The following is a 143,199-nucleotide window of genomic DNA, read 5'->3' on the forward strand; positions in this document are numbered from 1 at the left end:
CACAGCGTAGCATGAGAAGGCAACCTCATTGCTGTTGCTTTGGCAGGAGTTTAAGTCCAGCCACACACTTGTTCCATGTGGTGCATCCAGTCGGCCTCTAAAGAGTTTTTCGCTCATATAAATTACATAGAACTAAGCTTGAATTATATAAACCAATTATAGTGTAATGGGGCAGTTGTAGCAAACATTTCTTTTCCTGACATTTACTCACTGCAGTCTAATAGCCCCAGTACCCCATTAATCATCCTTCTTGTGGTTAATTTCCCCTTTACAGCACCGTTTCCATCTTAAATGTATCCTACCTAAGGTAGAGCCTAGTGAGAGAGGAGGACCAGGGGTACTCAATACACACATCATATGAGAACACTCCCAGCCTACCAAGAGCCAACATATTTTTTATTTATTTTTATGTAACAAAAGGCCTGTTGGATATGCTTGGAATAAACTGAGTCACTAATTCACTGAATTTATTTGAAAATCACTGAATTACACCTGAAAGTAGTTCCTATGATTTGAACGTGAAGTGTCCCCTTCATGGTGAAATTTATGTTCAATTTTAAAATTTATATGGAATTGAATTTAAAATTGCCCAATTTTAATTCAACCATTTGCATACATGGAAGTTTCATTGTACTTAACTCTGTGTTTGATTGTGGGCATTACATTTATTGTTTTTTACCTATATGAAAAATGATGCTGCTGTTTAAAGCTTAGGGGTCACAATCGATGGGAACTTAGTTCGTTTTTGGAGGAGGGAACTGGAACTGGAATTAATTCCTTTTTAAAATGAACTTTCCAACCAGTGGAGAAGTATATTGGCTCACGTCACTTGGGCTTTGATAAGAGGCAACAGCCACGTTTTTACAATTGTCCATTTAGAATCCCTTTTGCGCTGCTTAACAAAAGCTTCCACTCAGTAGAATTTTTTTAACAAAGACAGTTTCCCAGGAAGTGCTATGAGATGACAGAAGCTGTTAACATAAAGTCCATTGGGAGACCTTGTGTGTGAACTTGCCATGCCCATATCTCTTGAAATATGCCTCCTTGACGAGGGTGTGTGTGTGTGTGTGTGTGTGTGTGTGTGTGTTGCAAGCAATAAACAGGTGCTGTCCTTGAATGTGCTTGAATACTTGTGTATAACCCAAGAATGTAGATCCAAATGAGACTGAAGCAAAGCTTTCTTTCATTGTAAGAAAAGAGAGAAACAGAGATACAAAATTTGGGGTGATGTAGTAGCGTTAATTATCAATCACCTAGCCCATTCATAACTCTAATGCTAAAAGGCTTCTACTGCTACAAGATAGAAGAGGTTCCAGAAATTCCTCTTCTAGGCCCAAAGGTGCAAGCAGTGGGATATGGCTTTATTCTGTGAAGGAGCTTTGACCCAAAGCCAGGAATGGAATTTCCACGCCTCCAGGATTGCACCAGAAGGCTACAGAAATTCCCTTCAGGGCTGTGGTCCAAATTAAAGTTTGCCTCCCTGGGAGCCACTGCGACTTAGCAGGAGCTCAGATTGTCTTATTTTCTGCCTAAGCTCGACTCTTAAATGCACTTAGTTCTCTCAAATTTATACGAAATGAGGGTATTTCGGATATGAGGATGTAATTTCTGTCACTTTGCGGAAACATCTGGTTATGCTACCTTAAATGGGATTTTCTGCCAAGCTAAAGGAAATTTGTCAGAGTGGTAAGATTATATGACTTCTATCCAATATGTAAGACACTGTTGCATACCACCCAAATCTTGGAACGGTGCAAGATTCCAGGTGCTTACCCAAGGTCATGTTTCCTTTGGAAATGAGGCACAGCAGAGACTGGGGTGTCTTTATGATATATGGTTTATACACCTATGTACAAACAGTTTGTGGCAGAATGGTTCAAAGTATTGCACTCTATGAGGGTCCTGTCTCTCCCATTGCTGCAGCCTCCGATTCAAACGTTGCGCTCTGGATCCCCTCTCCAGCTTGCTGCATTTAACAGACTGACACCCTTTCCCCTTGATCACGCCACAGCCAACGGAAATCCTAAAACCTCCTCCAAACAAAAACTCTGGCGTTGTATTTGGACTAACGATTTCAGAGCTCAGGGAGAGACTCCCGCCACCTGATATTTGTTGGATGTCAAACTCAGCCAAGAGCATAAGGTCGAACAGATTCTTCACTGGCCTTGCAGACAACTTCATTGTCCAGAAAGTGGGAGAAGCAACAAGAGGATCAGCCATTTTAGATCTGATCCTAACCAATAGTGATGACCTGGTTAGTGGGGTAGAAGTGGCAGGATCATTAGGTGGGAGTGACCATGCTCTTCTGGAGTTTCTTATACAGCGGAAAGGAGCAACCAAGCATACTAAGACTCAAATTCTAGACTTTAAGAAAGCCGACTTCAGAAAACATAGGGAAACGCTGGGTGAAATCCCTTGGACAGTAATACTAAAAGGGAAGGGAGTTCATCATGGTTGGGAGTTTGTTAAAAGGGAGATATTAAAAGCACAGGGAATACAGTCTGTGAGCACCTAGAAAGAAACTCTGTGATCACTAAAAGTCAGCATGGGTTCCTGAAAAATAAGTCATGGCAGACTAATCTGATCTCATTTTTTGACAGAATTACAAGCCTGGTAGATGAAGGGAACGCTGTGGATGTAGCCCAGGGGTGTCAAACTCAAATTCATCGGGGGCCACATCAGCAGTTTGGTCACCCTCAAAGGGCCGGTTGTATCTGTAGGACTATGTGTCCACTCTTTATTATCATAAATTATTGTCACTGCATTCAATTATTACTGTTTTTTGTAATAATGTAAGTAGTAATAACTAGCTCTGAAAGCAGAAACATAGTCAGAATAATGGCAAGTAGATATTCAAATGTACAATTATTGTACAATTTATTGAAAAATGATTTTTGGTAACTGCACTGGGTGGTGGAGGCTCGCTAGGGTTTCATGCAGGACCTTTGCAGAGCTACTAGTACCTGGAGATGCTGGGGTCCTTCTGCATGCAGGACAGATGTTCTGCCAGTGAGCCACCACCCTTCACCAAAGGGACTGGCTGAGGTTGACTCACTGGAGCTGCTCTCCTGGTTCCAGGGTTTAAGGGCCAGAAGTATAAAGCAGCATCCTATGTTTCTGAGGAGGGGGAGGGGAGGGGAGGGAGGAAGGAAGGAAGGAAGGAAGGAAGGAAGGAAGGAAGGAAGGAAGAAAAGAGGGAATGGGAGGGAGAGAGGAAGGAAGGAAAGAGGGGAGAGAAAGAAGAGTAGGAAATAAGGAAGGGAATAAAGAAGGAAAGAAAAAGAAAGAGGAAGAGAAGACAGAAAGGGAGAAAGAAGGAAGGAAGTAGAGGGAAAGAAAGAATAAGAATGAGGGAGAGGAAGAAAGATGGGAAGGACAGAAGGAAGGAAGGAAGGAAGGAAGGAAGGAAGGAAGGAAGGAAGGAAGGAGGGAGCAGGAGGGAGAGAGGAAGGAAAGAGGTGAGAGAAAGAAGAGTAGGAAAGAAGGAATAAAGAAGGAAAGAAAAAGAAAGAGGGAGAGAAGACAGAGATAAAGAAGGAAAGAAGGAGAGGGAAAGAAAGAATAAGAACGAGAGAGAGGAAGAAAGAAAGGGAAGGGGGGGGTCGCCGCCTCGATTCAGTGCCAGAAAAGAGCGCGAAGGGACCCAGGGGCAAAAAGCATTTCCCGTGCAGCGTGAGGCAGCGGGTGTCCGTTTTAGGAGAAGTGCGTAAAGCCTCAGAGTTGCACGTTCGTGAGGCTGAGCCGCTGCTGAGCTCACGTTCATGAGGCTGAGCCGCGGCAGGAGGAGGAAGGAGGAGGTGAGGCAAGAGGAGGAGGCGGCGGCTTGCCGGGTCGGTGCCCGGCAGCGCCGTGCGGAGAGTCCCGAGCCTCTGGGACACAGCAGTGCTCTGTAGCACTTTGAATCATCCTCCTCCACGCGGCGCTGCTGGGTGCTTTGTCTGTGCTTCAGCAGCAGCAGCAGCAGCAGCAGCAGCAGCAGCCATTTCCAGGCGCCGAGCCGTGGCAGGAGGAGGAGGATTCAAAGTGCTACAGAGCACTGCTGCGTCCCAGAGGCTCGGGACTCTCCGTGCGGCGCTGCCGGGTGCTGACCTGGCAAGCTGCCTCCTCCTCCTCCTGCTGTGGCTCGGGGCGCTCCACGCAGCGCTGCTCTGGCCGCCTTTCTACCCCCCCCCGGCCCCAGCTGTTTGTTGGCGCTTTGTTGGCACAGCACTTCAGCAGCAAGGTCCCGCTGCTGGGTCCCGCTGGCTGGGGCGCTCGGCGGGCCACATGACGAGGTCTGGCGGGCCGGATTTGGCCCCCGGGCCTTGTGTTTGACACCCGTGATGTAGCCTATCTTGATTTCAGCAAGGCCTTTGACAAGGTGCCCTGAAATGTACTCGGAGTCGAGAGTGAATTTCATGCTCTTTATTCAGCTCATAGTCATCAAGGAGAAGAGGAGAAGAAGAATGGCTCTTTTCCCAAAACCATCTGCTTATATACATTATTTACACAATGGGCCTTGCGTGATTGGCTACTTCAGGGCTACACCTGTGGGCCAATTATATTGTGGATTGACTTCTGCCTGCAGCCTGATTGGCTGCTCCTACAGGCCAATCAGGTAGCAGATTACTTCTGCCAGCCGCCTGATTGGCTGCTCCAGCAGGCCAATCAGGTTGCGGATTCACTTCCACCTGGAGTTGGATTGGGTAGCTCCCGCTGTTTCTGAATCCTATTGTTCTAGGATTCAGCTCAGTACATAACACCCCTCCCCTCTAAGTTCCAGTCCTGCCCGGGAAGTTGCATTCGTAGTCCCCAAGGTCTGCTGGCCGCCTCCGTGTGCGTTGTGGCCTGGGGTGTTCCTTGGTCAGGGGTTCTGGTTCTGGCTCGTGTTCCGAGGCTGCTGGCTGTGCCGGGGCTGTCTGGTCTGGCGCCACTGAACCACTAGGTTGTGGCTCTGGTTCCGGTGTCCTTCCAGCCTCGGGGCGCCCCTCTGTGCCTACTGCTTCTGCTTCCCCTGCCCACCCCTCTCGCTCTACAGGCCTCACTGCCCTGCTGTCCCCTTGGGACCCCTCTGTCCCGCTCTCCTCCCAGGTTCCTCCTGGGAATCGTCGCCGTAGCTGGTCGCAGTGGCGGCGCCAACATTGCCCCCCTTCCGTTAGTACCTCGTACGACACGGGACCGGTCACCTTGGTGACTGTGGCGGGTACCCATGCTGGGCCTGCCGCAAAATTCTTTGCGTACACTGCGTCCTGGGCCACAAATGTCCGGGGGTTCCTGCCTTTCCCCACCACTACCTCATCCTGAGCTCTGTCGGGGTGAAGTCGGTCCAGTCTAGTTGCAAGGCGCCGGCCCATTAGTAGTTCAGCTGGGCTCCGGCCCGTCGTTGTGCTTGGGGTGCTGTGCTGTGCTAGAAGAAATGCGGCAAGGCGGTATTCCCAGTCCCCTTGTGTCATGCGGCGGAGGCTGTCCTTGGTGGTCCGCACCATGCGCTCCGCTTGGCCATTGGTGGCAGGGTGGAATGGTGCTGAGCGGATGTGGCGGATGGCGTTCTGCGCTGTGAAGGTCTGGAACTCCTCTGACGTGAATGCGGTTCCATTGTCCGAGACGAGGGTGTCAGGGAGCCCGTGGGTTGCAAAAAGCTTACGTAGTACCCGGATGGCTGCCGCCGTAGAAGTGGACGGTACCAGTGCGACCTCCAGCCATTTGGTGTAGGAATCCACCACTATGAAGAATGTTTTTCCCTGGAAGGGGCCAGCGAAGTCCACGTGCAAGCGTGACCATGGATGTCGGGCGGACTCCCAGGGCTGGACTGGGGCCCTTGGGGGATCCGGGCGGGATTCTTGGCAGGTCTGGCAGTGTTGGACCCAGGCCTCTATCTCTCTGTCAATCCCCGGCCACCACACATAACTCCTGGCAAGGGCCTTCATCCTCACTACCCCTGGGTGTGTCTCGTGTAGGGCTGTGAGGACCCTTTTGCGGAGGGGCTGGGGAACAACAACCCTGCTTCCCCATAACAGGCACCCCTTGTGGGCCGACAGTTCCTGTTTGCGGTTTGTGTAGCCAGCGAATTCTGGCCCGGGGCTGCTGCTGGGCCATCCTCGCCACACCCAGTCCAGGACCCGGGAGATGACCCTATCTTTTGTGGAATGGTGCGCAACTTCTTGTGCCTGAATGGGTCGGTCGGGAAGCAGCTCCAGGGTCATAACCTCTTGCGCAGGCGCTGGGTCGGGGCCTGTTTCTGGTAGTGGTAGCCTGCTGAGGGCGTCTGCGTGGCCCATCGCCTTCCCAGGGCGGTGGATTAGTGCATACTGGTAGCCGGCAAGGAAAATTGACCACCTGAGGACACGTGGAGACAACACTTGGGGGGTCTGCTTCTCGGGGGCAAACAGGCCAAGCAACGGCTTGTGGTCAGTCACTATGGTAAAGGGCCGCCCGTACAAGAAATCATGGAATTTTTTTACGCCCTTCACGATTGCCAGACCCTCCTTGTCAATCTGTGAGTAGTTTCGTTCGGCTGCAGCAAGCGTCTGGGAGAAGTATGCCACCGGCACCTCTCTTCCATCCGGGAGTTGGTGTCCCAGGACAGCGCCGATGCCATAGGGAGAGGCGTCGCATGCCAGCACCACTGGCAGCCTCTCGTCGAAGTGTGCCAAGACCGAGTTCGAGACGAGCAAGTCCTTGACTGCCTGGAATGCGGCCCTTTGTCGCTGGCCCCACACCCAAGGGGCCCTTTTATCTAGGAGTCTGTGTAGGGGCTCCGCTACCGCTGCCTTATGCGGAAGAAAGGCATGGTAAAAGTTCAATAGTCCCAAGAATGACTGAAGTTCGGGCTTGCTCTTGGGCGCTGGGGCCTCACAAATGGCCCGTACCTTGTCACCGGTTGGATGGACCCCTTCTGCGTCCACCTTAAATCCCAGAAAGTCCACCTGCGGCACTCCCAGTAAACACTTTTCCCGCTTCACCTTGAGGCCCGCCGTCTGGAAACGGTGCAGGACGGAGCGGAGGCGGTCCTCAAATTCCTCTGGTGTGGGCCCGGCGATCAGTACATCATCGAAGAAGGGGGTGACGCCAGGAATCCCTTTAAGGAGAGAGTCCATTAGATTCTGGAATATGCCTGGTGCCACGCTAACGCCAAATTGCAGCCGCTTTACTCTGAATGCCCCTCTGTGCGTCACAATCGTCTGAGCCTCTGCTGTGGCTTCGTCCACAGGCAACTGTTGATACGCTTGGGCCAAGTCCAGTTTGCCAAAGATTTTTGACCCAGCCAGGGTGGCGAGGACATGGCTGACCACTGGCACTGGGTATGCATGGGCCGTGAGAGCCTTGTTTATGGTGCATTTGTAGTCTGCACAGATGCGGACCGAACCGTTAGGCTTGACGGGTGTGACAATTGGAGTTTCCCAGGGGGCGTTGGGCACCGGCTCCAGCACTCCTTGCTCCACGAGTCGGTCCAATTCCTCGTCTATGCGGGGTTTCAGGGCGAACGGGACCCGGCGGGCCTTGTGCCTGATGGGTCGTACCGCGGGGTCTAGCTGTAGGGCAATGGGGGGTCCTGTATATCGTCCCAATGCCCCATCGAAAACCCCTGGAAACTCTTTGCATATGGCGTCCACGTCCACTTGTAAGCTAGTGCGGTTCACCCCGGTAACGGCTAGCCCCAGAGGTCCAAACCATGCCAGTCCCAGTAAGCTAACGTAGGGGCCCTTAACTACCAGCAAGTCCAATTGTTGCTTTCGCCCTCGATATTGCACCCTGAAGGTCCCCACCCCCATTGTAGGGACCTTACGTTTCTGGAAGTCCCGGAGGGTGAATGGGGCCGGCCTTAGTTTGGGACCCCCATTAGGGCACAGTTCCCTTAATGTTCGGGCCGAGATTATGGATAGAGTTGAACCCGTGTCCAGCTCCATGCGGCATGGGGCTCCCTCTATCTGTACCTCTATATAAATTTTCTCTGTGCTGGGATGGGGCAACTGGAATACCTGGTAGTCCGTGATCTCCGTCGAGTTGCCTTGGTGCATGGTGCCGTGTGACCTGGGGCTCCTGGGTCGGTCATCTGATGCTTGTCGACGGGTGAGTCGAGCCCGACACACCCGGGCGATGTGTCCCAATTTTCTGCACTGCCTGCACTCTGCGTTGCGGAAACGACAGGTCCTCCTCTCGTGGTTCTCCCCGCAGCTTGCACAGTTCCCTCCTTCTCGTCGAGGCTGCTGTGGTGTGTGTGCTGCTTGAGTGCGCCGCTGTACTCGGTGTACTTCCTCCCTGTCAGATTCGGATTCGTCGGTGAGGTCTTCGTGGTAGACCCTCGGTTGGGATGGCGGGGCCGGTCGTGCCTCTTGCGTTGACCTCTCGGCGGCTTCGGTTGCCAGGGCTTCCTCCAGAGCAATCTGGAACGTGAGGTCTTTTTTGGCGTAGAGGCGTCGTTGCAACATCTCGTCCCTCAGGCCACCGACGAGGCGGTCACGAAGCATGTTCTCCAACTCTGAGAAGTTGCAAAGCAGGGCGGCTTGGCGGAGGGAGGTCACAAACCCAGTTATGGTTTCCCCCGGGGCTTGCCGCTTTGCGTAGAAGGCATTTCGGCAAGCTACCACCGAGGGCTGTGGTGAGAAGTGCTCCTTCAGCCGTTCCATTATTGTTTTGTAAGAGAGGGTAGCGACATCTCTAGGTGCAAGGAGAGCCCGGGCGATTTCAAACGTCTCCTCTCCACAGACGCTGAAGAATGTCGCCCTCTTCATGGCATCGTTGGTGACTTCTTTCGCTTGCAGGAGGAAGTTGAAACGGGCGGCGTACCCTTCCCAGTCTCCTGATGCTGGTTTGAATGGCGAGAAGCTGCTGTCGGTTGCCATTCTGGGTTCCTTGGGTCCTGGAGCTGAAGCCTGGATGCACGGTGCGATGCAGCGGTGCAGCAGGTGGCGGTGCTGCGGTGCAGTGCGTGGTGGCGGTCAGCTCAGCAGGATCCCACCTTCGTCGCCAGTGAAATGTACTCGGAGTCGAGAGTGAATTTCATGCTCTTTATTCAGCTCATAGTCATCAAGGAGAAGAGGAGAAGAAGAATGGCTCTTTTCCCAAAACCATCTGCTTATATACATTATTTACACAATGGGCCTTGCGTGATTGGCTACTTCAGGGCTACACCTGTGGGCCAATTATATTGTGGATTGACTTCTGCCTGCAGCCTGATTGGCTGCTCCTACAGGCCAATCAGGTAGCAGATTACTTCTGCCAGCCGCCTGATTGGCTGCTCCAGCAGGCCAATCAGGTTGCGGATTCACTTCCACCTGGAGTTGGATTGGGTAGCTCCCGCTGTTTCTGAATCCTATTGTTCTAGGATTCAGCTCAGTACATAACATGCCCCATGATATTCTTGTAAAGAAGCTGGTAAAATGTGGGCTAGACAATGCTACCATTCAGTGGATTTGTAGCTGGCTTACTGACCGAACCCAAAGGGTGCTCATCAATGGCTCCTCCTCATCCTGGAGAGTAGTGACTAGTGGGGTGCCACAGGGTTCTGTCTTGGGCCCAGTCTTGTTCAACATCTTTATCAATGACTTGGATGATGGGCTTGAGGGAATCCTGAGCAAGTTTGCAGATGACACCAAATTGGGAGGGGTGGCTAACACCCCAGAGGACAGGATCACACTTCAGAATGACCTTAACAGATTAGACAACTGGGCCACAGCAAACAAGATGAATTTTAACAAGGAGAAATGTAAAGTACTACACTTGGGCAAAAAAAATGAAAGGCACAAATACAGGATGGGAGACACCTGGCTTGAGAGCAGTACATGTGAAAAGGATCTAGGAGTTTTGGTTGACCACAAACTTGACATGAGTCAGCAGTGTGATGCAGCAGCTAAAAAAGCCAATGCAATTCTGGGCTGCATCAATAGGAGTATAGCATCTAGATCAAGGGAAGTAATAGTACCACTGTATTCTGCTCTGGTCAGACCTCACCTGGAGTATTGTGTCCAGTTCTGGGCACCACAGTTCAAGAAGGATACTGATAAGCTGGAACGTGTCCAGAAGAGGGCAACCAAAATGGTCAAAGGCCTGGAAACGATGCCCTATGAGGAACGGCTTAGGGAGCCGGGTATGTTTAGCCTGGAGAAGAGAAGGTTAAGGGGTGATATGATAACCATGTTCAAATATATAAAAGGATGTCATATAAAGGAGGGAGAAAGGTTGTTTTCTGCTGCTCCAGAGAAGCGGACACGGAGCAACGGATTCAAACTACAAGAAAGAAAATTCCACCTAAACATTAGGAAGAACTTCCTGACAGTAAGAGCTGTTCGGCAGTGGAATTTGCTGCCAAGGAGTGTGGTGGAGTCTCCTTCTTTGGAGGTCTTTAAGCAGAGGCTTGACAGCCATCTGTCAGGAATGCTTTGATGGTGTTTCCTGCTTGGCAGGGGGTTGGACTGGATGGCCCTTGTGGTCTCTTCCAACTCTATGATTCTATGATTCTATGAATACCAATGAGACGGAAACATGGAAGGTGCCTAAAGAAGCCAGGGTGGCTATCTAAAGAACCTTTAACTGAGTTAAGATTTAAAAGGGATATGTACCAAAAATGGAAAAAGGGGGAAATCACCAGAGAGGAATTCAAATAAATAGCCAGCACGTGTAGAGACAAAGTCAGAAAAGCTAAAGCACAGAATGAATTCAGGCTTGCTAGAGAGGTTAAAAGCAACAAAAAGGGCTTTTATGGGTATGTCTGTAGCAAAAGGAAAAACAAGGAAACAGTGGGGTCACTTAGAGGAGAAGATGGTGAAATGCGAACAGGGGACAGAGAAAGGGCAGAACTCCTCAATGCCTTCTTTGCCTCAGTCTTCTCCAAAAAAGAAAACAATGCCCGACCTGAAGAATATGGAGCAGATGATTCAGCAGGGGAAACACAGCCCAGAATAAGTAAGGAGGTAATACAAGAATACTTGGCTAATTTAGATGTATTCAAGTCTCCAGGGCCAGATGAACTACATCCAAGAGTATTAAAAGGACTGGCAGAGATGATTTCAGAACCACTGGCAATAATCTTTGAGAATTCCTGGAGAACAGGCGAAGTCCCAGCAGACTGGAGGAGGGCGAACATTGTCCCTATTTTCAAAAAGGGGGGAAGAGAGGACCCAAACAATTACCGCCCAATCAATACCAGGAAAGATTCTAGAGCAGATCATTAAGCAAACGGTCTGTGAGCACCTAGAAAGAAACGCTGTGATCACTAAAAGTCAGCATGGGTTTTTGAAAAATAAGTCATGTCAGACTAATCTGATCTCATTTTTTGACAGCATTACAAGCCTGGTAGATGAAGGGAATGCTGTGGATATAGCCTATCTTGATTTCAGCAAGGCCTTTGACAAGGTGCCCCATGATATTCTTGGAAAGAAGCTGGTAAAATGCGGGCTAGACAATGCTACCATTCAGTGGATTTGTAGCTGGCTTACTGACCGAACCCAAAGGGTGCTCATCAATGGCTCCTCTTCATCCTGGAGAGTAGTGACTAGTGGGGTGCCACAGGGTTCTGTCTTGGGCCCAGTCTTATTCAACATCTTTTTCAATGACTTGGATGATGGGCTTGAGGGCATCCTGAGCAAGTTTGCTTATGACACCAAATTGGGAGGGTTGGCTAATATCCCAGAGGACAGGATCACACTTCAGAATGACCTTAACAGATTAGACAACTGGGCCAAAGCAAACAAGATGAATTTTAACAAGGAGAAATGTAAAGTACTACACTTGGGCAAAAAATAATAATAATGAAAGGCACAAATACAGGAGTACAAGTGAAAAGGGTCTAGGAGTCGTGGTAGACCACAAACTTGACATGAGTCAACAGTGTGATGCAGCAGCTAAAAAAGCCAATGCAATTCTGGGCTGCATCAATAGGAGTATAGCATTTAGATCAGGCATCCCCAAACTTCCGCCCTCCAGATGTTTTGGACTACAATTCCCATCATCCCTAACCACTGGACCTGTTAGCTAGGGAGTTGTAGGCCAAAACATCTGGAGGGCCGCAGTTTGGGGATGCCTGATCTAGATCAAGGGAAGTGATAGTACCACTGTATTCTGCTCTGGTCAGACCTCACCTGGAGTACTGTGTCCAGTTCTGGGCACCACAGTTCAAGAAAGATGCTGACAAGCTGGAGGGCAACCAAAATGGTCAAAGGCCTGGAAATGATGCCTTATGTGGAACGGCTTAGGCAGCTGGGTATGTTTAGCCTGGAGAAGAGAAGGTTAAGGGGTGATATGATAGCCATGTTCAAATATATAAAAAGATGTCATATAGAAGAGGGTGAAAGGTTGTTTTCTGCTGCTCCAGAGAAGTGGACACGGAGCAATGGATTCAAGCTACAAGAAAGAAGATTCCACCTAAACATTAGGAAGAACTTCCTGACAGTAAGAGCTGTTCGACAGTGGAATTTGCTGCCAAGGAGTCTGGTGGAGTCTTCTTCTTTGGAGGTCTTTAAGCGGAGGCTTGACAGCCATACGTCAAGAATGCTTTGATGGTGTTTCCTGCTTGGCAGGGGGTTGGACTGGATGGCCCTTGTGGTCTCTTCCAATTCTATGATTCTATGATTAATTGAGTGAGATTTAGGAGATAGCTCAGTTGGTAGAGCTTGAGTCTCTTAAGTGGACGAACCAGATAAAAATGCTAATGATTTCTTCCTAATAGACTCCCTCAGGAGGTGGTGGAGGTTTTTAAGCAGAGGTTGGATGGCCATCGGCCATGGATTGTTGCACCTGGGGCAGATGAAAGTGTCTGGTTATGCTGCTGCAGGTGCACCAGGGCATTTCTTCTCTTTGCACTCTTCCCAATGGTCATTCCTCCTCTGGTCACTGGATACAGGACCTGATTGTCTGTCTCCAGGCACTGCGGTCATTTGCAAGGGATTCCCACACGGCGAGGTTCATGTGGCCATCCTTCATGTCACATTTGGAGACATCTTTGGAGCACAGAGTTGGTCTGCCAACTGGCCTGGCACCCAAATCCTGCACCCCTTAGACCACGTCCTCCCCATAGATCCTGCCATCTTCCATTCTGCAGACATGACCAAGGCAGCATAGACATTGCTGAGACAAGAGTGTGAACACGCTGGGGATGTGGGCTTGGGAGAGAACATCTTTGTTTGAGACACTGTGACACTAAGGGATAAAGTCTGAAAGAACTGCTTCTCATAGACAGTAGAAAGTGATAGTTAAGGTAGAACTACAGAGTGGATGAATTCAATCTTGGTTGTAGACAAGCCTCGCCAAGACCAGACAATAATCTGTTTAGCCCTAAGAGATATTCAGCTAGGTGATGGAAATTCCAGGCTAAGTACATTTAATATGTCTTTTGGCAGGTACCAGTTTACAAGGATGCCATTTGGTCCCAAGTTCTATGACCCCAAGGTCTGTGACCCCACAGACATTTGAGGGTATTGGTGGGGGTGAAAGGCTACAGAGATGATATACCGATGTGGGTGGAAGACCAAACAGGAATGTAAGGAGAGACTGAAGCAAGTTCTACGCAGGTGCCACAAGACAAATCTATACCAAGTGAAGGGCAGATTTGCTGCGTTTGAAATAAAATATCTAGGGCACATCTTAACTGCTTAGTAAAGTTTGTTCCTTCTAATCTCTGTGGCTAATTCATAATCTTGTGAATACCGAATAATCAGCTTCCAAAAATGTTTTACTTGTTGCTTATAAAACATGATGTTTTTTTAAAAAAATCCATTAACGTTTATTTATTTTCATAATTTTTTATACCAGTTGATTGTAGAAAACCCCCTCAAAGTACTAAAATGTATTTTTTGATGTTTCCCAATAATAAGATACACACAGACACACACACACACACACACACACACACACACACACACACACCACATAAATAAAAAGTATTGGGAGGGGGAGGGGGAATGATCACATAGAATAGTTGGTAACCTCAAAAGTTACTGCTTAAAGGTAAAGGGGCCCCTGACCATTAGGTCTAGTTGTGACCGACTCTGGGGTTGCGCGCTCATCTCACGTTATTGGCCGAGGGAGCTGGTGTACAGCTTCCAGGTCATGTGGCCAGCATGACAAAGCTGTTTCCGGTGAACCAGAGCAGCACACGGAAACGCCGTTTACCTTCCCACTGTAGCGGTTCCTATTTATCTACTTGCACTGTGTGCTTTTGAACTGCTAGGTGGGCAGGAGCAGGGACCGAAGCTCACCCCATCGCGGGGATTCGAACTGCTGACCTTCTGATTGGCAAGCCCTAGGCTCAGTGGTTTAACCCACAGCGACACCCGCATCCCCGAAACCCCCTCAAAGTACTAAAAATGTTTTTTTTGATGTTTTCCAATAATAGGACACACACACATCACATACAATACAAAGTTTTGGGAGGGGGAGGGGGAATGAACACATAAAATAGTTGGTAACCTCAAAAGTTACTGCTTACACTATTGTAAAAAAACCCCACAAGCTACCAAAACGTGGGCAGAAAAGGCCTCCCCCCCCAGGCATCCCCCCATTGGGGATCTTCTTCAAATGCAGGACCACTAAAAAGCCCCAATATCTTATGTCCCTTGCCTTTAACAGCTGCATGACAACAGCAACAACAAAAAAATCCCCCCATGTAATGGGGAAAATGTCACACCTGCATACCTTTTTAGATTTTTTTTTTAAAAAATTATGATTTTCATTTATATACAACAATTATTTTGCCATTTTTTAACGTTTTGAATTTTGGCTCCCCTCCCCCTCTTACTGTGGTTCCTTAAATTTATTTTCATCTTTTCCTGCATACTCCAAATTGTTTTAACTTATTCTTTTATTTGTCTATTCTAATATATATCTTATTTCCACGCCTTTCTAAGTTTGTAATCTTGATTCCTTATTCTACCGGTAAGTTTTGCCATTTCTGCATACGCCATTAGTTTCTGTATCCAATATTCTTTTGTCGGGCCCTCTTCATCATTCCACTTTTGGGCAAATAACATTCTTGTGGCTGTAGTAGAGTACATAAATAAATTTCTATACTGTTTGGGTAGTTCTAATCCTATAATTCCTAAGAGAAAGTTTTCTGGGTTTTATATATACTGGTGTGTGTGTACACACACACACACACACACACACACACACACACACACTATCTTAAACATCTTTTTCAATTCATTATATATCATTTGCCAGTAAGCTTTAACCTTATTATAAGAATACCACATTTCCAACACTTACTTGACTTTGATTTATACATTTTTGCCAATCCAGGTGTACCATCTATATAGCATTTTCATACAATTTTCTCTTAAACCATAACCTGCTGTAAATTTTATGCCCGTGTTCCACAATTGTTCCCATGCTTCCATTTCTATATTACGCCCAACATCACACCCTTTTAATTTAAACAGGGCTGAAATCCTGCCCCACTTAGCCCTTTGAGGAGGGGAAGGGAGTAGATGCAGGAGACGCCCCACCTCCCAACCAGCAAATGATGAAGCAGTGGGGGGGGGCTCCTGGCAGTGCTGTGTGCACTCAGGTGGTTGGGTAGCAGCCTCACTCAGCTTACACTTCAGTCATGTGCAATATAAGTTTTATGTTTTGTATGCTCTTTCAGTTATGCAAAACAGAGAAAGCATTGTCTTTAGGCATTGTGTATTTATCCAATACATCTTTTAAAAATTGTGTTGTATTTACTACTACTACTACTACTACTACTACTACTACTACTATTATACCCAACCTTTCCCCCAGAATGGAGTTTCAAAGCAGCTTACAAAAATCAATACGAACGTAGAAGCTAAAAAAAGATATAAAATATAATAATTAAAAAGTAATTAAACTATAATGGAATTAAAACAATGGGAAAATCATGTTAAAATGTTAAATGGCCTCGGTCCAGTATACCTGAAGGAGCGTCTCCACCCCCATCGTTCTGCCCGGACACTGAGGTCCAGCACCGAGGGCCTTCTGGCAGTTCCTCGTTGCGAGAAGCCAAGTTGCAGGGAACCAGGCAGAGGGCCTTCTCGGTGGTGGCGCCTGCCCTGTGGAATGCCCTCCCATCAGATGTCAAAGAGAAAAACAGCTACCAGATTTTTAGAAGACATCTGAAGGCAGCCCTGTTTAGGGAGGCTTTTAATGTTTAATTATTTTATTTCATTTTTCTGTTGGAAGCCACCCAGAGTGGCTGGGGAAACCCAGCCAGATGGGCGGGGTATTATTATTATTATTATTATTATTATTATTATTATTATTATTATTATTATTATTAAACCCCTTTCCTTAAAAGCAGTAAGTTTCCAAAAGCCAACCGGAACAAAACAGTCTTCACCTGGCAGCAGAAGGACAAGGAGGATGGAGCCAAGCTCAGGTAGGTTAAACTAACTCCTTTCCAGCCCCAGGAGGATCGCGGAGAGCAACACACCGATGCACTGCAACCAACACACTTAATGTTTTGCAACACACAGTTTGGAAAGCTCTGAGGTAGGGAGTTCCAAAGAAAAGTGTAAACCTACAGCACAGCAAACAGAGCCTCTCTGCTTTTACAGACATGAGACAGACAACCATATCAGCAAGCCATTGCTTGTCCGCACCCAGTTAAACATGTAGACGTTACTTATACAAGAAGCAGCATACATCAGCTTGGCCATAACCTCTCTTCAATCCACCTGACAGGTGATGGCATAGGTGCCAACTATCCAAGGCTGACAGATCGCTGCCCTTTCTGGGCCTAGAGCCCAGCACCCCATGGCCCACAGGGTTATCTTGACATGGTGACACTTGCAAACCTTCCAAAGCAGTCTCACCTTTGGTTCAACACACCACATCAAAGACAGCCACAGTACCACTCTATTCTGCCCATCTAGAGTCCAGAGACCAGTTCCTGGACGCCACCGTTTAAGAAGGCTATTGATAAGCTGGAAGGTGCGCAGAAGAGGATGACCAAGATGACCAAGGATCTGGAAGCCAAGACTGATGGGGAACAGTGGGGGGAGCTAGGAATGTTTAACTGAGAGAAACAGTATAATAGCCATCTTCCAATATCTTCAGCCAGTTGTCATACTTTTTGGGCAGGTGTGGATGCTTCCTCTTGGAACTGGCATCTTCCTTGCAGCAGGCTGCCCATTCTGGGATTGGCACCAGTGTAGTCCATCCCTGCTCACCTGCTTGGAGCATTTAAAGCTTGGATGAACAGGAGCTACTCAAAGAAGAGAGAAACTTTAGAGGGGTCTGCTAGCTAGGTCATCCTAGGCCAATACACTTATTGCCATGTGGCTGCAGTTGGTCTGATCCACTTCCACAGCTTCCCAGCGGGGGTGCACCAGCCCTAACCCCCCCCCCCCAGCAACCTACAGTGTCTGGGGGAAAGTGCCCCAGACGGAAATCCAAGTGCCAGTTCCCCATGGCGCAGATCTCCTGTATGGAAAGCAGCACATAGGTTTCGGTCTTAAGCACATTTACTCAAAACCAACCCGGTTGCGCTCAGTGAGGTTTCACTTCTGAGTAACACGGTGTAATTGTGCTGAAGACCAGGGAGCCCTTTCCAAGTAAAGATTGCTGTGATAAGGGGTGCAAGATGAGGAGGGATGGCGAGAGAAACGCCGTCATTTTAGTGCGGCACCACCGAGTCTTTGAAACTCCCTGCCTCTGGACAGCAAGCGGGCGCCTCCCCCCTATTTTCTGAGCTGCTCCAGACATTCTCGTGCAGGGAAGCCTACCCGGGTGCTTGCAATGTCTGCAGGTGTTTTCATTTTGTTTTAGTCGGCTCTGTCACGGTTCTCAACTCTCCGCATGTTTTAAATCATGCTGTAAATGTTTTAGCTACGGTTCTTCTAAAAAAAAAACAAATAAAACGGAAGCCCCTTGGAGGTTTTCCCCTGCGAGCAAGCGGCATCTAAATCTGAGGTGGCCCTGCCGCCTGAACCCCAAGGGCCGCCCCAGTTTCTGCCCAGCAAAGCAGCCAGGTGTGTTTTCTTCTGGGGCGCTTTGCGCGCGGAGAGCGCACGTCCAGCAAGAAGCCGAACCTGGCGCTCGGGGGGGGGGGGCGAGGGGCAGCCAGCCGGCGCCTCCTCCTCGTGGCCAGGTTGTCTCTGCCCAGGTGCGCCCCTCCCCTCCCCGGCCCGGCGGCGGCAGGGGGTGTGCGTGTTGTGTTTCCTCGTCAGCTGACGGGCTGGGCGAGCGCGGCGCGCTTTCGGCACCGCCGGCGAGGGAGAAGGTTGGGCGCTCCCGGGCGCCGCTGCCGCCGCGATGCTGCCTTGGCGGGCGGAAGTGGGCTGGGGCGCCGACGGAGCCGAGCTGCCTGCGGGCGCGCTGCTGCCACACCGAGAGCTCGGCCCCGCGAGCCGCCGACATCCCGCCGCGCCCGGAGCAGGTACCGTCTCGCCTCGCGGCGCGCCCCGGCCACTCGCGCGCTGCCTTCCCGGCCCCTGCGGGAGAGCTCCTTGGGTGCGCTCGCTTGCGCTCTTTCCCTCTCTCTCCCTGTTTCGTTCTCTCTCTCTCTCTTCCCTCCCTTCTGTCCGTCGCGGCAGCAAACTTTTTCAGGAGAGAAAAGTTCTGGTCGGGAAAAGCGGCGCCAAGTTCGCCGGGCAGCGCGTGGCCGGCCCTTTTTCGGGCTGCCCGGAGCTCCTCGCTGGAAAGAGCGCGCGCCGCGGAGCGCCTGGGGCAGCGGGCAAAGTGCGCGCGATCCTGGCTGTCGAGTTAAAGGAAAGCAGAGGGCAACTTTGTACAGAGACTTTCGCGCCTCTAAACTTCAGGAGCTGCCTGCTAAGTTTGTTTTTCTGGTCTGAGAGGTGATTAGATCTATCTGCCTAACGACCGATCTGTTCATAGTCCATGGGTTCGATTGTGATCTGCCCAAAGGAGACAAGGTTTTGCTCCCCTTTTCTCCCCCGCCCCGACCCCCTGTTTCTGAAAGTGGTTCAGGTGTGGAGGAATTACCTACAAGCGAAGCTCCGAGGCGACGCAAAGCTGCGCGTGGCAGGCTGGGGGGGGGGAACAACTCGGTGGGCTTTGAATGTTAGTGGGCTGTTGTGAAGAAAACGCGTATGTTGTTTTATGAATAAATGTGGTGTTACAAGAATTTCATTATTATTATTATTGGCAACCCCCCCCCGAAAAAGTGGGGAGGAAGAACCCAATATAATTTCTATTAATTTTCATAAGTATGTAAAAAAGAGAAAAAAGTGTCATACATGTTCACTGAAAGATCCAAAGCCGGGGACTCGTGATCATTGGCATCCCCTCAAAGTTTGCAAATGGGAGCCCCAGTAGCCCCATGGAGCAGAGGGAACAGGCTTGGGACACTCCAAAGGCTAACAATTTCACCATAGCACGAGTTTTGTAGGCAAGCGTCTACTTTATCAGATGTAACTGAGGCTGTGGAAGTTTATCCCACCAGTAAAAAAAAAGTTTCCTTATGTGGCCCAGCGTAACATCCAGAGAGTAAGACTATGTTAACTGGAATCTAAATATATACACCTTAAAGGAATCTTTAAATTTATGTGTTGAAGTTAAAGTACAGTAGTTGTAAAAGTAATCCAAGACTTACAAGAAACAGCAGACAAGTTTGGCAGTTGTCAGAAAACTAGGTTAGATATGTAAGTTTTATTCAGGAGATAGCAGACATTTTCTTATCATTCATGATTAACATGGGGGGGGCAATTACACTTTGGATCTTCTAGATCACACTTTAAATTTCATTGTTACAGTTCAAGGAATGAAGTCATGTTTGCATGTCCCTGAATATCTTTGAAAGGTAAATAGATTCTCTAATATCATTAGAAAAACAAGCATTTAAAAAAAAGGTTTCCAGAAAGTTTATACCTTATTGTTGCTGTATTAACCACTTGCAAATAAATGCTCATTGCTATAGTCTGTGACACTTACATGGCCATGTGTGGGCTATGAAATTAGCATTCTTTAAATTGTTTTAAGCCCATGAACTGAACCAAAAATGGTTCAGAACCAAAAATGGTTCAGAAGGTCATTTTCTAAAAGTAGTCCTACTGTAGAAATAGTTTCCATAGAAAGTTCTATGCAATAGATCTTTTCTGATAAGTTTACATGTAGAAATGAAGAGGAAGAATGAAGAAATTTACTGCACTTGTCATCAAGATGGCTGCTGATATTCTGTTGCCGTTACTTCCATAGACAAACATTAGAAAAACAGCAGGAGTGGAAAAAAACCCTGTACATTTACACCACACTTACTATGGAGTAAACCTCATTAAAACACTAAAACTTAACAAGTAAATCAGCACAGGATTGTGCCCCCCCCCCAAAGGCACAAGATCAAGCCTTGCCAAACAAGCATTTTACTTGGCAAGATTTTAGGAAGTTCATATCCTAAATTTCTCCAATTATCCCAATTTCTTAATGTTTATAAGGCTAAGTTTTTCTCTCGGTCCATGAACAGGAAACATTTGATCTATACAATTTAATTCATTGATATACAGTGTGTGTGTGTGTGTGGTTTTTTTTATATAAAAAAGAATCATATGCCCTCCTACTTTGGAGCATGTTTAACTGAACTCAGTAAGAGCATCAAGTGTGGTGTGAGCATCAGATTGGGCTGAATAACTGAGGTACTGAAAATAGCTGCATTGATTTTAAATCAATGGATTGTAGACATTAATCAGGGTGCTTAAGAGCACTGGATTGTATGGACCACTGGAACATTTTTTTAAAGCACGTATGTTCAGTTTGATGTGCTTAACTACGTATCTCCTTGAAATGAACTGGAAGTAAGGCGGCTGTAGTTGGATGTGAATGGGATTTTCATCGGATGAAGTGAGATCAGCCTGTGAGATACCTTTAAAATGCACAAAAAGTGTTGATCAGAAGGTTTAGGAATAAGGTTTTGCAATTGGTCTTTGAGCTACACTATTAAACAAGTTTCTTCTTTTTGAACAAATATGCAAAGGACTGGACCCAGGTTGAAGTGAGGGATTGATTTAATTTTCTCAGTTGTTTCTACAAGGCAAGTAAATTTGTTCCATTTCATTCCTCATAATTATTTGATAATAACCAACCAACCAAACAAACAAACAAACAAACAGAAAAGCTAGCCAATTGTCAACAGGAAATAAGAGGTCTCAGGACACTTTGTTTCATATTGAGTAAAGCTTCTTAAGTAGCTTAGACGGTATCTCATAAACACTTTGCAGCTCCTTCAGACTTTTAAGACCAGGCATCCGCGTCAAAAAGAGAAACATGCTTGTTTTATATCAAGGTAGGCACAAATGTTTATTTTAAGCTGATATAGGCTGTAAATATACAATCCATTTTTGAGGACCAGGTACTGGATCCTACCCTTTCAAAATAGTGTGCATTAATATTATACATGTAAAAATAGAGTTCCGGAAATTTATTTATTTAAGAGGTTGCAATCTGAAATGAAGGACATACTGGCAGATATTTCTGTCTTCTTTGTAGACAGTGAACTAATATTTATATCTGTTTCTAGTTATATAATTGAACATATACCAAATAGATTACCAGCTCAAAATAGTTTACATTTAATATGGACTAGATAGTACCTTGCAGTGATGATGTAACTTTGGTTACTTTAATACAAAGCTAAGTTCTCCAAATATTTCAAACTGAACCTTGGACATTTCAAGATTCAATTGATATTGTTAAGGTTTTGAATTAGTTGCAAACTCTTGAAATTAGAAGCATCATGCTACAATTCTTCTTGGGAATGTACAATGCCATATGTCATACAGGGCATTTTTGCCTATATGTAGGTTCAAAGATTGCTGCATCAAAATTATCTGTTGCTGAACGTACCAGTATAAATGAACTTCTAATTGATACAATTAAACATTTTTAGATCTGTCAATTGTTTAAATAATGTTCAGTTGATTGATTAGCAACCTGCCTTTAACATATTACTTTTAAGCAGCAGTTTCATATTACTGAAACCTCAAAATAGGTACTTTTTTTTAAAAAAGAAGAAAATATGAGAATTTAGAATTTAGTAAAAGCTACTATTCATTTTTGGTGGAAAATATCTTTAATATTTTCATTTTCATTCAACAAGAAAAATAAGAAAGGATGCCCTTAAATCTGGTTGATAAATCTACTAATTTAAATGTGTTAAGGTGTGCAATCCTAAAGAATTATTCGAAGTGCAAATTCACACCAGGGTGACCAGTTGTAACATATCAGCTTTATCCTGATAAGTAGCTCTGTCTGTTGGAGGATCTCGAAAAAAGGTTGCCCAAGATTTATTGGGATGTTTGCCAGACAGCACTATTTTTAAGAAGAAAAAGAAAGAAAAAGAACCCCCCCCCCCTACAGCAAATCAAGTTTTGAATCAGAGGGAACTTTCCACCCACACCCAGCAAATGTGTTTAGAAATGAGTTGATTTATTATTGCCTGTACTAAAGTTGTAGTGGGGATAAAGATATAATTGAGCACTTGCCACATATTATTGGACTAGCGTTGAATGTTTCAGCGTGTGCTTGATGCACCCACCGTAAATTGCAATGCTATGCATCAACATGGGCATGGCCAATTCAAGTAAATCTACAAAAATACTTCACAAACTGAGGTTCTGCCTCCCGCCCCCCCCATGAAGCCCGCCCCCCTAACATAAATCCTGGCTTCGCCCATGTGCACCAACCCTCCCCTTTCATTAAAATTTGGTATGGGGGGGTTGTTGTTGCTTTTAAGAAAGTTGAAATAGTTTGTAGTCCAGTAGAAATGGTCTTGAAATTTGTGGTGATAGGAGAATTAGATTTGCAATGTTTGAAAGCAGGCTATTTTAAGGAAATAAACACAAGCTTCAGACTCGGCTATATCTGCAGATATATTTTGGTGGACATAAGCTATTTACAGTTGTAGTCTAGAGCAGAAATGGCCAACTTTAGTTGCAATCCTATATACACCTTCCTGGGAGTAAGTTCAATTGAATTAAGTGAGTTTTACTTATGAATAGGCATGCATAGTAGGTTAAACCACAGAGCCTAGGGCTTGCCAATCAGAAGGTCGGTGGTTCGAATCCCCGCAACGGGCTGAGCTCCCATTGCTCGGTCCCAGCTCCTGCCAACCTAGCAGTTCGAAAGCACATCAAAGTGCAAGTAGATAAATTGGTACCGTTACCGCTACAGCGGGAAGGTAAACACCGTTTCCATGTGCTGCTCTGGTTCGCCAGAAGCGGCTTAGTCATGCTGGCCACATGACCCGGAAGCTCCCTTGGCCAGTAAAGCAAGATGAGCGCCGCAACCCTAGAGTTGGTCACGACTGGACCTAATGGTCAGGGATACCTTTACCTTTACCTAGGCATGCATAGGCTTGCACGCTTCATCAGCAGGGGTGTATCTTAACAGTTCTGTTTATGTTAGTAAGTGGGATAAAAGCTATTTATTTTCCTTTGCTGATATTTAATTTATTTTTTATATTGGTATCCAACCCTTAATACAAAGAGCTTAGAATAGCATTTTAGCCTTGCAGAGACCTGGGTGTGTGTGGACCAAGGTTGCGGAGCCATGCTAGGTCATGTCAAAGGTCCATCATTTTGTTTCCAATGGTTTGGCAAATGTATCCGAGATGCAGGAAGGCAGACACATCCTTCCCCTGTTGTATGTCCCACACATATGGTACCTGGAAGGTCCATTCTGAACCTGGAAGGTCATTTGACCATTTTAGTTACTAGCCAGCAAGCGATGGCTGGGTGGGGATTTGAATCTTGTTTCCCACTTCTTTGGAGGTCTTTAAGCACAGGCTTGACAGCCATCTGTCAGGAATGCTTTGGTGGTGTTTCCTGCTTGACAGGGGGTTGGACTGGATGGCCCTTGTGGTCTCTTCCAACTCTATGATTCTATATCTACTCTATTCACTACAGAATTTGAAATTGTATGCTTACATCCTAAGTGAAAAGGCTTGGGTCCCCATATTTTGCAAAGCCAATCATTGTAAGTATGGGTTACAAGATATTGCCATACATTTGTTTGCATCTAGAATAATTTCATATTGGTAAAGGGCAGGAAATCCAAGCTGAAATTTAGTCCTAAATAGTACAACATTTGTTAGTTCAACATTTGTTATGACAAGTTAGCAGCTACAGTTTGCAATCACATTTCAACCTTACTCTTTGCAGACTTGCGGAGCAGGCCTAAGGAGGTCAGGTGGCAGGATGGGACGGATCCATGTCAGGGAAGCCACCACATCGTAAGGCCTTCTAGGCTTACAGCAGTCACAAAGGAAGATAGATGAGGAATTGCTTTTCCCCCAGCCTCCCCCCCTTTTTTCTTGCAGTATCTTTTTTAAAAAAAATGTTCTCCCCCACCAGTTCCAATGGGAGAGAAAATATCCACATCAGCTTCAGGGCTGACATAGTTCCCCCCCTCCCTCCCTCCCCAAGGAATAAGGGAAGGCCCACTGGCTTGGCTGTCCCACTGTTGGCTCTCCCCAGGTGGTAAAGGTAAAAAAGGAATATTTGTGGGGGGGGGGGTCCAAAGCCTCCCCCAAGATGCTTCAGGATGCCTTTACCACCTGCAGGTTACCACCATTAGGAAAGCCCACAGCAGTGGACGTTTTCAATTAGGACCTCCAAAGCAGATCTCTCTCTGCCCACAGAGAGGGAAGTTCATTGAGCTGAGACATCTTCCTCCCAGGACATAAGAAAAGAACATTTAGGGAATGAACTAGATATGTGAGTGTGTTCTCTCTCTCTCTCTCTCTCTCTCTCTCTCTCTCTCTCTCTCTCTCTCTCTCTCTCACACACACACACACACACACACACACACACACACACACAGTCCCAGGGTTTCAAACACTAATGTTGTGGAAGTTTGCAAATAAAAGCATGAATCTCATGACATTTGAGACAAGTAAACCTGCTGCAAAACCTCTTTAACAGATTGTCAGTGCAATGGCTAGGAGTAGAGCTAATTACATGAGGCACGTAGACCTGTGGCTTGTGTGGCCCACCTATTCAAGGCATGTGTGCGCATTATGTTCTAAAAGGAAACAGGTATTTCCAGGACATTTTCATACAGAACAGATTGTAACCCAAATCTGCCTTAGCCAGGCCATTCATGGGTTGGGTGATGATATGTATTCAAATGATGAGCCTTAGCTGGTCGCCCATTCAGTTCAACGAGTGCTGAGCCAATAAGAGTTTTGGGGACACAGCCAGCTAAAAGGAAATAAGACCAAAGTACGGGAGAGTGATAGGAATATTCTTTTTTTATCGCATGCATACAAGTGCCACGAAAATTATGTTGTGTGGCTGGCTTGGTCAAGTGGATCCATGCTGCACTGAATATTATGTAAAAGCATTGGCTGTGAAACGGACGGTACTTTCAAAGGATCCCCTTCAAAAGAGCTTCCCTTCTGTGTTTATGGAAGATTTGTCAAGAGGTCTATAAATGTTCCCAGCTTGCTCACTCAGTGTGCTACTCTTTTCTTCAGCTAAAAAGTGTGTGTGTCTATTTATATATATAGAAAGAGGTGCACGAGAGTGTCATTTCCAGAAGGGCAGGGCACAGGACAAAATAGTCTTTTTGAAATTTCCTCTTTAGTTGCCTGAAGGAAACTCTGACTGGTCAGTTGACCAGCTGAGTGGCTATCTACAAAAAGCTTCTCTGGTCCAGCACCCGTCCCTCACAGTAGCCAAACACATGGCTTTGGGAAGCCCATAAACTGGCATATGGCACTTGCTGTCAAATAAAAGCGTAACAGTTGCATCAATATGTGTTGCTGGTTCTGTAGGATTTTACTGAGACAACCTAAGGCTCAGGACGGTTGTTTGCCCTTTTCCCCCTTTATTTTTTGCTGTGTTGTCCTCCACACTGGATATATCAGTTCAGAAACACATAGCTCCCACAAGCACATATTTTGGTCTTCTTGACTCACTATTTGGGAATCACGTGATAGTAATAATAATAATAATAATTTATTTATACCCCGCCCATCTGGCTGGGTTTCCCCAGCCACTCTGGGCGGCTTCCAACAGAAAAATAAAATAAAGTAATCTATTAAACATTAAAAGCCTCCCTAAATAGGGCTGCCTTCAGATGTCTTCTAAAAGTCTGGTAGCTGTTTTTCTCTTTGACATCTGATGGGAGGGCGTTCCACAAGGCGGGCGCCACTACCGAGAAGGCCCTCTGCTGGTTCCCTGCGACTTGGCTTCTTGTAACGAGGGAAGCGCCAGAAGGCCCTCGGAGCTGGACCTCAGTGTCCGGGAAGAATGATGAGGGTGGAAACGCTCCTTCAGGTATACTGGACCGAGGCCATTTAGGGCTTTAAAGGTCAGCACCAACACTTTGAATTGTGCTTGGAAACGTACTGGGAGCCAATGTAGATCTTTCAAGACTGGTGTTATATGGTCTCGGCGGCCGCTCCCAGTAACCAGTCTAGCTGCCACATTCTGGATTAGTTGTAGTTTCCGGGTTACCTTCAAAGGTAGCCCCACATAGAGCGCATTGCAGTAGTCCAAGCGACAGATAACTAGAGCATGCACCACCATGGGCAGGTAGGGTCTCAGCCTGCATACCAGATATAACCACTTTTTACACGTGACCTCCAAAGTCAATCACCTACACTATTTTCACTAGGCCAGGGGTTCCCAACAAAATTTTCTCGAGGACCCCTCATCGAGCCGCTATTGTGACAAGGACCCCCATTAATTCCTAATCCTAAAATTAAAAAGTGAGAGCCAAATTAAGAGTCTTTTTATATTTTATATTTATACGTTTTTTACAGTTACAACAGAGTACTCCATCAGTATACAGTTAGTTTTAATTTTCAGTTCTTAATGAGATGAACCACTTTTTAACCAACGGTCCATTTTTAACTACGCGAACTGTAGCTTCCGCGAAAAACAACACTTTGTTTACAAACACTACTGTTTTGCAAAGAGGCAGCGCGCGCCAGGGAGGAGGGAGGGGAATGGAGAAGACAGGGTACCTGCGCAGTAGCGCACAAATGAAGCCGACGCGCGCAAAGCATCTTGGAGAGGTGAGCGTTTGTAGAATGCGCGCGCTGCCTCTTTGCAAAACAGTAGTGTTTGTAAAGCGCCACCTAACGGCATACAGCAGAACTACTGCCTCTATCTAATTCTAGTTTTGCGCTAGGCTAGACTCTGCTCATGCAGGAAGCGACCAAAACAAAAAATCTGTTATCATACGAAATATATTTTTTATTCTAATAGCATCTTGAGGACCCCTCTGGCATAGCTCGCGGACCCCTGGGGGTCCCCGGACCACCTGTTGGGAACCACTGCACTAGGCTACCTATCTATAACTTGCTTTCCTTAGGCATTTGTGGCAACACCAGCAGCCCAGAGAGAAAGGAAGGCATTTATTGGAAGGCTTCTGTTGGTCACCTGGAGGCAATCCTTAACTGCCACAGGTGGGCAGGCAAGAGTTGCACTTTGTAACACTGGCATCAGCACAGACCCTGTGAAATGGCTACAGGAAGGGGTGCTTTGCAGAATCAGCTGCTGGAGTGAGGTTGCTGCTTGCTTTGTTCAAAACAGAAACATCCAACAGCTAAAGCGATCCAGGAGGAATGCAAGCAAAAGTTTAAGTAGCTTAATGTAAGCGGGTGGTGGTGGTGGTGGTGGAAAAAAGAGTAGTTTTTCTTTCTCTTCCCTTATCAACAGCAAATCCCTTCTCCATAGAGAAAGGGGGAAAGTTGCAAATTGAAACAGTGAAAAGGACTGTCCGTGTAACGCCAGGTCAGCAGCAACTGCATTAATCATTTTCATCTGCCCCATTGAAATTAATGGTATGTCACTCGATTCAAACTGGAGTCAGCAGGCACACAAGGGCTGTCAGGTACTCAAGTAAGCAAACTGGAACAAGCTGAGCAGGTGAACAATATGTTGATTGGAGGCATTTTCGGAATCCTTTTGCCTATCTACGTGAGGTGCAGAAATGTGTCCAGCATTTCAAGTCGATGGAATCCTTTGTCACTTGAAATGCCTTGAACAGTCCAAGAAAAATTAGGAAGCAATGTCAGAATTAATGAATACAGCTCCTAAAACATCTTGGAACTGAACAAAACAAATAGACAGAAGACTCTTGTCCTCATCTCAGTATTTTATTCTTTAAGTCTTGAGTATTATACAAGTTATTATACAAGTGCATGCACACAAAAGCTCATACCAATGAAAAACTTAGTTGGTCTCTAAGGTGCTGCTGGAAGGAATTTTTTAATTTTGTTTCGACTACGTCAGACCAACATGGCTACCTACCTGTAACTATACAAGTTCTGTAAACTATTGAGTGTCTTCTTCCCATTCCACACCACCCTATCCATTTGTGAGCCAAATATTCCTATTTTGTGTCTTTGAGCATGCTGGAGCCTATTCTCCTTTTATTTTGTATTGGCAAGTTCAATAAATAGGGAGTACTGTATTGGCCAATGGTAGTCATCCTCAGAGCAGAGCTACTGAAATAAAGGCTTAACTGAGTATGACTTAGTAGGGATGCCAGCCATAGCATTCAATATCGCTTAGTATTTTGCTTTTCCTGATCAAGGCATATGTAGGTTTTGTACAAGGTGACCAAATGGAAAGCAGCACAGAGACCCTGTACCAATTTATGTTACTGAAAAGAGGATTTTGGCCAATACATCTTGTCACACAGGGAAGAGAAAGGCAGCCTCTGGCAAAACCCCACCTCCAGCTGTTCAAGATGCCAAGATCCCTGCCCTGTCCTCTCTTGCTTCTGGTCAGCTGGTTTTGTATGATACTGCCTTTAGCACTTGGGTAAAAATGAGGTGGAATATGTCCATAATGATATACATTGCTGACCTCTGCAATCCCAGGGCAGTCTCAGGGCTGCAATCCCATGCAGATTTGGGCCCATTCATTTCAGTGGGGTTTCTTGTGCCTGACTTGCCGCAAGGTCTGTACCTCTGACTCTTAGGTATTTTTGTAGCATTTGCTTTAAAAATGGAAGCTTTCCCATCCCCTTTACAGAATTTCAAATACAGAGAAGTGAAAACAAGGAAGGGCTTAAAATTATTACGAAGAGAATAGTTACCTTCTGTTATCACATATATTGATATAAATTGGCCTGACAAGAAGGAAGTGTTCTTAATAAACAATCTATTAGTTATTCTTGCTGGAATCGAAGTGCTGTGATAATGGATGACTACAAAAAAATATAATTATATTGCATTTTCTGTAAATAATTTGTGTGTGTTCACAATTAATTTCTTTTTTTATTTTAGTAATTTGTTGTTGTTGTTTTTTTTAAAAAAAACCAAACAAACACCAGGCATATAAATGCTTCAGGTTTGTGGCCTATTCCTGCATGGTTTGCTTGGAAGTACCTTTGGTGATATGTAGAGGATTGTGGCTTTAGTTGCATGTTGTTTGCCAGGCTGTGTGTGCAAAGGGAAAGGGGCCACCCTCACTCACCTAGTGTGGAATACATGTAACCAACAGCGAATTCCTATAAGTAGCTATGGTAGAAACAATGACTAAACATTGTTTTTCTATAGAAAAGTTACATATAGATGTGCCAACAGAGAAAAGGAGGAAATGAATTGATCTTAACAAATTAACTTTGTTTCTTACACATCTTGATAGTCCTGGGGGGGTGGGGAACAAGCTTAATGGAAATGAGAGAAAGCCTTTTTGTTTTGCAGGTTTTGTTCTAGAAACGGACCTTTTCCTTAGTTATTATTTGTGGTCTGCTGGAGAGGAAATTAAAAATAGAATTAAAATGGTTCTAAAGTAGATTCTTACATGGGAATTGAGAGGTCTACTTTATTAAATCCCCATAATAAAGTTAATTATGAGCTGGTAGTGGAGATATTGAACACTTTTAATTAAAGCCTGTTTGCAATTTTGGACAAGGATATCCAATACGTTCATCTAGAATAAACTACATTTTCAGTTCAAGGAAAACTATGTGTGCGTTTTTTTATGTAAGAGTTGAAAAAGTGCTGTTGGATCAGGCCATGGTCCACCATTCTGCTTCAAGCAGCAACCAGGCCTAGGTTCTGGAGAAATCTGCAGCTCTGAGTTTGGTCCTAGCATGTGATATTCAAAGTTTACTGCCTCTGAAGGTGGAAGTTCTATTTCTCAAGGATAGCTAATTGCCACTGATAGACCTAGTTCCCAATTTTAAAAAGTGTCTAATTCTCCTTAAAAGCCATTCAAGCTATTGACCACTCCCCCATCTCCTGACAGTGAATTAATTCCACATGCTTCTTGTGCGATGCCTTCCTTTTATCCACGCTGAACTTTTTGTTTAGTTTCTTTGGGTGATCAGTGTTGATCATTTTGGTTGCCCCTTGCTAGGTCTGTGATGCTCTTTTTTGAGATGGGGCAACCAGATGAGAGGGCACACATAGTACCTGCTAGCCTTGACTGTTTCATAACAGTCTAATAAAAGGAAATTAAAGATCACTCAGGAAAATAAGGCAAATGAAAACCAGGATGTTAGGTAAATTTACATTCCTGGTTAGAGGGGAGATTTAGGTGCAAGTTTTTTTTTTCTCTCTCTCTAATTAACTTCGACATTTTTCTTACAGATAGTTTGTTAGGTTACCTTTCCATTAGCATGACCTGGTAGTCAAACATACATTGATGGTAGGCAGCGTTCGGCTTGGTAGAGGCTTAAAGGATTCAGTCACCAGGGGCCAGAGCAGCCAGACATTGTCCATGTCTGTTCATTTTTCTTGGAGGCAAAGCCAAAGAATCATAGAATCATAGAGTTGGAAGAGACCACAAGGGCCATTCAGTCCAACCCCCTGCCAAGCAGGAAGGCAGGAAAGGCAGGAAAACAAACAAAAAATATTATCATTCATTTAAGGTTTAAATACTGTAATCTATTTCTCATTTGAATAATTTTAAATCAAAGTGTTGCCCTACATTTTGCTGGTATTACTGTGGCACAGAAAGGGTTGTCAAGCAGTACAATCTGTGCAAGTTTGCTTGGAAGAGCCTCTTCATTTTTAAAAAAATATTTTTATTGGATTTTCAAAAACAACAAAAAACAACAGAGAAAGAAGATATACATAACATAACTTAGTTCCACCTACTTCTATCCCTCCCTCCACAAGCCCCCTCCTGCCACGAGCGGGTCCCATGAAGGTGGGTAGCCGATGATTTTATTTTTATTTATTTATTTATTTATTTATTTATTTATTTTTATTTATTTTTAGGATTGAGTTTATCCTCCCCCCTCTCCCCCGCCACAAAGCCCCCCCCCAAAGAGCCTCTTCAGTCCCAATGAAGCTGGCCTAGGATTGCAGCCTCAGACTGCACAGCTAAGCACAGTTACTTGCAGTAAATCCCACTGAATAAAGTGAGGCAGTTTAAACACAGACTTGGGGCGTGCAGGTTTAGCAGTCCACCTGTTGTTCAAATTCAAGCAATATGTTGCAAATTTCTTAGGCACAAAATGCTTAAATCTTTCCCATTGAAAGAACAACACTACTTAACTTTTGTCTATATGAATCATCCCCACCGCCTCGCCACTCTTTAAATGTTCCCCAACTTTCATGGAAAGGTTTGTTGTATGGTTTAGAGATGGATTGATTTTGAATCCAGATTGTTCATCCTGATTTTTACCATAGCCATAGATTTCCCCTCAACACATAATGCACGAGTGTATTTTGCTCCAGAGTCCACCTTCTTCACTATTTTAATCAAATATGAACCCTCTGTGTAGTCTAAGGCTTCATAAAATACCAAGCACAAAGACCGCAATGGGGGTGTGATCATTAACTTTGCAGAAGTTTACTTTACTTACTGAATTCCTAATAATGTCCAGCTATTTGGTGGGCTGGGAGAAAGCCAGTCTTGTCTGGATGGACACCCATTTCAGTCTGTTAGCAAATCCATCATAAATAGCTTGTAGTCTTACTTTGTAACAAGATATGTTTCTACTAGAACGATTGTTGCTGTTGCTGTTGTTGTTATTATTCTGCCCTTCATCCGAAGATCACAGGGCAGTGAAAGATCTAACTCCCTTTCTGGAGGGGGCGCACCTAAAGCACAGCATGTAACCTTTCTCTCCCCTGTGTGCCCCAAGGGTCCTGGGGAAGAGGTGGGGCAGGAGGAAAGTTGCTGCCGATTTCAGGCATATGGTTTTTCGACATGTTATAACCATTGGATGTGCCTAAATTTTTGTATCAGCACTATTACATACCTGTGATACTTGTAATAAAAAATCCATAAAGAAACCTTGGAGGGGGGAGCACTGAGTAGTAAAACCATCAGAGCCTAGGGATTTATTCATAGAGTCCTAGAATGGTAGAGTTGGAAGGGACCCCAAGGACCATCTAGTCCAACCCCCTGCAGTGCAGGAATCTCAGCTAAAGAATCCAAGACAGATGACCATCAAACCTCTGCTTAAAAACCTCCAAGGAAGGAGAGTTCTCCGCCTCCCGAGGGAGTCTGTTCCACTGTCAAATAGCACAATAAATTATTCTGCTGTCACTCTGCCATTCATATCAAACACATTGTCTTTTTCATGCACTGGGGAATTGACTTCAGATAATCCAAGATATAGGGACCCAGGTGGCGCTGTGGTTAAACCACTGAGCCTAGGGCTTGCTGATCAGAAGGTCAGCAGTTCGAATCCCTGTGACGGGGTGAGTTCCCGTTGCTCGGTCCCAGCTCCTGCCAACCTAGCAGTTCGAAAGCACGTCAAAATGCAAGTAGATAAATAGGAACCGCTACAGCGGGAAGGTAAACGGTGTTTCCGTGTGCTGCTCTGGTTCGCCAGAAGCGGCTTTGTCATGCTGGCCACATGACCTGGAAGCTATGCGCCGGCTCCCTCGACCAATCATGCGAGATGAGCGCGCAACCCCAGAGTCGGTCACGACTGGACCTAATGGTCAGGGGTCCCTTTACCTTTACCTTTTAATCCAAGATATGCTATTTTAATGTTTTGGATGTATCATATAGCGACTCATAGTAGAATACACTTTGCAGCCATCAGAGCTTTGAATACGGTATATGGTATTTTAGATATTTTTAAGTCCCGTGATTTCAAATAGAAAGCACTTGCCCCATGGAAATCAACAGGACTTTTAAAAATGGGACTTGGCCCTGAGCAGAATGTACTTTCCCCACCAAATACAGTTTATTCCCCACTGATTGCTAGCCTGGAATAACTTGCATGGAGATGTTGGTGCAAATTTTGGAGCACAAATCAAGCTTGGTTACATTTGTCAAACAACTGTGTGATTAGAGTTTTTATCAATTACTTGGAAGAGAATGAAAACGGTGATGGGGCAGGAAGACATTGTAGAAATTAGAGCTACAGAAGCTGTTTCCCGTAATAGCAGGATAGCCAGCAGCCTTACACTTAGCCCTAAAATCACCCAACCACTTTGGTCTATGGAACTGGCAGGTTTACCCATGGCATATCAAGTTTGCTCCACATGCAAGGATTGAGCCTTTTACTGTGGGTACTCCTCCTTAGGCCAGCATATGCAGACATGATTATTTAAGAACCAACTCTGTCCATTTTATCTATATTTTGACAACTTCATTATGTCTCCTTGTTTTTAAAGTCTGTAGATTTTACCGGTTTTTTTTAATGAATATTTCATACCATTTTACATACCGTTAACTGTTTAGAGGGTGTTTTTTTTTCTTTCTTGTTTATAAATCTTGTGGAAAATTAGGAAGTCATGTCTGCGTATTCCTCATGGCAGAGCCTGATGAGTGGAGCAGAGTGACAGCTCAAAGCTGAGAGCAAAAGCCAACCAGAAAGTCACCTGCCTATGATTCTGGCTCCTCCAAGAAGAAGGCTTGGACCCTGATAGTGCCTACATGAGCTCAAAGTGCACTAAACTCTGTAGGGGCACCTGCCCAGGCAACCCCCCCCCCCATTCCTGACCTTTGTGCATTCAGTGCAAAGATCTGAAGGGAAATTCTGTGTGCATTCAGCCGAATGTCCTCCTCAGGGACCTGGGTAATAGAAGCTGAGCATTCTGAGGGTCTGGCATCAAAACTTCGCCCTAAATGCACAAATTTTGGGAGTGAAGGAGACCACACCTGTTGCATAGCTTGTGCCACGGGCTGCCCACCCATGCGGCGCTTGCAGACAGCAAGGCTTCTCCACACCAGTCGCTGGAAACCTCAGGAGGGGTCCTGTTCTGCTCTCTGGTTTCCCACAGGCCCTGGGTGGGAGACTGTGAGAACAGGATGCTGGACTGGATGGGCCATTGGCCTGATCCTGCAGATGGCCATCCAGCCTCTGCTTAAAAACCTCCACGGAAGAAGAGTCCCCCGCCTCCCGAGGGAGTCCGTTCCCCGGTCAAACAGCACGATAAAGTCTTCTGCTGTCCCTCTGCCATTCTTATGAAGCACCACGTCTACCTTGAGCAGGTGACTGTTGGGCACTCTTTTTCCTTTCCTTCTCGCTGCTGTCCTCAAGGCTGCTGACACTCACTGCCTCCTCTTCCTGGGAAGCAAAGCTCCTCACAGCCCAGGGCCCGGGATGGAAATGGCACAACAACCCTTTCGATCTCAGCCAAGCTGCATGTGGAGCATTTCAGCCCCCGTCAGGAAGGGGGTTCCCGAGGCTGGGCTGGGCAGCCAACATGCAGAAGCATGTTTTTTTCCATTTAATTTGTGTGCACCCTGGAACGTCAGGTTAAATTGCTGAAATCTGGCAACCCCAAAATGAAACAAAATGGCTAACGGGCACATTTTATTTATTATTTATTTATTTCAGAAAATTTATATGCCGCTTGATTGTAAAAAGATAAAACGATAGAATCAAGGAAATAGAAAAAAATTATTTAAAGCATTGCTGTTTAGTCGTTTAGTCGTGTCCAACTCTTTGAGACCCCATGGACCAGAGCACGCCAGGCACTCCTGTCTTCCACTGCCTCCCGCAGTTTGGTCAGACTCATGTTGGTAGCTTCGAGAACACTGTCCAACCATCTCATCCTCTGTCGTCCCCTTCTCCTTGTGCCCTCAATCTTTCCCAACATCAGGGTCTTTTCCAAGGAGTCTTCTCTTCTCATGAGGTGGCCAAAGTATTGGAGCCTCAGCTTCAGGATCTGTCCTTCCAGTGAGCACTCAGGGCTGATTTCCTTAAGAATGGATAGGTTTGATCTTCTTGCAGTCCATGGGACTCTCAAGAGTCTCCTCCAGCACCATAATTCAAAAGCATCAATTCTTCGGCGATCAGCCTTCTTTATGGTCCAGCTCTCACTTCCATACATCACTACTGGGGAAACCATAGCTTTAACTATACGGACCTTTGCCGGCAAGGTGTTGTTTCTGCTTTTTAAGATGCTGTCTACGTTTGTCATTGCTTTTCTCCCAAGAAGCAGGCGTCTTTTAATTTCATGACTGCTGTCACCATCTGCAGTGATCATGGAACCTAAGAAAGTATAACCTCTCCTTCAAGAACCACATTTTAGCCTCCTAAGACACCTCTGGCGCTGTGGTCTAAACCACTGAGCCTCTTGGGCTTGCCGATCAGAAGGTCGGCGGTTCGAATCCCTGCGACAGGGTGAGTTCCCATTGCTCGGTCCCATCTCCTGCCAACCTAGTAGTTAGAAAGCACGTAAAAGTGCAAGTAGATAAATAGGTACCACTCTGGCGGGAAAGTAAACGGTGTTTCTATGTGCTGCTCTGGTTTTGGTGTTCTGTTGCACCAGAAGCGGCTTAGTCATGCTGGCCACATGACCTGGAAAAACTGCAGACAAATGCCGGCTCCCTCGGCCTGTAAAGCAAGATGAGTGCCGTAACCTTAGAGTCGTCTGCGACTGGACTTAACTGTCAAGGGTCCTTTGCCTTTACCTTTAAGACCTCTGAGTTCAGGTCAAGAGAGTGATTTCCCCTGCAAACTGTATTGATATGGCTTTCTAGGCTGGGTCTGCATAGCTTGTGACCCAGCTCAGCCCTTTTGGCTTGCCAACCCTTTACTTTTTGCTAGGCTCCCTTTTTGCTAGTTGTTTTTGGCCTACAACTCCCATGATCCCTAGTACCAGTGGTCAGGGATGATGGGAATTCTACTCTCAAAACATCTGGAGGGCCGAGGTTGAGGAAGCCTGCTTTTTGCAGTCCAAGGAAGGTGTCAAATGCAGGAGATTTGTGGAGGAGCCTCTGCTGTCTTGTCCTACCTGGCTGTGTTCAGCTTGGTGGGACTGCTCTGGTGCATCTTGCCAGGCTGATTATTTCCAGAAACAAAAATTCCTTCCCTGGGAACTGTTTGTTAAGCTGGCTGGAGTTAAATTCTCCCCAGTCTCCATCTCCTGTTCCTTTGTGAAGTTTCCAGGATGTTTGGCTACTGGAGGCATAAAGCCAGGAGCATAAAGAAAGGGAAAAGCCCAAGGCCTCCAGGTTACAGAAGCTGCCCTGAACTGCTTTCCGGCGACTCGCTTGCACGGAGGGAGTGCGTTGCTGGGATGTGTTGAGAGTAGCTGCCTCCGCAAAGCATTTGTTATCCAGAGAGGCACCAGATGTCCACTCCAGGCCCTTGAGACCTCTTCAGGCTCATAGCCTTGTGCTCCAAGCAGAGACTTTTGGCTTCCATTTCCACCCCACTAACTCTGGGCATGCTTCTCCCTGGTGTCTGTGGTCACTTTGCAACTTTATTCTTTGGAACATTATGTGTTGCGACAGAAGGGCAAGTGGCTTCCCAGTATTTGTTACAAATCTGTGGAGCCGAGCCATCTGTCAGCAAAACAGGAAGATCTGGGTTCCCTTTCTCTCCAGGGCTCGGTTTGCTATTTTGGGGAGTGCCTCCTCTCCCCATGTAGAAGGAAGCCGGTGTGGTTCGAAGCGAAGGACTCCTGGGCGAGAGAGGGCCCACGACTGAAGCGGCTGCTTCTTCTTTGCCCATCTGCCGCGGCTGGAGGTGTATTCATTATTGATGGCAGTAGCGGCGGTTGCTGCTCGCTATGCAGGCCTGCCTGGGTAAATGAGACATTCTTCAGCAAATTGCTTCGTTTTTTGATTGCTGATTGTACGCGTGTCACCAAGCTGACTCAAGGTTCATCGATGCATGCTCAGTAAATTAGAAAGAACATAACTATGGATCAGCCAAGAGAATGAATTCTTTGCCTACAATGACCCAGGGCCATTTAATTTTCTGCTTAATTTTGTTGCAGTCAGTTTGCATTTTGGGTTATTATGCAGTAGGAAATTAACAATAAATAACAAATTTGGTCCTCCTGTGCTTGTAATGATATTTTTATAAATCTTTGTAATGCTCTTTTTAAAAGGATCAAGGTCTGTGCCAGCCTGATACCTCCACAAGTATGCAGGATGGGAAAGAAAGAGAGAGAAAAATACATTAGCCCTGCTAGATAATCTCATAGTTAAATAGCAAAGATTCCCCCCTCCATCTCTCTCTGCCCCCCCCCACTTTCTCTCCTGTGATTTTGCATTTCGCATTAAACTTAAGGCTTTTATTTTTCTCTTTCCTTCAGATAACTTGAGGAAAATGGAAACAGATGAGGCTCAAGATATGTCCCAAGTTTCAGGTGAGATCACCAAAAAATATGACTTAGAAAGGAGGATACACACCCCCTGCTTCCAACCTGAAATCCATTTAGTTCTCTACCAAAACACAATGTTATTATTGTCAGTGTAATTGCTTTGGATCTTTTGCATTGCCAGAGTGGAAATCAGGATATAATTAATGGTTATCACTTCATATCAAGCCCAGTAGTGCATGGGTTTCTTTTTTTAGTAACTTAAAGATAAAGGAGTCAAAGGGGGGCATATCTTAGTCCTTATCTTAGTCATTCATTCATTTATTTATTTGATGATCCCAAATTTACCATATTTGATTTGATCCCAACTTTCCTCCAAAGAGCTCATGGTAGCGGCTTATAAGGTTTTCCCCTTCCCCATTTTATCCTCATGACAAATCTGTGAGGTATGCTAGGCTGAGAATCAGTGATTGGTGCAAGGTGGGTTTCATGATGTGAGCGGGAATTTGAACCTTGGTCTGCTAGGTCCGAGTCTGACACTCTGACCCCTACATCATATTCACTCTCCGGTCAGTCACTTGCAGAATGTAAATCTGACGTGGTGTACTTGAAGTTTTAGAAAGCTTTTGATCCCCGAGTAAGATTGTCAGACATGGAATAAGAAGAGAGGTCCTCATATGGATCAGGGATTTGTTAAGTAGCAGGAAGCAGAGCCTAGGAATAAATGGAGGGATGCACAAAGTGAAATTCCCCAAGGATCGGCGCGGGGAGCTGTGCTGCATAACTTGTTCATAAATGATCTAGAGTTAGGAGGGAGCCGTGAGGTGTCCAAGTGTACTGATGCGACTACATTGTTCATGGTTGTCAAAACAAAGAGAGATTGTGGACAGCTCCAAAAGAACCTCTCCAAACTGAATGAATTGGCAGTAAAATGGCAAATGCAATTCAATGTATGTGTAAAGTGATACATGTTGAGGCCAAAATTTAAACAAACCACCCTTAATTTCACTTACCAGTATACACACAGGGGGGGGGGCGCAGGTCTGAACTGTGGGTAACTGATGAGGAATGAGACTTTGGGGTTGTAGGGGATGGCTCAGTGAAGATGTTGGTAGTGGAGCAGCAGCAGCTCTGAAAAAGGCAAAAGTCCACGCTAGGGATCAATAGGAAAGGAAAACTACGACGGCAAGAGTTACAGAAAAAATTCCAGGAGGTGATGGCGGAATATGATTTTTTAGGAGATGAAGCTTTTGACACTGAAAAAGATGAATGCGAGAATGACAATGATGGGGAAGGAAAAGATGAAGATGAGGACTGTGATGATTCAACACAAAATGAAGCACACCACGAAAAAAATGATGACTCTACTCTACAAAAAGTTGGATGGAGTGCCCTGCTTTTGAGGGGGGCACGATTGGTATTATTGGAACTCCAGAACGACCACAGGGAAGAAGGAAAAAATATGCAGAGAAGAGAAGAAATCCAGGGGTCCTGTATGGTGGCCTGGATGGCAAAAGACTGTAAACAGGGGGTGGGGTGAAGGGAAAGTGATGTTGTGATTAAGGATGGATTAACAGGTTTATAACTGGTCTGCTGATTTTGGAATTTGCTGGATTGGGGGGGTAGAGCCGGTAATCGGGGATGTAAGGTTAAATTGAGAATAGTTATAGTTTTAAAAGTGAATGGATTTTGGAAAATGTGAAAATATGGAGGCTTATAGAGGGAGAAAAAACAAAAAATTAGGCACGGGAAGAGAAAATGGGAGTTTGATTTCTCAGTGATTTGAATATTAGATGAAAATGTTAACAATTGATTTATAAGTTGTATAAGATGCAAAGGTGTATTTTTATAAAGTAAGAAACTGTTGCAGATGATAAAAAAGGGATGAAAACCGGGGAAGGGGGGGGAGGGGAAGCCCACAAAATATGGTTTTACAACTATGAATGCAAGAAAATTTTTTCTGTTTTGTATTGTTTTTTTCTTTTTTCTTTTTTCGCCCTTTCTTTTTTTTCCCCCTTTTTTCCTATTTCTATTTTTCTCCTTTTTTTTTGGTATGACAATAGATGGTTGGATGGATGTCCTCCTGCGTACTGCCCTGGTTTGCTGGAGCTCCCTGGTGGCAGGGGGGGGCTTTGGGGTCAGGGGAGGGGGAGGAGGACAGAAATCCAAGCATAAAATGGACCATCTCTGACTGTTCACATACATGGGATACTTCTGTGGCAGGGGAGGACCCATGTGGGTGGGTAGGAAGGAGGTGGAAAAGGGGTTTAAGTATGTACCGGTTTTTTTGTTTTTTTTGTATTTTGTAAAATTAATAAAAAGTATGTTCAAAAAAAAAAACAATAGGAAAGGAAAACAAAACTGTGAATATCAAAATACTGTTATATATTGTACAACTGCATTTGGAAAACTGTGTGCAGTTCTGGTCGCCTCACCTCAAAAGGGTTATTGTATTGTTGGAAAAGGTTCAGGAAAGGACAGCCAAAATGATCAAGGGGGTGGAGCAACTTCAAGGAAAGGTTGCATCATTGGGGCCTTTTTGGTTTAAAGAAAGGGTAAGAAGTGACATGATAGAAATTTATAAAATGATGCATGGCATGGAGAAAGTGGAGGGAGAGAACACTCACAGAGAGCCAGCGAAGCTGAATATTGGAAGAGAAAAGAAATGATTCACCCTGTGCATAGCTGAACTATGGAACTCCCTCCCAGGATGGCCACCAACTTGGATGGCTATAAAAGAGGATTAGACTAGATGGGCCCTTGGCCTGATCCAGCAGGCTCTTCTTCTTACATTAGCATCTTAGTTCAACTCTCATAGTGAGCAATTGGTGACTCTGGAGAGAGATCTGCATACTGTACCTGTATGCATTGAAGGACTTTTCCAGTCATTTCTCATGGGTTTAAATGAACTTCACCATGTGCCTTGGAGACATACAGCTACATTCATTTTTGCCTCACCTGTGCATATGGTAGCCTGCTTCTTGCATCTTCGTTGCTGAACTGGTGTCGCCATCTGTGAGGCACATTTATATTTTGATCAGTGTAATATATCTGCAGATCCTAGCACTGTGGACCCTAGCAAAAATAAATTGGGGTGGAATTATTCATTTTCAGTGTACCTTACTTGCCAAATTGCTAGTGTTCCTCTGAAGCTCCTGTGATTTCATTTTTAGGATAAAAATCTGAGATGTACTGTGTAGATTTCATTCCACAGTTTCATGTATGGAATCGGGGTTTCCTCTTTCCCCGAAGCTGCTCCTGCAATGTTTATGCAAACCACCTTTTATCCTGGGCAGCAAGAAGCCTGTCAGTTACAAGGTGAAGGAGTTGTGAGGAGAGAGCTCTCTGTGGGTTCTTTTTTGGTGTGATGAGATGGAATATGCTGTGAAGGTTGCAGACCTACCAATACTTTAGGCCTCAAGTAAGCTGCTGAGACTTGAAAGCTTCCTGATCCACCTACCATATATGGTTTTGGTGACTATGAAAAAAAGATTTGGAGAGATTTCAATTGGGGCTACAGCAGGAAGCAGACCATTTTAGGAGATGCCTCTTCTCCAAGTTCCGTTGCCAGGGTCAAGGCCTCGTAATCATATCTTGGAAATGCCAGCAGATCTAAGGGGTTTCCCAGAGGATATCCCTGTGTGACACTCTTCAGGGCATATAGAAACATTTATAATTATGGCAGCTTTGTGAAAGAAGTAGGGGAGTCATATAAAAATGTTTAGGGGTACTTTCATTTTGACTCAAGAAAACCACCATTTTATAGTTCAAATTGGGGGAAATAAATACAGTAAACGGACAAAAGTGCAAAGATTCACAAAATGTTCAGGGGTATGAGTCCCCCTGTGTCCCCCCAGAAAAAAAAGCACTGATTAGGAGATAGGCACATAAAATAATCCAGTATTTTCCTCCCTCTGAATATAGATGGGCACACACACCAACATATATCTACACTGTCATTGTTAACTTTCTGCCTACAACATTTGATGATCTCATTCTATTGGTCCACAATAGGAAGTGTCCTTTCATACTGCATCACGGTGTGGTACGCTGGTTTGACATCAACGGATAGGAAATGCCTACAGAGGGTGGTGAATACAGCACAAGATATTATGGGCTGTCCCATGAATCCGCTGGATGACATCCCGGAAGAACGTTGCCTCAGGAGAGTGAGGAAAATTCTCAGGGGTGATTCACACCCTGGCCATCACTTTCTTAATCTCCTGCCCTCGGGCAGAAGATATAGAAGCATGATTAGTCGCACCAACGGGGTAAAGAACAGCTTCTATCCGTGGGCTGTTAGGCTGCTGAATGAAAAGATAACAACAGGGCAATTGACTTTTGGGTTTGGTGTGTGTGTATCAAGTTGTACAAGTGACAATAAAGTATTTCAATACAAGACCCAGTTCCACCCCCTGGGTGGCGTTTCTCATTGGGGTCTACAGCATTTGTTACTACCATACCAAATGCAGCTTATCAATATAGGGGGGGGGGAACCATTGATCAACCTCTTGTTCCCCCCGCCACTTCCAAGGGCTGCTAAAACTGGGGGGTTGTGAGCCTCACAGGCGAGCCTCAAAATGCACGGCTTGTGAGCTGTGTTTGCTTTGAGTCACGCAGTGCAGCACTATCAAAATGCAAAGTTTCGTATGGACAGGAGGGGGATTTAAAGTGATCTTTTTGCTAGCCTGAAGAGATATGCCTGGGTGAATCCTCTTCAAACCAGCCTGAAGAGGTGATGAGGTACCATTTTTGGAGCATTTCCTCTTGTCTGTGGTTTCCTGTAGAGACACCTGCATGAGAGGCTGGGGGGGGGGTGAGGATTAGGGTGGCAGGTGAGTTAGGCTGTGCAAGGCTTCAGCAGGCTGGATGTTGAGGAAGGAAGGGTTTTCTCATCTCAGCAGGCATCCACTGCAGGGCTGAGTCTAAAATCAAGTAAGTAGTTATTCCTCCAGAACTGCCTTAACTCCTTAACAGTGAGCCTCTGTGTAGCTCGCATCGCCATAAAGACAAAACAATGATAGCAGTAGCAGCACATTCAGGCTGTATACACTTTTCCAGAAGGGCAAATCTGATAGCCAATATCATGAAATGAAATCTCTATAAGCATAGGCCATATTTCTCTAGATATCCTATGCTGGAGGCGGGGGAGACAAAAACAGCAGTACTTCAGACATCCTCCTCGTCATGTTTGTTTGCCGCCTTTCCATGCTCGAGGCAGCTTGCAACATGGAAAGATATACGTAATTAAAACATAACCAAAGTAGTCACAAACAATAAAACACTTCAAAACTACATGGGCTAATTGCACAGTTGCCACATGAATCATAGTAAAATGAAATAAAAATAAAGATACCAAAAAAAATATCAATGGCAGCAAGAAAAACACCAACAAAACCCTCTGAACAAAAACAGCCTCAGCTTTTGCAGCTGGAGTCAGTCTGGGCTCCATCGTCCCGGGCAGGTGGAAAAAGGCCTGTCAAGCAGGGAGGAGGTCTTCTTGGACTCGCAGCCGAAATGGCCTCTGCTTATGGGCTGTCCAGAGGGACCTACCTGTCTGCTGGTGGAAACGCTAAGGGACGTTTGGTCTGATCTCAACAAGTTGTTCCGTCTAGTGCCCTCTACGTTATGCTCTGAGTCCCAAGGCAAACTTGTGGCTGCTTCGTCGTCTTCATGGCCTGCCTTGTTCTTGAAAGGAAGAGTTGAATGGATTGGTTATGTTACTGAGGTTATTTTTGCAGGGAAGTCAGGGAGTTCTCTTAAAAAATAAAGAAGCAAACAAGCCCTTTACACTATTTGTGACATTACCACCAGCATTTTTGCCAAGCTGGTTTTATTTTCAACAGAACAAATAGAAAGAAAGATGCTTTACTGCAAAATTATGTTCTGCTGCTATACGACTCTGGCGAATTTTAACACTTTGAATAGCACACTTTTCTGGCAGTGCAGACTCTTGTATAAACTAGAGCTGAAGGGAATAGCCAGGGTTGCCAAAGGCTCGATCCAGCTAGAGGAGATGCGAGAAAAAATTCCCGGTTACCAAATGGGAGGGTAATTGTGGGTGGGGAGGATCAGTTAACCTTTTAACTGAGTTTGTGCTACCCATATCCTCTTTTCAAGTAGCTCACAGCAGGTGCGTGCCACTTTTACGCAAGACCTAAAACACTTGGTTGCTGTGCTTTGCCCGGGCGCAGCTGGACATTACGAAGGAAACGCAGGATTGGGATGTGAGGGTGGGGTGCTTGAAGGGGGAAGGGGTTAAGCACACCTCCTGCTTTCCTACAGATCCTCCTTTCCCATTATCTCTGTAGAAACATGTTTGCTAAGATAAATGCAGATTTCACAAACCTATAGAAAAGTAACATCAGGGCTGCTACAACTTACATTGAATGTATCCTCAGCCAAGAGGAAATGAGATCCCTTCCAGGTGGATGTAACCCCAAGGGGAAACGGGTCAGGGAAGAGGGAAATGCCTCTTCCTTAATTTGAGGATGGGTCCCCCAGTTAATTTCACCGCCCCACATGTAGTCCTCCGCTTGCAGTTCCCCATCCCATGGCCATAGTTTCTCAGTCCCTGCAGCTTCAACTTGAAAGGAATCTCTCCTCACATGGGACCTTTTTGGGTGGTGTTTCTGCTTTATCTTCAGCAGCATAGAGGCCTTGGGGAAAATGAAACCTACCATTTCTGGGCTGCTCACAAGTCAAACGTTTAAAGCACACTCACTCCAAGTACTGTAGTTTAAGGGTGCTGGAAGGTGGTAAACTATAGTTCCCAGTATTTGGGGGAGGGGGGAGTATGCTTTAAATGTACAAGGCCCGTACAGTTTCCGTTCAAGTTTGCTTTAGGGACAGTGATAAGAACTGAAGAAGATCGGCCCATCTCGTCCAGCCCTCTGTTCTCACAGTGGATGAAAGGTGAAGGACAGGGGAAGCCCGTAAGGAGGACCTTCAGAAGAGACGGAAGGCGGTACCTTTCCGGAGCTTGCGGGAGGCGGGGCAGACAGGGGTGATGGGGTGTTTTCAGGACACCAGGACAATGTGTGCTCTTTGATACATTCAATGTTAAATTGCAAAACAAGTTAAAGTCCTTGTGATAATGATCTTTAACAAAATGAAAATATTTCAGTGTGGATGGGGGAAATGAATCAATCCTGATTTTATTTTAATGGTGGGGGGAAGATGAATAGACAAATTAATATTACCCATAATTTTGTTACCTGGGAATGGTATTAATTTACTGCAACTTACTCAGAACCATATGACTAGGAGGGACCTGGAATTCATCCACTATTCTGGTCCCTTGCCACAACTTAACGCAGGATCCGTTGCACACCAAAATAGGTTTTTTAAAGCCTTGCAGATAAATGTGGATTTTAAGAGCTCTTAAAGTTGTTCGATCATAAATGCACACTGGGCATTGGTGGGACCTGAGGAGATGGCAGGTAGGTGGAAGGGTAGCCAGATGGGGGGAGCCTGAACCAGCGAGGATACCTGGGTGGGGAAGATCCACACAAGGGGTTTCTACCTACATAGTATTGATATATGAGATTGTATGTAGACATGCACACACGCGTGCACGTACTCACACACACACACACACACACGAGCTTCCCAAATACATGGGCTTGCAAGACATAACAGAGAAGTGACTCCAGTCACTTTAGATAGTGTGGAACACAAGCAGGCAGAGCATAAACTTACTGTATTTTTCACTCCATAAGACACACTTTTTTCCTCCCAAAAAGTAAGAGGAAATGTCTGTGCGTCTTATGGAGTGAATGCATGGTCCCTGGAACCGGATTGCCTAGGGGTGAAAGGCAGATCATTTTTTTTTTAAAGAAAGCGCTAAAGGCTAACAAGAGGGAAAGAGAGTGTTGAAAGGAACCCACTCAGCAGCTGATTGCAAGAGATTGGGGAGGGAGATAAGGGAGCTAGCTCCCTTCCCGGCCCTGCCCAGTCTCCTTGCCCAGGCCTCAATTGTTGTCTGCAGAGGGAGGTTGTTTGTTTCCCCAGCGATATGTGACAGGCTGATTAGATTATCTGTCTGGAAACTGTAGAAATGGGTCCCTTTCCTTTCCTAAAGAAGCTGCAGAACTGTGAGTTGAACTCCATAAAAACAGGATTTTCCCCTTTGCAAAGGTAAGCTCAACAACTTTGAGCTGATCCTCAAAAATGAAGCTTTCTCCCTTTGCAAAAAAGATGCACAACTGTGAGCTGACCCCCCCTCCCAAAAAAAACAGGGCTTTTCCCATTTGCAAAAAAAGCTGCACAACTTTGAGCTGATCCTCAAAAAAATGGAGCTTTCCCCCTTTGCAAAAGAAGCTTCCTCAAATATTTAATGGGGGGCTAAGGCACCATGGCCTCTAGGAGTTGGCTGCTATGCCTAGGACGATTCAAGAGAGCAAATTTTTTTTTCTTGTTTTCTTCCTCTAAAAACTAGGTGCGTCCTTTTGTCAGGTGCATCTTATGGAGCGAAAAATACATATGAGAATATTATGAGAACAGAATTGTTCTCTGGCTTTAGGCAGATTTGGATCCAGTCTTGCTCAAGGCTGCAGATAAGCAAGCCAGCAACGGTAAATGAGACAAGAATGGCACATCTGTTCCCAGTTCTTGGAATATGGCCATCGCTGGCTCCTAACGGAACTCTCCAGCCCGCATGATAAGCTCAGAGTTCACACTTATATCCCCTTCCTGAAAGCAATATTTTATGAGGCCAACCATTGCCACATTAAAACTGGAGACACAGCAGTGCTGGCATGTATTTAGCAGAACTGCATATGGCACCAGCGAAGGAGGCACAGAGAAGAGATTATCTGACTTATTCAGCAAATGGTTTACCTTTGATTCCTCCATGTGTTTTATTATTATTAATGATTGGCTTTAACCACTGAAAAAGGAATACTAGCGGTGCTGTATCACCATGGAAATCTCTCCCTCCCCCCCCTCTCTTTCTGTTTAGTTTCTTTTGGGGTAGTTTAGAAATGGGGCGAGGACATAGGTGCTGGCTCCAGGGGGCCAAGGTGGGCCACCCATTGTTGGAGGCAGGCCCAGAGCGAAATCAGGACATGGTGCGATGTTGCGCAGAGGATGTCGGGACATCACCACGCCCCCCTCCGTGTGCTTCAGAAGATGGTGCCTCTGGGTGAGGAAGAACCCTTTCCAACCCAAGGGTTGCATCCTTTCTGGTCAACCTTCTGGGCACCCCATGCTATTGGTGGGGTGGCCAGAGACAAAACTGGGAGGAGCAGCAAATGCAAAATTTATGTTTTTACAGTAGGCTAGTATCTACATACATTCCTTCATCTAAGGACCAAGAGGCAAGGCCCTATTCCAGCAAGGCAAAACCACAAGGACGGTGTGGAGCCTGATGTTTAGGGGTGCAGCCCGAGGAGAGTGTTTGTGGCTGGGGATGGGGTACAGTTTGGGGAGGTAGTGAGCCTTGGTGGGCTGCATCTGACCCCTGGCCTGGGCATTCCCACACTTGGTGCAGATCCAGGGTAGCCAATTCTGTGCCTGACAACTACCTGACATTTAGAAAATGCCTAAAGGCAGCCCTGTTTAGGGAAGTTTTTAATCTGTGATATTTTAATGTACAGTGGTGCCTCTACTTACGAATTTAATGCGTTCCGAACGCACATTCGTAAGTCAAAAAAAAATTGTAAGTCGAATCCCATAGGAATGCATTGGGAGAAAAAATTCGTAAGTTGAAGCAACCCTATCTAAAAATTCGTAAGTAGAAAAAATCCCATCTAAACCGCATCCAAGATGGCGGACGGAGCTCTGTTTGTAAGTAGAAACATTCGTAAGTAGAGGTACCACTGTATTTTGTTATTTGTTGGAAGCCGCCCAGAGTGGCCGGGGAAACCCAGCCAGATGGGCGGGGTATAAATAAATAAATAAATAAATAAATAAATAAATAAATAAATAATAATAATAGCCAATTTGCTCCGTGTAGAAAGTTGCCTATTCTTCCAACATCCACATAGTCTGTCAAGTGCTGCTTTATCTTCACCTCACAAGCCAGTCCCTTGGGAAATTCCATCACTGTATTGCCTCCTGAGCAGACTGCTGATGGTCCTCATTTCTGTTGCTTCTTCTTCTCTAAACCTGACCACATCCATTCTCCACTCACATCCAAACAACCAGCTGGTCCTTCATCCAAGCCCCTCTCTTGAGATCAGTTAGAGGTCAAGTTGCCAACCCATTTCTTCATTTTCTTCTCCTACAGTCTGATATTCAGTGTTTCTACTGGGAAGTGAATATAGTCCCACTAGTTCAACAGGACTTACTTCCTGCTGAGTAGATGTAAGATTTGAGCCTCTAGTTTTTGTGGATTCCCTTCTGTGTCACCTCCACCATGAGCTCCCCAGGAGACCTAGGGCAAGCGGCTGCTCTCTCTCAGCTTCCAGCCGCTGCCTGCAAGATTTACTTATATTTAAGATTTATACCTTGCTTTTCAGTATTAGCACCCACAAGGCGGCTCACAATAGTCAGTACGAACAATAGGATTCGGTTCAATACAAGGTTTAAAACAGCAAAATGTTTTTTGTAAAAGAACCCAACAGAGTTAGCACATTTAAAATATCAGCTAAAAATAATTAAAAGCATCTCAAATATATATTTATTTAGGACATTTGTTGGCTATCCAAAGTCCTCTTAGCAGTTCAAACATTATACAGTATTCAAACATTCTGTAGTTCAAATTTTAAAGTATTATTTTAAACATCAAACTCAATCATTCAATGTTATGTCTTGTTAAATCTAGAGGTAGCAATGCTGATTTATCTTACAGACTTCTTGTACGGATTACCAAGATAATATATGTGCTGTGGTTTGAATACTGCAAAAGCTCAATGAAAGTGTTAAGTAAATCATATTTCAGATCCTAGGTTCTCTTCTCAGGATCCATTACAACCCTAATTCAACTAAAGTTAGTTGCAAACAAAATCCCCTTGAAACTAAAGGGGGGGGCTACTGGCATTTGCCCCCATTTTTGCCTTCCCATTTGCAGGTACCCGTAGAAAAAATTAGACATTTCTGCAATTTGTGGGGAGTACAAAATAGGAGCACAAGGGCTCCTCTGGGTGACTGGTATCTGCTGTGAAACTTGAAGTATGTAAAAAGGTGAAATAGGGAGAGTTTGTCAGGGAACCCCCATCCTATTTCAAGCTGAAAGTTCTCAAAAAAGAGTTTCCATCTCAGTAACTGAAATCAATGGAGCAAATTAACTACAACCAGGGAGTAAGGAAACTTATTTCTGAATATTATGGAACTGGTAGTCATGACTAACTTGAGCTTAGATTGAGGCCTCCTGTAGTGTGTGATCGATAGGCTTGCATTATGGAACCAACCTTTAGCTTTTGGTTATGCTAACAGTCTCCTCTGTTATGACTGTGGATTTGTCATAGGTTGAAGGGAAAATTGTAAAGACAGGAATAAGTTATTCAGCGTCTCTGTCAATAACAGGCAAAGGATCTCCCAGGAATCCTGCCTCCGAGTTTTGTATGAAAAGGTGCTTAAAGAAACATTACAAACTAAATGCACAGAGGTGGATTGTAGCACCTATTTTGTGTTAAAGTCTTTATTGAGCAGCAAAAGAATGTATTTGGGCCTCAGACTTTTTGATGGCGTTTTAATACTTCAACCCAATATTTGCTTCTTGTTTTGCAATTGCATACCTAGCCCCAGTTAATATTCTGTGCATGCCTCTTAGAAATTAAATGGAGAATGGCTATTTCTCCCCATCTTTCCACTTTAAAAGTCATTTGCTACAAAATGTTAGTATGATTACATATCTATAAAATTGCCATGCAGGAGTGAACTTATCAGGGTATAACAACATAGACGAAGTTAAGGCATGAAATATGAAATATCATGCTCTGGCATCCAAGAGAAGAGGTGCCCACATGTATTACTTCGAATGAGCTGTACTTTTTAGAAAAGATGGTCTTTGCTGGGAGACATATTGGGTGGAGAACGAAACTCCGTTATGTCACAAGAGCAGCTCAAGCAGAGTTCAGAGATGCCAACTATGGATAGGTCTGTAAGTGGACATTTCAAGAGCTGCTTCTTGAACTTTCCTAGAATGAATCAGGTGGACCAGGGGTCAACAGGTCATAGACTTCCCCTTCCCACTCATGTTTTTTTTATTAAAAAAAACAAAAACAAAAAAACATGCTGCTTTCTCATCTCACAAAAAATAGTTTCTCATCTGAGCTATGGAAGGAGACTAGATATGCAATACTATTATTAATAATATACATTGTATTTACATACCACTGTATTTATATTATCTGTCATAATGGCTTTTGTGTGGTTTGCATGTATAAAACCGATTACAAAGAATATAGCCACACATAATTAAAACACACAGTGAAACAATTTTATTAAAACATTAAAATTTAAAACATTAAAAAATTAAAGCATTGAATAAACAAGCCTATCAAAGCAACAGGACAATTGCAAGTTGAAACTGCAGTTACGATGCTTTAAATAGGAGGCTCCCCCTTCATGGATCAATGCCTTGTCGTGGCGAAGGGGCTTGAATAACTCAGAGAAGCTATGAGCTATGCCATGCAGGGCCACCCAAGATGGACAGGTCATAGTGGAGAGTTTTGACTAAACGTGATCCACCTGGAGAAGGAACTGGCAAACCACTCCAGTATCCCTGCCAAGAAAACTCCATGGACAAAGACAACAGGCATATAAAAGTTATGACGCTGGAAGATGAGCCCCTCAGGTCGGAAGGCGTCCAACATGCTACTGAGGAAGAGCGGAGGACAAGTACAAGTAGATTCAGAGCTGATGAAGCGGCTGGGCCAAAGCCGAAAGGACGCGCAGTTGCGGATATGCCTGGAAGCGAAAGGAAAGTCCGATGCTGTAAAGAAAAATATTGCATAGGAACCTGGAATGTAAGAACCATGAATGGAGGTAAGCTGGATGTGGTCAAAAATGAGACGACAAGAATAAATATCGACATCCTGGGCATCAGTGAACTAAAATGGAAGGGAATGGGCGAATTCAGTTCGGGTGACTATCATATCTACTACTGTGGGCAAGAATCCTGTAGTAGAAATGGAGTGGCCCTCATAGTCAACAAAAGAGTGGCAAAAGCTGTAATGGGATGCAATCTCAAAAATGACAGAATGATCTCGATACGAATCCAAGGCAGACCTTTTAACATCACAGTAATCCAAGTTTATGCACCAACTACCGGAGCTGAAGAAAGTGAAATTGACCAATTCTATGAAGACCTACAACACCTTCTAGAAATGACACCAAAGAAGGATGTTCTTCTCATTACAGGGGATTGGAATGCTAAAGTAGGGAATCAAGAGATAAAAGGAACAACTGGCAAGTTTGGCCTTGGAGTTCAAAATGAAGCAGGGCAAAGGCTAATAGAGTTCTGTCAAGAGAACAAGCTGGTCATCACAAACACTCTCTTCCAACAACATAAGAGACGACTCTACACATGGATATCACCAAATGGGCAGCATCGAAATCAGATTGATTATATTCTCTGCAGCCAAAGATGGAGAAGCTCTATACAATCAGCAAAAACAAGACCTGGAGCTGACTGTAACTCAGATCATCAGCTTCTTATAGCAAAATTCCAGCTTAAACTGAAGAAAGTAGGAAAAACCACTGGGCCAGTAAAATACAATCTGAATCAAATCCCTTATGAATACACAGTGGAAGTGAGGAACAGGTTTAAGGATTTAGATTTGGTGGACAGAGTGCCTGAAGAACTATGGATGGAGGCTCGTAACATTATACAGGAGGCAGCAATGAAAACCATCCCAAGGAAAAGGAAATGCAAGAAAGCAAAATGGCTGTCCAACGAGGCCTTACAAATAGCGGAGGAGAGGAGGCAAGCAAAATGCAAGGGAGATAGGGAAAGATACAGGAAACTGAATGCAGATTTCCAAAAAACAGCAAGGAGAGACAAGAGGGTCTTCTTAAATGAGCAATGCAAAGAAATAGAGGAAAACAATAGAATGGGGAAAACCAGAGATCTGTTCAAGAAAATTGGAGATATGAAAGGAACATTTCGTACAAAGATTACCATAATCAAGGACAAAAGTGGTAAGGACCTAACAGAAGCAGAAGACATCAAGAAGAGGTGGCAAGAATACACAGAGGAATTATACCAGAAAGACATGGAGGTTTCGTACACCCCAGGTAGTGTGGTTGCTGACCTTGAGCCAGACATCTTGGAGAGTGAAGTCAAATGGGCCTTAGAAAGCACTGCTAAGAACAAGGCCAGTGGAAGTGATGATATTCCAGCTGAACTATTTAAAATTTTAAAAGATGATGCTGTTAAGGTACTACACCAAATATGCCAGCAAGTTTGGAAAACTCAGCCATGGCCAGAGGATTGGAGATCAGTCTACATCCCAATTCCAAAGAAGGGAAGTGCCAAAGAATGCTCCAACTACCGCACAATTGCGCTCATTTCACACGCTAGCAAGGTTATGCTTAAAATTCTACAAGACAGGCTTAGGCAGTATGTGGACCGAGAACTCCCAGAAGTGCAAGCTGGATTTCGAAAGGGCAGAGGAACCAGAGACCAAATAGCAAACATGCGCTGGATTATGGAGAAAGCTAGAGAGTTCCAGAAAAACGTCTACTTCTGCTTCATTGACTATGCAAAAGCCTTTGACTGTGTCGACCACAGCAAATTATGGCAAGTTCTTAAAGAAATGGGAGTGCCTGATCACCTCATCTGTCTCCTGAGAAATCTCTATGTGGGACAAGAAGCTACAGTTAGAACTGGATATGGAACAACTGAGTGGTTCAAAATTGGGAAAGGAGTACGACAAGGTTGTATATTGTCTCTCTGCTTATTTAACTTATATGCAGAATTCATCATGCGAAAGGCTGGACTAGATGAATCTAAAGCCAGAATTAAGATTGCCGGAAGAAATATCAACAACCTCAGATATGCAGATGACACAACCTTGATGGCAGAAAGCGAGGAGGAATTAAAGAACCTTTTAATGAGGGTGAAAGAGGAGAGCGCAAAATATGGTCTGAAGCTCAACATCAAAAAAACCAAGATCATGGCCACTGGTCCCATCACCTCCTGGCAAATAGAAGGGGAAGAAATGGAGGCAGTGAGAGATTTTACCTTCTTGGGCTCCTTGATCACTGCAGATGGTGACAGCAGTCACGAAATTAAAAGACGCCTGCTTCTTGGGAGAAAAGCAATGACAAACCTAGACAGCATCTTAAAAAGCAGAGACATCACCTTGCCGACAAAGGTCCGTATAGTTAAAGCTATGGTTTTCCCAGTAGTGATGTATGGAAGTGAGAGCTGGACCATAAAGAAGGCTGATCGCCGAAGAATTGATGCTTTTGAATTATGGTGCTGGAGGAGACTCTTGAGAGTCCCATGGACTGCAAGAAGATCAAACCTATCCATTCTTAAGGAAATCAGCCCTGAGTGCTCCCTGGAAGGACAGATCGTGAAGCTGAGGCTCCAATACTTTGGCCACCTCATGAGAAGAGAAGAATCCTTGGAAAAGACCCTGATGTTGGGAAAGATTGAGGGCACTAGGAGAAGGGGACGTCAGAGGACAAGATGGTTGGACAGTGTTCTCGAAGCTACGAACATGAGTTTGACCAAACTGCGGGAGGCACTGCAAGACAGGAGTGCCTGGCGTGCTATGGTCCATGGGGTCACGAAGAGTCGGACACGACTAAACGACTAAACAACAACAACAACAAATAGGAGGCTCAAGTCAGGAGACCGGGGAAACCTTGTCAAAAGAGGCGTGTCTTCAGGAGCTGGTGGACTGGCAGCCAAGCGGGATGAACCATGAAGCAAAATAAGCTCCGTGCCGAGGGCATCAAGGGAAGGGGCACTACAGGAATTCTCCATTGCTGGATTTACCATGGCCCATATGGTGCAGCTGAACTAGGTTCCACAAAAAAGGCTCTCACAATAAATGAAAAAAAAAAATTACAGCAACAACATAGTAATAACATAAATTAATCATATGTGGTTTTTTTTGTTTACATTTTGATTTAGATATATAGGGGGCACCGAAATCTTTTTAAGTGCTGAGTGCTGAGTACTAAGGGGGCCTCCCATGTTTCATCAAGGAGTAGCTTTTGCAACACTGGTATAACACAGAGACTGTCCTGGAGAAAACTGATTCTCTACTATTATGGGGAGTGGAGATGTAGGTAAAGCATCCTCCCACTTGTGGCAGCATTCCAAATTACTCATGATACAAATCTCTTTGTGCATTGCTCAAGAGACAACGCTTGTTGGGTGTCAGGGGCCCCAAAGTACAACGGACATAGGCTGAGTCCAAGCTAAGTCATGAAAAGCACAAGCAGCACCCTTTACCCGTCCCCTTAGTCTTCAGAACTTGGCTGCTGTGATTGCCAGCCTGGAGGCTAACATGAGGGTTCATTATATTTTGAAGGTTCTGGAACCTTGAGGTCATTCATATGGGGGCCTGAACTGAACATAGATCTTTCTCAACTTACTGGGACTATTCCCTTTATCCCCAGGAAAAGAAAGTCCTCCGGTAAGCGATGTCCCGGATGATTCTGATGAGCCCATGCCCGTGCCAGAAGATCTTTCCACCAGCACAGGAGGACAGCAGAATTCTCGCAGCGAGAGAGTTTTGGGTAAGAGCATTGCTATGCGTGGCTTGCTGACATGCACAAGGTCTTCTCGGTTCACTTGGAAGACTGATAATGCCTTACTTCTGAGACAGGTGTTTTTTGTTTTGTTGCTTTTCTGTCTCGAAGGTAACAGGCCCCCTTTCACCTAAAAGATTATAGCCAATAACCTAGCTTTACAATACTTGGTTCCATCAAAGACTGTTCCCATGCTCATTCTGCATGGAAATGGTTTTATGACAGAAAGTAAAAGCATGAAGCATGGGGTTATGGGGGAAGGCGGTAGAAGAACACGCAGCAAACTTTCCTGCTACTCTATTAGATTTCCAATGTTAACCTGGGTTATGCTTTGTAAATTTAAGATCTCTTCATTTGAAATAGATAGCAAGCATCTGGAATAACTGAAATACCATTATCCCAGTCTCAGTTGTCTGTAAATAGTTTCCAGTAATAATAATCATTGGGTTTCAGCTGATTGATGGCTTGCAACTCACACTTGGTCACACCCTGACTTGAGGTGGATTGCAGCAGTGGGACTACCCCAAGTTTCTTGCTGCTGTTTATATTTTAAAAGGCTGGGGAAGCAAGAGAGAGATGGGGAGAAAAGCAGAGAGAAGGGATGTGGGGGGAAGTAAATATGGGGAGGAAAAAAGATGGTGAAAAATTAAAAGTGTGACCCATTTGTTAGAGATTGGTCTTAAAGGTGGGTCCTGGCTCTGAAAAGGTTGAAGACCACTCTTCTAAATCCACACTTTAGCTTGCTTTCTGGTGCAATGTAATGTACACAAATATTATCCTGATCAAGCAGAACTTCTGTATAACCAAATGTTTGATTACCAAGTGATTTGTGAGGTTTCTCCAGTCATTTGGATTTAAAAGTAAACAAATACAGGATGTGATCCAGGTAAAGTACATCCAAAAGCATGTAGACCCCACTGGTTTTCATAGGAAAGGTTTAAGGATCCAATAATAGTAATTACATTGTAGAGGTGGCAGCTGAAAAAAGTTGTCTATTCCCTATGGATACATGCTTGATTTCCACTGACTTGATGTCCTTTGCTGGATTTAGTTGATGAGTGTCTCATCCAGTAAGGCAGAGTAAATTTGTCAGAGGCTCCAACTCATCCTAGTAGTTGCATTTAAAAAATGCTCCTCCCCCAGGAAGAATAGCAGGTTTAAATAATTTGTCCTGTTTCATTCTCGATCCCTGGGCTGGTTCCTCATCCATTGATTGTCATGTGACAAAGACGCATGAGAGCAGGAACAGCAAAGCTGGCTAGAATCCCAACTGTCACAACTGTCACTGCCTCAACTTTCATTCTAGGCTTAACTGCCAGTTCCAGGCTGTGTGACTTAACTGAACAGTCATGTTGATCTTTGTCTCAGAGTGTGTGCCAGTATAGAGCTGAGTCTGTGTTCTGTAACTGTTTACTATTTTATGAAGAGTTTTATTTTAAACTTAATAAAGCTTTTATTATTTAAACTAGCTGGCCTGGGCACGCGTTGCTGTGCCTGACTCAGGGTCCTTGTTTCCCAGGAAAGGGGGAGGATGTGTCCTTTCCCCCCCCCCTGGACTATGTGTTTTTTCCACACACACACCCCTGTTGTGTCTCATCCCTGTGATTACTCCCATCCTGTAGCGACCCATGAGGTATCCCGCCCCCCTCCCCCACCCCCAGGCCATCCCTGTGACTCCCCCCACCCTGGGTCAGCCCATGACCATAGGTGCCAACTCCCAGATTGAAAAATCTGGGATCAGCACCGGAAGTCGCGCTGTGGCCATTTTGGAACTGGGCAGAGCAGCACCGGAAGTCGCTTCTATGCATGCTCTGCCCATTTCCAAAATGGCCACAGTGCCAGAAATCACTTCTGCACATGTCCAAAGACTCCAGACATCCGCAGAAGGAGCCTCCCTGGGCCGGTAAGAATCCGGGGGATTTGCAGGGTTTTAAAAAATCCGGGATGCCAGTGGGAAACGACTGGAAAAATGGGGGTTTCCCGGGGAATACGGGAGACTTGGCAGCTATGCCCATGACCTACTCGGGCCCCTCCTCCCCCCACCCCCCACCCAGGGCTCCACTCAGGAAAGTCTGTAAAGTAGAAGCGAGGCCTAGGCTGTAGGCTGTAAAGTGGAGCCGAGGCCTAGTCTGTAAAGTGGAGCCGAGGCCTAGTCTGTAGGATGTAAAGTAGAGCTAGTATGTAAACCTTGCTGGAGGCGTGGTCTCCAGGGCATAAGGTATTGTGAGAGTATGTTTGTCCTTTGTTTGTTGGATGTCCACCGGAGGGCACAATATTTTTTACATAAATCCAGGTTTTTACCTGTGCTAGGTGTGTCCTCTGGCCAATGTAAGTGGATGGTTATACTCCCACATGTGACTCTGATGTTGTGGCCAAATTTGAGGGCAATCAGGCAAGCGGTTGTGGAGAAAGGTGTGGAAGTACAAACATGCACCTTCTACATTTATATATATATATAGATTAAGAACTCTGCTTGAATAATTACCGCTGCGTGTCAGGTTATGGGCCCAGGGTTTTATGGATGGTGAACTGCTAAAGCTGGAGAATCAGGGTGCTGTTGGTGAGGACCTCGAAGGGACAGAAAGTCCAGTGGTGAGGCCGCGTACCGAAGAAACATACCCGGTGCAGCAAAGGGCAGAAGTCATGTCAGCTCAGCAACCTGCGCAGTTTATTAATCTTGGCTACACTGCCCAGATGGAATGCCTGAATGATAAGAACTATTTGACTTGGGCTCTCAAGCTTGAATTACTTCTAAAACTTGATGAACTTTGGCACTGTGTGGGAACCGGTTTGGGGGCACTACCCTCTGATAAAGATTGTGAAGAAGATGATAGAGCCAGAGCGCAAATATTGTTGGCCCTCGAGGAACCACAGGTTCTACACATTGCAGATTCGGATTCTGCCAAACAATATTGGGAACCTTTGCGTCAGATACACCTTTCTGATAGTGCTGGTTCAATAATTGGACTAACTAGGAGACTGTACAGAACTGTGCTACCTGAAGGTGGATGTTTAACCACACACCTTCAGTTGCAAAGGAGAGGTACAAGATTTCCAGACCTGGATCAAGTCTATATACTGCTATCCAGTCTTCCACCAAGTTTTAATATTGTGGTAGCCTCTCTTGAAAGCATGAGGCAAGAAGATTTATTGATGACGTATGTAACAACCCGTCTACAGGAGGAATCTGAAAAACACATGTAAAAGCTGGGTGAGGAGGCCGACCGGGGGAGTCCCAGTCACTCTGTCTACCAGAGACCCAGATTCTCAGGAGGAGATGGGACCAAAGATCGCTCCACAGATCATGTTGGTAAAGAAATGCTTCCGATGTAACAAATTTGAACACATGAAGAAAAATTGTCTTGTGAAAATCCCAGCAAGAGTGAGTGGTTCACGTGAGACAGAAAAGCGGACGCATTTCGTCTCGGCCACCGCAAGAAAAGAAAAGAGCTCTCTCTTTTTCTTTTCTTTTTTAAAAAAATCATGTTTATTCATTTTAAACACATACAAAAAACAATACAAGACAAACCAACAAAAAAATAAATACAAAAAGAAAAAAGGGGAAAAAAGAGAAAATCTAATAATCTTACATTCTTCATAACGTTGTGGACTTCCCCGGTTCCCCCCTCATTGAGTCCCTATTTTAATTAATCATTATGCAGTTTTCACAATATTTTAAACTTCTTTTTACAATTCTCACTAGGTGTCTCCATTCAATTTTAATCTTTACAAACCCATTTTTAACCTCTTACCATTCAAACAGCTAATTCAATTCTTATAATTTTTATAACCTTTTAATTTAATTATTATTTCTCCCCTTTGCCTATAATTTTTACCAACACTTTTCTAGACAGCTACATTTTGGACTCTGGTTCTGCCAGAATAATAATGAACAGCCCTGACTGTTTTACAACAGTCAGCAAATTACCAAAAGGCAAGGACAGCATTTGTCTTGCTGATGGAAGGCATTGCTCAATTTCAGGTACAGTGGAACCTCGGTTTATGAACACCTCGGTTTACGAATTTTCGGTTTACGAACGCCGTGGACCCATCTGGAACGGATTAATCCACTTTCCATTACTTTCAATGGGAAAGTTCGCTTCAGTTTATGAACGCTTCAGTTTATGAACAGACTTCTGGAACCAATTACACCCATGTTTCAGGTTAAGTACGCTTCAGGTTGAGTACTCCGTGGACCCGTCTGGAACGGATTAATCCACTTTCCATTACTTTCAATGGGAAAGTTCGCTTCAGTTTATGAACGCTTCAGTTTAAGTACTCCGCGGACCGCCTGGAACAGATTAATCCATTTTCCATTACTTTCAATGGGAAAGTTCACTTCAGTTTATGAACGCTTCAGTTTATGAACAGACTTCCAGAACCAATTGTGTTCATAAACCGAGGTACCACTGTATAGGTACAGTTTATCTACCATGTCTAGATGTAGAGGGACTTCCGGTCTGCCGCCATTGCTGACTGGTGAGAGAATCCCGAGCTCTGGGATTCCCTAGCATTGTGAGGGAGGGGGGAGCTGTGAGAGTGACGCAGACCCCCAGAAGAGCCCCAGATCGAGCGTTCTGGGGACGTGGGCACTCAGCTGCACCGTTTTTGGTCTCCTCTGCCCCCGGTAGCCCTAATAAGGGCGCTGAGAGCGAGCAGAGTGGACCTCGAGTTAAACTGCTACCTTTGCATTGCGAAGCTCTGTGCCAGCAGCCTGGAGTGGTGGATTCTTCTAAATTAATTGGATTTGAGAACATTGGACACCGTAAGTAAAGAAAAAGACTTTGAAACAATTTTTAATTAGATATGGGAGATATGGATTTAAGATATAAAATGAAAATTGCTTAATTCAGATTCTAAAATGGACCCAGTGTGTGGGGGATTGAGGAAGTCAACAATGTTAAGTAAAAAATGTAAGAATTGTTATGTTTTTATTTTTCATGTTTTATTTTTGTTTTATGTCTTTTGTGATTTTATTTTTGTGAATATTGGAAAATGAATAAAGATTATTTGAAAAAAATAGATGTAGAATTGAGGGATGTGTTGTTTGTTGAAAAAATTAGAATTTTCTTTATTGTCAGTTTCATGTCTTACAAAGGTTGGTTTTGCATTTATTTTTGTGGGTGATGAGTGTTTTATTAAGAAAGAGAGCAAGGTGGATGGTTTGTACTACTTACAGAATTTTCCACCTAGTGATGGTGTCACAGAGAGATCTAAAACTGTAAAAAAATGACGTGTTAATAACTGAGCTACACCAGCAAAACTAATTGCCCGCATAAAAGCTGCATTCATTTTCTACAGAGAATAATGGGGCATGGAAGTTTGATGACTCACTGCTGGATTTGCAAACAAAGTCCATTGAAAAGCGGGTTGTGTTTGAGGTGCTATGAAAGCGCTGATGGGGTCCTTGTTAGCTTGGTCACACATGCAAGTTGCTGTTCGGCACCGCAGTTATGAAGACATGACCATGCATGAATCAGCCCAGCCATGGAATCTGATCTCTTGGGATCCAGAAATGTTCTCTCAGGCAAGGCTTCTAAAATGTGGCCACACACTTGCTTCCTTAGCATGGCATCAGGGCTGCAGGAGAAGACGTGGCCCCTTCCCAGTCTGCGTTCTCTCGATTCAGTGATAAGCTGCAACACAGATAAGGCAAGCTCTTCTTATCACGGCAGCCACAGAACAGCAGGAGGAAACATTCTTACATGGCAGAGGGATGAACCACCACTTTTTCCTTTCCCTCTTTATTATCAGTGAAGCTGGCAGAGCTAGCTGAGTGATTAGTTCAGGCATCCCCAAACTGCGGCCCTCCAGATGTTTTGGCCTACCACTCCTATGATCCCTAGCTAACAGGAACAGTGGTCAGGGATGATGGGAATTATAGTCCAAAACATCTGGAGGGCCGCAGTTTGGGGATGCCTCGATTAGTTGGAAGGCAAAAAAAGAAAGAAAATGTAATTCAGAGCTAACACTCTGATCAACGGGGCAGTAGCCGGGGGGGGGGTGTGCTGCTCCCCCAGCTTCCGAACACTGTGTGTCACCAGTGGGGAGCAGAGAGCAGGCAGTGGGGTGCTCTTCAGGTCCCCGTCCAGCAGCAGAGCTGGAGCTCCTGTCACCCCTCGCGCACTATGCTGAGCTCCCCACTTCCTTGCCCTTCCTGGTAAGATCAATGAGTCCTGGTGTTGAGAAGCAGGAGAGCAGAGCAGCCCCCTTTGCCCTCTGCCGCCAGCTTCCGCCAGCTGGGGAGATTTTGCCCCCAGTCTTGCGCTCTCAAGTTTTACACATAAAATTGGCTTCACTGTGATGTGAGGTCCTGGACGGTCTGACCATGCAGCTCTGGCTGAATGAGGCAAGTTTGGAGGGTATCATTCATAGGTAGCCAGCAGTTGCTTATTTTGCTTATTACTGTATTACTATACATTTAACCACTATACATTTAACCACAGCCTTGGGTGTTGAAACATGCTGGGCCATCTCTGGGCATTGATGAGGGAGGTGGGGGGGGCAGCTGAGGGCAGAAAGAGGCAGAAGGGCCTTAGTTTTTTACTTTTTGCAGCATGTGTATGAAATAGAAACATGATAGCAATGTTTGTTAAATATACACATGATTTCATACAAAAGTAAAATATGAGCCATGTGACTAGGGCTGCCAGACTCAATAGAGGACAGGACTTCTGTGCCTTTAATTGCTCTGCTCTCTTTTGAGTCTGGAAACCTTAAAGAGAAACCAGCAGACCCTTTGCTTGGAAATTAAACAAAGGGTCTGCTGGTTTCTCTTTAAGGTTTCCAGACTCAAAAGAGAGCAGGGCAATTAAAGGCACAGAAGTCCTGTCCACTATTGAGTCTGGCAACCCTACATGTGACTACAAGAGGCTATGGCAATACTCAACCTCCAGCCTTAGAGGGGTTTACCACTGAAAACCATCTACTTGGAAGCAACTGTGGAGAGGGATGTTGCCTTTATGACCTGCTTTGGGTCATAAGTTGGCCTGTGTGGAAAACTGTGGGTTTTATATATTTCTGTTGTATAACACATTGTATGTGGTTGCATCTTTACCTTAAAAATGGACTAAGTCTATTAAATAAGTGGGATGCTGACATGCATAAATTGGTATCATTTGAAGGCCATGCTTAATTTCTCCCTGAGCAGGCAACTGAAGCAAAAAAACTGAAGCGGGGGCGGGGGGGGGCGGGGAACGCACACGGAAAATCCTTTGATTGCCACAGCATTCTTGGAACTAGAATACTATCACAACCCTGGAATGCCATCCTTGAGAATAGTCCTGCTGACAGGGCCAGGCCACCCATGAGGGAAGGTGAGGCGACCGCTTCAGGCAGCAGGATCCACAGGGGCAGCAGATCTAGCCTCCAAGGAACATTTGCTCTTTGGAGGCTGGATCTGTCTCCCTCCTTCAATGCTGCCTCCACAGTGGCCTCTTGGCCCATCGGAAGCGCTGCTGGTCTCCTCCCAGACTTGTTCGCCATGTTGATCTTTAATCCTGCCCCCCTTGTTCCTGATGCAAATCTTCACTCGCTCCTCCTTCATTGGCAGGGGTGGGGGCACTATTTTGTGGTTCACCTCAGGTAACAAAATGCATTGGCCTGAGCCTGCTTGCTGATGTCTGTGAAGTCACTCCACTATGGGCAGTTTGGGGATTATGATTTATAGTAGTTGCTTGGGGGGTGGGAAACAATTAAAAAGAAGGGAAATCTGACCAAGACCAGCTGATTTTGCAGCAACCAAGAGTCAAGTGCTTCCATAGTTCTTCCACTGAAATAAATGGGATTTAGAAGAGGGCTGGAGTTTTGCTGGATTTCTTAAAAACAAATCTCTTGCCCAGCCCTTCTCCATCCTGGAGTCAGCCAGGAAAATGGGAGTGTCTGGTGAGGGGCTCCTGTCTTTTCTAGGAACAATTTCTGAGCTCCTCATGTTTGATTACACTCCCAACTAGGAATGTGGGAATCTACCATGTGGAAGTGCCATAGGATTTCCACATACAGTAGCTAAATGGAACCCCCATTTCGTTGGAAGCAAAGGATCAACTTAATTGCCCAAAACCTGATCCGGCAAGGCAATGTTCACATTCTTGCTTCCATTAGGCTCCTCATGGTGTTCTGGAATATGGATCCAAACCTTTTAGATTAGGGAAATCCTTAAAAGCAGAGGCCAGATTGCAAATGTAGGCAAGAGCATAAGGAAGGTGGCTTGGTAAAAAAAAAAAGGAAGCCAAAAGGCAGGGCAGCTAAAGGGGAAGTGCTCCACCCCAGATTGAGAAACACAATCCACTCAGTGGTGCTGTTCTAGCAGCTGCTTTGACAAAGGTAATAAATATCCAGTGCTTTTTAGTAGCTAGAATGGCTGTGGAGCTGCTGCTTCCAAACAAACACAAACACATTGGCCATGCTGGTAGGACTGGTGGGAGCCTCAGCTCAGCCACAACTGCAGGGCCAACATCTCCTGACACCTGGTGTGTTGCTTTGCAAAGTGCAGATCAGGTCAATTTGCCTTTAGATGTGCCTTGAATTGCAGTCCTCCCCACCAAGGACTGTGTGGGTCATGTGCCCCACTCCATTTCTGAGTAACAGAATTACCCAGTGATACTGTGTCCTTACACACATTATGGCAAAGGCAAAGCAACAGACACAGCTTCCTGCCCTAAAGACTTCACTATTTAAATCTCAGGATTGTGATTGGGAGGGGGGCAGCAAAGGGAGGGGAGGGATAAGAGAATCAGAGGAACAAAGGATGGACAGGTTCAAATGCAGCTGACATGTACTTAGGCCTTGGTGCATTTGCAGGGTGAAGACTGCGGAGTTAAGCTAGCCCTTCACAGAAAACATTTTGAGACGTGGCTCTAAAGTGCTTCCTGATAGATATAGTGTAAGCCGCTATTTCATTCTTCCATTTTACAGAGCCATGCACATCTATTCAGAAGTAGGCCCCATCCAGTTCAGTGGAGCAAATAGGGTTGCGGCGTTCATTATGCCGCAAAACAGATGTATTTTTCAAAAGCAAAATTTATCTCTGCCCTCCCCTCTCCCACTTTCTGGTGCCATCCCTTACATCAGAGTAGCGCTGCAGGTGTTGTGCTAGTTTTCACTAACCTTGAGGGAAGAGAGAAACTTACTGTGAGTCTAACGTGCTTCTGGATGAAAAGAATCGAAAGATTCTTTGGCTAAACTGGAGATACTGTGTTTGCCTCATTGTGTGGCTTTTAAAAAAATCCGGATAGTGAGCCTGCTGATCTTATCTGCAGTGGGAGGAAGTTGCTTTTATCTGAGAAGCGCATCTCTCCCATTCTGATAAGTCCTGTTTTAGCTGCCGAGTTATATTTATCTAGTGGGATCACTGGCTCAGCAGCCACAGCAGCAACAGCAGGGCTGAAGTGTGTGGAGCTGTTACTGAGGGGAGGCCAAGATGAGCCTGGCAGGATCCTGCAGAAGGAAGATCAGCCTTAGAGTAAGCCTTCGACTCCTTGGGGAGCGAGAGGTGAATGAGCCCATCTCTGTGAAGGAGGTCTGGGTGAGCCCAAGTCCAGGCTGTAGCTCTCGCAACATGCCAGCTCCAACAAAGCACTTTCCCCCAGGGCCCATCCCAAGGAAAAGTTGGCGTCATTGGCACCAAATCCCAGGTCACTGTTTAGTCCTCCATTTCTAAATTTGGTAGCTAGAAAGTGAGTTTCTTAAAGAGGAACATTGGTTTCCTGCCCTTTCCCCCACAAACCATTGAATTGAGGTGCAGAGGGACAACAGCAGATTTTTCTTTTCTTTTCTTTTCTTTTCAGAAAAAAACTAGCTGGCCCTGCCACGCGTTGCTGTGGGTTATTTGCGTGATTTCCCTACCCTGTGCCGATCCATGACATATCCCTGTGATTCCCCCCTCATCCCCCTCCCTCATCCATGTGAATCCCCCAACTCTGTCCTGATCCATGACCTATTATGCCCCCTCTTCCCCCCACCCTGGCTCATAGCTGCCAAGTTCTCCCTTTTTTTAAGGGAAATTCCATTATGCTGAATAGGCTTCCTCGCGAGAAAAGGGAAAACTTGGCAGCTATGCCCTGGCTTATCCCTGTGATTTCCCCTCTCTCCTCCCCCTAACCCCCCCACTTACCCCTGTGATTTCCCTCTTCTCCTCCTTCCAACACCCCCCCCCCAGGTTATCCCTGTGACCCGTTCATTTTGCACACAATCATTCCCCCAATGCGTGTGTTCTGTAAAATTTTGCCCTGTCCCAACCCTGACTCCCCTACCCGCATGTGTTATGTGAAATAACATTTATTCTACCCAAAGGCACGGCCCTGTAAAAGGCCCATTTTCCGTTGATTCTATGCTGCGGCCTATTCTGCCCCACCCATCCCCCACTTAGGCAGGCCCCTAAATCCACTCAGCCTAGTCTGCAAAGCTGAGGTGAGAGACTGTGGAGAGGGCAGGTTTCATCCCTGTCTCTCCCCCACCCTGTTCTGACACATTACCTATCCCTGCCCCCTATTCACCCCCCCACCCCTCCCAGGCAGGCCCCTACCTCCACTTGGCAATGTTGGGCCTTGTTGCTGCAAAAGGTCTGTTTTCAGTTGGTTGGGCCTTGTTGCTGCAAAAGGCCTGTTTTCAGTTGGTTGCTGTGGGTTTTTGTGTTAAATGGACCCTTTTCTGTTAAATTGACCTTCAGAGTCTCCCTTCCCTCCCCCACTTGTGAAAGGCCCTATTCTGTTTGTTTTTGCCTGCGGCCTACTGAATGGTGTGGCCTACTCAGTTTTTCCTGCTTGGCAATGCTGCGGCCTATTGAAAAAGCTGGGCCTTGTTGCTGCAAAAGGACTGTTTTCAGTTGGTTGCTGTGGAATTTTGTGATGTCATCTGGCAGCGCAGCTTTGGAGGCAGCAGGTTGCGATCTGCTTTTCTACTGGATGCTGCTGGAGTCTTCAGCGCTTCTGGTGGTGACGTCTAATTTGGGTGCCACTTTTTTTTGTTTAATCATTATTTTAGGTGTGAAAGGTGTGGTTTTTTGGAATTTTTTAATGCCAGATCCCTCCCTGATGGGCAAGGTACGTTGTGGCCAAATTTGCTACATAATGGTTCAGCGGTTATGGAGAAAGGCTGTGACCTCTGCGCGCGCAATATAGATAGATAGATAGATAGAGAATTCCCCAAGCATGCAATATCAGGAGAGGGATGTATGTCTATGGAAACAAAAACACACAAGGGTTACTTGAGGATGAAGTGGGACAAAGCAGGTGAAAGGAGCAAAAAAGAGAAGTTTAGTCAAAAGGATGTGATAAATGCTTCCTGTGTTTACCCTTTGCCCCCATGTCTCTGGCCTTTTAGTGAGTTTCTCATTCTACAATCAGTTTTTCTGTCTGGTCTGAGGCATTTATTTATCCCAGCCTTTATTTCTGGTTACCACTTTTTTCTGCCCAGCTCTTTGTTGGCAAAAAGCAACAGTGAACCGATGGGAGGACCAGTGAGGTTGCATGAGGAACCCGACTCTCCTATTTTATTTCTTTATCTATTGAATAACGGGAGGCAATGATGGAGCATATTCGGTAGTCATGCTTTGCAGTGCAGCTTCGTGTATACAGAAGAAGGAAGGGGAGAGTGTAAAAGTACGTAAAGCAGAGCTCTTAAATAGTGCCTCTCAAGCACTTTGCATATATCAGTAAGCCTTTGAGCAGCCCTGCGATGCTGGCCATTATTAGCACCACAGCACGTTTGGGGTGCCAGCTATGGACTTTCTTCTCTGCCCACATGCCTGTCATGCAGAAATTTAAGAGGTGAATGCTTTCTCCACTACTTAGCCCCATTTCAGAAAAGCTTCAACTGCTTAGAATCATAGAGTTGGAAGAGACCACAAGGGCCATCCAGTCCATCCCCCTGCCAAGCAGGAAACAATTACATGGCCAGCTCACCCACTCTTCCCTTTCCCCCGTGATTTCTTCTATTTGAACCATCATGGACGTTTGCTCCCATTCAACCACAAATGGGGTTTTCCTTGGGGGGAGTGGTGGGAGAAAAGGAAAACCTCTTGGACCCATGTCTAGAAGTCATGGACCAAACAGAAGTGTGGGTGAGCCCTGTGTCCAGCTGGTCCCAAAGGCACAAGAGCAGAGCAGCCAGCCATGCGGGGTGTGTGTGTGTGTGTGTGTTAAACTGTCTCGGTGTTCATCCTGGAGGGGAGGTTGAGAGACTGTCTGCTTTCAATCAATCAATCAATATACTTTATTCGACCGATAGTCAGAAACAAAAAACATTTCTCAATACAAAGATAAACATATAAAACTGAAGGCATCAGAGGGATACATAAATGGGGTATGAATGCACTACTAAACCTCCTACAGATAACCCAATATTTGTTGAGCAAATATGCTGCCTGCCGTTCTCTTGGTCGGGAACTAAACTGAGATAAATACGGGTCTATAAGATATTGCCTTAAATCATTATAAAAGGGACAACTCAGTAGAATGTGTTCTGTGGACTCTACCTCACCCAAGGCATAATGGCACATTCTCTGACCGTATGGGACTCCTCCAAATCTTCCCCTCAAAACCGCCAAATCAAGGACATTCAGTCTAGCCGCAGTAATTAGTCTGCGGTATTCCACGTAGTGGATATCCGCCAGGTAACGGGCTGGTGCAGACCGATACACCTGCTCCCCTAAAAACATCCCAGATTTCACGCGGGCTATGTCCTGTCTGGCGATAGACTGTCTGCTTTCTGTCCCTAACCTCCACCTGCTGACTTAGTTGCGCAGTGTAGGCCCTAAGTGCATCCTCGAAGCTTTTTACAGAGTTCAGCTTGCGCACTCACAGCCTGGGCACATGGGGCTGTGCATGTGCTCCCTGCAGAAACCTTGCTTGCCATCTATGGAAGGGGGGGAGGGAGGGGCTGGGCAGCAGGTGCCCTTGCAGCCCCCCTCCCTTTTCTCATTTCCACCCAGTGTGACCATCCACACAAAGCTCCTGATCATCTCAGTTTGGATAATGAAGACTGTTGTTGTGGCCAGGCAGGCTGATTCCTCGAAACCGCAGGGGTTCTTTCGCCTATTGGCCCCCACAACAGAAATTAAATTAAGAGATGTTAATTCATGGGGAGGGGGGAGATTTTGTTGGCTTTGGAGCCCATGGTACCTTGAAAGGATGGAATAACAATGATAATAAGGTATTATCTGAATCTGCAACACCTTTTCTTAATTTTATCTCTATGTTGCTGGTAGATCCTATTGAAATTGGTATCCTGTCATGGGCTTTATATGAATGCTAAATGGGATTTTTAAAATATACTTCCGACAAAATTGCTTGAGGAAAAAAAAGTGTTTTGTTGTTTGCGCTTTATAACTAAACCTTCGTACATTTATTGATCATTGCTGTAAGCATTTTTCATATCCAGTTTAACCTTGACAGTAAAAGCCATTTAATTAATTAATTCAGCTTGTAGGCTGTGTTTCTATTGGAGAAATGCTCAAAACAAATAGATATTTTCCCTCAGTTCCAGTTACGCTACACTCCAAGCAAGTAACAATTAATTAAGCTACATAGTGCAATCATATTCTAAAAGCAGCAAGTAAAACAAAGGCATCAAATTTTAAAAGTATCTGTTTTGAAGAAGCCTGCCTTATGGCGAAGGAGGGTTGCCAACTTGAATGAAATATTCAGGGGGGGGTGCTGCTGCTGCATAATTGATCACAAAACACTCACAATATTTAAATGGCAATGCCCATCAACTTTGGGAGGGTCCAGCCCCTCAAATATTTTACTGGTGGAGGGGCAGAGAGACCTCGGCCCCTACGGTAGGAGTTGGTTCCTATGTGGCGAAGCCCCATTTCAGAGGAGACCAGCTGATCCCCTGGGGTAAAGAGTTGCCCAGTGATAGTTGTGGGCAAAAAGAAGGGCCTTTTCATTACCAGCCAAGCCTCAGGACCCAATGAAGGGCAAAACTCATCTGAGCTTATAGCCGCTGCTATGCATGTGTAAAACTGTGCCGGAAAACACACACACACACACACACACACACACACACACACACACACAGTGCCAAACTTCAGGGGGAACACTTCCTTATCCAAAACAGGTTGAGTTTTTACTGACATGCTCCTTATGACTACTTTCCACACTGATCTCTTTAAGCCTCTATACTGTAGTCTTTTTTGTTATCAAATATGGAGTTCTTTTTTGTATTATAATGCCATACACTTCGTATATAATAGAAGTTGAGTATGAGACACCTACAACCCTTGAACTCTCTTCCTATTGACACCAGGGAGGTGTCTTCGCTTTATTCATTTTGGCATCTGCTTAAAACATGCTTCTGCTAAATTAGCAAGCAGGCAGATGATGGGGTCACGGTGGTTTCCACTGAGTTCTGCACAGCAGACAAGCTGGAAGGTGTGCAGAGGAGGGCGACAAAGATGAGCCAGGGTCTGGAAATCAAGCCAGATGAGGAATGATTGAGGGAGCTAGGAATGTTCAGCCTGGAAAAGAGGAGACTTATAGGAGATAGATATGATAGCCAGCCTCAGATATCTAAAGGGTTGTCAACATGGAAGATGGACCTGAACCAATGGCTTCAGGTTTACAAGAAAGGAGATTCCAACTAAACATCAGGAAGAATTTTCTGACGGTAAGAGGCAGTGGAAGGTTGTGGACTCTCCTTCCTTGGAGGTTTTTAAGCAGAGGTTGGATGGCCATCTGTCATGGAAGCTTTAGTTGAGATTGCAGGGGGTTGGACTGGATGACCCTTAAGGTCTCTTCCAACTCTACAATTCTATGACTCTCTGAAAAGGGACCTAGTTGGAGGGGGTTAAAACCTGTCCTCTGCTTCAAGCAGTACTGCCAGGAGTTCCCAAAGTATATATGCCCTCCTTCTGCTCAGCATATTGAATAGCTTTTTATGTGTCTTTCATATACAGCTTGCCTCTAAAAGCTCATAGCTTGCCCTTAATCAACTGGATGCTGTTATAAAAGATGTTCCACTGGCTGGCTGAGTGCAATTGTTGTTTAACAAAGTGAATTTTTTTAAAAAATAAATGGAATAATCTCCTGCTTCAAAAAATAATTGTGTGTGTTAAACATAAGTGGCTCTTTAACTAAGGCGACTTTCTCGATTCTGTAGAAGGTCACAGGTCATCTTGTCCTCAGCCTCCCCACACACCAGCCAGCACAGTCAAGACCCCCAGGTGCCCCAAAGCAGAGAGCAGGTGCACCAGCGAAAGGTCCCTGCAGAACAAACAACTTCAGATGATGTAGGCCTTGAACTCCTAAGAAAAACCCAACTCTTCCTGTGTTGACTGGTGTTGCCTATGTGAAATTCATTCTTCCTCCTCTTTTCTACCGTCACAGGGCTTAGATTCTCAGATACGCATTTCCTGAGAACAGAGTGATCCACACATTTGGGGCTGTGGCTTTGCTTGGGTTGTGTTTTTCATGTTGAGGCACTGGATGGGGGAGATTACGAGATAGGGGTGAGGAGAGCTCTCGCTAGTAGCACATTTATGCAGCTGCTGCTGCTGCTGCTGCACCAGGTATGCAGGGAGTCCCTGTGTGCATGTGCTCAATGCCATTCGTAGTGCAAGAAAATGGTGTCCTCTTGCTCTGCCTCATTTTTTTCTGGAGCATCACATGGAGACTTGTACTGGGTCAGTGGTTTTCGGATTTCCTTCTCTCTTTGTGTTGTTGTGCACCAGTTCATGTACTTGCCCAGTTAAGAGCACATCCGCGTGTAGTCATGTTCCTCTTGCTCCCTGCAAGTACAGAAATGGAGCCAACCTGGTTGCCGAATAGCATTTACCTCTCCTTGGGGCCAGTTTACACAAGCATGCTCATCGTTTTGCACATCATAAAGCAGACTGTGTGACTCTGCCACCACAGATTAATTATTTCAGAGTGACCATTCATGTACTTTTTAATGGGGGCAGTTCACACATTCAGTGGTCACCATGTTGAGTAATTGTGATAGGGGATGCGCGGAGGGACCCAAACACATGTTGTTTTTGAGTTGGGTCAGGAGACACGTGCTCTAATGGCTTGGATAGGAGGCAGATCCTGTGTTCAGATCACCTGGGTTGCATATATTACAAAACCAGGGAGCATCTGGTAGAGGCTCCATTCCTGTTTCCTTAGTTGCCCAGCAGCTTCCTCACCACTCCCAGCTGTAACCTCCAAAATAACCAGTGCTTTCTTCCTCTGGGTGACTTGACAGTAATCTAGACATCTGCTACAGAGGGACTTTCAGAAGTGCCTGACTGATGTTCCCTTTTTAACATTTTTTACATAGCCAAGACTAAGGAATGCATTAAAAACAAAGACCTGCCCCAAATTAAGGTATAAAATCAACTATGGCTCCATTGAGCCTTGTATTCCTTGCTCTGACTAGGAAGTACTTCTGCAAGGTCTTTCCCCCCAGCCCTGATCCAGAGCTGACTTCATGATTTTGAGAGAATGCTCAGCAAGAATTGCTACATGGAAGTTTCTTCCTGAACAAACAGGATGCTGAATGTCACAATCTCTTTGGAAAGACCTTCTCTGCTATCTGGCCCATCAGGGACGGCTACTTCATCTCCTCCTCTGTGTGTTTTGCAACCAGCACAACAACATGTCGAAGGGTTGCTCACAGGCTACATTTTGCAAATGACTAGGCTGGGGACACAGCTCGATTGGTCAGAACAGCAGGAACAACATTGCTGGTTAGCTAGGCATTAGCTCTGTCCTTCCAGAAACATGAGTTTTGTGGTGCCTTTCTGTTAATTTGGGAGAAACAGGCTGTAGCAGCAGAAACAGGTGAAATGATCCCATTGCCTTATCTGAATGGACAATTTAGAATGGACATGGAGAGAGCAGAATCCGCCCCCCCTTTCTTCTTCTTTCTTGTTCCTCAGCTGCTGTTGTCAGTTCAATACAGCACTTAAGGCAGTTCCAGACAAGAGTTTGTTGCATTTTTTGGGGGGGTGTCATATTTGTGGCGGTGTTTTGGTGGGTGTCCTCTATCACCGCACCCCCTAGTTCTAATTTCTCCTCTCCAGAACACAACCAGTCATTTTGTCTCTGGCAGCCCAGACTATGCAGGTGTGTCTATTTCCACATCCGGATTTTAACAACTTGGTTATGAGAGTTCTTGCTGTTGAGTAACTTCTTTTTGGGAGTGGGGAGCGGCTGTGGGGTGGGGTAGGGGAGCTGCCAATAGCAGTTTTAAAAATGATATAGAGGTCTCATGGAAAAGTGGGGGGGGGGGGTTTCAGTGTGAAAGTGTTCTGCCCACCCTTTTTATTCCTGGGTTTGCTTGAGACACATGAAGGGGGGGGGGACCATCGATCCTGAAGAAGGTGACAGTTGCATCCCTTGCAGCTGCCTCTTCATGTTGTCCTGCCATGTGAGCGGCAGATTGTGTGGCATTTCTGGTTTGTGCTGGAAACTCTGAGGTGTTGCCTTGACTAGAGCTGCCATTTCCCTTCCTGCAAACAAGGAGAAGGGGAATTGTGGCACTTCCAAGGATCGGCTGCTTTGGAATCGGATAAGGGGAAATGCCACCACTTCTGCTTGGGTGAAATTGAGAAGTGTGGAGATGAAATGGACATTCTTAGGGGGGGGTACCTCTGAAATTAACAAGTGCACATAGTGGCAGCACCCTGACATTGCCAGAGTCCCTTCCCAAGAAGCCACTTGCTTCTTTGTTAGGGAGGCTGATCCGTGCAAGGAGGGAATGGCCGGGGGCAGCCCCAGCAGCTCACTCATAGAATCAAAGAGTTGGAAGAGACCACAAGGGCCATCCAGTCCAAGCAGGAAACACCATCAAAGCATTCCTGACAGATGGCTGTCAAGCCTCTGCTTAAAGACCTCCAAAGAAGGAGACTCCACCACACTCCTTGGCAGCAAATTCCACTGTCGAACAGTTCTTCCTAATGTTTAGGTGGAATCTTCTTTCTTGTAGCTTGAATCCATTGCTCCGTGTCCGCTTCTCTGGGGCAGCAGAAAACAACCTTTCTCCCTCCTCTATATGACATCCTTTTATATATTTGAACATGGCTATCGTATCACCCCTTAACCTTCTCTTCTCCAGGCTAAACATGCCCAGCTCCCTAAGCCGTTCCTCATAAGGCATCGTTTCCAAGCCAGAACACTCCACCCCATTTCGCCCTTCTCCTTTAGTGTCAGCTGCCCCTTTTGCACTGCTGGTCAGGACTCAAGGGTTTGGCTGCCCACTCCATCCCCATCCCTGTCTTGCTGTAAAGCAGGGAGAAGAATGGGCTTGATCCTGCAGGAGAGCAAAAACTCGCCTCAGCAGAAGTGACAGCTCTAATTAGATCCGCGCTGCTGATGCACACTTCCGGGGGGGGGGAGGGGGAATGAAAAGGGGTGGTGTGCACAAGTACAAAAATATCCCCCACCCAGAAAAAAGGGAAAAATAAAAAGGCCCCCACCTATTGTGAAGCATGAAAACTAAGGTGTGGTAATAACTTAGCTCTTGCAATCTTTGCTCTTGTGCACTTGCAGTGAATTTTCATCTTTTATATATATATAATGAAGTGTCAATGCGCAGACACAGAAACGCCTGCCCAGAATGGAAAAAAGATTGTGGAGGGCAGAGGAGGAGCGCTTGTCGGGAGGGACAAAAAGCACACTGGGGGGTCTTTTCCATCAAGCCTGGCCCACTTTTGGGGGTGAGCAAGAGGATGAATAGCAATGAATATAGTGACTGGGGGGGGGGGAGTGTGTGAACCTTTGTTTACTAATTGTGCACACAGAAAAATGGATCTGAATGGGTCCATTTGTGAGATAATGCACATTCTTTATTATTATTATTATTTATTAAATTTGTATATGGCCTTTCATCCAAAGATCAGAGGGCTGTTCACAGTAGAAAATTACAAAATGAAAACACACCCTCCCTCTCACAGAGACATTTCACCCTCTGGACCTTGCAGGAGGGGGCACATGAAGAAGCATAGGAGCCACTTCCTAGGGGCCATGGGAGTTTCAGCCCCCCCTAAAATATTTGAGGGGCCTGGGCCCCCACAAAGTTGATGGGCATTCCCATTCCAATGGTGTGTGGACTGCGTCATGTGATTGAATATGCAGGGTGGGTCCCCACCATATTTTATTCAGGTCGGCACCCCTGTGAAGAAGGAGCTCAGATTTTGAACCTCATTTGCCTCAGATAATGATCTGGGTCAGTTCACCCGGAAGCCCCCTCTGTCTTTTAGAACAGCTCATTACAAAAGTTAACAAGTCCTCATTTGGTCAACAGTTTTTAAACTGTGCCTTGGATCTTCCCTGGAGTTTCTTGAATGATGATCAGGGCTTCCTCCAGGGTAGCCTTCCTCAGCTTGGCTGGGGGCGTAATATAATGCATCTTCCAAAGCAACTACCCTATTCCAAACTTAAAAATGGAAAGTGTAATGCTGGTGGTCAACAAAAGAGGTTTAAAGACTGCCTCAAGGCAAATCTTAAAAAATGTAGTATAAACGCTGACAACTGGGAAACACTGGCCTGCGAGCGCTCCAGTTGGAGAACAGCCCTTACCAAAAGTGTCACCGGCTTTGAAGAAACTCGATCTCAGGACGCAAGGGAGAAACGTGCTAAGAGGAAGGCACGCTTGGCAAATCCACACTGTGATCAACTCCCACCTGGAAACCAATGTCCCCACTGTGGAAGGACGTGTGGATCCAGAATTGGACTCCACAGTCACTTACGGACCCATTGTTAAAACTGTGTTTATGAAAGACAATCTTACTCGGCTACGAGTGATCGTCAAAGAGAGATAATGCATCTTTGTATGTTATTTTCATACCAGATGCATTTCTATGCACACTTTCCGGTAATACAGGCATCCCCAGACTTCGGCCCTCCAGATGTGTTTTGGACTACAATTCCCATCATCCCTGGCCACTGGTTCTCTTAGCTAGGGATCATGGGAGTTGTAGGCCAAAACATCTGGAGGGCCGCAGTTTGGGGATGCCTGCCCTAGTAGATGCATTTTGTACACATTGCTTGGCTGGAGAACTGTGCTGCAAAATTTTGGAGAAGTCCCTATTTTGACAGATGGCCATGTTTCAGTTCAGGAAAGTGTGAATTAGGTAGGTTCGTCTTTAAATGTGGATGGATTCAAATTTCTCCTCCTTGTTCAGCTGGTGTTTTACAGCATGTAAGTCATGAAAGCTGAGCATGGAAAACTGCTTCAGTGCAAAGGAGGCCAGTTTTTTCCTGACTTGGTTGTTGTTTTGCTTCTTGGTTGAGCCACCAAGCGCCATTCCCGGCGTGGCTTCCCTTTCTGTCACTTCTCCATAACTCTTCACATTTCAGTTGGGCTCTTGGTTGCCTTCTGCTTCCTCTTTTTCCTGCATTCCTATATTTCATTTTTTGCAGCTTCTTCCTCTTCAAGAGCTTTTTCAACAATGTGAGGAGGATGTGGAAACCCAGTTACATTATGAGCAGCAAATTGAGAAACTAACAACACAATCCTAACCGTGCCTACTTGGAAGTAAGTTCTGTTGAATTCAGTGGGGCTTACTCTCAGGTAAGTGGGGTTAGAATTGCAACCCAAGACTACTTACACACTGTTGCTATTTTGTGAGTGGGATATACTGACAAATTTAGGTTGCACAAGTACAGTAGTGAATTTGGTGTTCTTGTGCAACAAACCCACAGAAGAGTTTCATGCAGGAGGATTTTGTGCAAAGAAAACAGAGTACAAAAATCACATGGAAATAAATCCACAGCAGATACAGGTGTGTGGACCTGGAGTTTCCAGTTCCCTTGTATTTCCAGACCCAAGAAAAGGACTCAAGAGATGAGACAGACTCTCCAAATCATCAGCTGGGGTTACCTGCTTAGATATTTTCAGCTTGAACACTTGCACTTTCATTTAAGCCAACAGGAGCAAAGGAGTATAGACACCTGAAGGCCCAAGAAGATGATTCCCTCCAAAGCCCAAAGCCCAAAGCCCATCCTTCTTGCTGTAGGACATTTCTGCAGACCTGCAGGATTTATTGAAAACATGTTGGTGCCTGACGGGCTTGGACATGAGGAGATCCACTAGCTTAAGGGATTCTAACCTACTGCTTAAAACAGAGGGGTTTCCAGAGGGTATTTTTTTCCCTGCAACCATTTCTAAAAGTGCAGTATTTCAAAGAGCTAAGGCTCTCTGAGCCAGCAGGCTTGCAAGGAAACTCTGTCAGTCCTTAGGGTGCTCATTTGTGCATAATAATTTTGCTACCCATTGTGGATGCAAAGTGGACAACTGCGGAAAACAGCAGAAGAAAGTCCTGGGAAGTGGAGAGGTATGGACCAGCCTTCCTTCCAGCCCACAACTCCTTAGTGCAAGCCACCCACCCTGAGATCTGTGGGGGTTAGCATGGCGGGGATGAGGAAAGAAAGCAAATGCCCAGAACTGATGCATTTGTGGAATAAGCTAGAGAGGAACAGGAGCTCTGGAGGTTTCCTGTTAAGCCAGACAGGGGGAAGCTGTGATGTGCTGTTTCAGCTGAACTGCCCCAGTTCCCTAGGGAACTCAGAGTTCTTCACCTTTCACCTCAGAACAGCTTTTCTGGCTGTTTCATTCTGCAGTCTGCGGCCTTCTGGAAACATGCAGATTTGCAGTACTAATTTACTTTGGAGATAAATCAGGATCCAGCTCAACAAAATGGTCAGACGTTAATTATCCATGGGAAAGCCCAAGTGCTGAATCTTTCTGACATCATTGCAAAGAATGTTTTCCTCTGCCCTCAACATTCGTCTTGAATTTCCGTAATACTTCAATCCAGAGGAGTCGCTGGTTCAACCACAGCCTTCCTTCCCCAAGCTGAGACTGGGTGATAAAACCAAAGGAGGAGCATTATGGGAAGTGCCACAGTTTGGTCAGCCAGCGCCATTACATTTGATGGATCCCTCTATTCTTGTAGATAAGGACGTGCAGAACTAACTGGGCTTCCTTGTGGTTTCTAGTGCATTTATCATGAGAAGCCTTAGGCAGGAAATATGTGGCCCACCTGAAGTTGTTCAGCTAGAGTTTGTATCACCTCTGATCACTGATATGCTTGCAGGAGCTAATAGGAACCTGATTCCAACAATATTTGGTGAGCCACGAGTTCCCCATCAATTGGAACCATGTAAAAAATTGTGGCTCACCAGAACTGATATAGAATTAAGGAATGACAAGGTCTCTGAGCATATACTTGGCCTGGATATTTATTTTCAGTAAAACTGAAAACAGATTTTTTTTTTGGTCCTTTTATGCAGAAATCCACTCATTTCCCCCCATATATATATATATATATATTTTGGGGGGGGAGATGTATTTTTGTTGTTATTGTTAAAGAACAAAGAGTCAGAACTCCTTGTTGCTCTACCACATCTCACTTAGAAATCTACTGATAAATCTCAGTCACATCTAAGCTACCAGATGCAAGCCTACTGACAGAACAAGGTTGGGATGGCTACAGTCATTGGATTGCAGAATCATAGAACTGCAGAGTTGGAAGGGACCCCCAAGGGTCATCTAGTCCAACCCTCTGGCATGTAAGTGTCATAACTAAAGCATCCATGACAGATGGCCATTTTCATGAATGTAAGCCTTAGCAATTGTTTAAGCTTCTTGCCAGAATTGTGGGTTGTTGTTTTTAATGTACTTCACTTTTCTTCATTTGTGCAAATGTTATATCCACTTGTTTTGTGCGTTTCATCTAATGAAACTGTACCAATGATGAGAGTTTATCAACTCTACACACTTTAAGGAGTTTCCAAGAGAACTCTGGGTATACAGTATGGAGGTGAGGGATCTCTAAGAGAATTCTTAGCACCATTGCCAAAGGGCAATTCTCTAGAGCCTTTGGTACCCTGTTTCTCATATTTTAAGACATACCCATAAAATAAGCCATAGCAGGATTTTTAAGCATTCAAGGAATATAAGCCATACTCCGAAAATAAGACATAGTGATAGGCGCAGCAGCAATGCCGGCCGCGGCAGGAGGAGGAGGAAAAAAATAAGACATCCCTTGAAAATAAGCCATAGTGTGTTTTTTTGAGGAAAAAATAAATATAAGACATGTCTTATTGCTGTGACGTGGGGTTTGTGATTTCAGCTCTCTTGACAAAACATGCTGGAGACAGTTCTCTAGTAACAGCTCTTTATTAAAGTGAACAAGACTGAAGACTGAGGAGAGGAAAGCTACATTTATAGGGACAGGGGACTAGCTAGGAAGGGATACATTTTGGAGGGAACAATATCAAGCAATCACAGTGCTGCCTTTTGGAGGAAACCAATAAGACAGAGGATCCAAATACAGCAGCTTAAATGAACCAATAGTAGCTGTACCCTCTGGAACCAAAAGGCAGTTACTTTATCCTAATGCAAATACAGACAATAATAATACAGATATAAAATCCTTTGACTCAATACACAACACCCCTCCCCCCCTAGTGAGCACAGCAGACGTAATCCCTCAGGTACTGTGGGGTCCTACAACTTCTACCTGATCTCCTGACAACAGGTGTTGCAGGTTCTGGATTGGGTGTTACCTGTGGTGGAGGGGCTGCTATAGGGGTTTCATCAGGAACAGATGGAGTCCCAGACATCTCAGGGTCCCCGACCTGTACCTCGTCATCATGAGGACTAGCAGACCCTGGTTCATTTGCTGAAGCCCCTGGTGACTGTACCTCTGGACCATTTTCACTCTGGTCTTGCAGCTGTGCGTCATTAGCCAGGGATGAATTATCTGACTCCTCCCTGCTGAGCGCCCGGCGCCTCAGCTGATCTATATGTCTCTTCCAAACTTGCCCATTTTCCAAGGTCACATAATAGGACACAGGTCCACTAGCCCGGGTGATCACACCGGCCACCCACCGCGGACCTCGTGAATAGTTCCTCACCCAGACCAGATCTTCAGGGGCGAGATACCTTGTTGTGTCAGTCTCAGCCTGGGGGGTTGCTCTTGAATTACGGTTTGGCATTTTATCTGGGTGGACATAATCCAGCACCGTTACCAGTCTTCTACCTAAGAGCAGCTCGGCTGGCGACTTGCCCGTCGCAGTACACGGCGTCGCATGCTGCAAAAATAACATTCGCGCAATGCGAGCCGACCAGTTACCCTCCATTAAGCGCGCAATGGATTCTTTGGCTGTTCTTACCATGCGCTCAGCCTGCCCATTGGAGGATGGGTGAAAGGGCGCGGATGTGACCCCTCTTATAAAGTTATCAGCCAAGAATGCCCTGAATTCTTGGGATACAAAAGCTGCCCCATTATCTGATACAATGGTCTCAGGTAACCCGTGGGTAGCAAACAGCTGCCTCAACACCTTGATTACGGCAGCTGATGCCATGCTAGGGACCATCGCCACTTCTAACCATTTGGAATATGCATCAACGATAACCAAAAAGACCTTCCCTTGGAATGGCCCAGCAAAATCTATGTGCAGCCGGCTCCAGGGAGTCCTGGACTGCTCCCACCAGTGGACTGGTGCTCTGGCCACTTCTGGCCGCACCTCTTGGCATGCCTTGCATGTTCGTACCCATTGTTCTATGTTCTGGTCCATTCCAGGCCACCACACATAACATCGGGCTAGCGACTTCATCCTGACCATTCCCGGGTGTCCCATGTGAAGCGTCTCAAGAACCCTGTTTCTCAGTGGTGCTGGGATTATCACCCTATCTCCCCATAGGAGACAACCCTTATGCATGGACAATTCGTGCTGCCTTGTCGCATAAGGCCTGAATTTTTCTTCATGCGGACCACCTGGCCACCCCCTCCCCACCCAAGTGAGCACACGGGAGAGAACAGCATCTTTCCTAGTTTTCTCAGCTATATCCGTAGCTGTTACAGGAGCCCCCGGAAGTGTTTCTAGCATCATAATGTGCTCCGCCGGAGCAGGATCCTCATTGCTCCCGCCAGGAAGGGGCAATCGACTCAGCGCATCAGCATGGCACAACTGTTTCCCCGGCACATGGGTCAAGGTGTACTGGAACCCATTCAGGAATATTGACCAACGCAACATTCTGGGGGAGAGAATTTGTGGCGTTTGTTTGTTTGGGTTGAACAACCCTAACAGTGGTTTGTGGTCCGTTTCAATGGAGAAATGGCGACCGTACAAATAATCATAGAACCTTTTGATTCCGGACACAATAGCCAGTGCCTCTTTATCAATTTGAGCATAGTTGCGCTCTGTGGGCGACAACGTACGGGAATAGAAAGAGATGGGCTTTTCCGACCCATCCGGTTCCCTATGACTCAGCACAGCCCCCAGACCGTATTGAGAGGCATCACATGCCAGGACCAGCGGCTTTGACTCATCATAATGAGCAAGGACGCTCCTGCTACTCAGCATTCCTCGCAAGGAGTCAAAAGCCTTCTGCTGCTCCCGCCCCCATCGCCACACATTCTTTTTCTGCAATAGTCTATGTAATGGTTCAGCTACCGAAGCTTTCTGGGGTAAGAACGAATGATAAAAGTTAATAAGTCCCAGGAATGACTGCAACTCCGTCTTGTTCTGTGGTCGTGGTGCCTCGATGATGGCCTTAATCTTAGCATCTGTGGGGTGGATGCCTGATGCATCAATTTTAAACCCCAAGAAATCCACAGTTGGCACCCCAAAACTGCATTTTTCTTTTTTCAGTTGCAACCCCACCTCCTTGAACTTGAGCAACACTGCACGGACACGCGCAACCAGTTCCTGTGGGTCTTTTCCAGCAACCAAAACATCATCAAAAAATGGCAAGACCCCCGGCAGACCTCTTAACAGGCGTTCCATGAGCCCTTGAAAAATCCCTGGGGCCACACAAACTCCGAACTGTAATCTGTTAACTCTGAACGCCCCTTTATGTGTGACAATAGTCTGTGCTTCCGCTGATTGTGGGGTTACTGGCAGCTGTTGGTAAGCTTGTGCCAGGTCAATTTTGGCGAACACCTTGCCCCCAGCCAGTTTAGCCAACAGATGTGATACGACTGGAATGGGGTATGAGTTTCCCCTGAGTGCCTTATTGATAGTACATTTGTAATCTGCACATATCCTGACTTCCCCATTTGCTTTAAGGGGTGTGACGATTGGAGTCTCCCACTTAGCAGAGTCCACGGGTGAGAGAACTCCCTGCTTGACCAATTTATCCAGCTCTGCCTCGATCTTGGGTTGCAGTGCAAATGGCACTCGCCTTGGTTTGAGTCGGATTGGAGCCACCCCGGGGTCCAACTCGAAGTCAACTGGGGGCCCTTTATAACAACCCAGTTTTCCATTAAAGAGACCAGCAAATTCCTTGCATAATACCTCACTCATCTCAGGGCAGGTTTGGATTGAATTAAGCCCTGAGATACTCAGTCCCAGGGCAGGGAACCAGTCAGTGCCCAGGAGACTGGGGCGACTGCCCTTCGCAATCACCAGTTTGAGTACAGCCTGTTTGTCCCGGAACTGTACTCTCACGGCACACATTCCCATAACATGGATGCGGCCCGCTGAGTACGACTGCAAGGTTGCCGGAAAGGGTTCCAGAGGGGGCAACTTACCCCTGGGGAAGAATGTCTTCGCGGTCTGGTCCGACACGATGGTGAATGCGGATCCGGAGTCCACCTCCATGTCGCACTGCTGACCCTCAATCTTCACCTTGACGTGTGCCTTGCCTTGCGCTGGAAACTGCACGGCCCTCCCGTTGATCTCCGTTACGTAGTGGCAGTCCTTTAGAAAACGAGTTGCTGTGGGCGGTCTGCGATGCTCCAGTCTAGGTGCTCCTGTCGCTCCCGACGCCGCCGATCTACAGACCCTGGCGATGTGACCCGTCTTTCCGCACGTCCGGCAGATAGCATCCCTGAAACGACAACTCTTCCTTTCATGGTTTCCGCCACAACCTGGGCAACTGCCTCGGCGATCTCTGTGCACTGTGCAGGCCTGACGCACCGACTCGACCCCACGGACTGGGCTCTGGCTCGGAGTAGCCTCTAGCTCGTCCATGGCATGCGCAACTTCTATCTGTGGCTTAGTGGCCTTGCGACTGGCATCAAGCTCCTCTCTTTCATAATTCTCCGTGGCGGTGGCCTCTTTCAAGGCTGAAGCAAGGGTAACCTCTTCTTTAGCCACGATGCGTCTTCTGGCTTTCTTGCTGCTCAGACCACCAATAAACCGATCCAGGAGAGTCTCTTCCAGATTTTGGAAGCCGCAGTGCTGAGCGAGCTTCCGGAGTTCAGCCAGAAATGTGGATACAGACTCCCCAGCATGCTGCTGCCTCTTATGGAACTCCATCCGCCGGGCCATCTTGGTCTCAGTAGGCGCCAAGTGGCTTGTTAGGCAGGCAAGAATATCTTTGAGAGATGTCTCACTCAGCTTCGCTGGAGCAAGTAATGCCTTGGCCAGCTTGAAGGTCTCGGGCCCACAGTAGCTCAGGAATGTGGCCCTTCTTTTGCTGGCATCGGTGATCCCTTGAGCCACTGCAAAGAACTCGAAGCGTTCGACGTAGTCTTCCCAGGTGTGGGGCTCTGATGGCTGGAAGGGCTCCAATACCCTTGGACTCTCCATTGTCCTAGCGGGCAGGGTCGTCTTCTCAGCTGGCCAGTGAGTCTTGTTCTCAGCTGCAATCCGGACTCTGAGGCAGGGTTGTGTTTAACCGCTCCTCAGCATTCCGGATCCCATCCTCGTCGCCAGTTGCTGTGACGTGGGGTTTGTGATTTCAGCTCTCTTGACAAAACATGCTGGAGACAGTTCTCTAGTAACAGCTCTTTATTAAAGTGAACAAGACTGAAGACTGAGGAGAGGAAAGCTACATTTATAGGGACAGGGGACTAGCTAGGAAGGGATACATTTTGGAGGGAACAATATCAAGCAATCACAGTGCTGCCTTTTGGAGGAAACCAATAAGACAGAGGATCCAAATACAGCAGCTTAAATGAACCAATAGTAGCTGTACCCTCTGGAACCAAAAGGCAGTTACTTTATCCTAATGCAAATACAGACAATAATAATACAGATATAAAATCCTTTGACTCAATACACAACACTTATAATATGAGAAACACGGTAGATGGTGTGACAGTTAAACTGGTTCAAGTTCCATTGAATTGAATGGGAGCTACACAGGAACCTGATACTGCTCTTGTCTAACTCCTGCTCATTTCAGTGAGGCTCTTCGTTGAGAACTTCCTGATGAGTTGTGACTATGTTTGCTTGCCTGCATTTTTTCCAGAGGAATTCAAAATGCTTCCTCTGAAGTTATCATTAACTTACTTCAGAGAGCTAAGCTGCTGCAGGATTGAAATTGTAGGTATAGATCTGTTCAAAATAGTTAAATACAGCCAAATAATAAAAAGGCCTGTTTGCCACATGTTTGCCATTCTAATTCTGAGTATATATGGAGAAAGGAAATGCCAGCCTCTGGGTTGGGTGGAGCTCATTTCCCTGGTTGTTCAGCAGAAGATAACTTATCTGTGGTAGGCTTCTTTGCAGAAATCAATAATATCTACTTGGAAGAAGCACTCCAGAGTCAGGGAAGGAATTAGTGTGATGTACCAAACCGGTTGACTAGATCTTTAATCGGTGAGAAGAATTCAGTATTTTCTGGAAAGATTAACCAGAATTTGCCGTTATCCCTCATAACAAACTCCTTGCCTACGCAGAGTCCCAAGCCCTAGGAGCCTTGTGGCATATCTGCTTCACAGACTTAAACTGCCTTAAGCCACAGTCCTGTATCCACTTACCTGGGAACAAACACCATTTAACTCAATGTGACTTTCTTCTGAATATACATGTATAGTTTTACACTTCTGTTGATAGTCATTAATTTCCCCCATGTTTTCCTGGGAAGTGTACTGCAGTTCTAGAGAGCCCTAGCTCATCCCATCCTCTCCTCTGCTCCCTGAAAAGAACAGACCATTTTCAGCACTCACGCCAAACTGCAGCTCCCACAATTTAGGTGTGTGAGAGACAGTTAAGCTAGTATACAATTGATGTAAGTTCACAATGTAGACACACTCCCAGGCATTGGCCTAAGGGTAGTTGTAGCCACTGTAGTGCCCTTTTGATCTTTTGGACTATGGTTCCAATTATCCCTAAGGATTCCCAGACCCAGGTGGCCTGGGACCCAGGTGGCGCTGTGGGTTAAACCACAGAGTCTAGGGCTTGCTGATCAGAAGGTCGGCGGTTCGAATCCCTGCAACGGGGTGAGCTCCCGTTGCTTGGTCCCAGCTCCTGCCCACCTAGCAATTCTAAAGCACATCAAACTGCAAGTAGATAAATAGGGACCGCTCCGGCGGGAAGGTAAACGGCGTTTCTGTGCGCTGCTCTGGTTCGCCAGAAGCAGCTTTGTCATGCTGGCCACATGACCCGGAAGCTGTCTGCGGACAAACGCTGGCTCCCTTGGCCTATAGAGCGAGATGAGTGCCGCAACCCCAGAGTCGGACACGACTGGACCTGATGGTCAGGGGCCCCTTTACCTATCCCTAAGGATTGGCCATCTTGCCTGGGGCTGAGGAAGCTGGAGTTCAGGGACACATGAAGAACACCATATTGGCCACCCCTTCTCTAGTGTTTCCAACTTATACCTCCAGCCAACTCACTGGTTCTACCTATTGAGTGATGGTTATTAAATGGGCTTGTGTACTGCATATGCATGCTGAAGACACAAATCCCTTTGCTTCAAAAACAGATCTGTATTGATACAGTTGCTGTCATTATTGTGCGGTATCAGAAAACAACACAACAAATGCTATTAAAAGCGGGTGGGTGTTGGTTTGTTTTTTGTGTGGTTTTTTTCAACTGATCATTTCCAAGTACAAGTCTTGGTCTGTGTCTAGACTGTGCCAGATTCTAAGGGCTTACTTCTATGCTGTCATTCCTTTCCGTATTTCATCTCTGTGGCCGTGGCGCTTGTCTTTTTCTTGGAAGCAATGTCCTTTATAGCTCTTTGACTTGTTGCTGACCGTCTTACAACCTAGCACCCTCTTTGCCTTCTTTATTGCAGCTGCATATAGGGCCGAAGTCTTTAGGGATTTTCACAGCATCATCCCCAAATCCTTTTCGCGTAAGTATACTGTGCATGCGTTCTCAGTGTATTACCAAGTTTCTCCATCTTGCACGTTATTTCTGTCACCCCTGCGTTTCCATTTGTCTGTGTTTTGCTGTACTTGAACAGTCTTGCATTTATTTCACTTCCTTTTTTTGCAGCTTGCAAATCTTTTTTAGTGCTACAGATAGAATCATCTGTTTAGAGAGGGCACTTACGTGACGACTGGCTAGAAAGTGTTGTATCCTTAGTGGAACTCTTGGAATCATGTTCACAGGGTGGCTAAAGTTCAACACTCCCCACCCCACCCCCCCACTTTGAAATGATTCTGAGAATTGAGTGCTTAATTCTGTGGCTTAGCTGTGATTGGATTGTTCCCTAAATACCCAAACAAACGATTTCGTAGGTTAAACCATTGCTTTTTATTTTGCTGACAGATTTCTGCTGTTGTCAGAATTGTCAACAGTGATTTGGATTTTATAATAAATTATTTAAATGTCAACCGATCACCTCTGTCTGCTTGTTGACACTCTTGAAGAATTAAAAAACCCTTACAGAAGCCATGATTTAGCATGGCCTGGTTGGCATTCAGTTGAGTTTTCCTCGGAATAGACCTATTGAAATTAATGGGTTCATAAATTTCAGTGGATCTATTCAGAGAAAACCTCAGCTGAATACCATCCTCTGTTTTTAACAATGCTTTCCATGATTTCCTGCAGAATAGATGTTGAACCAAAAATTACATCACCAAGCTCTTCTTGGGCAGAAGAAATAATTGTATTCAGCCGACTGGCAACTTGTGCACAGTGATCGCAGCTTTACACGCTTGGCAGCTGAAATCACACATGGAAGGCCGAGGGCACATAAAGAGCATTTAAGCCCTCTGACTTGCTTAATGGGCTCTAGGAAGCTCTTTTTTGAACCCTGGGAGGTTCCCTTGAGATCTTGTGGGCGCCTATGGGGGGGGCAAGGCCTGCTTGGCATGTTGGCTTCGGAAAGGTGGGTCTGGTCATGCGGCAAGGTTGTTCTGACTATACACAATTTTGTCTTTATATGCAATCCCCCGGAACATAACCCCCGCTCTCCTTGTGAGCCAATTGCAGTTAACTTTAAAGCCACCGCCTACTCAGGTCTCTGTATGTGTAATGATAAATACTCCGATGAAAGAAGTGCAAAATTCTAGCCTGGTCTTTCCTATTTTGAAGTAAAATGTGATCATATTGGTTTTGGGATTGTTTTTTTTTTTTTTTTGCCAAATGTATATTTACATATATATTGGATTTGATAGCACCATGGTTCGTGTTCACAACAGGGAAGGGGAACCATTTAAAATTCAGACCATCTGGCTGGTTCCATCAACAACTGTTCTAGGGCACCTAGAAATTTTACTCCTTTGCTTTGACCAGAACTGTCTTTTTGAAGGCATTGAAGTCTCCTGTTACGGCAGAATTTCCTTTTTGGGGTGTCTCCTTGATTTCGTGCTGCATCTCAAGGTCACCCTAAACATTTTGACCAGGCTCTTGGGGCCTGCTATCTTTGGAAGGTCTGCCCTGTTACAAATTTCTAGCTTGTCCTCTTGGATGTACAAAGCCACGACACCTCCAGTACACCCAGTACATAGAAAACGAGCATGTCAGGAAGCATATTGAGGAAGCTGCCTTGGTCAGCAAAAGTTGAGAGGTGCCGAGTGCACAGAGCTGTTTGTGGCATGGGACCAGTAAAGGTAAACTGCTGGCCTTGGTACGTGGAATAGGTTGGCGGTGGGGACACCATTCATAAGCATGCCTCAGTCCATTTCAACATCCATATGCCCTTTCATCTGGTATTTTCCATTCTGCTGCAACTGGTTTATTTTGTACAAGTATTTCTTCCATTTTGTCACCTGCTTATGTAGAAACATATACTGTATTGTACAGTATTGTCATCAACAACAGATATTTACAAATTGGTTACCTTCCTGGTAGGTGTGCTGGCTTGCCCCCCACGATTGACAGGCTCACACCACGCATGACAAGCACATGTCACAACATGCTGATGTGTGATGTGCATGCTTTGCAGCTTGCACGCATGACGTGAGCATGTGGCGTGGCATGCACATGCCGCCATGGGATATTGAGGGGGCCCAGGGCTCTCCTTGAAAATTGGAGGGCCCAAGGCCCCTTGCTGCCCCCCAGCTGGTGCTGCTGCTTCCTTGTGTGTTCCCTTTCAAAGTTACTCGATTTCCAGGGGAGTCCCCTGATAGTCATTTGCAGCCAAATAACAAAGCACCTCGTGGCACCTTAAAGGCAAAATTAAGGAATTGGCTGATGACCCATCCCAAAGCCATCTATGGCTGCAATTCTAACCATATCTACTCAGAAGTAAGCCCCTGAGTACTAACTTCTGGATTTAGTTGGGCTTACACCTAGGTAAGTGAGGCTAGGATTGCAGCCTCACTGTCTTGATTTTGCAGTTCATCCTGTCATGTTTCCCCCACTCAGGCACTGGGAAGGGCAGTTTAGGGCCCTGTTGATATTCTGTTCTTCCTGTCCTGGATTGTCTCAATTTGTAGTCGCACATTTTGTAGTCACGCAATACCACTTACCTAAGTCCTTTTGACCAAACTGCGGGAGGCAGTGCAAGACAGGAGTGCCTGGCGTGCTATGGTCCATGGGGTCACGAAGAGTCGGACACGACTAAACGACTAAACAACAACAACAACAAGTCCTTTTTGTTGTGCATCATTTTATTTGACCAGAGCAAATTTTATTCAGAAAATGGTTGTGTGTGTGCATCTGCTGAAGCTATTATATGTTTTAAAACATGTCCGTAGTATACAAGGTTTAGTGTTTGGCAGCTTGAAATCTACAGATTTTAACTGAGATGCACAGATAAAGTCAACAGGTAACAAAAGGGACTACTTCTTTTCATGCAAGAAGAAGAACAATGGAACGAAAAAATAATAAAAACATTGGGTGTTTTAAGGAAGTGATTAGGAAGGCTACAGTCATAATAATCCCACTAACCTTGGAGTAGGATCCACTTCCACGTAGGCGTGGCTAGGACTGCAGACAACAACTTAGATGCGCACAGAATCAGCAAAGTACTTCAGGAAAAAGAAGACCAATGAAGCCCCTGGGAGAAGAGTAGCAATTTTGCATTGATGAATATGTGAATGGTTGCTTTGCATTCTACATGTCTATTTACATACAATGCGTGTGTGGTTTTTTTTTAAAAAAAACTTTTTAAAAAAGTTGAGTCCATGTCATGATGGGGCTAGAGGTTAGAGGGAATGAAATCCAATTGGTAATCCACTTTCAACCATAGCTGCCAAGTTATCCCTTATTTTAAGGGATTTTCCCTTATGCTGAATAGGCTTCCTTGCGAGAAAAGGGAAAACTTGGCAGCTATGCTTTCAACAGATTCTTCCAGCATCCCTAGCAAGAGCTGAACCATGTACAGTATATGGTTTCCTTCTTTCTTCAAAGTACAAATCAGTTCCCGTAAGCCAGGGCTGTACAATCTGTGGCCCATCAAGCTGGATTTAGCTCATCAGTCATGTGTGCTGGTTTCTGAAGGGCATTTTGCTGCCTACCTGGCAATTGGTCCTGATCTCCACACACCTTTCTAGAGAAGCAATACTGGCTATGCCTTAAGGCACGGGTGTCAAACACAAGGCCCGGGGGCCAAATCCGGCCCGCCAGACCTCGTCATGTGGCCCGCCGAGCGCCCCAGCCAGCGGGACCCAGCAGCGGGACCTTGCTGCTGAAGTGCTGTGCCAACAAAGCGCCAACAAACAGCTGGGGCCGGGGGGGGGTAGAAAGGCGGCCAGAGCAGCGCTGCGTGGAGCGCCCCGAGCCACAGCAGGAGGAGGAGGAGGCAGCTTGCCAGGTCAGCACCCGGCAGCGCCGCACGGAGAGTCCCGAGCCTCTGGGACGCAGCAGTGCTCTGTAGCACTTTGAATCCTCCTCCTCCTGCCACGGCTCGGCGCCTGGAAATGGCTGCTGCTGCTGCTGCTGCTGCTGCTGCTGAAGCACAGACAAAGCACCCAGCAGCGCCGCGTGGAGGAGGATGATTCAAAGTGCTACAGAGCACTGCTGTGTCCCAGAGGCTCGGGACTCTCCGCACGGCGCTGCCGGGCACCGACCCGGCAAGCCGCCGCCTCCTCCTCTTGCCTCACCTCCTCCTTCCTCCTCCTGCCGCGGCTCAGCCTCATGAACGTGAGCTCAGCAGCGGCTCAGCCTCACGAACGTGCAACTCTGAGGCTTTACGCACTTCTCCTAAAACGGACACCCGCTGCCTCACGCTGCACGGGAAATGCTTTTTGCCCCTGGGTCCCTTCGCGCTCTTTTCTGGCACTGAATCGAGGCGGCGACCCCCCCCTTCCCTTTCTTTCTTCCTCTCTCTCGTTCTTATTCTTTCTTTCCCTCTCCTTCTTTCCTTCTTTATCTCTGTCTTCTCTCCCTCTTTCTTTTTCTTTCCTTCTTTATTCCTTCTTTCCTACTCTTCTTTCTCTCACCTCTTTCCTTCCTCTCTCCCTCCTGCTCCCTCCTTCCTTCCTTCCTTCCTTCCTTCCTTCCTTCCTTCCTTCCTTCCTTCCTTCCTTCCTTCCTTCTGTCCTTCCCATCTTTCTTCCTCTCCCTCATTCTTATTCTTTCTTTCCCTCTACTTCCTTCCTTCTTTCTCCCTTTCTGTCTTCTCTTCCTCTTTCTTTTTCTTTCCTTCTTTATTCCCTTCCTTATTTCCTACTCTTCTTTCTCTCCCCTCTTTCCTTCCTTCCTCTCTCCCTCCCATTCCCTCTTTTCTTCCTTCCTTCCTTCCTTCCTTCCTTCCTTCCTTCCTTCCTTCCTTCCTTCCTTCCTCCCTCCCCTCCCCTCCCCCTCCTCAGAAACATAGGATGCTGCTTTATACTTCTGGCCCTTAAACCCTGGAACCAGGAGAGCAGCTCAGCCAGTCAGAACAGTGAGTCAACCTCAGCCAGTCCCTTTGGTGAAGGGTGGTGGCTCACTGGCAGAACATCTGTCCTGCATGCAGAAGGACCCCAGCATCTCCAGGTACTAGTAGCTCTGCAAAGGTCCTGCATGAAACCCTAGCGAGCCTCCACCACCCAGTGCAGTTACCAAAAATCATTTTTCAATAAATTGTACAATAATTGTACATTTGAATATCTACTTGCCATTATTCTGACTATGTTTCTGCTTTCAGAGCTAGTTATTACTACTTACATTATTACAAAAAACAGTAATAATTGAATGCAGTGACAATAATTTATGATAATAAAGAGTGGACACATAGTCCTACAGATACAACCGGCCCTTTGAGGGTGACCAAACTGCTGATGTGGCCCCCGATGAATTTGAGTTTGACACCCCTGCCTTAAGGGGTCCCTGTAAGCCTGCTAATGCTAAGATTGGGACTTAAAGCATAATGATATGAAACTTTAAGGTATCCATGTAATCATAATTGTCTAATACTTCACATGTGCTTGAAATAATTATTTGCACACATAGAAATGTAAGCGCCACAGAAGTGTTTCATGAATCCTGCTGAGAAATGCATTCCTTTGTGTGTTTACTGTTTTTTGCCACAATGTTTTTTATTCCTGAAAATTATTTATTTTTTAAAGCACTGAGTGGCATCCCTCTATTATTTCTTTCAGCCAGTAATATTAAAATAGAGACACAGAGTGATGAAGAGAATGGGCGTGCCTGTGAAATGAATGGGGAAGAATGTGCGGAGGATTTACGAATGCTTGATGCCTCTGGAGAGAAAATAAATGGCTCACACAATGGGAGCAAAGCCATGTCAGGAGTTGGAGGCATTCGACTCCCTAACGGAAAGCTAAAGTGTGATGTCTGTGGGATAATTTGCATCGGTCCCAATGTTCTTATGGTTCACAAGAGGAGCCACACTGGTAAGGCCTGGAACAGTTCTCTCCCCCCCCCCCCAAAAAAAAATTTAGCCACACCAGTAGGAAGAGATTTATTTATGTGAGCCTGGGGAACATATTCTTTCTTGCATGCTACATAGAACCTCTTGAGTATTTATGGTTTCATCAAACACAAATGAGGAATCCCTCAAATTCAAATCAATTGGATGTCATTAAATCATAAAGTCACGAATGTTCTCTTCCAGTAATAGAGAGAGAGAGAGAGATAAAAGAGACAGTTTCTTCACATTTGAAGTCCTAGCTTTTATATGTGGGGTGACAAATATAGCTATTCTGCTAACAACTATTGAAAGTGATCCTAATGATGCTTATTAAAATGTCTGTTTTATATGTTCTGTTTCCATCACACTTTTCAGTGATAGTAGTTCCAAAATCACCCTAAAATTAACTGAAACCAAATACGTTGTTTTAGACAAAATTTTCATAGACGGACACCTAACAAATGGATCAAGGACCTCAGTGCTGTAGGACAGGGCACCACATTTGTTATTGATATTTTCATATCTTCCTTTAGAAAAAAATGATTATCAATTTTTATTATTTTTATGAGCCCTGTAACATGATACAGTTTAGAATAGACTTGAGTTCCCTCCTGATTTTCATTAAGGGCTGACCTTATTCAAAGGTTTTACTGTTACAGTAATCCCATTGTCCTAAATAATCTATGTACGTATCTCAATTTAGGCATATTGTGTAAATGTTCTGAACAATTAGGGCATGATCCAGTTACACCATGGGCACTGGGCCTGCACTGTGAATGGATCATGCCCAGATTAATTTGTTGCCATTTGATAAAAAGAGAATTGATTGCGTATGCAGGCAAGTTCATACTGTTCTGTTATGGGTTGTAAAAACTATTACTGGTTTTTACAAGAGGTTCATGATGCAATTCAAAAAACAGAGTAAAAAAAGAAGAGAAGAATCATGCCCGAGGCACAGTCTAAACAAAAATTAAGAAAGTTCAAATGCTATGGTTTTTGAATTTGCTTAGATTGTGCTCCTGGTTCTTAAGAAATAATTTGTGTTAACATGTGGAAGGGGCTTGCTTTTCTGTGCAAACAGCATAATTAAGTAGATAATGAAGGAGATAACTTTTCAAAATAAATATATATAAAAAGGAATAGAATCATAGAATCATAGAGTTGGAAGAGACCACAAGGGCCATCCAGTCCAAACCCCTGCCAAGCAGGAAACACCATCAAATATAGAGAATAAAGAGAAGAGTTTGTAGAATATTTTATCTAAAATTGGCAGGTTTTCCATTATAAAAATACTTATATCAGAAAGCAAACTCAAGACAGAATGTGAAATATCAAAAACAATAATAAATATTACTTTTGACAAAATGCAGAAGGAACTAGCAGAACGGTTAAAGCGACTGAGTGATAAAATAGCTAAGCATCAGAACATAAGAGAGTCCTGGCTCATCTAATCCTGCACCCTGTTATCACTGTGCCAGTCAGGTGCCTATGGGAATCCTGCAAGTAGGTGCAATTATTAAACAAATTAACTGTAAGTTGAAGAACTGGAGAAAAAAACCCTGAAGAGACAGAAATGTAATATTGACCATGTTCACATGCAGTGTTAAGCTATGGTTTTTTTAAACCACGGTTTGTTGAACAAACCATAAGTAGTCCCACAGATGCCAAACAAACTGCACTTTGTTTTCCCCAAGCATGCCATGTTCTCCCCACACCTCGTCTTCACTGCCCACTGGTTTATCTTGAACACTTTCATGGTGTGCTAGTGCTCCCTTTCCATTGGCCTGCTGCACAAACAGGGCAGGGAGATCTCCTTGGAGGTTTTCGGCCACATTTGGCAACAACTGTGCACAATTCTCTTTCCCTTCACAGGAATAGCCAATGTTTCATCAATACAATACAATCCATAACCCTTTTCTTTCATCCTCATGGAGTGAAAGCATTTCTCTCTCTGCAGGACTCAAGGCAGCAAATCTACCTTTCCTTTGCCCCTTTTTAGCTAAAGTGGATTGCTGGCCAAATGTGTGACTTTGCAGAGCAAAAAAGAACAGGAGGGTAGATTTCCAATATACAACCGTAGAATCGTAGAGGTGGGAGGGACCCAGTGATCATCTAGGCCAACCCCCTGCAATGCAGGAATCTCAGCTAAAGCATCCATGACAGATGGCCAAGTACCATATAACTAGCCTAAGGGAAGACATGCACACCCAAACAGTAAGAGCTGTTCGACAGTAAGAGCTGTTGACAGTAAGAGCTATTCGACAGTGTAATTTGCTGCCAAGAAGTGTGGTGGAGTCTCCTTCTTTGGAGGTCTTTAAGCAGAGGCTTGACAGCCATATGTCAAGAATGTTTTGATGGTGTTTCCTGCTTGGCAGGGGGTTGGACTGGATGGCCCTTGTGGTCTCTTCCAACTCTATGATTCTATGATTCAAACAAAACACTGCTAACTACCACTAGCTTGATAAACAAGAAGTATATTTGAGCCTACAGTAATTCCTCATTGGAGAACCTCTCCACCACTAGTAGCCCAAGAGCAGGAAGCAACACAACAGTGTATTTTCCCCTCACAAACCTCCCTACCCCATCCCACATGACAAGTTGTTCCATGCCGTTCCCTAATAAGCCACCTCACCAATAGCAATTGAAGTAATTTCATTGCACAGTTAATGGCTCATACTTAGAATTTGTACTTCTCCTACGCTGCAAAGTCCAAGATCTGGGGATGAGGATGAGTTTGCACTCTTGGACAAGGCTGTTTGGGGGGACGTCCGTGCAGCAGGAGAATTCAGCCTCAGTAGCTGAGGCGGAACAAGCCCTAAGTCCACACCATAAGGAGAAGTGCCAGACTTCAGGGAAAGAGGAGTGAAGGTCTTCTCGTGAGTAGGGTCCTGCTTGAATTCCACAGTGGGTGGAATTCAACTGGATTCTGGGTGTGGTTCTAGCAACTCTCGCTCAGTACTAGGCTGGAGGCCTTTCTACCATCTCTGTGTCTTGAACCTGGCCTGGAATCAGAACACCCCATGATTTGTCACTTGCTTGAGCCCTTGCTTGATCCTCTGCTTGCCTGGCATCAGAGGCATCAAGTTGTGCTAAAGATGGGAGGGGGCAAGAGGGACGGAGCCAAATGCAGCAGCAGCAGCGCGGGTTCAATGGCCGGCAGCTCCTCCTCTCTTGCACTTGGCCTCTTCCTCCTTCTCCTGCCACCGTCACCAGCCCAGGGCTGCTTTGCCCGTCTTTCCCTTACACGACAGGAGGAGAAAAGGTTGTCGGCTCCACGCTCAACCTCCTCAGCCCCTGATTGTTCTGAACATTGGAAGGGGAGCCTAACCCCTCCAAGTTGGTGCCTCTGCCTGGCATTGGCCCTCGGACTGGCTTTAGATGGTGGTGCTGCTATTTAGACCTGGGAGCCAGCTAGGGGAGGGCAAATGCTTGTAGAGAGGACTCTCTTCATGGGCTTTGCAATTTTGAGGTGGCTGTATCAGCCAACTGGCTTTCAGTGTCGTTTGGAAAATGTGGAGATCTGTAGACAAGACTCCAAGTTAAGGAAAGGAAAATGTCTGAAGACATGCATAATTAAGGATAATTAAGGGCTGACGATTCTCATACAAGTTGCTCATACCAAAAACTTAGTACCAACATGTGGTGAAAAGGCAAAAATGCTTGGACACATCGATCTGATTTGTTTTGGCTTTATTATTTATAGAAACAGAAACGTAAACTGGGGAGAGGTTCTTCCAGCATTCATGTAGCTCTGGGCATGCCTTACCTTCCTGATCTCTACAGTTTCTCCTCTTGCACCTGGAGCTCTGTGTGAGAAAAGACATTGCGAGTACTAATTCTAAGCTTTTGTGTTTACCGGCATTATGCTAAGATACCCCACAGTTGCTGTGCCTCTGCTTTGTTGTTCTTGGAATAAAATTTGAAGAAGAAAGAGCAGAAAGGAAAAGCTAACATTTTCCAAATGACAGCAGTTCACTCCATGTTGCTTGTAACTGATTTTGAGCCTTCTGACATAAACAATTCTTATAGTCTGATGTCCAAAAAACTCACTTTTGACTTCACCCATTGGCTAAAAACACTTGATGGTGGGAGCAAACCGTCTGGGTCATCTCACAGAAATGTTTAGGTTGCTGGCATATTTTGCTTTATAACATTAATTTATGGAGGATTGGAGACTTAAAATAAAAATGAAAGCACTGAATGTGTTCACGTTGCTGACATGGGCCCTAATGCAATTGCTCCAATTACACCATTATAATATGACAATGGGGAGGTAACAGAAAGCAGACATAACTCCTCCCTCAGCCTTTGTACAGCCCTGTTAAAACTAGAAAGTAAAAAGGGATGCTCTATGACTGACATGTCGTATGTGCCTGATGAACACACGAGGCTTGCAAAACCCATTAATTTGAGTAAATCCTGTATATTGCATTACCTTAAATAAATATTTGATAAATGAATACAACTCTTGCAAGGCAAGTGCCAAATGTGATGAATGAGTGACCCTGGTTAAAAGGCATAATTACATTTAATGAACACACCTGCCAAGTGAAGATATGCAAAATAAGTACCTGATATTTTTCATTAAAAGTGAGGTCTTAAATGTAAGTGGACTGATCTTATACTCCCCCCCCCCCCGCTTTGCTATTCGTAGCACAGAATGCAAAACATAGCACAATGCAGTAAGGGTCTTCCACCAGAATTCCCATACACACTGTTGTTTGTGAAAGTGGTCGTCTCAGATCTGTTCTAGGCTAGCCACTATGCGGTCAGGATTGTGCTGAATATTTATTTAACAAAATGCACTTGTCTGTAAGAAAACCTCTAAGCAATTGACGGTGAATACTGCCCTGCTTAGCTGAGCTGCCTCCACTCAGCATGGCAGGCCACGTTAAGCTCTTTGCAGATGACTTCCCACCACTTAACATGCCAAACAGTGTCCTGGCCATTTCTAAGCTGCAGGGCATGTGCTTGAAATTGCCCTCACATTAAGATTTTACGATAATACCTGGTATTGAGAAACGTATGTTTGTTTATTAAAATGCTGAATAGGGTTAGCAGGCTACTATCTGGATGTGTTGTGTTTCCCTTTGAAAACTGATGCTGTGATTGCTTCATTCCTGTTCACGCTTAGTGAACTACAGTGGAACCTCGGTTTATGAACACCTCGGTTTATGAATTTTTGGTTTATGAACGCTGCGGACCCATCTGGAACGGATTAATTCATTTCCATTACTTTTAATGGGAAAGTTCGCTTCAGTTTATGAACGCTTCAGTTTATGAACAGACTTCCGGAACCAATTACACCCATGTTTCAGTTTATGAACGCTTCAGTTTAAGTACTCCACGGACCCGTCTGGAACGGATTAATCCACTTTCCATTACTTTCTTTTTTTTAAAAACATAATTTTTATTGATTTTACAAATTACAAAAGCCGGTACATACATGAACACCTTTTCCACCTTCTTTCCACCCCCCTCCATGGGTCCTCCCCTGCCACAGAAGTATCCCACGCAGGTGAACAGTCAGAGATGGTCCATTTTATGATTGGATTTCTGTCCTCCTCCCCCTCCCCTGCCCCCAAAGCCCCCCCCTGCCACCAGAGAGCTCCAGGAAACCAGGGCAGTACGCAGGAAGTCATCCATCCAACCATCTATTCTCATACCAAAAAAGAGTGAAAAAAGAAAAAAGAAAAAGAGAAAGAAGAAAAAAGGACAAAAAAGAAAAAACGAAACAAAACAAAAATAATCTTTTTTCCATTCATAATTGATAAACCATATTTTGTGGGCTTCCCCAACCTCCCCCCTTCCCCGGTTTTCATCCCTTTTTTATCCTCTTCAACAGTTTCTTATTCTATGAAATAATTACCTTTATACCTCATACTACTTTTAAATTGGCTATTATCATTTTCACCTAATATCCAAATCACTGAAAAATCAAACTCCCATTTTTTCTTCCCGTGCCTAATTTTTACCCCCTCTATAAGCCTCCATATTTTCACCTTTTTCAAAATCAATTCACTTTTAAAACTATAACTATTCCCAATCTAACCTTTCAACCCCGATTTCCGGCTCCAACCCCCCAATCCAGCAAGTTCCATAGTCAGCAGTCCAGTTTTAATCCTATTAATCCATCCTAATAATCACCACTTCGCTTTCCCTTCACCCCACCCCCTTTTTACAGCCTTTTGCCATCCAGGCCTCCATACAGCACCCCTGAGTTTCTTCTCTTCTCTGCTTATTTTTTTCCTCTTCCCTGTGGGCATTCTGGAGTTCCAGTAAATCCAATCGTGCCCCCCTCAAAGGAGGGGCACTCCATCTGACTTTTTGTAGAGTAAAATCATCATTTTTTTTGTGGTGCGCTTCATTTTGTATTATATTATCACAGTCCTCATCTTCATCTTTTCCTTCCAAATCACAGTCCCCATCATTGTCAAAATCCTCTTCTTCAGTTTCAATAGCTTCATCCTCTAAGAAGTCATATTCTGCCATCACCATCTGGAATTGTTGCTGTAACTCTTGCTGTTGTGTCTCCTCTTGACATAGTTCTATTCTTACTTCCCACATTAAGGTCAAAACAGTTCGCTGGAACTCAGGCGAGTACCTTTTTGTTGACATAGTTCAATCCTGTCAAGGTCAAAACTTGTCACATGGGGTGGAAAATGGTCACAGTTTATTTTCTCGACTCCATTTTAACAAGCTGGCTGCATTCTCCAAGTCTTATAAGAAATAAAGTTCAAACTCACATTTCAAAAGCATATAAACCAAAAAATTTCCAAAAAGTCCAGAAATAAAAATAAGATTCGACTTATAGATCCTGATCAGCTCACTGGGTTGTCTGGGCTGCCGGCTCCCAAGGAAAAGAAAGGTCCTTCTTAATCTTAACCTCTTTCTGCAGGGTATTCACAACCAGTTTTTCTCCCCTTTTACCCTGCATCTAGGGGAGATTCTCTTTGATGCCTTTGAGGGAACCTTTTAAATTGAAATCTTCTATTTACGGCTTCGGGTTTCTATTTACTGTCTCTTAAATTGCCGTTGGGGGGGTGGTGGCTTCCTCTTTTCCCCCCTCTCTCCCAAGTCCAAATTATTTTATAATCCAAATCGTGAGATTACTTACACTCTTATTTCCAATCGTTTTATTTTCAGAAGAATCCAGCGCTCTCCGCCTTCGGCTTGAAGCTTCTGTCCGCTAGGATAACGTTACCGCTCAAAATGGCCCCCGCGACTTCTACCCTCCTCGCTCCGGAGCTCTTATTAGAGCTTGCCGGAGAGTTGGGGAGTCCGGATTGGGGCTCTGCCGAGCAAAATTCGCCCCCGGGACGCTCTTCCCGAGGTTCTAAGGGGCGCAGCGTCGCTCTCGCTGCCCTCCCCACTCCTAGCAGAGACGGGCCGTCTCGGAGACGAGACGGGACCCCGCCGATCGGCGCTGGCGCTGAACCGGAAGCCCACTTTCCATTACTTTCAATGGGAAAGTTCGCTTCAGTTTATGAACGGTTACTCTGCGGACCGCCTGGAACGGATTAATCCACTTTCCATTACTTTCAATGGGAAAGTTCGCTTCAGTTTATGAACGCTTCAGTTTATGAACAGACTTCCGGAACCAATTGTGTTCATAAACCGAGGTACCACTGTATATGAATAAGTGCCATCCTATTAGATCAGGGGTGGGGAATCTACAGTCTGTGGGCCAATTTATTATTATTATTATTATTATTATTATTATTATTATTATTATTATTATTATTATTCCGCCCTATACACAGAGGTCTCAGGGTGAATCTTGGCCACTGGTGGGCCCAGTTTGACTTTCATATGAATATTATGAGCTCTGCTCCCCTCTCTATTTTGCTCCTCCCCATAAAATCCTGAAATGGCTCCTGAGTGGAGCACACAATTGGTGTGACTATTCAGCCCAGTCGCAGGTGAAGCAGAAGTTGGGAGAATTGTAAACAGACCTTCCTCTTCCCTTGTGGAGCAGCGCCCTTCTTCACGAGGCTCCTCTGTTTGTTTCCTTGTATCCTTATTCTCATAAAATTAGCTAGCCATTTGAACATATATATGAGATTTATTTGTATTATTGTTTAATTAATTGTCTATGCAGCCCTTCCACCCAAAGGAGCCCAGGGCAGCAATCAATGATGCAGCACAACAATACAAAGGAAGAAATGAGTGAATAAAACATTTACAAATATTAAGAGCAGCTAAAAACATTATTTAGCTTCCCATTCTAATACAGTAGGAATAGGTGCCAGTCATATGGGCGGGGTACAACAACAACAATAATTACTTTTATTATTATTACATAATTTTGTGTCACATCATTTTGCAGCTGTAATAATATATGAAATCATTTCACAATGACACATTGATAATTATTTTTGTATAAGCTAACGAGAACAACAGAATGTCCAATTCTAATTTTATCTGACTGATAATTCATATTAGATCTCCTATCTGTTTCTAATAATAATAATAATAATAATAATAATAAAATTAGTTTTATTTATATCCCTAGTAAAGGTAAAGGGACCCCTGACCATTAGGTCCAGTCGTGACCGACTCTGGGGTTGCACGCTCATCTCGCATTATTGGTCGAGGGCTTCCAGGTCATGTGGCCAGCATGACTAAGCCGCTTCTGGCAAACCAGAGCAGCACATGGAAACGCCGTTTACCTTCCTGCTGTAGTGGTTCCTATTTATCTACTTGCATTTTGACGTGCTTTCGAACTGCTAGGTTGGCAGGAGCTGGGACCAAGCAACGGGAGCTCACCCCGTCACAGGGATTCGAACCGCCGACCTTCTGATCAGCAAGCCCTAGGCTCAGTGGTTTAGCCCACAGCGCCACCTGGGTCCCCTAGTATAACATAGCAAATTTGCACATTCTCTACATATCAAAATAGTGTCAACATTCATCTGACATTTCCAATACTTGCTATCTAATGCACTATATAACTTATGAAATCTTTCAGGAGTAATGTATCAACTGGGCATTACTGTAAAACAAGTCTCCCAAATTTAAGCACATAATGAAAGGTTAGTACCAGATTCTTAGATATGTTTTCATGGCAAATGTTATCAATGACACTGTATCTTTTCCCCAATTTAGAATATAGTTTTAAAATTGTTCTTCTTTATAATAAATAATTTGCAATATTTTATACAATTTAGCCTGACACATACATCTTTTCCAAAGCAATTCACTTTTGGTATACTCATTTTCCTGAAGTATTAATTGATGTAGAAACTAAATATTTCTACGTCAAAAGTGATGAGTATCCACTGGAAGTTCAAAATATGACCGGAAGTAATTGTGATGAAACAGATCTTTGTGTATGTGTTATAACAGCAGCTTCAAAGTCATAAATTTATGCTAAAAGTTATTTAGGAAGGCTAATGCTCTGCATATAAGTATCCCACAACTTTGCTCTAGTTTGTTTCCAAATTTGAATGTTTCTAGTTCTTCAAAGAAAAAGGGCCATTCAACATTGTCAAAGGCTTTCTTCACATCTAGGAACATAAATATTGATGCTAAGCTTCTTAGAGTCATAGAGCCTATGGATTTTTAGAGTTGGAAGGGACCCTGATGATCATCTAGTCCAACCCTCTGCAATGCACATTTCTAGGGTACTTCACTGCCCATCTCTTGACTTTTCCCCGCTAAAGTGAAAAATATGCTGTACAGAATTTTAATTATTCCAATTCTACTTCACATTCCCTTCAAGGAGCTCAAGATGGTATTTTCCACCTCCCCATTTTATCCTCACAACATGTGAGATCGGTTCCCAGCTCACTCAGTGAGCTTCATGGCTGATTGGTGTTTTGAACCCTGATCTCTCTGGGTCCAACACTTCAACCATTACACCATACAGGCCTTTCGGGTATCTGGGTCCTTTTGCACCACTGAGTCCTGGCAGAATCCTGAGGGAGACAGAAACACCTGTGGAAACTGCAGAATATTTTGTAAACACTGCAACAGTATAACAGGCCACCCTTTCAGGGTTGCTCCTTTGGGGCTGCAATGAGGTTGAGGGTGCCACTCCCTTTCTGTTTGTTTCAATTTGTATTTATTGGAGTGTTGTGGTGGCATGTGATGGATGGGCACTCCTTGCTGAGAGGGAGGAGTTCTGCAGGGAGGGGTTGTGCGACCTCCAACCTATTCTCTGGTGAGAGCTTAAGTTAGGGACAAACAACCTAAGCGGGAGTGGGCTGCTCTCCTAAGATGCAGTTATATGATGGGTGAGTGTTCTCTCTTACTGTGGGAGTCTGCCGCTGGGGTGGGGGTGGGTGTTTTGGAGGTGTTTGTGCTGCTGTCCAAGGATCTGTCCAAGGCTTGGACTGGTTGAGAGGCAATAAACGGAAACTGAATCCCAGCCAGATGGAATCCTTGTGGGTGAGTGGTCCCAGGGGCCAGGAAATTAACCAGTTGTCTGCTCTGAATGGGGATGCACTCCCTCTGCAAGAGCAGGTGTGTAGTGTGAGGGTACTCCTGGATCTCATGTTGTCCTATTCCATGTCTGTGAGTGGGCCTTTTACCAGCTTTGCTAGCTCCCGCCATTCCTGGGCAGGGATAGCTTGGCAACAGCCATCCTCACATTGGCAACATCAAGACTTGATTACTGTAATGTGTTTTATATGGGGCTGCCTTTGCATTGTTCTGGAAGCTACAGTTGGTGTAAAAAAATTGCTGCACAGTTGCTCTCTAGAGCAGCATATAAACAACATGACATTTATGTTGAATGCATTGCACTGGCTACCGATTCAAGGTTTTACTTCTGGTGTATAAAGTTCTATATGGCTGTCTACCAGCTTGTCTGAGAAGCTCTCTCTCCTATGACACCCACACTGTCAACTTAGATCTGTAGATGGAGAACTTGAGTGTCACATGACCCTGCCGCAAAACAATGCTGGGGACTCCAGCACATGCTTTTAGTGTTGTGGCACCAGGTCTCTGGAATTCTTAGAAACGAAGCTGGAGTCAAACTTCATTATCTTTTAGATGTTTGTTAAAAACTGTTCCCCAAAATATTCTAAAATTAGTCTGTTTTATTGCTGGTTTTTGGTTTAATGCTGTTTTATGCTCCATATTATGTTTTACGTTCCTTTTCTGTACACTGCTTAGATGCTCTCTGAGTGTAGTGTGGTTTTTAAATTCCTGAAATAAAGAAATAAGTGTTGTAAGTGTAACTAGTGTTAAAATTAATTAAAACTTTAGTTGACTAATTAACCAATAAAAATGATTAATCACAGAGGTCAAAAATTAATTGGCCTATACCGAGAGGTAAGGGTACACTTTTTTGGGGGGATATTATTTTGGTTTTGGTGTGTTACTATAATATGGAAAGAAAAAGAAATAATAAAGATTCCTTCCAAAAATGCTTGGTAAGTTTAGTTTATTGTCAGTGTTTCCTGGCTTACCTCAGTATTTTAACAAATATTGAGTTCCTGGTAAAATGTATATTCATTGAAATAAATTAAACTATTTAAAAAGCAAATGCTTAATCAACTTAAAAATATTTAGTTGACTAGCAGTGCTCATTGAAGTAACCCAAACAGCCTGCCTTCCTCAAAAGGCAATCATAGCAATAAAACAATCACATTTATAAATCTAACTATCCCCAATCAAACTGGATAATATGTGCTAATTTGCCCCAGTTGTGCTGGACTACTTTTCTAAAGCAGAGAGAAGAAACACAAAGACGCATAAGCAGAAAACCGGAGTTGTCAGTATCCCGTCTTCAAGGAGGGTCAGGACTTCTGAATGGAAGACACAGCTTCCTTTGCTATGTCTTAACTTCTCTTTTCTGCCCCCCCCCATGCTTTTCTCTGTCTCTTTCCTGATTTGGCTGCTTAGGGACAGCCAGGTAATGGAGAAGAAATTGAAAGGGAAAATACAGGGAAAATGTAAATGAAAAGAAGTTATTATAACTGTTATAATGAAGTGCCTTTCATTTAAATATAAGAATGTAACGCTGAAATGAACTTGTGATCCTGAAATGCATTTTTAATGAGTTTCCTTTTTATTTTGCTGCTTCAGTGGCATATTTTAAAGACCCTTTGAAAAAAGCCACATTAAAAAACCCCACCAAATGCCACAACATGCAAAATTGGATATTGGTTTATTCCAAAACTGCTGATCAGGAAGAGTGGCTCTTCAACACAAAATGTTGCAGTCACTTTATTTAAATGAGTTTGAATTTGCATTGTGATGTGCCATTCTGATTTAGAAAAAAAAAATTAGATTTTCAGATCAAATTGACCCAGCCAGTGAAGCGTTAAGGAACTGGCAGGTTTAGTCTGAAAGGCTCATGTTATATCAAACCTGCAGCCGGTGGAAGTCATAGAGCACCAGTTGGAAAACAACTTTCTCACTGAAATCTTCCTCCTGTAACAATGTCAGAGTTTTGTTCTCACATATTTTTCCCTCTCATTCTCCCTGTAGGCGAACGCCCCTTCCATTGTAATCAGTGTGGGGCATCCTTTACTCAGAAAGGCAACCTTCTCCGTCACATAAAGTTACACTCTGGTGAAAAGCCGTTCAAGTGCCACTTGTGTAACTATGCTTGTCGTCGTAGAGATGCTCTTACGGGCCACCTGAGGACCCATTCTGGTAGGTGTCCACATTAGACATTCTAGAAACAATGCGCTTGCTGCCCGCCCAGGCCGGAGGTCAAGGGATGCATCTGCAACTGGTTCAGGATAAAAGATCTTTCACTTCACGTTTTCTCTGCCCTTGTCTTGAAATCAAAGGCCTGCTGGCAGGCAGGCAGGCAGATAGATAGATAGACCCATTAAGCCAAATGCAGCCCACCACCGTGTAAGCTGGACTACTTGAGGGTCCTTCCATTCTTGCCGCCTGCTTGGGACTTTAAGAACAGGGAAACTGCCGAGTCCTTGACAGGCCATAATACACAGCTGGTGGGCTGTGTTCTGCTTGGTGGATCACAAATTGTGCAGGCCTGATTTAGGGCCAACGGTTCATTGGAATGATGCATAAGAATGAAGCAATTCAAGCACCGGTCAATGCACTCACAATGTAAGTAGCACAGGGCAAACCAAACTAAATAAATGCTGAGTTTCAAAGGTAGGTTTAAAAGAAGGAAAACTACCCTTCCTAATGTGTTGCATGAAGAACTTGAACTTGACTGAATGTAAGCACTGAAGTGAATTCTTCTACTGTTCCTGCTATGAACATGGGGCTGTCCAAATACACCTGCCCACAGAATGGGCTAGGCTTGCCTGGTAACTCAAGACAAAAGTGGAGGACAACTAGAATCTATGTTCAGAAATAGCAACGGTGTCCTAAAACTTTACTATCCTACTTCACAGACAGTGGGTTTGAGTACTGGCATTTAAACATTTCTATGACAAAACTACACAAGCCTCCCATATGAAAAGCAAAACAACTGCTTCCAAACAATCTAAAGAATCAGCTGGGTGCAACAGAACATCAGAAATGCATTTAGATTTGTATTGAACTCAGACTTTGAATCAGGATTTGAACAAGTTCTAATTCGTCAGATTTAGGTCCCTTCTTATTAGTTTTCCACCCTTCCTGGAAGCTTCTACAAGAGAAGGTGGTAAGTAAAGCTTGCAATCCTACCCCACTTATCTGGGACTAAGCCCCATTGAATTCAATAGCGCTTACTTCTGGGTAGAAATTGTTAGGATCGTTATGAGCTGGTGTAGAATGGGACCCATTTTTCCTTGTGACATGGCTGAAGTACATGCAACTATTTATGCACCTAGAGTACAAAAGGAGTTGGTTGTTGCTTGCTTCCGAGTGGGTCACTGATTCTAGATGTTTGAATCTGCTTGATGCAGTTATTTGACTCTGTTATTATCAGGATTATTTAATTTAGCTTCTATAGTAAATTCCGTTTTCCCCCTGCAGTTGGCAAGCCCCACAAATGTGGATACTGTGGTCGCAGCTACAAACAGCGCAGCTCTTTGGAAGAACATAAAGAGCGTTGCCACAACTATTTGCAAACCATGAACCTCTCAGGCAGCCTCTACCCGGGTAAGAGTACTTAGCAGAAAGGCAAAATTAAGGCCTTTACTGTAATTTGTGTCACTGTCAGCTGACATTGCAAGCAGCACTAGCCTTACTTCATGAGCTATCCAAGCAGTCTCCTGTCCAGCCCCCTGCAATGCAGGAATTTCAACTAAAGCATCCATCAGATGACCATCCAACATCCATGTGACAGCCCTTGAGATATTTGAAGGTGGCTATCATTTCTCCTATAAGTCTCCTCTTCCCAGGCTGAACATTCCCAACTCCCTCAACCATTCCTCATCTGGCTTGATTTCCAGACCCTGGCTCATCTTTGTCACCCTCCTCTGCACACTTTTCAGCTTGTCTGCTGTGCAGAACTCAGTGGAAACCACCGTGACCCCGTCATCTGCCTGCTTGCTAGGCTTACATTTCCTGCCTCTGCTAAATTATGAATTTCAGGGATAGGCATATAGAAGTGTGAGGATGTACAAGATTCATTGTGAGTTTTCCACAGAGTTTTGAGGAGGAATAGATTAGGTTTCAGCCTTACATAATGATATTGTTCTGTTCCTACTCTTCCCGCTCTCCCTGCTCTATTTACAGTCCTGCTACTGTTACTGGATGCCATTGGATGTTTTGGGAAACAAAAGATCACCGCCTGCTAAAAAACAACCCCTGTTTAGTCATGCCTCACCTTTCTCAGCATCTGGACAGGCTTATCTAAACAGGGTTGTTTTTAGCAGGCGTCAAAAAGAGTACAGCGAAAGACCGGGTTCCAAAGTGCAGGTGCTGCCACTCTGAATGATCAAGTTCTTACCAATGCAGAATGGGCATTACGTGGCACATTTAGCTGATCAAATTGTTGAAGGGGGCGGCTTGCTGATCAGAAGGTCAGCGGTTCGAAACCCTTCGACTGGGTGAGCTCCCGTTGCTTGGTCCCAGCTCCTGCCCACCTAGCAGTTCGAAAGCACGTCAAGTGCAAGTAGATAAATAGGTACCACTCCAGCGGGAAGGTAAACGGCGTTTCTGTGTGCTGCTCTGGTTCACCAGAAGCGGCTTAGTCATGCTGGCCACATGACCTGGAAAAACTGTCTGCAGACAAACGCCAGCTCCTTCGGCCTGTAAAGCGAGATGAGTGCCGCAACCCCAGAGTGGTCTGCAGTTGGACTTAACTGTCAGGGGTCCTTTACCTTTACCTCTATACTTTATATACTAATACAGTAGTAACATCTTAACCTTGGCCCTGTAGCAAATGGGCAACAAGTGCTGCTCTCTGAGCACAGGTGTTCTATGCTGACAAGGCCTCAGTCCAGTCAGCAATGGTGCTGCAGCCTTGTGAAGGATGTCCCCGGAAGGAGTGGAGATCCACAGCAGGACATGCGCTGCAAGGAGGGGAGGAGTACAATTCTCTCCTTCACTCTCCAATCCCATGCTTCTTGCAAAGCTTGTAAAAATAATTTTCTTTTTTTAAAAAGTACTCTGTTTAGACTTATTTATTAATATAAAATAAGCAACATTGGCAATCATTGTTTGAGAAAGGTTCGCATTCTAAACATTCAAATAACGCAGAACATTTGTGCATTATGAAACCTCAGCTCTGAGGGAGAGGCTGGATTGCAGTGGTCTCTGTCCTCCTCGATGGAGAAAGGGTCTCCATTGTTCCCCTTCTGTATGAGAAATGAAAAACATGATATTAATATATGATGAATAGATTGTGAGAGATGAGATTAAAGAAAGCTTGTGTGCTCTGTAATATATGAGACTGTGACTCAGAAGCTCAGAGAACCCTTATTTCCTTTAAAATGTATTTGCTTATGTATTTATAAAGCTAACAGTACTTCAAGCGCTACAACCTTAAATGCTCCCATACACATAGGAAGTCCTGTAATGGAGAAACAGGGAGACAGGATAAGAAACAGAGCAATGAATGTTAATGGCTACCATCACTGCCTCAACAAAACAGAATTCAGTGGAATACACATTTGAGAAGGATAACTCCAAAACAAAATAATTGTCAGAATAATAAAATACACTGGGGTCCGAGAAGTTAATTATTCAAAGAAACTAAAACAGAGCATGTATAGTGGTCACCGCAACTCTTCCCAGTAGGTCTTGCTCCAATGAAGGCCCTTCCTACCACTCGCTAAGACTCCTCCTCTGGGTCTCCCAGCAGCCTAAGGCTTCCGCGTCTTGTCTCTTTTTGCTCCACCCTCATCATTTCTCCACATATTCTGGGAGACCAAGGGGAGTGGAGCTGGTCACAGCAGGAGGGGGAGACACCCTGGATTCTTCAGCAACCTGCCTCCTCTTGGCCCCTTAACCCCCTTCTGCTTCTGCCTCTGGGTCTGAACTGCTCTCTGCCTGAGACTCTGCCCACTCACTAAGCCCTGTTTCCTCTTCAGCTTCTGACACTTCTTCCTCCCAGTCTGCTCCCTCTTCTCCCTCTGACCTCTCATTGTCGTCCCACCACCAACCCCTGGAGCCTTCTTCCCTGGTGGGGGGGGGTCCCTTAGGGGTTTCCCAGATGGGGCCTCCCAACACTCCTCTGCATACAACCAGCCATATCATTAAATATTTCCTGGGTTCGAAAATACTGTCATTGTGTGTGTGTGTGTGTGTGTGTGTGTGTGAAAGTGTAAGTGTAAAATTGAAGATCACTAGTGCTCACCACATTGGCAACCAGCTGCAGAGCTCACATTTGACTATTGCAAAGTTCTCTGCCACCCCTTGTCATATCACAACCACCAACTGCAGGTGCTGAAAACGACAGCCTTGCTTGACTAATCTCTGGGTTCACAGAGTAGCTTAAAATAAAGTATCTATCTTACTAATAAACTTTTGCTGATGGAAGAGGATGAGCCTTAAAATTCAGGAAGCTTTTATAAGTGTGCCATACAAGCTAAAGTCAAACACGAGGCCTCACTCCAAGTCATCTTGTAAAACCCACTGAAAGCTAGTTTCAGTTTTAAAAGAAAACATCTCAGGAAGTTGATCTTCACTTGAATCTATCCTGACAAAAATCTCCACTCCCAGGGGGCTAAACAAACTCAAATCCATCCTCCTTTAACATTCTCACTCTCTGGAATTGGTTGAGCCCAAGAATTTAGCCCCACTTCGTTACAGAATCATAGAATTGGAAGGTAGTCCAAAGGTCTGTAGTCCAGCCTCCTGCAATCCAGGAATCACAGCTAAAGAATCCCTGCAAGATGGCCATCCAACCTCAGCTTAAAAGCCTCCAGCGAAGGAGAGCCTGTCACCTCCCGAGGGAGTCCGTCCCAACAGCTCTTACTGCCAGAAACCTCTTCCTGGTGTTTAGTCAGAATCTCCTTCCTTGTCATTTGAAGCCATTGACTCAGGTTGTCCCCTCTGGAGCAGCAGAAGACTAACAGGCACCATCTTGTATGTGACAGCCCTTTGGATATTTGAGGATGGTCATAATATCACCTCCCTCAGTCTTTGTGTCTCCAGGCTAAACATACCCAATTCTTCAGCAACAGGGTGAGCAAGTCAGGGCAGCCCCCCCCCCCCCGTGACCTAACAGATCCCAACTTCCAAAGTTAACTAACTAAACAAACAACAAAAGCAGACATGGAAGTAGTAATCCAGCAGGGGGGTGGGGGCCACCCAGTCTATCTCACAGAACGGCACACGTGTGATTACCTGCTCTGCTGGAATCATGGGTTGCTGGGTAGAAGGAGCTCCCAGCCCTCAGGGAAATATTTTGATCCCCTTAGTCCATGGTAGCTGGCCAGGAAAAGCTGAGAGGCAGAGCAAGCCTTCACAGACTAGGCAGCTGGATCCCATTCTGAGGGTGAGAGTTGGAAGGGACCCCAAGGCACATCTAGTGCAACCCCATGCAATGTAGGAGTCTCAGCTAAAACATCCATGGCAGTTGCTTTAATCTCAGATAAAGCACCCAAGAGCAGTTATCCTCTCACACCGGGGATGCTCCAGGGAACGAGGGGCTCCTGGAAGGAGGGCATTCATAGGGATGGGCAAACTGCCCGTTTCTGGTTTCTCATTTTTCCTCTCTTCAGTTCAGCTCTCCATAGTTCCACATCAGTTTGCAATCCTTATTTCTTGAAATTTCTCACAACAGAATTTTTTTAAATGTAGTTTTCCCTAGTATTTCCCCTAATACATTTTTTTAGAAAAAAAGTTTTCACCAATGTATGTATTTTATGCGTAAACTTCCCTAGCATTTTTGTACACCTTGGTTGGAGAACAACATTGTAAAATTATGAGAAGTGCAAATTCTGTAGGATGGCTGTGTTTTGGTATGTGCGTTGATTTGAAAAAATGCAGATCAGGTAGGTTTGTCGTTCATGAGAGCTGAATTGAATTTCCGACCCAAACCTAGTAGTTCCATCATCAGGGGTTTGTGGAGATTTCCCGCCTAGTGCAAATGTTTCAGGTGTCACGTGGAGAGCCTGATAAGACTGTGCTAGGGAGTAGTTCTGCTGCCTCTTGACGTCAATGTGATGTGAAGGAAATGTATTCATCCAGTCCTGAAAGCAAAATGTGGTTTGTTAGGCAAGTGTTTGGCACCCAGGACCCACAGGGTAGCCTTCTCTGAAATACAACTGGTTCCATGCACAGAACACAGCTCTGTGATCTCAATACATGGATCAGATGGTAGTGTCAGAAGGAGGGGGTTGGATTTGGTAGCCAACATAGCACCAGTTTTAAAAAGAGGATCCAGAAAAATTACAGGTCAGCTAGTTTAGCATCTGTTCTGGGAAGACTAGTTGTTTTTTTTTACCATTGCTAAAGATACAATTGCCAAACATATAGAAGAGCAGACCTTTCTGAAACAGAACCAGGATGGCTTCTGCTAGGGTAAATTCTTGCCTTTGGGGGTTTTTTGGGAGGGAGAGTCCACAAGTATATAGATAGAGATGATTCAGTTTGCATTGTGTGCTTTAGACTGAGCTTTCCAAAGTTCTCATGTTAGTGACACACTTTTTAGACATTTCATGACACAGTAATTCAATTTTACTAGCAAACCAGAGGTTAAACTAACCCCTTATAAGAGTGTTCCCGTGACACACACTGCACACTGTTTTTCTAACATGTCACAACACACAGTTTGGAAAGCTCTGGCTTAAGAGTTAGTGGCAATTGTTAGAAAGGTTAATTCCGTGTTAGGAATCACTAGGAAACAGACTGAAAATAAAACTGCCCATATCACCATGCCATTATACAAAGCTATGGTGAAAAACTGTTAATTGGTTTTAGAATTTAAAAATGGTTTCGCAGTGCTAAAACAATTCATTCTGCTTTGAGAAACTAGCACTGGGTATCCCAAACTGCTTCTTTTTGGGCACCTTCTCCACCTGTGCCTGCCTGTAGACTATGTCTCAGCAAAGTTGGAACTTTCCATGGCTATGTGTTTAGGATATCTTGTTTCTTTTATTTTTTGCAGTCATGAAAGATGAAACCAGCCAGAGCGAAATGGCTGAAGACCTGTGCAAGATGGGGTCAGAGCGATCCCTTATGTTGGACAGACTAGCAAGTAACGTCGCCAAACGTAAGAGTTCTATGCCTCAGAAATTTGTTGGTAAGAGTTAAATGTTTGCTGCCTCCTTTACATGGTTGGATTTTTCAATTTTGTTTTTCTTTATTGCAACAGGAAGAGCAAAGTAATTAACTAAGAGATTCAGTTCCAAGCTACTCCTAACTCCAGTCAGTAATTTCTGAAAATTTTGGATCAGTCATTTAACTAGCGCTTTCAATCTGGGAAATATTTGCAGTGTTTTGTTTGTCGCAACATGATAAAGCACATATAAGATAGATATCTGAAAAGACAGAAACAATGCCTCCTACCACATCTTTATTTTTTAAAAGCCCATTTTTGTCTTTTGAAAGGTTCCAGTGGCTTACCTGGGGCTTCCGGTGGTCTCTTGTCCAGGAAGTGATCAGGGCTACACCTGTTTAGTTTCAACAGCCTTACAGAATCATGTGCTCTAAGATCATTCACTGGACTGCCTCGTGCCCTTCCCTATCAGAGATTCCCCCCATTTCTGCTTCTCCTTCTCTAGGGCATTTTACTGGTCTTAGTGCTTCTCCTAAATTATCACATGCTCTGGTGTGGTTGTGTTTATGTGTATACACACACACAGAGAGAGAGAGAGAGAGAGAAATGACATACATATTAAGTTCACTAACGCAATTATGTTTACAGTGGTGCCTCGCTTAACGAATGCCCTGCTTAATAAAATTTCCGCTCAACGAAAGGATTTTTCAAGCGGAGTTGCCTCGCTAGACGAATGCGTTTTACGAAAAATTCGTCTAGCGAATCACGGTTTCCCATAGGAATGCACTGAAATTCAATTAATGCGTTCCTATGGGCAAAGAAAAATTCAAAAAAAAATCAATGCATTCCTATGGGATTCACTAGACGAATTTTTCGCTATAAGAAAAGACCCGTAGAACGAATTAATTTCGTCTAGCGAGGCACCACTGTACTTTCACAACATCTATTGGGAACAGAATTGCCAGGTCCTCTATGAAGAAGGTGGGTTATTGCATGTGGTGCCCAAGAGAAGTGGGATAAATCATCTTATCCTGCCTAGTTTTTCACTAAAATTATTACGATTGTTTATATCCCACTTCCCATCAGTGCATTCAGAGTAACTTAACAAAGCATGAAACACAATACAACAATACATAAAATTCCATCAATACAAATTGAAGCATTCAAAATAAATCCAGGTGCACAGCACAGATCATAAAACCACACAAAAATCAGAGTTGTAGAGCATGATTTCCAACTCCAAGCATTTTCACATAAGGGAAAAAACAACCTTCCTATAGAGGAGAATGAAGTGGCCAGATAAACCACCCTATTTTACTTTTATTTCTTTACCAAATTTGTAGACTCCCCTTCATCACATCATAACGATCCCAGAGCTGTAAGATATAAAGCAAGAATTAAGAAACCAATCAATAAAATACAGCATCATAAGAAAATGTAAAGCTTAATAAGCAGCTATCACCAATTTACTCCAAATGCCCATGAGAATAAAAATGTGTTTGCTTGGCGGTGGCAACCCACCTGAGTTCGCAGCACCTGTGCCTCTAGGGGAAGGGAGTTCCACAGGAGCCACAACAGAGGAGGGCTGGCTCTTGAGCCCACCTGAGACATGGCATTCCAGGTGTGGGGCATCACTGCTAAAACAGCCCTAGCCTTTGCTGCTACCCTGTGGGCTTCTGCCCTTGTGCTTCTCTTCTTGCAGAGCCTCCTGGGTGATCTTAAAGCATGGCCGATTAAATAATGTCCTAGTTACAGGTAGGTAGCCGTGTTGGTCTGACGTAGTCGAAACAAAAAATAAAAAAAAATCCTTCCAGGAGCACCTTAGAGACCAACTAAGTTTGTCATAGGTATGAGCTTTCGTGTGCATGTACACGAAAGCTCATACCTATGACAAAGTTAGTTGTTCTCTATGGTGCTACTGGAAGGAATTTTTTTGTTTTGTTTTGTTTTAAATAATGTCCCAATAGACTTTCCTAATGGCAGATGCAGAAATGTCCCGGACATATTTTTTTCCTTGCTTCCCCCCAGAATTGATTGGCAGGGAAGAGGGAGGCTCCATAAAGTACACATCTATCCCATGAACGAACTAAGGAGATTTGACGAGAACATTTTTTGTTAAGGTGGTGTCCCTCTTTGGGATGAGGGCAGACTCTCACTTCCTTACCCTCCTGATAAGGAGAGCTGCCAGATAGGAGGATTAGAAGAACAGCATTTCCTGTCAGTTATTCAGAGTGTGGTGAAAGAAGATACCAGAATGACAGTACAAATTTAGAGAGGCACAGGCTCAACTTCAGGAGGTCGGGCTCATGTCAGCATAGAACCAAGGTAGCCCAAATCTCTCCCCCCCCCCCGGGTGATTTTATTTCTTTGCTCTCTTTTGCATGATCATTATGTGTCATCATAGTTTAGTGTAGCCTGTGCTTAATTTTTAGGAAAAGGGATGCATAGATTCAAGTCTGAAATCTCACCCCCTAAATTTAACCCTTTCCTCCATGCTATTGTCCCAGGATAAATGATCTCTCCTCCTCGCAGCCCACCCCTGCTGTGCCATTTGTGCCATAGAGGTAAATGTACAGACACACACAGGTCTGCATGCTCCTTCTAAGGAAAAGCAGTTTGGGGAGAGGGTGGCTTTCAGCAGTGGAAGAAGAAGAAGAAGGGCATTTAGACCTTCCCCTGGCCATCACCTCTCTTCTCCCTCCACTTGGCTTTCCTTACCAGATGTTTTTGCCTCCACAAATGTGCATCTGGAACCTCTCTGAGAGAAAGTGGGGAGTTGCAGCAGAAAAGTGGTGGAGGAGAGAACATTCCTGGCATATGTCTTGCACAATGAAAGCCGCCCTTTCCCAAAGGAGTTTGCATGCAACTTGTAGCTTGGCCCTAATATTGAGTGCCTACTACCTGGCCCACCCCCCTGGCCCTTGCTGAGTCTGTATTGTGTGGTCAAGAGGGATATCAGGCTGAGTGCAGGACAATTACATGGGTCTCCTTTTCTTTTCTGCTTCAATCCTGCCCAGTCATGGCCTTCATTCTGTCCCAGCAAAGACTGGGCAGCCTGCTAATTTCTATTGGGAGGAGAACTGGGTGAAACATTTCTCATCCCACCTGCACTTCTATGTGCAGGATCATCAGCAGGCTGTGTTTACAAAGGGACAGCTGCTCCCTGGGGGGGGGGTCTTGCCAAGCCCAGCTGATGACCCACAAAGTTCACCCTTCCTGGTAGGAAACACTAACAAGTAAAAGGAATTCCGAAAACAGAAGGAAGATTTGACGTAGATTTACCAAGATCCTTTTGAAATGTGTTTCTGTGCTGATCAGGAATGTAAAGAGGCAGCAATTTCCATCCCTTCCTGGGTTAATCATGGGTCCTTCACAATCAGGGCTGTTTCTATTCTGCTATAGTTCAACTTCCACTAAAATTTACATTATTTGTCTCACTATCTGCTATGGCTGAAACACATGTAATTAATGACATAATTAATTTCAGTGTAATGGAAACATCAAAAACAATGCAGAAAGTGATGTAATGTAATGTAAATGCAGAAATAAATAAATAATGTGTAGCCTATTGTTGTATAAACAACAATAGTGACTTATCACTCATATTTGATTGCATGATTTCGGTTTATGACCTCCGACCAACAGACAGATGACGGGAATTTCCAGTCATGTTTCCATTTTTGATGGAAGTCTCCAGCATCCTTAGTAGGGATTACATAAGCAAAATGATTTGCAAGCCTGAAATGAAATATTATCAGTCTTTTTTTAAGAAAAAAGATTCAAATTTTTAAATCTAGATTTTGAGATCAGACACTGGAGTCCATCTCATGTATCAGTTTCTGCAATTAATTTCAAATGCCAGTCTAAAGAACTGGATATAGCCCATAAAGTTGTTATTGAATATCTGCGGTAGGGGATTATGAATCTGGAATAAAAAAATAATTGCTACTTAAATGATAAAAAATGGCGACTTAGTTCATTTAAGGCAACAGTGTCATGCCATTAGATCTAGGAATAATCAATACAGTGGTACCTCGGTTTATGAACACAATTGGTTCCGGAAGTCTGTTCATAAACTGAAGCGTTCATAAACTGAAGCGAACTTTCCCATTGAAAGTAATGGAAAGTGGATTAATCCCTTCCAGACGGGTCCGCGGAGTACTCAACCCGAAGCGCACTTAACCCGAAGCATGGGTGTAATTGGTTCCGGAAGTCTGTTCATAAACTGAAGCGTTCATAAACTGAAGCGAACTATTGAAAGTAATGGAAAGTGAATTAATCCGTTCCAGATGGGTCCGCGGGGTTCGTAAACCGAAAATTCGTAAACCGAGGTGTTCATAAACCGAGGTTCCACTGTATAGCATTTATCTTTAAATATCTAGACTACTTTTTTGACCAACAGTGATCTTCAAACAATGGCTTCCAATCATCAGACAGGATTGTTGTTGTCGTTTAGCCGTTTAGTTGTGTCTGACTCTTCGTGACCCCATGGACCATAGCACGCCAGGCACTCCTATCAGACAGGATAAATACAGTTAAAAGCATATGATAATTACATTGTTGAAGTGCATACCGCAGACCAATTTCCATTACAAAATATTTTCATCTCTGCATATTTTCTCATAATAGCAAAAAGATAGCAGCAGGGCCTGAGAGCTGTGATATCACCACAGCTTCTGGTGTTGATTTGTCTTGTGTTCTGCAATGCCACTCTCAGGTCTGATTGAGTAATGGAGATGTTTCAAAGGCATTTCAACCCCAAGCCTAATTTATGACTATTTTGGATTGCAGGTGAAAAATGTGCAAATGATGTTCCTTATGATGCAACCACCAATTTTGAGAAGGAGAATGATATGATGCAGACCCATGTCATAGACCAGGCTATTAACAACGCCATCAGCTACCTGGGGGCAGAGTCCTTGCGCCCGCTGGTGCAGACCCCACCAGGAGGCTCTGAAGTAGTGCCTGTCATCAGCCCCATGTATCAGCTTCATAAGTCCCTTGGGGAGACCAACCTGGCTCGATCCAATCATGCCGCGCAGGACAGCGCGGTGGAAAACCTGCTACTACTTTCTAAAGCCAAATCCATTTCTTCAGAAAGGGACCCTTCACCCATCAACAGTCAAGACTCCACTGATACAGAGAGTAATAACGAAGAACGCAGCGGCTTAATTTACCTAACAAATCACATAGCACCCCATGCACGGAACGGTCTCTCGATAAAGGAAGAACACCGGCCGTATGACCTCCTAAGGGCAAACAGTGACAGCTCCCAAGATGCCTTCAAAGTAATCAATGGCAATGGAGAGCAAGTGAAAGTTTACAGATGTGAACATTGTCGGGTCCTGTTCTTGGATCATGTAATGTACACCATCCATATGGGCTGCCATGGGTTCCGCGATCCTTTTGAGTGTAACATGTGTGGCTACCACAGCCAGGACAGGTACGAGTTCTCCTCCCACATCACCCGAGGAGAACACCGCTACCACATGAGTTAAAACTACTTGTACAGAGATTGCCTGGAGCTCCATGAAAAGCAGCAAAACGCAAAAGACCACAGGAGCAGCATCCCCACAAGCCCTGATATAAATGAACTCTTCTCATAGCATGCATGCACAATTCAGTTTTCTACTATTAATATTGATGTTTTTATTGCGGATATAAGTCACCCAAATATAGTAAAGTAGGAGTTTTTGTAGTTAGGTAGAAGAAACCCATTTTTGCTAGCACCCCCCCTCCCCCGGCTCTTTTCTTTCACCCCCAAGCCCTTTATTTGGATATGAGTGTGCACAGTTTTGGTTGGAAACTAGAAAAACAAAATTAATGTTATCTTTTTCTGTGGTGACACTCTGGAAATACACTTCTTACACCATACATAAAGTTATGATTTCCTATAATGATTTGGTACATTCACTAACCAACAGCAATAATCCACATTTAGAGTAGATTTTAAAAGCTCTTAAGTTTTTTGGGTGGTTCCAGCCGTATTGAATCACCTCTCGGGTAGAATTCATTTGAGTCATGATCTCCAAAAGCTGAACAGCATAGGTGTCATCATTGTAGATTACTCAGAAGATTGCTTAGTTTTGGAATGAAGCGTGTCCAGAAGAATCAAGGTGGAGAGGATGGCTCCTGCTGTGCTTGTTAGGTGTGCTATTTTGTGGGTTATTCTAAACAGTCTCAGGAAAATCTGAGTTGCAGCCTTTGCACCATTTAACTTATGGGAAAATGGACTGCTCTCTCAGGGGATTATGAGTAAGACCCAGGAAATGTTCAACCAAATTCTTATCCAGATCCAAATTAAGTCAGTTGGAAACTCAGTCTAAAGAAGTACTGAGGGAAAGGTCCGTTGTGTAGGCTCTCGGGGTTGTATGTAGGACCCTGTCCTCTATCACAAACTACTTGCTGAGATTATAAAGCAATTTCTAATGCTGTGAATGTGAAGGGGGGGGGAGCAGTTTCCCTGTTTTTAAGGGGGGGAGGGGGGAATCGCCACACCTGTGCAATCTACTGTGGATATAGAAAGGGATCATTGGGCTAGGGCCATTTTGCAGGAGTCAGTCTTTGAAGTGCAACTTCCGCATGACAAATACTCTGTTGTTTAGGCTTAGAGATGATGGAGTAAATAAGGTGGTAAATTAAAGACAAAAGTTGTATATGTAAAAACAGCTGTGCAAGGCTGTTTCAAACACACATTAAATGTCTTTGTGTAACACACACTTTCCAACTGGGATTGCACAGTTTCTGTTTGTGGGTTTAACACATAATTAATTAACTTCTTGCCTGCCTTGGCAGTACACTTTTAAATCATAAGCTGAATCTTCTTTTTAATGAAGCTTCTATTAAAAATGAAAGTGCATGGGGTTTGTTTTTGGTCTTATTAATTATGACGGGGGTAGTGTTTTAAATCCCACGGTTAAACTGCATCTGCAAAACCCACACTTTGCCTATTTTACACTGGAAATTGTGTCTTTTTTCTTTTCCTGTGTCTTTCAGCCCTGCCCCACGCTTGCTGAAGGGGTCTTGCACACATGGCACAGCAGCAAACCCAGATTTGCTGGTCAAGAGGGAGCTGTTTTACACACACATGGTATTTTAACATGCAACCTTTTTTTTTAAAGAATGCACTGAAAAAAGGTAATGTGTGAAGAAACCTCAGGCGGGATGCTGCACAATGGCACAAAGCCATCACATTCCTTCGTTCTCAGCTGTGACCAGAAACCTATTTTAGAGCAGAGCTCGATGTCATCTTTATAACTTTATAGTTACAATTTTTAGCCTGTCAAAATGGTTGGGTCAGTCGCAAAACAGTCTTATTCAGCCATTTTTCATTAGCACAGGCAGTTTTGTGCGCTGTACACCCAGCTCTCCCCTATCTGCAAGGATTACTCTATTCATTTCAATGGAGGAAACAGATCCAGGTCCACATTCCTTTGGCTGTGCAGCTGAGTTCCTGCCACTGAACTCAATGGGCAGCCTGAGTGAACACAAGTCCGGTGTGGTGCAGTGCTCGATATTTGAGAATCTATGCTGCTTCATGCCATTTTTAACTTCATGCACACCAAGAAAGTTCTATGTTCATGTGTATCATAGCTGTACTTAAACAGATATTAATCAATAAGTTATCAGTGTCTCTGTGTTTCTAGGTTCTAGGTTTTTCTATTTATGTTGCAACCAGTGCTTTTTTCCCAGGGGGGAACTCAAGGGAACCTATTTTTGGGGGTTGTTAAAAAGTGTGGCACTTACTGAAACAACTTCATGGTGAGTACTGGCACCTATTTTTCTAGGGGGAAAACACTGGTTGCAACTAAGCACATAGGGACTGAAAGCAAATACATTTTAGTGAGTTAGCATATTAGTAAGCTATACTTTATCAGAATGCATGACCTGCTGTCTGGACTGTCACTTCTGCCTCCCCCAGCATCACACCCCCCCCCACACCAAACCCATAATGGGTGCTGTTTTGTTTGAAAATAAAAGTGTCCTGGTGATTTTTTTTAAAAAAAAATGTATGGTTTTGAAAAACTGGACTCCGAGAAACGATTTTATTCTGGGTTACTTATACTCTCAGAAAAGTGGGTGCTTAGTTCACTTTGATGTTTGTTATAATAGATTGCCTCACATGTGTAAATAGCAGCAGATCAAAAAATGCTTTTCAAAAATCGCACAATGTCCCTACTTTGGCGTTGCCTGTTTGTACTTGTACTTAACACATTTTTTTGTTGTGGTTTTATATTGTAATTCCAGTTATCTTTTCGGACCAATGTATTTAAAACAAAATGAAGCAAATTTCATAAAACAAAAACCAGAATGTTAGTAAAGTTTTGTCTGAAGACGCAGACATTTCCTTTTGTAAACACGGGGTACTTGGAATGTTTATTCTAGGAAAGAGAAAGTGTGGCCGGTTGGGGCTGTGGTGTACTCCTTGCATTTACAGCATGCTGAGCTAGACGATCCTCTGGCCTTATCCACCCCAGCTGCTCTCAGTGCTCATTACAACCTTCATCCTTGCAACTTCAACCCACTGGATGGCACCTTTATGGAAGGAAGAAACCTACAATGGCAGCCTCCCCTTGTTAGGGAACGGGAACTGACATTTAGAGGCAATTAAGAGAGACTATTCAAAGGCCAGCAACAGCCAGCAATTTTGCTGCTGGTTTCAACAAAAAGCAACCCACATTTCCACATCGGCTTCTAGCTATTATTATTTTTAAAGTCCTCATGGAAGCTTATAAGGGGTTTTAGTGTGAATTTTGCACTAATATATGCATTTTCCTGCACACTTCACTCTAGTGTATGCATTTTTTTTGTACACGTGTGGATTTTGCAGGCTGGCTGTGTTTGGGTTCGCATATGGTTTCAGAAAGTGGATGACTTCCGGTGAGCTGCGGACACGGCAGGGAGCGCGAAACGACCTCTCTGGAGGAGCTTCGAGTGTGACGGGGGATAGCGGGTTCCGCAAAGGCTTAGCGGACCCGTAAACTCAGGGGGCGCTACCCTGAAGCTCGGGGTACCCAGCGGCGTCCAGTGCCGCTCTCCTCTCTTTCGGAAAGTGCACATTGGGTAGGTTTGCCTTTAAATGCAAACTGACTCAAATTTCTCTGCCGTCCCTATGCATGACTAGCACTGCAGCTGGAGGAAGGGGTGGCACATGGAAAAAAAGCTCTTGCTTATATAAAGCTAGCATCTCTTTTTCTTTTATACGCTACATTTCTATGCATAGCATTTTGTTTTGTTCAGATGTGACCAGTATGTGCCGTCTGAAGTGGTACAATCCAGCTAGGCTCCACTATATGATTTTGAGACATACCTTTGGGAAGCATAAAGCCAGACATAAAGTCAACTGACTGCTGGGGTCAATTCGGCTTCAGGGTACCAGGATTTTATGATGGGTGCTCTTGGAGCACAGTCCTGTCTCTAATGTGATTGGTTAACTGATCAGAGATGTGCCATCAACTTTTAACTATTTGATTTGTAAGGTGGACCTCAGCAGAGGATTTCACGCATTTGGCCATGGGACCGAGTGTGCGTGTAAAGCATCTTGCACAAGAGACAGTATTCTTTGGCCACCGCCATTGCTCAAACTCCCTGCATATGTGATTTTTTTAAATCACAGCTGTGGTCTACAGAAAGCTGCTACCTACAGAGGTTACATAATGCCTACACAGCAACTCTAGAAACAAACCCCATAACTTTAGCAAGATGCTTAAAATTCTGATTTTCAAAGAGCAATGACTTAATAAAGCTCCTGTGAATGTAAACATTGCCTCACTATTAGCCATGCAGTCAGACTCGGAAGCTTCTACATTTTGTGGGGACTCAGCATTTAAGAGGAGCACTTTGCACATGCTCAGAATCTCGGCTCAAACAAAACAAGGAATGTAGGGAAACAGAAAATGGGCTTCCTTTGTTCTGTAGAGCCAAGACAATGGAATCACTGAACCAGGAGTTCAGATGCTGTAAGAAGAAACACTCCACAGATGAGTATTCTGCCCTATTCTATGATTAACATCATGTCTGTGTGGCGGTTATTTGGACATATAATATTACTCACAATATTTGCTCATCACTGTAAGTACTACATATACCGACGAACAAGGTTTATAAAATACAGTAATTAATGAACAATGTTCACGTAACAACCCTAAAGTGCAACTAACACAGCATGCCTATGTGACAACCGGCAGGACTGGGCAGTTGAACAAGTCGACTTGCCCTTGCTCTGCTCCCAAGGCCTGTGGATCTCGGTGCGTTTTCAGCTGTCACCCGAAGTGTTGAAGTGGGAGGGAGTTCCGTAAGTGAGGTTCCACTCCTGAAAAGGCTCTCCTATATGTGTCATGGCCCCACAGGCCACACTCAAGGAAAAAGCCACCACCAGAGCCTCCCAGGAAGATTTTAAAGCCTTGACGTGGTCAATGCTGGGGGAAAGGGGAAGAGACACTCCTTAAAGGACTTGGGCCTTAAGGGCATTTGTGCTCTAGTCCCAGCACCTTGAAGAGGGTCCAACAGCTCACTGGGAGCCAGCGCCGTCTCTTCAGGATCATTATAATGTAGCCCCACCTTGCCCCAGAGGCAGGGCCAGCCCACTCATGAGGTAAGGTAAGGTGACTGCCTAAGGTAGCAGGGATCCAGGCAGGTAGCAGATTTGACCTCCGGGGAATGCATTGCGCACTGTCATCGCCACAGGGGCAACATCCACTGGGGCACGCTCCTTGGAGGCTAGGCCACATTGGCCAATTGGAGGCACTGCTGGTATCTGCCCACCCGCGCTCCCAATTTCAATATTTATTCTGCCCCCCTCCCAATAATGATGTAGATTTTCATTCACCCCTTAGAATCATAGAGCTGGAAGAGACCACAAGGGCCATCCAGTCCAACCCCCTGCTAAGCAGGAAACACCATCAAAGCATTCCTGACAGATGGCTGTCAAGCCTCTGCTTAAAGACCTCCAAAGAAGGAGACTCCACCACACTTCTTGGCAGCAAATTCCACTGTCGAACAGCTCTTACTGTCAGGAAGTTCTTCCTAATGTTTAGGTGGAAGCTTCTTTCTTGTAGTTTGAATCCATTGCTCCGTGTCCTCTTCTCTGGAGCAGCAGAAAACAACCCTTCACCCTCTTTCACCCAGCCTTCCCTTCTTTCTGGAAGGCTGGGTAACCAATTTGCGGTTCACCTCAGGAGCCAAAATGTATTGGGCTGGCCCTGTCCAGAGGCAATGGCATTCTGCACCAGACAGTCTACAGAAGCCCATTGCAATAATCCAACCGGGAGCTTATCCGAGAACTCACTCCAGCAGCCAAGTTTTCCCAGCCCAATAACAGCTGTAGCTGCTGAAGCAGTCAAAGCAGCAATGGCACTTTTCACTCAGTGACACTGGAATCTGGGAGTACCCCCCCCCCAAACTCTGTAGCTGTTCCCCATATCCAGAACAGGCTGTCTAGTCAATTCTCTGACCAAATAATCAGCTCCTCGTCTTACTCAGGACCATCAATGTCCCTAGTCCAGCACTTGTCTTGCACAGCATCCCCTAATTCGGATGGTATGGAGAGGCAGAGTTGGGTGCCACATGCATATGGCATGCATGTGGCACAGCACTCCAATCTACGTCCCCGGTGATGCCTCCCAAGGGTTTCTTAAAGATGCTAAATAGTGTGGGGAAAGAATGGGCTCCTGTGTATCCCCAGAGGACAACTGCCATGGGGCCAAGCAGACGTCCTCCCATGCTGCTCTCTGTTAGCAGCCCCTGCAGACAGGGGCAGAACCGTTGCCACTCCGAATCCACAGAAACACCGCAGGAGGAAGCTGGTCAAGGCCATCGAAGGTTGTAGAGAGGTCAAGGGAAATAAACAAGTGCTGCCTACCAAAGATGAACTGAGGTGAATTGGGCTTTACCAGATCTGCCTCGACTGAGGGGTCTAGGTCAGCTCGGACACCCACGGCTTTGCCCTCAAGCTGCTCCTCCGAGGGGCCTGCTGTTTCTGCCCCCAGGGTGGACCTTATCGGTGGACCTTATCGGTCCATTTTCCACCTGGAAGACCTCTTGCAAGGCAGCCCACTACATGGGCACAAAGATGGCAGAGAGAAAAGGTTTCTTTGCTGCCACCACTGCCACACAGTAGTAGGCACATAAAACTATTAGAAACAGTCAGATAAAATCATTACGCAAAGGCAGGTTCCTCTTCTCAGGATCTTGGAGTCATAGAAACTCCCAGAAGCTCTGGGAGGTGCCCTGAACGTTTATCTTTCCCAGCCATACTTTAAGGCTCATGGATAGCAGAAGACAGCCGGCAGAGTTGTTCCAGCTGCAAATCTCACAAACCAAGACCGTCCTGTCCCTTGGGAGAAAAGTGAAGGTTCTGGTTTGTAAGCAGCTCAGAAAAAAAGAAAATGGGGAGAGAGAAAAAACACCTCGCAGCAGATCACAGGCTTGGGCTGGCCGGGTGAGGAAGTTAATCAGCTTCGTGCAGCCTGTTCGGGATGAGGCCCAGCAGATGGTTAGTCTCTGAAATGGCAAAACGGGAAGCAGATGTGGGCTCTGCTTCTCCCCATGCATAACTGGGAACCAGCCGGTTGGGGAGGAAATTTGCATAACAGGGATAATTTGGTATCAAAACTACCCCCTTGAAATGATCTGCATGGATCTGGGTGTAGTCAACGCTTTTCACTTCTTGTTTTCCAGTGTCTGAGTCTGGCCAGATTGAATTTTCATTTTCAGCCTACCTAAAGCTAACTAGGTTTAGGGAATCTACTGCTTGCAAATATAAAACTGCCCTCAGTCAGGAGAACAAGCATCCCAGCAGTAGGTGAACTAAAATTCAACCAGATAGAAACTTGCTGTCATTTACCTGCCATCTTTAGCAAAGTGGGCAAGAGGGAACGGGGTCAAGGGAGGGGTCAAGATGGCTCCCCAGCATGCCCTGCCCCTCTTCATTGCAGCTGCAAGCATTTGTTGCGGGTGTCTCTTGTAACAGCAGTCTGGCATAGGTTGTGGACATGATCTGTTCCGGGGTGCCGTTCGCACCCCGAAAAGTCCGTAACCAGAGCGGGGCATCTGCACATGTGCGAAGCGCAATAGAGCACTTTTGCGCATGCACGAACTGCACAGAACGCACCTGTGCATGTGCGAACCGCGTAGAACGCTTCTGCATGTGTGCGCGCAGCGAAACCCGGAAGTAAACACTTCTGTGTTTGCTGCATTCTTAACCCAAAAAAACCACAACATGAATCGTTCGCAAGAAGAGGTATGACTGTATTAGATGCCAGTCTAATTGCTGAGAATGATTAGAGAATGATTAGAGATAAATTCATAACCCCTCTCGCATTTGTTCAGGCCTTAGAATTCCTTAGGCAAAGCAATTGTAAATCTATAGCCTGGGGAACTTGAAATTAGGGAGGGGGCGCGAGAGAGAGACTGTAACACCTCGATTAGATTTTATGGCCTAGCTCTTAGATGACTGAATAATATTCTGGCTATTCAAAGCAGAAGAAATGTACTGGAAGTGTAGAAAATGCAAGGAAGATGTACCGCAGCGGAAAATTGGGTGGGAAATTAAAGTCTCATATGTAGCAGCAGCAGTGGCCTGAGGACTGCCTCTCTGCCCCACCCTGCCCCTTACGGGCCTGTTCAAATATCTTAGTGTTCACTTCAACATCTTTTAAAAACCCAAATAAATACTGCGCTTTCTGAGGAAATAACTCCAAAGCACTGGGTTTGGTTAAGACCACTAACTTGCAACAGAACAAATAAGGAACAAGTAATTTGTACAAATGCTGATAGTTGGAAAAAAGGAAAAAAGAAACCCAAGATAAGCTGCGGGGAAGGAGGTGGGATTTCCAGAAAATAGGGAAGAACCTGCTATACCCTGCCTGTCAGGTTCTGCAGGATTTGGAGAAAAAACAGCAAGAGGATAGGAAAAAATAGCCGACCACTTTCCCCTTTGCTACTGCTTGTTTTAAAACTGCTTGCCTAATTTCCTTTAAAATTAAAGAAATGCTCCAATTTAAAATCCATGAATTCTCTCTCTCTCTCTCTCTCTCTCTCTCTCTCTCTCTCTCTCTCTCTCTCTCTCTCTCTCACACACACACACACACACACACAAAACAACCTAGTTAACTTTCTAGAAACCTCAAAAGAAGGAGAATCTGGAAAGGATGCCTTTCTGAAAGTAAGTAGGCCCCTGGTCCAGGGGGGCTGGCTGGCTGGATAGATATATCAGTTTGAGTTCTCTCTGTTTCTTGCTTTCCCTATTTTAAATTCAGTTCGCTACATTTCTGCAACAATTAACTTTTTTTTAAAAAAAACATATGCAAATTCATCCATTTGAATTTCTCCTGATAAACATATTTTCGTAGGCAGTTTGTACTACTGCACAAGTGTGCAAGCAATTTCCCTTAAACTAATACATTTTTATATGTTGCTTTCACTAATATACCCATTTTATGCAGGGTTGCCATATTTCAAGAGGTAAAAAACTGGACACAAAAAGTTGTTGAACTTATTTAGGGCACTGGCCCCTCTGCCGCCGCCGCCGCTGAGACCAAACCATCCACACCACAGCCAGAACCACCTGCGCACAATTTTATTATTTTATGTTATTTTTTAAACCCAAAATCAGGACATTTGCTTTAAAATGTAAAAACCTCCTCGGATGGGTATGTAAGACCCCCAAAAGAGGACATATCTGGGAATTCCTAGACTCGATGTAGGGACGCAACCCCTCAAGGACCGCCTCTTACATATGAACTGCCCAGGACCCTGAGATCATCTTCTGAATTCCTTCTTCATGTGACTCCTCCTCGAAAGAGTGGCAACACCAGTACGGGCTATTTCTGCAGTAGCTCCCCGTTTGTGGGTTTGTGGGTTGTTTTTGTATTTATTTTTATTATATGCTAGCTGTACCAGGCCACACGTTGCTGTGGCCCTATGTGTTAAAGTGAAAAGAAAGGAAAGCGAAAGTTTACCAGGTGGTGGGGATGAGGTTAGGCGAGGCCCAGCCTGCATTTCTGGGTGTTGGTGTATGAGGTGAGGAGTGGGGAGGCCCATCCTGTCTCCCAGGGTATCTGTTGTCCTCTCCCCCCCCCCCCGCGGCTATGGTTCTGGAATGGTGAGGTAGGAGGAGGAGGAGGAGGAGGAGTTGGGGGCAGGAGTCTGGAAATATTGTTTTATATTGTTTTAGAGTGTTCTATAGGATCTTTTCCTTTGGCGTCCAACAGATGGCACTATTGCTGCACAAATGGATATTGCATCTGTTCCTTTGACGACCACTGGAGGGAGCTATTTTTTACCCAAAATCATGTTGTTATCTGTGACAGGTGTGACACCTGTGTAATCTAAGCTTATACAAACACTCACATATTGGAGTGGAACGTTGTGTCCAAATTTCAACGCGATTAGTCAAGCAAGTTTCGGAGAAAAGTGGTCGTCCGCGAACATGGAACTTTTACATATATATATATATATATATATATATATATATATATATATATATAATGTTTTTATATTGTGATTTTATGTTGTAACCTTGAGGCCTGTTGTTTTTATATTGTGATTTTATGTTGTAACCTTGAGTCCAATGACTGGCATCCACTGAGTTCACAAACAAGATTGTGACAGGGCTTGATAAATCTGTTCCAGAAGGGGCAGGGAAGAGAATAGGGGAAGTTCTGTGTTGTGTTTATAATTTGTTAGAAATCAATAAAAATGTTATTTTAAACAAATCTGGAGAGAACTAGAAAAGAACTAGAAACACTTGTGGGTTATTGCATCAGTTTATGTCACATAATTTTTGTTTCTGAATTTCCTTAGTGTTCTTCCTGTTTGCTTATACAGATACTTAAGGACATCAGTTATTTCCATCTCTCTCTCTCTCACCTCCAGCTCTCGACTTGATGACTCTACAATTCTATGATTCTATGATTCTGTTTTCATGTTAGAACACACACTGGGGAAAAGCAAGTGTTTATTTACTCTTAGGGACACTTATTTAAGTTCCAGCACAAATTTATTTGGGAAAATATCTCCACCTGGTGGCAGACTATTCAAAAATCTTACAATGACCCTTCAATACTGCCATTAAGGAAAAATTCTTATTATTATCATCATTATTATTATTACTACCACTACATTGGGACAGCAAAAGTGAAAATAATTATATATGAACTTCTCCCTAAACTCATCAGAATACCTTGTAGGCAAAACACTGGGGAGTTTTGTGGCACTTTAAAGATAGCTGCTACTGAGGTCAGCAATCTGACCTCTTGGTTGAATAGCCCACCAAAAGAAGAGAAAAGAATGCATTAAAAATGGAGAGTAAAATACATGCATATCTAATCCATCCAGGTATCTATATATCTATATCTATATTGATATCTATGACTGCCATTTTAAAAACCATTTTGAAGGTAAAAGGTAATAAGATAATAATAAGAAAATGTGGTAATAATTAAATGTGGATATCACGGTTTCCTTTATGTGTATTTATAAAGGTAAAGGTACCCCTGACCATTAGGTCCAGTCGTGGACGACTCTGGGGTTGCGGCGCTCATCTCGCTTTACTGGCCAAGGGAGCCGGCGTACAGCTTCCAGGTCATGTGGCCAGCATGACAAAGCCGCTTCTGGCGAACCAGAGCAGCATACAGAAATGCAGTTTACCTTCCTGCTGGAGTGGTACCTATTAATCTACTTGCGCTTTGATGTGCTATCGAACTGCTGGGTGGGCAGGAGCAGGGACCGAACAACGGGAGCTCATCCCCGTCGCGGGGATTCGAACCACCAAGCTTCTGATCAGCAAGCCCTAGGCTCTGTGGTACAAAAAAAGGTAGCCATGCTGGTCCAGTAGCACCTTAGAGTTTGTTATTGGTATAAGCTTTCGTGTGCATGCACACTTCTTCACTGAAACACTGAAACAGAACAAAATAATAATAATCCTTCCAGTCCCACCTTAGAGACCAGGTGCTACTGGATGGATTTTTTTTATTTTGTTTCGACTACAGCTGGCCAACACGGCTACCTACCTGCAACTGAAACAGAAGTCACCAGACCCTTATATATAGTGAGAGGGTGGGGTGGGGTTTATCCCCAGGAGGGTAGTAGGAGATGGGTTAGAAACCTTGCTTTTTTCCTGTAGGACTAATTGCAGCTGTTAACAGTCGTCAACAGGTTTTCCATGCCCATTGAGTCAATCTCCCATCTCCTACTACCCTTCTGAGAAAAACCCCACCCCACCCTCCCACTATACATAAGGGTCTGGTGACTTCTGTTTCAGTGTAGCTGAAGAAGTGTGCATGCACACGAAAGCTCATACCAATGACAAACTTAGTTGGTCTCTAAGGATCCAAGAACTGGCGATTTGAGGACATTGTATGTTGACATCTGTCATCTTGAAGCCTATAAGTTTTCTTTAACAAACATTAGGCACCAGTTATACTGTAGTTTCTAATAACTTAATTTGAGTGATACTGGAATAGCTTTAGTATGCGGCTAAATGTCTTTTTACTTTGTGATTTAATTTAATGCTCTTTTAAAAAGTATTTTTATATCTAATTCTTACTTTACGTTGCACTTATTAGGGATATCACCTGAATAAAGGCATTATTTGATCCGGTGAGTATCAGTTGTTGAAATGTGCATTAATTTCCCTATGAGATAAAATAATACTTCTGCAGGAAACAAGCTTGCTTTCAGGTGATGCTTACATGCCTACGCAGTCAGGGACCCTCTGCCATCCAGCACTTTTGTAAGTTTCCCATACTAAAATAAGTATTACGAAAAAAGAATCTACTATTTACACAGGAGTACCTTTTAATCTATGGGACGTGAGTGGTGCTGTGGGTTAAACCACAGAGCCTAGGGCTTGCCGATCAGAAGGTTGGCAGTTCGAATCCCCGCGATGGGGTGAGCTCCCGTTGCTCAGTCCCAGCTCCTGCCAACCTAGCAGTTCGAAAGCATGTCAAAGTGCAAGTAGATAAATAGGTACCACTCCGGTGGGAAGATAAACAGCGTTTCCGTGCGCTGCTCCGGTGGGAAGATAAACAGCGTTTCCGTGCGCTGCTCTGGTTCGCCAGAAGCGGCTAAGTCATGCTGGCCACATGACCCGGAAGCTGTCTGCAGACAAAGGCCGGCTCCCTCGGCCTATAGAGCGAGATGAGCGCGGAACCCCAGAGTTGTCTGCAACTGGACCTATTGGTCAGAGGTACCTTTACCTTTACCTACCTTTTAATCTATTCATCAATGGCAATTATAGTTAGGAATGCAGTAACCAGATTGCCAAATTCAAATGAATATAGCAGTAATGAAAAGATAGCTGTCCCTGACACCGTTTTCCTGTCAAACTCTACCTTCAACGGCTTCATCACAGGAAAAAAATTCATCATGTACTCTCTAATTTGGGGCAATCGTTTTCACATTTCAAAATCCAGAAACCCAAGAGTCTTTGTAAAATTTACGCTGAATGCTATTGTGGAAATGAACACTTGTTTTTAGATGCCAAGTACTGTTTTTAAAAATGAACATTAAATTGTATTTGATGAAACAAATTTTACTGTTTCAGATTCATTTTTTAAAATTGTCCCCATTGCCTTTGAGTTTTTAATGGTTTTTTTAATCATTAGAGTGATGGTCATTATCATCCTATAAAGTTTTATGTTTGTTCCCTTTGAACTCTGTGGTATAGTTCTTTTAAATGGAAATACAGATGGTTTTGAAATATGCTGGCACATTGGCACAATGTAAGCTAAATCAGATATGGAAAACCCAGGATGAAAATGAAAATATTTTCCACAACTTTAATTGCTAATGAAGGCTTACCCTTCCAAGGCTGCAGAAATTATTTACTACAATTTAGGAGAAAAGTAGTGTGGGTGAGACTGTATTTGATGTTTCTGAACTAAACAGAGGACGAGGGTTCTGCATTTCTTATCACTAAGTTCAATCAGCCAAAAACAATAAATAAGGTGTGTCTATTTTTGCATCTACTGAACATATCCATTAAAGTAGATTTATCTGCATCATTTGCCTTAAATTGCGGTCATGCCCAACTTTGTTGCAATTGTGTATATTTTGTGGAATTATGTTATATTTTGTTTGGGGTGGCATTTTAATAGGAATTATGGAATTTGTGTGTGTGTGCGCGCACACACACACACATGCACATTTTAGACAGTCACTTCTGCTCTATCATGTTTCCATCAATTTTCAGCAATTTCTGGACTTTTACAGGATGATGGGGAAAATATTCATATTGCCTGAATGTTAATGAAAGAAACAAATATCTGAGAAGGCAATTTTACTCTAAACAACCCATTATTATATTTTACTCCATGAGCAAAATACCTTTATGGAAAGTGTCACAGTGGCCGGAGCGGACTACTTCAGAGTAACGACGCTACGCAGCTCTGCATTTTATTTTTTTATTGGTGCTGCGTATTTACAGTGCTGAAGTCATGCTATTTACACGGAGTGATGTGATCAGTCGGTTTCAGAACCTCCTAATGGCTTTTGGCGCGTCTTTCTCCAACACAAAAGCTTTGGCAGACCCATCCTCTTTCCCCTCCTCTTTCTGCGTAATTCCGGAGTTGGGGGGATGGGTCTCCCCCCCTTATTCGCCCCTTCCTGTCCCACCTGGGACCCTGGCTCCTCTACCTTGCCTGAGCCTCGGACCCGACTTCCTGCTTCCCTACTGGAATCGGAACTCTCTCTGCTTTCCCCTGTGCTCGGTGATTGGCTTGAACTCAGGAGGGGAGGGACTTCGCGATATCCCCTGTCCCTCACATCCACCCCCCTCCCAAGCTCTCCTTCACCCCTCCCCAGGTCCCTCCCAGGTGTCGGTGACGACTGGAAGCCTAAGAACTCAGTGCTTTCCGAGCCCGTTGGTGTGAACACCTCCCCCCAGTCCTGCAAGCCCCCCCCCTTCCGCCTGGGAGGATGGGAATCACAAAAAGTCCGTGGCGTCAGAGCTGGTGGGGGTAAAAATGTTCTGCCAATCTGCTCCTTCCTCTGACTGGGTGGATCTCGGTGACACCCATACCTCATCCTCTGGTTCCTCAAACTCCGCTTCCCAGCGCCATGGTGAACTGCTCTCCCGTGCTTCCTCCCCCTCCCCCTCCCTTTCCATGTGCCAGGGCTTGGGTCTATGGGGAAAGAGGGCGTGAAATTCTTCTACCAGGAATTCCTCCTGTATCTGAGTGGCTGGGACCCATTCATTCTGGGACGGTGGAGCATCCTCCCATGCCATGAGGTACTCCAGTCCCCCCACCCCCCACCTTGAATCCAGGATGGCCGTGGCCTCATTGAGTTGCTCCCTGCCTTCCCTCTCCCCCCCTCCCTCAGGGGTTTGTTCGCTGCCTCGGAGCCTGCTGCTTTCCCTGTACGGCGACAGCAGCGATCTATGAAACACAGGGTGCACCCTCATGTCCTCTGGCAGTGCCAGCCTGTATGCCACCGGGTTGACCTGTTGCGTGACCATGAAGGGGCCCAACCTTCTGGGCGCCAGCTTTTTGCATCGCCCTCTGATGGGAAGGCCCTCCGAGGACAACCACACTTTGTCCCCCACCCTAATGACCTCCCCCGGTCGCCTGTGGCGATCTGCCCCCTTCTTGTACGCTTCCTTGGCTCTCTCCAAGTGTTCTCTGAGCTGCTGGTGCACCGTCTCCAGTTCCTCTGCCCAATCCTCAGCCTGTGGGCCCTCCTCCTCCTCCTCCCCCTCCCTCTCTGGGAAAGATCTGAGGTCACGCCCGTAATTGGCCTTAAAGGGCGACACCCCTGTGGAGACGTGCACCGCATTGTTGTAGGCAAATTCTGCCAGTGGCAGGCGATCCACCCAGTCCGTTTGCCGCTGGCTGACGTAGCATCTCAGGTACTGCTGCAGAATGGCGTTGACCCTCTCCGCCTGTCCATTGGTCTGCGGGTGTCTAGCCGTCGACAAGCTGACCTCCACCTGCAGGAGGTTCATGAGCCGCCGCCAGAACCTGGAAACAAATTGGCGGCCACGATCCGAAATAACCCTTAAAGGTAATCCATGCAGTCTGAATACGTGATCCACAAACAGTTTGGCTGTCTCTTCTGCAGAGACCGCCCTGGCACACGGTATAAAGTGGCACATTTTGGACATGAGGTCCACCACCACCAACACTGCGGTCTTGCCCCTGGACGACGGCAGGTCTGTGATGAAGTCCATGGACACTACTTCCCACGGCCTGTGCGGTGTGGCTAAGGGCTCCAGCAAACCTGCTGGTGGCGCTCTGACCACCTTTGCCCGCTGGCAGGTGTCACAGCCCCTTACATAATCCCTCACATCCTCCCGCACCCCTGGCCACCAGAAGTGTCTCATGACTAGGTGAGTGGTTTTATCCCTCCCAAAATGACCCGCCGTTGGGTTGTCGTGCATCTGCTTGAGGACCGTACGTCTAAGCTGGGTGGTGGGCAGGTACAGTGCACCCTTGTAGAAAAGCAGTCCCCTGCGTTCTGCAAAGTCGTTTGCCTGCTCCCCCCCCCTCAGTTCTCTGAAGATGCGGTTGGCAAAGTCATCCGCTGCCGTCAGTGCTGTGAGTTCTGCCTCGCTCACCACTGCTGCTCCGCAGGACCAAGCTGACGGGGGGAAGATGTGCCTGGGTGCCGGTGGCGCCTCCTCCTCCATGTACTCTGGCTTGCGGGAGAGGGCATCCGCCCTGACATTCTGCTCTCCCGGGATGTAGTGTATGGAGAAGTTGAAGTTCGAGAAGAACTCTGCCCACCGTATCTGCCGCTGGTTGAGCACCCTGGCAGTTCTCCAGAACTCCAGGTTCTTGTGGTCTGTGCACACCTGGATGGGGTGCTTGGCGCCCACCAGGAAGTGTCTCCAGTGCTGGAACGCGGCGTGGATCGCAAGAAGTTCCCGATCAAACACCGTGTAGTTTCGCTCTGGCTGGGTCAACTTCCTGGAGAAGAAGGCACAGGGTCTCCACTCTCTGTTGGCGTCCAGTTGCAACAAAATGGCGCCCACAGCTTTATCAGAAGCATCTGTCTCCACGCGTAGGGGCGCGTCCTGAACCACGTGGAACAGGTTCTGGTCTGAGGCGAACACCCTCTTGAGGCTTTCGAACGCTGCTTGCGCCTCTGGTGTCCACCTGAACTTCTGCTTGCCTCTCAGGCAGTCAGTGATGGGAGCCGTAACGCGAGAGAAGTTCTTGATGAACTTCCTGTAGAAGTTGGCGAAGCCTAGTAGGCGTTGGGCATCTTTGCGCGTCCTGGGGCTGTGCCAGTCCAGGATGGCCTGCACCTTGTCCTTGTCCATCGCCAGCCCCTTGTCTGACAGCTTGTAGCCTAGGAAGTCCACCTCCTTGGTGTGAAACTTGCACTTCTCCAGCTTCACATACAGGTGGTTCTCCTTCAGGCGCTGCAACACCTCCCTGACATCCTTCACATGCTGCACTGGGTCATCGGAGTAGATAAGGATGTCATCCAGGAAGACCAAGCATTTCCTGAAAAGGAGGGACCCCAGGACGTGGTGCATGAAGGCCTGGAAGCATGCTGAGCCCCCTTGCAACCCGAAGGGCATCACCAGATATTCAAAAGAGCCCAGAGGCGTGAACATCGTGGTTTTCCATTCATCGCCTTCCCGGATCCTGATCAAGTTGTACGCCCCCCTCAGGTCTAGCTTGGTGAAAATCTTGCCCCTGCGTGCCGCTGTCAGGAGATCATCCACTCTGGGCATGGGGAAAGCCACTGGCTCTGTCACTGAATTCAGTCGTCTAAAATCCACCACCAGACGGCGCTGGTGCGTGTCTTTCTTGTCCACCCAGAAGACCGGGCTGCCCCCTGCTGCCTTGCTTTCTCTGATGAACCCCCGCTTGAGGTTCTTGTCGATGAAAGCGCGCAGATCCTCCAGTTCCTGGTCTGACATGGCGTACAGCTTGGCTGGGGGTATAGTTGCCCCTGGCACCAGGTTGATCTGGCAGTCAAAAGGCCTGTGTGGGGGTAGGTGGTCGGACTCCGCTTCGCTGAAGACCTCCTGCAGGTCCCAGTACGGCTTGGGTATCGCCTCACCCCCTTTGATGTGCATGGTGGCCACCGTGGCTATCGGAGGCCCCTCCCCTGGTTGGTGCTGCATGCAATGTTCCAGGCAAAAGTCCGATCCAAAAGTGATGCATCTCTGGTGCCAACTGATGGAGGGGTCGTGGCGCGCCAGCCAGCTCATGCCCAAGACGATGGGGGGGTCTGAGATGGTGGTGACGTTGAATGCCAGTGTCTCTGAGTGCCTTCCCACCGTCATTCTCATGGGGGGGGTTTGATGCGTGATGGCCCCTCCCAGCAGCTCTCTGCCGTCAATGGTTGCCACGTGCAGAGGAAAATCCAGCTGCAGAAGCTGGATCTGGTGCTCTTCTGCAAAGTTTCTCGAGAAGAAGTTCGCTGACGCCCCACTGTCAATTAGGGCGAGGACCGTCAGGGGATAGCCATTTGGGAGCGTGAGCGTCACTTCTAGAACCACTCCTGCTCTGGGAGGGGTGGGCTGGCTCTGCTCCTCTCTGTGCGGGTGGGTGGGCTGGGGCTGTTGTCTGCTGACTGTGCCTGGCTGCTGCCCCTTGTCTCCTGCAGCCAGGCTTTCCCGTTTCCCTGCTGTGGTGCTGCGTCAGTGGGGGAGGGCACAACCGTTCCCGCCTTTCCTTGCCACTCCCTGCGATGTGGGCAGTCTCTGACGAGATGCTGGGGGGAGTTGCAGAGAAAGCAATTCCCACCCCTTCCCTCCTTGCGTCTTGGCGCCGCTGGGGTTTGAAAAGCCCGCGCGCGCGCGCTATCAATCTGCATGGGTTCCTGGTCCTGACTGGCCCCAGGCGTGGCTTGAAAGGGTTGTTGGGGGAGTGGCTTTTCCTGCGACCGTGGGAACCAAGCCCGCTTTGCGCGCGTTGCTTGCTTGTCGCTCCACCGGGATTCCTGTCTCACCCCCACCGCCAAAGCCGCTTTGCTCAGCTGATCCATATTACTGGGCTTTGGACCTCTCGAGAGCTCATCCTTCACCTCCTCATGCAACCCCAAGTAGAACGCCGCTTGCATTGGGGGTGACTCGAGTTCCCACCCCAATCTGTGCACCAGCATGGTGAATTTCGCCCAATACGCGCGAACTGTCATATTTCCTTGGCGTAAATTATGAAGTTCCTCCTTAGTCTGGTCCATATGACTATCGGACGAATACATCGTTTTCAAACCTTCTAGAAATAGTTTGACATTCTTCATGCAAGGATTCTTTGTTGCGATTAACGGTCTTAGCCACTCCCTGGCTGCCCCGGTAAGGTGCTCCACAATAAACGCTACCCTGTGCTCATCATCAGGGAACTCAGCGTGGTGCAGCTCAAGAGCATACACAATCTCAGTCTCAAAGCCCTGATATTCCCTCGGGTCTCCATTGAACTTGCTTACTAGCGTCCCGGCTCTCCTTCCTGGCAGCACTTGGACTTGGGGTGCCCCTCCCGCCTTGTTTTTCTCTGCATCCAGCTTGTTTTGGAGGTCTACCGCCACCGCCCTTAATTCCTGCTCTCTTTCCTGTAGCGCTCTCACCTGTTCCGCAAGTTGTAGCCGGTCGTCCTGGACCTTCCTAGTCTCTTCTTTAGCTGCCTTCAATTCCCCCTGCGCCTGCAGCGACAGCTGCTGCAGTTCTTGCTGGGCTTGCTCCGCGATCTGCCGCCATTTCTCCGCCTCTGACACGCTCATCCCGGCAACTCCAAAGTAGCCCAAAAAAGGATTAGGAGGTTGCTGTCACAGTGGCCGGAGCGGACTACTTCAGAGTAACGACGCTACGCAGCTCTGCATTTTATTTTTTTATTGGTGCTGCGTATTTACAGTGCTGAAGTCATGCTATTTACACGGAGTGATGTGATCAGTCGGTTTCAGAACCTCCTAATGGCTTTTGGCGCGTCTTTCTCCAACACAAAAGCTTTGGCAGACCCATCCTCTTTCCCCTCCTCTTTCTGCGTAGTTCTGGCGTTGGGGGGATGGGTCTCCCTCCCTTATTCGCCCCTTCCTGTCCCGCCTGGGACCCTGGCTCCTCTACCTTGCCTGAGCCTCGGACCCGACTTCCTGCTTCCCTACTGGAATCGGAACTCTCTCTGCTTTCCCCTGTGCTCGGTGATTGGCTTGAACTCAGGAGGGGAGGGACTTCGCGATATCCCCTGTCCCTCACAGAAAGGTAAAAAAATACTGAAATAAAGTTTCAGCCAAGAACTTGAAAATACTCCATACAATTCTTTACTTCTACTTTGAGCAGCAGATACTGCTTTGTGCCATATTACAAACTGATCTTCTATACCCCTGAATTTCAAAAGAGGTTTGTGGGGTGTACATGGAATGGGATGGTCATCAGAAAGAAATGCCACCACTTCACTGTGTGTGTAAAAATAGTCCTACAGTTCTCTGGATCCAAGTCAGTGATCCCTGCAGAAGTATAAGTGGATTCAAAGGGACAAACTCTGTAAAAGGTGTTCATTTTGTAAATATGTATTCAGTACTGTATGTCTCTATTTTTGCCAGTATAATGAACACTGTTTGCTTTTTCAGTAGAAAAATATTATTATTTTATATTGTTATAAGTTTGGGAGGAGGGAACCCCTGTTAAACCCAAGTAATTAATGAATATCAGAATCTAGCTTATATTTGGAGCATTGAATGGAAGATTCCAGGCCAGTGGAAAATGCAGGTGAAGCTTCCTTTCTAAGCCAGGGCCCCACCGAGGCAATAACATGACAAAAGGGGTTGATGACAATGTCGAGAGGAATCCTTGGGCCTGGGCTCACAACTGTTGCCAAGGTGAAGGGGGGCAGGCTGTGCCCCCAGGAAAATGTGCCTCCAGGTAGCTAGACTTGGGATAGCAGATGGATGGGGAGGAGTTGCTTGGAGCAGGGGTTTGCTGCAAACAAGAAAGGAGAACCAAGGTCAGAACCATCTGGGCAGGCTGGCTGGGAGAGATGCCTTGGACCTCAGGGAACAAGCCCCTCTTGAGATGACCAGGCCGTAAGAGCTGGACTCCCTGCATGCCTACTATAACACTCTCCACCGAGTCTTGATTCTCACAGGAACACAGACCTGGCTGAGCCCCTGGAACCCCCTGGAGTCTTGCCACAGCTTATCAGAGATTGGGGGCGGCATGCAACTTTTGTAACAACACAATACAACATATGTACCCCACCTTTTCTCCCTGCCAGTTTTATCCTGCCACAGATGTGGAAATTATGGGTCTCTAACAGGGTTGCCAAGGGACGCAGGTGGCGCTGTGGGTTAAACCACAGAGCCTAAGGCTTGTTGATCAGAAGGTCGGTGGTTCGAATCCCTACAATGGGGTGAGCTCCCGTTGCTCGGTCCCAGCTCCTGCCAACCTAGCAGTTTGAAAGCACCTCAAAGTGCAAGTAGATAGATAAATAGGTACTGCTACAGCGGTAAAGTAAACAGCGTTTCCGTGCGCTGCTCTGGTTTGCCAGAAGCAGCTTTGTCATGCTGGCCACATGACCTGGAAGCTGTATGCCGGCTCCCTCGGCCAATAATGCGAGATGAGCGCCACAACCCCAGAGTCGGTCACGACTGGACCTAATGGTCAGGGGTCCCTTTACCTTTACCTTTAACAGGGTTGCCACCTCCTAGCCAATGGTTTTCAACCCGTGTGCTGTGGCACCCTGGGGTGCTTTGAAGGATGGCCTCTGTCCCTCTTTCCTTCCATCCCTCCTCTGATGCCCCCTTGCTTCTCTGCCTCCCCAAGGCTTGCACAGCTGTTTGTTGCAGTGGCCCTGGCTATAAGCGCTGCGGGCGAATGGTGCCCCTGGGAAGCTCCTCTCTTTGGGGTGGGTAGCAGCTGTCCAGAGGACTCCCAAGGAGAGAGGAGAGGAGAGGAGGCTGAGGGAAAACTCCACAAGGGAGGGTGCTTGAAAAAGGGTGAGAGGCTGCCCGCTCTGCAAGCAATGGGTGACATAACCGGGCTCCTGAACCCCACAGGGGATGTACCGTGTTTCTCCGAAAATAAGCCATACCCCGAAAATAAGCCAGCATGTGTTTTTTTTGAGGAAAAATAAATATAAGAAGGTGTCTTATTTTTGGAGAAACATGGTAGTTGGTCAAGGGAGCCACTGACTCAAAAAGGTTGAAAACCTAGGCCCTTTTGGGGGCCCCAATATTTTTGAAGAGGGGGCTGCCCTCCAATGTTCAAATAGGGTGGAGGAGGCCAAGCATGGAGCTGAGCTCAGTGCAGCTTCAGTGGTCGGCTTCTCCTCCTCCTCCTCCTCCTCCTCCTCCTCCTCCTCCTCCTCCTCCTCGCTCCCAACAAAATATAATAACACAATGAGACGTCAACCACTAACAGCTTCCCTATGCAGAGCTGGGTGGCCATCTATCAGGGATTCTTTAGCTGCAAACCCTCCAAATGCCCCTATTTTCCAGGGGTGTCCCTGATTTAGAGAAGCTGCCCCAGTTTCTGATTTGATCCTGGAATGCCCCACTTTTCCTTAGGATGTCCCTATTTCCATTGGAGAAATGTTGGAATGGATGGAGTTATCCAACCCTCTTGCCATCTGAAGGCAATCCTGTATAGAGAAGGGTTTTTTTATTGTTTAATGTTTTATTATGCTTTTTATATACATTGGAAGCTGCCTAAAGTGGCTGGGGCAACCCTGGGGTAGAAAAAGAAAAATGATCATTATGGAATGGGACGTCCCTATTTCCATTGGAGAAATGTTGGAGGGTATGTAGCTGCGATTCCTGCATTGCAGAGGGTTGGACTAGATGTCCATTGGGATCCCTTCCAACTCTACAATTCTATGTTTCCTGTTTTGACCACAGTTCTCATCTGCCACACTTTCAACTTCCACGTTGGCCTGATAGGTCAGTAGAGGTGCTGCCCCCTTTCAGCGTGGTGTAAGAGGCCCCTGCCATGGACGCAGGCCTTGGCCATTGGGAAGGACGGCACTACCTGGCTCTAGAGTCCCTCTCCAACTCTGGAACTTCGGGTCTCCTTGGCAGGTGGGTCCTGCTTTACAGTCTGAGAACAGCTGCGTACAATTGTTGGCTTATGCTACTGCTCCCTTGAGGAATGAGTTCTAAAATCCACCCACCAGTGGATTTGCAGAGGGCACGGGTATTCTATGTACACAAGGCAGAAATGAAAGTTTTATGAAGCCATTTGGGTAGCTGGTTCAGCATAACTGAAACATTCAAAAGCAACTAAGTTTATGTCATGTGCTGCCAGAAAGTAAGAATCTTCTAGAAAAGAAATAGCACTTTCACTGAAAATGCTGATTAAGGAAAAAAAACTCGATTTTGTCCTCTTTTTTTAATGCACACATTATCAGGGTTGTATCCACTATATATTTTTGAAGATGTTTATCCCTTTGTCTTTTTTATGTATTTGGATACATCTTAAGATATTGTCACCAAATTTTGCATGCTGGTTCCCACAGTGAAGAAGCCAGATGTTTCATCTATGTTTGGATACAATTGGATGCCGCTTTTGAATCATAGAATTGCAGAGTTGGAAAGGACTTTACAAAACTGCACTGCCCCCTCCCCTTTCGTAGCATTCCCTAGCAACAATGTCCACTTTCTTCTAGCCTTAAATAATAGCTTTTCTCCTGTGCTTGTTTTACTATTATTATCATTATTGATTAAATTTGTACACTGCCCTTTACCCACAAGTCTCAGGGTGGTTCACGGGATATAATCACAATATAAAAACGCAAAATACATAATCAAAATAGAAACAAAAACAACACAGTAGTGCCCCCATCACATTTTAAATGGGCAATGGGTGTCAATCAGTCAAATGCCCTGGAGAGAGCATTCCACAGATGGGGAGCCACTGCAGAAAAGGCCTGTTCTCGTGTGGCCACGCTCCTGACCTCTGGAGAAGGAGGCACATGAAGAAGGAACTCAGCTGGTGATCTCAGGGTCCAGGTAGGATCATAGAAAAAGATGCTGTGGATACTAAGACCCAGAAGGGGTTTCTCAAAAACCATCTTATTAGACAGGTGGCCACCTGTCATGGATGCTTCCTGCACTGCGGGGGTTGGAGTCCCTTCCAAATCTACGATTCCATGATTCCCCTTAACTCATGTTTGATTCCAAGTGCCGAAACAATTCAGGAACGTTGAAGTATGCATTGGAGATTTTGAAGCATTATCAAGATCCTGAAAAACAATAGATTGTACTTGCTCAGGTCTGGTGACTGAAATGTGAATAGCAGGCATCCCCAAACTGCGGCCCTCCAGATGTTTTGGCCTACAACTCCCATGATCCCTAGCTAACAGGACCAGTGGTCAGGGATGATGGGAACTGTAGTTCAAAACATCTGGAGGGCCGAAGTTTGGGGATGCCTGGTGAATAGACTGAAAGCTGCAGGTGAGGCCTAGAGAAGCCTCTTAAGAAGATGGAGTCACATCAGGCCCTCAAAGTCCATTTGGGTTTTTTAGACAAGGAGATCTGCTTCCTTGTCCGTTAGGGAGTGGGGCTCCTTTGACACCAGATGACTCATGATCTGCTCTCTGGCAGAAGCCTCTGGAAGCCTCTGCAGTTTCTCCTGCCTGTGCCCACCAGAGTTGTCGTTTCACAGTTTTTAAACCAGGCGCTCCGTGTGCAATGCATTTGCTTTGGCCACCCTTTGAGGCATTTGCCTTCTGTATTAATTGACTGGTTAGGAATGAAAGCAGAAAATGTATTACTACTTTCTTCTCCGAACAAAATCCCCACCCCCAGTTGCCCATCCTTTCAGAGAAAACAGATGGGGGGCTCATCCAGACTTTCATTTGTCCCATGATTTCTAGGCGTAGGTTTGAGAAGCTTTTCTTTTTGTCCTGGGGGGGGGGGAACCCACAGTTTACTGCTGAATTGAAACAATCGTCCATTGGGTTTTCTGCAAATTTATGTTTGTTTCAATTCAGCAATAAAGAACAGGTTTTGTCAGGGAAAGTGGCAAGAACAATAAAACCACAATCCTCTCAGAAGTGTGCCTAGAAATCTTGAGACAAATGGAAGTGTGAATGAGCTCCGAGTGAAAGATGGCGGATTTTGCCTCAAACTAGACTTACTCATGGATCTCCAGGCACTTTTAAATGCTGATACTTTATTTCTAAATATTGGGGTTACATGACAGGTAATAGCAGATTCACTTTTGGGCACAGTTGAAAAATAATGTGCAACTCCTGCCTTGGTTGATAAATTTCGATAAAATTTCACAGCTGGGGTTCTCCCAAGGACATCTACACTCTGATTTATGCAATTCAATGAGCCAGCCACAAACACAGATTCTGCAACCACCACTGCAGAGAGTGAGTTTGGGAAGATTTGAAGCACCAAAGGCAATGACTTTGTTATCAATGCTTCCATCTCCCTGCGCCACCAGACAGCTCTGAAACTTTTTGCCAGGCCCAGCCAACACTTACACTCACACCGTACTTTAATTCCATCACATTATTCATTGTCAAAGCAGATTGCCACTTATCACTGTCATTTTCCTGACATCTTGCCAAAGTAAAAATGTTTATAACATAGTTATTCAAGCCAGCCTCTGCGTTGCTGTCAGAGTCAATAACTGTAGAGCATTTTTCTGCATGGCTTGAACAGGTTGGCTGCACAAACCTGGGAGATCGCTAAGTTTGCCCATGCATAATGCATGCATGAAATCTGTGCACAAGACACATCTGCCTTCTGTCTTGGTGTACAGGTGCCAAAGGTAATTTTTCTGCCATTCACTCAGGTATCTGCCACTGGGGCTACTGGGCTGCATGACATACAGAGAAATGGGGCTACTGGGCTGCATGACATACAGAGACAAATATTCAAATGAAAAGGGGGAAAGTTTGCTTTTCACATTAAGTTCAGACTAGGGAAGAGGCAGTCAAAATGACCCCTTATTTGTCCGTCGTAATGTACCGCAATTGACAAATAATTCTGATATTTCAGATTACTGTAGCGTGCTCTACTTGGGGCTGCCCTTGAAAAGTGCTCAGAAACTTCAATTGGCTCACACAGCTGCAATCCCATTGCTGACCAGGGCTGGCTAGAGGGAGCAGGCGACTCCCTTGCCAGGACAACTTTGGAGGGGCCTTTCTTGTGACCCCACCACCCTCCCATGCATGCTGGGTGGGGATGCGGGAGACGGCCTTCTTGGTGGTGGCTGCTCCCAGGCAATTTTGGAACTGCTTCCCAAGAGAAGCGAGACAAGCTCCCCCTTTGTTTTCCTTCTGCCAGCAGGTGAAGACTCAGGGCCGTCTTAAGCGCCCCTCGCTGGGTGGGGATGCGGGAGACGGCCTTCTTGGTGGTGGCTGCTCCCAGGCAATTTTGGAACTGCTTCCCAAGAGAAGCGAGACAAGCTCCCCCTTTGTTTTCCTTCTGCCAGCAGGTGAAGACTCAGGGCCGTCTTAAGCGCCCCTCGCGCCGTGGTGCGCCGGATCTCTCCGGCGCCCTCCCGCCCCGTTTCCCAGCGCGGTGGGCGGGTGGGCAGGCACAGCGTGATCCCTCTGGCACCCTCCTGCCCCGTTTCCCAGCGCGGTGGGCGGGTGGGCACAGCTCGCGGCACCCTCCTGGCAGGCCGGTGCCATGGTGCCCTGCGCCACCCAGCCTATACGTAGGGCCGGCCCTGGGAAGACTTTCTTGTTATAACGGGCTTTGGGGGAGTGACTGCTTTAAATGAGAGGGCTGGTGCTGTATACAGTGGTACTGGGTCGCAGTTTGTAACCCGAAAAGTTCGTAACCCGAAACCGCCATTTTGTGCATGCGCAAAGCGCTATTTTTGCGCTTTGCGCATGCGCAAATGCGTGCGGCGCTTCTGCGCACGCGCGCGGGGCGAAAATACTTCCGGGTCTGCGCAGTTCGTAACCCGAGGTGTTCACAACCCGAGGTACGACTGTATATACACACATATACACATACGGTATATACATATATATACTTTTAATTCTTTCAATGTTTAATTGTTTATAATGCTCCCCCCATGTTTTTAGCTGTTGTTATTATTATCACCATCATCTGTAAGCCATCTTGAGTCCCAATTAGGGGAAAAGGTGGGGAATGAATGAATGAATGAATAATGTGCAGTAAGCTCACAACTTACAAACATTTTGTTTGTGTGCATTCAGCTTTACGTGCATGGCTAAAAATGTAAAATTAAATTTGTATTAAATTAAAAGGGCTCTGGTTTCCAGGAAAAAATGACTTTGGCAATCCCACCCACTAAACCTGATGTGTTTCCACTAGACGTGAATTTGGCTTTGTATGTGATCTCTGGAACGTAACTCCTGTGTAAGTTGTGGGCTTCCTTAATGTTAAAGTGAAGGTCCTGTTGGTCTCATACCATCTTTCTTCATTGTTGTTGTTTAGTCGTTTAGTCGTGTCCAACTCTTCGTGACCCCATGGACCATAGCACGCCAGGCACTCCTGTCTTGCACTGCCTCCCGCAGTTTGGTCAGACTCATGTTGGTAGCTTCGAGAACACTGCCCAACCATCTCATCCTCTGTCGTCCCCTTCTCCTAGTGCCCTCAATCTTCCCCAACATCAGGGTCTTTTCCAGGGAGTCTTCTCTTCTCATGAGGTGGCCAAAGTATTGGAGCCTCAGCCTCAGAATCTGTCCTTCCAGTGAGCACTCGGGGCTGATTTCCTTCAGAATGGATAGGTTTGATTTTCTTGCAGTCCATGGGACTCTCAAGAGTCTCCTCCAGCACCATAATTCAAAAGCATAAATTCTTCGGATATGGAACAACTGATTGGTTCAAAATTGGGAAATGAGTATGACAAGGTTGTATATTTTCTCCCTGCTTATTTAACTTATGTGGAGAATTCATCATGCGAAAGGCTGGACTGGATGAATCCCAAGCCAGAATTAAGGTTGCTGGAAGAAATATCAACAACCTCAGATATGCAGATGACACAACCTTGATGGCAGAAAGTAAGGAGGAATTAAAGAACCTTTTAATGAGGGTGAAAGAGGAGAGCGCAAAATATGGTCTGAAGCTCAACATCAAAAAAAACCAAGATCATGGCCACTGGTCCCATCGCCTCCTGGCAAATAGAAGGGGAAGAAATGGAGGCAGTGAGAGATTTTACTTTCCTGGGCTCCTTGATCACTGCAGATGGTGACAGCAGTCACGAAATTAAAAGACGCCTGCTTCTTGGGAGAAAAGCAATGACAAACCTAGACAGCATCTTAAAAAGCAGAGACATCACCTTGCCGACAAAGGTCCGTATAGTTAAAGCTATGGTTTTCCCAGTAGTGATGTATGGAAGTGAGAGCTGGACCATAAAGAAGGCTGATCGCCGAAGAATTGATCTTTCTTCATAGACACACACAAAAGATTCCTCCCTCCTTTGTTCTGAAGATTGACCCACTTCCACATTAGCCCAGGTGGGGCTGCAGGAACGATGAACTTGCAGCAGTTCTCATTTTCCTACTCATATTTAAATACTGCCCCTCAATGAAGCCACACTTAGATTCACAAAATGTTTAGGGGTATACGTACTCTTGTGTTTCCCCAGAAAAAAGCACTGTGGGCAAGCTACTACATCACGGCTGGGTTTAAATTCAGGCATGAAATAATTGGTCATTTCCAAAAGATCAAACTTCACTTTTATTCTCTGTTTCATGCATTGCCATCTCCATGTTTGCAACAGTTTTTTGGGGGGGTGGGGTGGGGGTAAAAGTCCTCCAAGGGTGCCATATGCATTATTTTACTGTATAACCCCGGAACTTGTTTATTCATAAATCCTATGAACTTCATTGAAAGTTAGGCTGCAACCCTACACTCGCTTCCAAAGGAGCAGACCCCAATGATCTGAGTGGGATTTACTTCAATAGAAGCCCTTTGGGACGCTTCCGTGAATTCATCCATCTCA

General features: G+C 45.4%; 1 protein-coding gene across 6 annotated transcripts; it reads left to right on the forward strand.

Annotated features, from left to right (window-relative positions):
• The first annotated feature begins 17,971 nt into the window (after positions 1–17,971).
• On the forward strand, positions 17,972–118,160 carry IKZF1 (IKAROS family zinc finger 1). 6 transcript variants are annotated; one of them, XM_035108707.3, is made up of 8 exons: positions 18,143–18,313; positions 37,322–37,375; positions 53,855–53,974; positions 89,574–89,828; positions 102,284–102,451; positions 103,736–103,861; positions 109,263–109,397; positions 114,165–118,160. In XM_035108707.3, the coding sequence occupies exons 1-8, from the start codon at positions 18,190–18,192 to the stop codon at positions 114,869–114,871; spliced, it is 1,689 nt and encodes a 562-aa protein (XP_034964598.2). In that variant the 5' UTR covers positions 18,143–18,189; the 3' UTR covers positions 114,872–118,160. The 6 variants fall into 6 exon arrangements, with proteins under 6 accessions (XP_060138163.1, XP_034964598.2, XP_060138162.1 ...); XM_060282179.2 differs by having other exon boundaries at positions 109,263–109,367; XM_088654925.1 differs by lacking the exon at positions 18,143–18,313 and adding an exon at positions 33,904–36,806.
• The last annotated feature ends 25,039 nt before the right edge of the window (positions 118,161–143,199 follow it).

This window comes from Zootoca vivipara, chromosome 12, assembly GCF_965207765.1.
Source record: "Zootoca vivipara chromosome 12, rZooViv2.hap1.1, whole genome shotgun sequence".
NCBI lineage: Eukaryota > Metazoa > Chordata > Lepidosauria > Squamata > Lacertidae > Zootoca > Zootoca vivipara.

Bases quoted from the DNA above. Each gene is read 5' to 3' on its own strand.
- IKZF1 (XM_035108707.3), top strand. From the start codon at position 18,190: ATGCTGCCTTGGCGGGCGGAAGTGGGCTGGGGCGCCGACGGAGCCGAG. The intron at 89,829-102,283 runs GTAAGGCCTGGA...TTCTCCCTGTAG, and splicing joins TCACAAGAGGAGCCACACTG to GCGAACGCCCCTTCCATTGT. The intron at 102,452-103,735 runs GTAGGTGTCCAC...TTCCCCCTGCAG, and splicing joins CCACCTGAGGACCCATTCTG to TTGGCAAGCCCCACAAATGT.